We start from the raw sequence: 143,776 nt of genomic DNA on the forward strand, positions 1-143,776 counted from the left end.
TTGTGTGCAGCCATCCAGCCAGTTCTTTATCCACCGAGTGGTCCATCCATCAAATTGATGTCTTTCCAATTTAGAGACAAGGATGCTATGCAGGACAGTGTTGAACGCTTCCATAGTATTAGCACTACCATAGCTCTTCACCCGCAGACTGTTTCCCAGGGACACAACACAAAAACATCAGTTCAGCTGCTGTAGGATCTAACAAAACTGCCAGCAGTTAGCCACTTTCAGATCAGTTTTGGGATAAATGACTAAGTTTTTGGATAAATTGGCCGCTTCTCTGATTGAAGGTCTTTTTTTGCTGAACTTAATGTTAATGGGAATGTTATCTTGTGTCATTTTGCATATCTTTAATCAGAAGTGTAGATACCTCGTCTTAAAATGGTTGATGACTAAAGTAATTTTCATTCAGTGATAAGCTGTAGGGTCAGAATTGACTCTCTTTATTTTGTGTTTTTCTGATGTGTGTTTGTAAAAAGGGAAGACAGACTGTGGGTACTGTGAGTGTAGAGTATCACCTGCAGTTCTCAAGTGGTCATTCACCTGTGTATCTGCTGCTGCACGATTTTCTCTCAGAAAATGGAGAATTTGGTGTCATTTGTATATAATAGTTTGATGATACTGCATTGTGTTTAAAATATCTAACTGTTAACATTTAAGATGAATCAATATATGCCCTAATTTGGAGGAGAAACTGTTCGTTTTGTTTTAGCTAACTTAGAAGTTTTGTGTGGAAAGGTTTTAAAAGCAAGAAAACTTGTATCCACCTGAAGATATATGAATGAATTCGGGGGAACATCCACCAGCGAGCAACTAAACCCCCTCTGCCTCAAAGGAGAGCAAAATAAATGCTTTTTTTTTTTTGCTAAAATATAAGGTCTTTTAAAGTTATTTTGTCCACAGAACTTTTCGTTGCTGATTGGGGTGCTGTAGAGCTCTGTATTCCTCCAGCCTACACATTGCTGCTATCTTTTCTGCTTTGTGGATTGCTTAGGCTGCTATGTCATAGGTATACATGCATAAGTGCTGTGCATTATCACTCTCTTATCTTGAATTGCTCATAACTCTTGGCACCCTGGTGTGTACGGCCTTCCCCTAACACACACCTTTATCAAATAAATTCAGCAAATCCCTCCCCTTCTCTCTTTGTACTTTCCCTTTCAGACAACAAGGAAGGTGGGGCATGTCTAAGCCACTTGCTCCTCAGTAGGTGCCTCCTTAAAGTTTGCAGAGGTACCTCGTGAGTCACTTCCAGCTGTTGCCTCTAACACTGAAGTGTCACCTATATCCAACTTGTATGCAGCTGGGAGAGCAATGGGCTCATACTGGAGTGCTCGTGAGGTAAGAGCGCATAAATTCAGACCATAATGCATTAGAAGCTGAGGATCTCTGACATGGGTTTGTAATTGGGATTTTGGTGCCTACAAGGGGACTTGGGAGCTGTTAGTCCAAATTTATGTATGTATTTACTCATTTATGTCAGAATGACTTACAGCTTTGTTGGGATTCGCTGCCCTGTGGAGATACTTTTGGTCGTGGAGGGAAGCTCAGCTGCAGTGGGTTATTCGCATGGAGGCTGGGAAGCAGTCCGAGGTACTTCGCAGCAGCTTGCTATGGATTTGAGCTGAATCTGTGGTTTGATGCAAGCATATGCAAGTTGGGCTATTCCATAGCACAGCATCTCCTAGCTATGAGTACAGTCACATGCTGTGCTCAGGTAGCTGTGCTAGCAGCCACCTGCTAGTGGTGTATACAGGAGCGTCACTGACTAAAGCCAGTGTCTAATCATGGACACAAAGATGGTCCTAGTTTGCTATCTGTGCATGACTGACACCCAAGAAAATTTTGATCTGCCTTTGTCCATAATTTCTCTGAATATTGGTTTTTATTATTTCTTTTTTGTGGGATATAACCAGGAAGGAAAGCCCTAAATCTGCCTGTTGGGCCCCAGGGAGTCAGCATAGTCTGTCCTCTTCTCAGCTTAGACATTAGTCTGCTGTTTGACTGTGAGCAAGTTATTTAATCATTCTGTGCCCTGCTTTCCATGTTGTAAAATGGAGATTATAGAGCGTCTCTCCATAACACAGGTGTGTGTTAGCTTAAGTGTGCATTGATGCTTGGAGACGTCAAATGTGGGATCCCCATGGCTTAAGAAAGTGTGAATGCCTAACCAAACTGGTTAAAGAAACACTCAGGATCTATAGGGTCATCCTTTTTAAAGGAGGGGAGAGTAATGAACAGTCTGGCAATGGTCTTTGTGTGGAAAGTACACATACAAAGCAAGGAATGGGACTGTCCTCCCAGCTCTTCCCCTTGCTCTTAACCACTGAAGCAGCCTCATGAGAAAGAGCAAAAGTAGAGGCTTCCATCCAGAACCTGAATTCAGACAGAAGACATTAAAACATACCCTTCTGTTTTGGAAAGAGACATAAAATACAGACCAAGGTCAGTTTATCGCAATTCAAGAGTGGCAGGGGAACTTATATCCAACTCAACTGGATCAATTCCTAACTGGAAAAAGCAGAGGAGTGACATAATCCCCTTAAAGAGATTTAATTGAGTCATTTTGCTAGCAGGGAGTGAGAGAGGCATTAGGTAATGACTTCCAGTGAAGCAATGGCTAAAGTTTCAGGTACTAAAATGTGCAAGGATTAATAATTTGTTTGTGTTGTGTCTAGTTATTTCTTTCCTCCTGTGCATGACATTTCAGCTAATGATCTTTTTGCAAATGTCCAGCATCTAGTTTGGGTAGGGAGGTTTCATTAACATCTCTTCCTAAGCTGTTTTCTTTCATGTAGGTTTTGCTGCATTTGTGCTGATGGTGCCTCACTTGCTGAACAGTTTAATTTTCCTCTTGGGGCATGATGCTGTTGAACAATGCTAAGATACTGAAAACTACAGTGTTGTGATTAAACATTTTACTATGGATTGCTTCTGTTTCCTAGCAGTTCTTTGTATTCTCTCATTCTCCTCTTCCTGACCGCAATAGCTGAATACCTCACTACTTTTCATGTATTTGCTCTTCACTGTTTCTGGGAAAAGTTCCTGCTATAGATTTTAAATGGAAAGTTGGATTTTTTTACTAAATAAGATTATTTGAAGAAAATATATGCTTCCGTGTGGAATTTCAACAGTTCAAGATAACTAAACTTATCTTTGTCTGCAGACGTTTAGCAGAGGTGTTTCTCATGCACACTCACTTTTTCTAGCTTATATTTCCTGCTTAATTGTTGATAAAGATTTACTTTATATTAAAAGGTCCTGTCATGTAATTCCAGCATTAATTTTATTTACTACATTATCAGTTTTACTGTTAATTCTTCTATTAATGACATATATAAACAGAGGAATATCTCCTTTTTTTCTACGTCTTTTTTTCTTTTTTTTTAAATAGACATGGTTTTAACTTCCGAAGCAGGGCAAGTTCATCTTCCAATTTTGCTGCACGGCTTCAAAAATTGCAACATGCAGTGGGAAGGAATGTTTTATGAGGCATAAAAGATTTAATATTAATGCAGGTAATAACTTTGCCATTTTTCTGCAGATTGAAGAATGCCCGTGCTGCTCACTCTCAGTGAAAATCATAAGAATGAGAAATCTGAGAAAGGTAGACCTGCGTGAGTATGACACCCTTTCCTTGTGTTTCTCAGTAGTTCAGTCCTGAAAGCAGAGAATATAAGCAAGCACTGTAACTTGTATCTGTGCATGAAGTGTTGCCATGGTTTCAAATATTGATACATATTTGAATTTGAACTATTCTTAGAATACAGTTTTGTATGAACAGTGTCTTTCAGTTTATAGAGTGTTATTATTAGTGGAAATATCAAAGGTCTACTGTGGTGTACTGTAAAGTGTCTTAGCTGCTAACAAGCTTTAGAGCCAGTTTTGCTAAATAAATTCAGCTGTTAATTCTCAGTTGCAGTTTTTGATGCACTGAGATGCAGGCTGCACCTTTGTTTCTCGACAAAAATGCCAGCACTGATGTCGAGGGGCCTCCAGAGCCTGTGGGGTAACATGGGAGCTTTGGTATCATCTTCTGTACCTGCCTGTTTTTTTTACAGACAGCAGAAATATGTACAGACACTTCTGAATTCCTTTTTGCTTTAAATCCTAAGCTATGCATTTCATGGCACATGAATAGAGTCACTTGAATGTAGTATGTAGAATGATTTAAGAAAGTAAAGATAACTAGTTAGGCCTACATATATGTATTTCTGTAGATATTTGCTTTCTCATGATTAGACTTTGCTCAAAAGTGGTTTTTTAATGCTACTTTTTGTGAGAATGTATTAGTTACACAATTAATGTGTTTAACTATTTGTAAATATTTGAAATATATTTGTCTCAAAGTATATTTTAGGAAAAGATTATACTTCCTATTCCCATTTCTGTGCAGTTTGAAGTTGTTAAGTGAGTCAGAGGTGAGGACACAGATTTGAAAGATGACACAGAAATAATTCAAACTGAAAAAAGCCATCAGTACTTTGTTGGGGCTGGAGCTCAATTAGACCAAGCTGTGGTTTCTGGAAGCCTGCCTGTCAAAAATAAGTATGCTTTGCTCTTCTTCAGCTGTGGCACTGCACAGCTAAAATGTGTTTGTGCAGAGGGGCTGTGACTGACAACCCACAGTGTCCATGCCTCCTTAGGTCTTGCACATGTCATATAATATAGAACTTGTTATTTTATTATAGGATGACTGTGGCAATCACCTATAATCATGATTTCCTGACCCTTACCCTTTGTGTCAGACAAAAGGTTGTATTTATACATGGTGTGAACATCATAACAAGAATTAGACTACTAATGTGTGTTGAAATCTCATAGGAATAAGGCTTACTCACGAGTAAGGAGAATTTGCTCCTATGTTATTTAGGTTATAAGGCAACTATAATCTGAGTAGTACACATCATTCCCAAGACACAGTTGCAATTTCTGGGCATGTTTGAATTTGGCTAAATCTTCCAGGTCAGAAATTGCAAGAACAGTGATGCCAGACCAGTCCAAAGTTTCATTAGGATCAACAGTATGTCCTCAGAACTGGCCTTCAATAAAAGCTTTTGGGCAAGACAAACACCAAAGCATGCTTTTCTCTGCCCCACTCTCCCAAGAGAGCTGTGGTTCATGAGGTCTGTGGCTCAGAGGCTGGGCTCCTGAGTCAAAAGTAGTGTTTGCATTTAATTACCATGGCCAAAATACTTGGTACTCGGAGGCCACCAAGGGATTTTACTTTGGTATCTTCCAGCTCACTTTGCACTGGACCCAGATGCTCAGTGTCATAGAAAAACATCAGGCCCAGTTTATATATACTGATTTATATACTGATGTTGTTAATGAAATAGTTACAATTTTCTCTTCTTTTCCTTGCATGGGCAGCAGAAATGTCTAATTGACAAAAGCTTGTCCTCTTCAGGGCAGCCTTAAAAGGCCTTTTTTGCGTATTAGTTAGGGTTAGTACTTACACAAAGACAACTGCCCCTTGTATTTATTCCAAAGAACAGAAAACCTATCATTATCAGCTGCTTGACTGCAGCAGTCTCATGCTTTAAAAAAGCTTTATGGCTATCACAAACCTTCATAAACCCATTCACTGTTTCTGCAAAATCTGGATTCACTGCCTGGATGGTGCTGTTTCTCTGCAACTGTATAGGATGGTATGTGGAGATTTTGGAGAGAAATGTTTAATTGCCCATAGTCTGAAGATTGATTACCCAACAGTGCCAGCTTGAGGCACTGGCAAAATAGTGAGTGAGCCATTGACAGCATCAGAAGGGTCATGTCTTGGGCTAGGGATCTCCATGTTCCTGCACCCCATTACAGTGCACAGTGACACACAAACGAGTGTGGTGGGTGAGACCAAAGGTTTCTCCTGTCCCATGTTTGAGAGTCGTCAAAGACAGGTGTCTGGAGGGGAGTATGGAACAACATCCCCAGTCTGTTCTTGAACCTACATGAACTGTACACAGCAACAACAGTCTTTGTGCCATCTATGGTTTCCAGGTCAGAAAAACCTTTGCTGCAACCTCAACGCCTCACACTTGTAGTGGCAAAACTCAGTTTTGCCTTCACTGCTGAAAGGCCTTGATCTTTTTCTGCCATCCAGTGACTTCCCATGATCTTCCCTTACTTTCCCTGTCAGCTGATATAGTGGAGACTGAGTTTCAGAAGGCTTCCCACATGTGGGAAGGGATCGGTTGTTGTAAAACCCTAGTTTTCCAAGGGTTGGTTGACCAGCCCAGATGGCTGGAAGAGGGCATAGCTTTCATCCTCAAGTTCCCCTGCCTGTTTCTTCATAGAAGCCTTTGAAGGCCCTTTGAAGCCACTTTTATGCAGGGATCTGCATTTCTATCATTTAAACATGGGAGAGTTTCTTTCTGGAGACACTTCTCTGCTGGCCAGGTACCAGTGCATTTCATCTCATGTGCTGACGATAACAAGAACCAGATCTACATTGTGTAAACTCCTCAGCACAGATCTTGTTTTCAGCATCACTGCCCAGGCCTTCCTTGCTGTCCATTTACCTATCCGAGCACACCCGGCGCTCACTGTTCCCAGAGGCTGCCACTGCAGTCAGCAGGGCACAAGCTGCCTTGTGCAGCTGGTGGATCTGGGTTAACACTGCCCTTTACTAGGTGACAAGGTTTCCTGACCTTCTGGGTGGGAAATAAGATCTTCTACAGAAAGAGAAACTTGTTTGTTTCATGGACTACATATGAAATATAAAGTAACATCTTCTACAGACATTTATTTCACAGAAATATTCCTTTCAGGAGACAAAAAATGTCTTTAAAAGTACTGGGCTGCCCTACTTTTTATTAGCAAGATCCAAGGCTCCAGAGAGCTTTTCCTGTAATGGCCTACAGCTACTTTCTTTCTTTTTTCCTTTAATACGACAGGGTGATCTCAATCAGTATTATCATCAAGCCTTAGGCCTGTCTTTAACTACAGTATTAAATCTTGGTCTTGTTAAATCTGAGCTTTGTTGTTACGAAATTTCATAGAAAACTCCCAATACTACACTGCCCATTGATTTTAAAAGCTGGAAGGCAGTATTACTAGTGTTTTTCCTTATGTCACCTAAATCCTGTGTAACACCATTCTAATAACAAAATCCCTTTCATTGCCATGTTCTCCAAAGGAAACTATTGTCTGCAGAAAGAAATGACTGAAGATGTGCGCACAACATGCTGTGTATACCTCTTACCTTTATCTCTGACTGTATCACAACTGTGAGGGGGCAGCAGCAGTCTGTTTGCTTTAAGGGTGAAAGCTCTTCCCTGTCAAAACAAGTGTGGTTGCTGACTTTTTCCATGGCTGAGCGAAATCCTGGGACATGGTCCTCTCAATAAGAGCTTTCATGTCTTCTCAGGCTGTCTCAGCTAAGCTTCTGACGTCACTGGATGCTTGAACAGGCTGCCTTTACACTAATGGAGAGAAACCCTAAAAGCAGCCCAGGGTAAATGCTTGACAATAGGAATCTGCACAAGGACAGAGAAGTAGATACATGAATAGTTGCCAAGTTGCAATGTGGCCTGTAAACAAGGATTTCCTAACTGGTTAAGAAACTGAAACAAACAGCTATAAAAGCAACAGTTAATCACTGGAAGCTCCTCCCTGTGATGTCATATCCTGAAGCAGAGCTTTTCTTACTGTAATTGTAAGCTGTTTTGATCAAGATCTAATTGCATAACTACCAAGATACCTGTCAAAATGGAGCCCCGGTTCTGATTGATGTTTATAATAACAAAGTCATAACCACAGTTAATAATAGGAGTAATAAATAAATGGATAATCTCAGTGAATATTATGTGAATCAAGTTCACAGCTGCAGCTCTTAACCTCTGTTCCTTTCTATTCAATCTTCTTTTTGGCTTCATCTACACGTTACCCTAGTCTGCTCCCACACTTCCTCAGTTGATTGCTACCATCTAAACACATGCAAAAACCTAGTTTCCCCCAGGTTACCTATCGTGTGTTTGGTAGTCTAAGATATTTTTTTTATTTTTTTCTCTTTCTCAAATCTTTGATGATCATGAGGGAATGTAGTGTATAGACCATACTGTGTATTGTATTGTATTGTATGCAGTTGTATTGATTGTACACACGGCAAGAAGCGTGGAGACAAAAAACCTCCTCTGTGCCTTGATAGCATAATAAGCTGCCACTGAAAAGGACAATGTTATGTATAATCAAGGAGTTCATCAATATGTTATTTTTTTGGGTGTTCTTGGTCAGGGCACTTCCCTACAGCTATGGAAATAACTACATTTCTACTGCTAGGAATCAGTGGATTTTATGTAGGTACATATGCATTTTTTGCAGCCATGCTGGCTTCTGTGCATGCAGGACAGAAAGCTGTTCTGGTAGTTAAAAGTATTATGTGCAATTTCCCCCCATGACTTCCTTCAGATTCTTGGTGTAACCTTGGAGAAGATGAGTTTCCTGAAAACCTTAGTTCCTCATCTCTAAAGCAAGGACTTCAGCAAGAGCATTAGGAGTCTCACAGGAGCATTAGGAGGATGAACTGATTAACATGTAAAGGACTGGTAAAAGGAGTAAAGAACCTTAGGTAAATGTTAGGCTCATCTCTGCCTCAAAGGCAAAGGTGAGAGCAACTACCATGTTCTAATACTGTACCAGCACAGGTGGTATTGCAGCTGTTGTCTTTCATGGAACAGGGCTGATCTTTAAAGACTTTTGTGATGGTAATACATGTTCCTTTTAGACTTCATTATCCTCTTGTTTAGTGGAAGCTTCTAGTTGAAAAAGCTTCTGAAATGTTTTATATTTTTTAAAAAATGCCAAAACCTGTTTTAAAACAGGTTTGAAAAGGGTGGAGACAATGGAAATGAGCAAGGGAGAAGCTTGGGTGGAGAAGAGAGGCCGGAATGACTAGGTGACAATGGCAGCAATGTAGAACAACACAGTGCTTTGAGAGGATGCAGATCCATGCAATGTATCATGATGCTTCACTCTTCCTCTTCTTGCAGTTAAAGGCAGTGGCAGACTGCTCAGGATGTGATTTTCTAGTTTGCACTTTGAAAGTTCCAGAAAACCTGGATGGATGTTTCTGCTGTGTTAATATATTACACAGATATCACAAGTCTAGGATGATTCCAAATGTACAGAAGCAACTTCCGCTGTTGTCAACCGATAAGTATGTGCTTTGATTTCTGAATAGGATTTCTGTATTTACAAATTTGCTTGGGCTGATCTGTGTAACAGCTTCTCACCACTTAGGAAAGTAGCCTGAGCATTGCCTTTTCCCATGCTTACAGCCTCCCACATCTTCTTAAAAGTTATTGTGCCTTGGTGGTTTTGATCATCCTTGATAAGAACCATACTTTACTCTATATCCTCCTTACAGTTGCACAATGATGTCTTGAGTTTTGGACCAAAGTATAATTTGCTTGACCCTGAACAGTAACCACAAATTGAATGTCAGCAGATCTGTGTTTACAGTACTATTAGTTTTTATTTGGACATAAAAAGGAATTCTTAAATAATATGAAGATTGATAACAGACATTTACTTATTGCAAGAATTTCTTCATTGTTTATTTTTGAGGTATTACTTTGATTGGGCAAAAAAGACATAACTTGTCATCTTCAGTATTTTATCATGGAAAAACATAATTTTAAACACATTTTTGTTGATTATTTCCCAATAGATTTTTCTTATACACTGTTAAAGAACCTGCAGTATCTGTTCTAGTTCTGTCCTGGTTGTTCCGGTTTCATCAAGCCAGCAGTATCTGCAACTCATCCAGTTATGCATTAAGCAATGGGACTGATATTGTAAGCAGTGATTCATTCTTTCCTGTACTCTCTGAGGATAGACCTGTTTTGTTTTATGCATTTGTGCTCTCTTAGTGTTCTCTCACAAGCATCTAGATGAGTACTGCTGAGGTGAGCTGCATGCTAAAAGAACAATGTAATAAGGCCTGTGGTATGTCTTAGTCCCAACAGAGGTTTATTCAGAAGACAGAGCAGTGCCAGGGACAGCCATGCCCACTGGCGAGATTCACAGAGCTTGAGGACCTTTATCAGTGGTCGTCTCCGGAGAGGAGCTTCAGGCAACCTTTTTGCTGAACCAGAGACATTTATTACCTTGTAGATAAGGACCAAGAACTCAGATGTGATTTGCTATTACATGGGAGGCCAGTGTAAAGTAGAGAAGCTAAATTAACATGGCTGCAATATTCCACATTGCTGAGAAGACACATGAGAGTGTCCATGTGAGACTATGGCTTCTCTCTTGGGCACTTGGTATGACTGTGTCCTCAGCAGGAGCTGATAAAGTAGTGCTGCAGTAGCAGCCAGCGAAGGTTAACTAAGATTCATTCAAAAATGTTGGTGCTGCTGCTTGCATTGTGTTCTGCCATTAAATTGGCAATCTTTCTGAATGTCTGCCTGGCAAAGGTATTCACCTTTCCTACTTGTTCAGCTCCAATCTGGACTACCCTCTTTAGAGTGCCCTTTCTGTTCAAGAACAAAAAATAGACAAAAGGGGTCTTGCATATAAATGTTCCTTGACAGTTAGATGTACCTATTCTTAATGCTTTCCTTCATTCTTAGTTGCAAGAAAGATGCTGTGAATTGTTATATTAGTTGGGAGTCCTGAAGGACTCCAGCCAGAATATGAGCTTATTTAATTTCACTGTGAAAATAGGATTAGTTGTAGTCTTGTGACAAAAGGCAGTCTGGAGGCTGTGTTTATATGTGACTTACTCTGATGGGAAGGAAACTTACAGTAGAAAAGACATATAAAATGTAAAGGCTTCGCTGCCAAATGTTGGCAAAGCATCCAAATCATAGTATTTATGTCAGGATGAACCATTGCTGCGATGTAAGCTTTTAATCCAGGCTGAATGAGTAATGACCTTAACAAATAAACCAAATAATCAAACTGTAATCTTCACCCATGTGTTATGCCCCGTAGGTCCAAAATTTAATTCATAGGGATATTTCTATGGAAATAACCTGATTTCTAGTTCCACTTTGCCAAAAGAACGCATCTGTAAGGGTGATCCAATGACACCTGCACCTCTGTTAGCATGTACAAATCTTGCAAGAACATCTACATATACCCAAACTGCCACTTAGGTGATATAATTTACCCTTGTTGCCCCTGTTGCCTTACGGAGGAGTTGGGGTGGATGGGAGAAGTTGTAGCATAGCTGTTGTGGGCTTCCCTGCATTACATTGTGTTGCTTTATGTACTGTTTCTTTTGACAGTTATATTGGATAGTACACAGAGGCTCTAGGTATGGATTGTTGCCTTATTACTTGGACACTGTATGTGTTTGGGAAGGAAAGGTAGCAAAATGTTCAATGAACATACATTCTTACTTTATGTGTCCAAGAAGGAGGTTTGGAGACAGTGCCCAGGTATCTCGGAATTGGTGTCTTGGGCTGATGTACAATATGCAGATGATCGATTAATTGGTTTCCCTGCAATATAATTGACATGACATGTTTATCTTGTTTATTGCCTTCCAGCATAAACATGAGCATCGCATGACAGCAATTCCATATGACACCATGTAGGTTCATCTGGGCTGGTCCTTTTCTGAAGCAGGATCAAGTTTACCTTGTCAGTCACTCTTTGATATGTATCTGGGGATCAATACCATCTGAAATGAGTTACCTAGAAAAGTTATAGAATCTCTTGCTAGAACTAACTCTCTTTGAGCTGGGGCAGTTTTCCTAATGTTTATATTTATTTCCCTCTAGCCACGGACAGACACAGATCTTTGTCCTCTTTGTATCAATCATTTGGACATTACAGATGACTATTATGTTATTTGATAATCTTTGTTGTTGTTGAATTAGCAAACTCAATTCTTTCAGCTCTTTCTCATGTGTCAGCCTTAGTCAATCCTCTTCAATCTGGACATATTTGATTTTAGTAGCTGGTAACAATTAAAGCCTTTTATTGTGAAGGAAGGAAAAAAGAGAAAGATAACTGCAACACAGAACACTGAGCATGTGCTTGTTCCTGCCCAGTGCTGGGAGTTTATGCAAAGCAATCTCAGCCCTAAATCTCAACATCTGTACCATGTTTAACATTCTGTATTTGGGATCTAGTCCAAAGTTTATCTAAATCTGTGTTATCAGATAAGTTCTGCAACATTATGGTTCTGGGACATAATTTGTTATTCTTCATGCAGTGACTTGGCTGTAATTGTCTGGTTTTAGATTCGAATATCTTTGTCTATCTGCATTCTTGTGTTGGGCTATGTTGAAACTGAAGCTTCACTACCTGCTAACTGAGCTGGTGTTACACGTGGATTATCAGGTTGTGGGACTTTGTTTTTGCTCTTATAAGGGTGAACAGCTTTGCTAAAGAGTAGACTAACTTCTGAAGTCAGCTGTAGTTCTGTTGTGTTCAGAGAGGGTAAAAGACTCAACAGAGATCCCACCATGTCTTTATCTAGATACAAGATTATAAGTCACAAGTTTAGGGTTTCTTTGATACTCTGAAAATATCAAATGCCAGTCTTTTAAATCAGTATTCAAAGCTAGTATGTACAACAAAACAGACGATAAATTAACAGATTCTCCAAAACACACATATCAGTAGTCCGCAATTGACTGACACAGCTGCTGAAGAAACAGATATGCTTACTTTTATGTGTTTCTCTGACACCATCTGGGGAAGTAACTACGCAAAGTTGATATTAATTTTTTGCAAATGTTAAAAACCAATGGAAGAGAGAGGTAAATAGATTATTTTACCACCTTCTTTTATAATAAATTGTTATCTAAAGGTACATTGCACATATTCTGCATTTTAAAATTGTAATACTAAGTCTAAAAGTATCCTACTGTTACTTATAAGAACTATAGACATCTGCATTTGCAGTGTTAATTTCTTCCCTCCTATGGACAATAAGGGGGAAAATATCAGATGCGTGCTGAAAAACTGTAAGATGTTTCATGTTCAGATGGTATCAGAAGACTGACAGATCATACATAATAACCTGATTTCACAGATTGCTTTAAGCAACTCCTATTCATTACCACATGGGTTATACCACAAGTTTAAAGAAAGTGTGGAATGCCAAGCAAGAGACTGGTAGAGAAAAAACAATATAATTACTAGTAAGGCACACTCTTCTTGTGGGTCATGTGGAAATACTAATAACTAGTTATTTTTTGCATAGTGCTTTTAGTCATGGGATGTCAAAGCAGAATGCAAAAGAGTAAAGGACAGTTATCGCTGTTTTATTGATGAGGAAATGCAGACAGATAAGCAGGCTATATTTTAATGGAAGCAATTGCCCAAAGTGACTTAGCCTGGAGCAGAGCTGGGAGTGGAGCCAACATGTCATGATAGATTTTCCATCAGGATACCCACTTGTTCATAAGGCTTCTCAGCATGTTTCACACAGTACCAAACTGCCTGCTATTATACACGAATCTAACCTGTTACTGTGATTGGAAAGCAAGTTCTTAGAACTGGAGACATTAGAGACAGTTGTAGTTGCCCAGCAGACAACAGAAATGCCTGCTAAAAATGAGTGCAAACAGTGTACAGAGCCAAAGGACAGCAGATTTGCTCCAAATGGGAGGGTTGGAAGGGGTTAATGACAGTGTAGAGAGAGTCGCATCACTCTTCACTGTTCAGGGTCTCAGTTTGTTATCACAGGTTCACAAGACATCAACTCCTTTATGCACTTAGGAGAAATTGCCCAGCAGTGCTCCCTGCTAAAAACCCATTACCATCTTAGCAGTATTGGAGAGAATGCTAAACACCAAATGCTCTACATACATGAGGTTATACACACAAAAGGAAAGTTAATTGCACAGTCATAGATGTACCAAGCCTGCCTCTCACCCAAGACCTCTGACAATCCCCAACAGTGAGGCAGGGTCCAGCAAGGCTGTGCCTTCCTGGCTGAGGGGCTGTTTGCCCCAGCTTGAGGTGGGGGACTGCTCTTGGAGCCCACCCCAAAGCAGCCCCATGTATTATGAAGACTTAATGGCATACTTGTAGCTAATTGTGCAGCCCTGTGGTACATGCACACCTTTCTCAGAAGTTAGAAGTTTCTTCAGTATCGGTGTTCGGAGTTTAAATCAGTAAGATAAAAGTGCATTGCTACTTTTGCATATCTGTTGATGGTGAAGGGATGTGATCACATGTTGGGTGGGACAATTGACTTATTGCATGGAATGGACTACAGATACATGAGTGCAGAAGACCAGAGGAGGAAAATTCTTTATATCCAGACCTTCTTTAGCTCTTCTGTTCCCCTCTCAAGAGAGCAGGACAATGTTAAACCCCTGTTTAAATGCTCAATTAGTTAAATAAGTATTTTATCCTTTAAAAAGCTTCTCTTAAAATGTAAACCTTTTTCTTCTCTGTCACAGAAATCTGTTGATTTGCAACAAACAGGGGACATCCCAATGCTGGATTTTGTTCAGTAGAACTAGCTCTGCATATTTTTTTCTTACCAGTTGTCTTTATTTCAGTAGCTTCTTTGAATCTTCACTAATGACCAAAGTTCCCATAACAAATAGCAGTGAATGTTTTTGAATAAGGACCTGTCAGAAAAGCAATAGAAACAATACCTCCTTCTTGCAGCTTGCTGTCTATATAGTGTTATAAGGCTATGCTCTAAGATATTTATAGCAATTTGTAAGTTACAATGTGCCTTTCCAAATGCAGTTAGTCAAACTGATTGCTACGTAAGCCTGTCCTTGCCCACTGCTTCCCCTGAGACCGTCCGGACCAAAACTGTCAAGAACTGCAAAGATCCAGTGTGGAATGAAACATTTTGCTTCAGGATCCAGAGCCAAGTAAAAGTAAGATGCACGGTGCCTTTGTTTTTCTTTTGGGTCAGAGATCTCATTGTGTGATTGATACATATAGCACCCTAAAAATAAGTATGTGTGAGGGACTACAAGGACATGGGTAAAAGGATGTGCAGTAGCATGCAGCAGCAAAATTATTTTCTACTATAGAAAAGGAAAACAAGATATTTAACAACTGTTCATGTAACCTCCTGTCACTTTTCACTTTTTCCTTTTTTCTTTTTGAAGTTCCTGCTTTTCAACAGTAAAGGTGAGAATTTCGGAGTAAATTGAACAGCATAAAAGACATTCATGGGCTTAGTAGTGGAAGCATCACAGTGATGTTCTTTTTAACTCTTCCTTTAGAACAACAACCTTGTGATACAACTATCAGAAAATAAAGTTTGCAAAAGACCAGCTGAGTTTTTACCGTGATGATGAATGTAGAGCTTCAGAAGATTTGCTAGTCCCACTGTCCACTTCCTCCAAAAGACAACATCAGCATCAGAGTCTAGGAATCCACAAAGATCAGTGATAGGCCAAGTAAAGCCCAGCTTACTTCACACCTGGGGAATCAAATACTGCTTTACAGCTTGCACCCTTCATTTCCTAGCACTGGTGGCAGAGCAGGACAAGAACTTTTCTGCCAAGTGTCAAATCAGTAGTCCAGTCCCCTGGCTCTCTTGAGTGTCAATAAAGTCCTCCAAAAGGGTATTCAGAACAGCTCAAAGCGTTGCTACACCACAGGGTCTCCAACGGACGATCACTCTTGCCTTTGTCTGCAGGAGTTGCCCATGATACAAGTTCTCAGGCTTCCTTCCACAGAGTTAGGTGGTACTGGTCCTGTTTAGTACAGCTTTCAGCTTTAACACACGTGCCCATCTACAGCCTACATCCAATGCTTCCCCTGCAATCTAAAAAATTCTGATGTCTTTCAAAATAGCAGTGAGACACAATTCCACTGAGCCCTGCAGGTTTGTCATGGAGGTGAAAGGCAAGGGACAAGTGTTGCAGCATGGGAACAAACACCCACTGCTCAAGAGCTGTTGCGCCAGAACACCCCTTCCTTGCAATGGTTTGTGGCTGACAGGTCTTTCAAAACTGCAATAACACATGTTAACATCTGGAAAAAATATCTTGGCTACAGGAAGCCGCTGGAACTAGTCCCTCACAGAGTAGTATTTGGGAGGACCTTGCATTTACTTTGCAGTAACTTTGCAGCAGGAGACAAGACGTGTGGCATTAGACCCTATAATTTTCGGTGTGTAGTGACAGCAGCATGGCAGCTGTTGCTGTGGGCTGCACAAAATGTGTCCTGGGGATCTGGGACAACCAAAGCTCTCTGGCGTGTCTGTCAGTGTTGCCTTGCTCCTGTCTGGACTCAACAGACTTAAGTTAAAGCTCTCACAGGTTTCTTTCCAAATGCTTCAATAGCTCTGTTCATTGCCCACTGACCAGAGCCAGTGTGCTGGTTATTTTCTCCTGCCTGTCTGCTGCATCATTGAGGTATTGATTTTCCTAAATCCTAGGAGCCAGACTTCAGTAAATTCATATAGTACACTGTCACTGTGGGAGAGAAAAACTTGTTTGGGTATGTCAGGCTGGTTCCCATGAGGAGCAGGAGTGTTTACCGAAAATCATCGGTTTAGATGAATGCCTGACAAAGCGCAGATGGTGAAGAAGCGCTTCCTGGCTGGCGCTGTGGGCAGCGCTCCCCTGGCTCCAGGAGGGCCACCCTACCTGGAGCTGGTAGCATGCAGCCACACTGAGAGCTGGCTCTGCTCACTGCTCTCCCAGTGATGCTGCCCTCATATCCCCCCTCAGGAGTGGATAGAAACAGTGAGCTGCACAGATAACCCCAGCTGCTTCCCGCACAGCATCCCAGCGGTGCAGCTGAGGTCTCCCTTAGCCAGCCAGCATGCTGTGTGTGCCCCTTCTGGCTAGCTGGGAGTAACCAAGGGACTTCAAATCAGTTGGTCAGTAAGAAAATAAGTCAGCTTTTCCAGCCAGAAATGGACAGTCTGTTGCAGAACCACAGCTGGGAAAACCTATCTTCTCTTCAATGTACACCTGCCTTCTACAGACTTCAGACTGCTCCTTTTAAGCATACCACCTCCATCACCTTCCATAATCTTTACAGGCTATTTAGAGTTGGCCTGTAAACCAAGTTGCTGTGGCTGCTTCCCTCTGCCTTTAGTCTCTTTGTTTCCCTTAGCAAGCATGATGGGCCGGAGCCCAGTGCTGTCCTGTCAGACACAAGCAGAATTGTTTTGCTGTCTGAAGCATAGTGTGATGCATTTACATATATGTCCATGAAGGGCAGCAACCTTTCTGCCTTCTCATAGCAAACTGCAAACCCAGATTCACTACAGCTTGCCATCTCTCACTTGCTAGTTTCTTACAGAAATGATAGATGTCAGCATTGAGTGTTTGGATTCTGGATCATCTTCCTTTCCGTACATTTCAGTTAAATCTGATGGATAAGTAAGAGTCTCTGAGATAAGAGATTCCTGCGGTTCACATGAAAATGAGCTGCTGAATATATGGAGAGGCCTGAATTATTTCCCCACTGAGAAAACAGGCATTTATGGTAATTTGCTCAGTGCTCTGGAAGGTGTCTCTGAGCCAGCCCATATGCAGCTACCAACCAGGCACAGCAGGGGCCTTTACCACTGCTGTCCATCCAAACAGGCAGGTGACACAGGAGGGAGAGGAGATTGGTGCAATGGGAGGAAGGAAGAGGAGACTGAGAGGTGTAGCCTATAATCCCATGAAAACAGGCTTTTGTTCTGCTGCTTTCTGTGCGTCTTGTCACCAATTTAACAAAATTGTAGCATTTTCTGTAGATTCTGTGGTAACTATCTGGATGTGATCTGTTTAATAATAATTTACAGGATATAATTATGCAACATGCAGCAGTTACATGGTGCTTTCTTAATGTATTTTAATCCCTGCTTAAATCCAAGGATTTATGTAGCTATTTATTTATTTATTTACTTATCACCAATAGCAGTAAAATCCTGGCCACCAGATGGTTTCCCACAATTCAGGGGAAAGTGGTGACCTCAAATCAAATTAGAGGTCAAATGTGGTTTTCAATATGGGAGCTATGTGTTCAACAATTCTGCTAGCCTTTGTCGTTTAAATTAGGGGAACGTCTACAACAAATCCAACTAGGTTAGGTGGAGAATATATATCTTCAGTTCTGGGTGGATGAAAGGTTGTGCATGCTCTCTCATTTCTCCCCATCCTTTCTCTGTCTTAACATCCTGAGAATATCATCTTGTGCCTCCATAAAGTCTCAAAATAGAGATTTTCCTAATCCTGTAGTTCTGTTCACAGAATATTCTTGAGCTGAAAATCTATGATGAAAATGCAATCACTAAAGATGACCTTCTCTTCACTGTCCTCTTTGATGTTGCTAAAATCCAGCTTGGAGAAACTGTTCACTTGACTTTTCAGCTAAATCCAAAGGTAAGGAATAAAACTGCCTTGGCCACAGGAAGGAAATTTTGGTATTATCTCCTAAATAACTTACTGTAAAGCAATTGTAGGTGGGAGGGTTTACGTGGTCAGCACTTCATGTATCTTGTAAATTGCCCTCCAAGCCTTATTCAGCAAGGTGGACAAGGTTTACTTCCCTACCTCAGACATAATACTGAAAGTTTTTACTACCTCCTCAAACTTCTTAGCAGAGTTTTCTCATTTTTCTTGTTCTTGGCTGTGTTGCTCAAATAGGTTTTGTTGGAGATGAAAGACTTCATCACCATTGCACAAAGTTTCTCTGTTAGAATTTCCATTCCTGTGACCAGCATTTGTGAGTTTGGGCATACTCTGGTACAGATGTTGGAGTATTCACTTAAAACCAGATACCCTGCCCTGTAAGTCCTTTGTGTATACCTGAATATAGTGCAAAGATGAATGTAGAAGTGCTAAAATGCATTGTCAATTACCATAACTGTCTCATTACTTTAGTGCATCTGAACCCATACATGATGATTTAAGCATGGGATTTACACTTTTATAGATTTGCTGATTCACTGACTTTTCGTGTAGGGTATGTACTGGTATTCAGCTCTACGGTGATATTGGCAAGCAGCTGTCTATCATAACTTGTCTGGTGACTGGTCAATGTACTGTCTGTGTTATAGGAGTTCTTTCGATTGGAAGAATGAGAATGCCCTCTGCTATTCAACAGTATCAGTCTTCTGATAATATTACCCAGAAAAAGCAAGGCTTTAGACAGTTTTAAGCCAACAGTTATTGCAGGCAGAGGATTGCCTGTGTGGCCATTTTACTCTGCCTTACCACTGTATGGACAAGTGCAGTCAGTCTGGGAACTGATGGTTAATGAAGGAGGGAGAATAGTTTCCAAATCACTCTAACTGGATTGCTTTCATTCACCTGCGCATAACCTAGAGCAGGAATAAAATTTGATTTTAAGAGCTGTTTCAGAAGCCAGAATAATCATTGACAACCATAGCTAGTGAGAAAGAAAATGAATTCTGAATGTTCATAATGAAATGACCTTTTACAGACACAAGAGACGCTGGAGGTTGAATTTGCGTCGGAGAGCATGTAAGTGAAACCCATATGAGAACAAAGAACTGTCCTTTGCAAAAGCAAGCAGTCAAGCATATGCTAGCATTTAGTATAATACAGTTCAAGATGCTCAGCACGACAGCAACAGCTGGTGTTGATCAAATTAGTTGCATATTGGCTAAAACTTCATGTTTCTTACCTACCAAAAATTGTTCTGGTCACAAATTCATCCCATTATTTCCTGGAAGAGGGAGAAGGATAGTAAGAACTGCAGCCCCTGTGCTTATTACTACAATTATTTACTATTATCATTAAAAAAAAAAAGGAAGAAACTTTCAGATGTGTGTCAAAATTAAAAATCAGTGACATATTTGAGATGATGCTGGACAAGGCAACCTTTAAGGAAAGTATTCTATGATTCTACTATATAATCATAGAATCATAGAATAGTTAGGGTTGGAAAGGACCTAAAGATCATCTAATTCGAAGCCCCCTGCCATGGGCAGGGACACCTCACACTAAACCATGTCACCCAAGGCTCTCTCCAACTAGGCCTTGAACACCACCAGGGATGGAGCATTCACAAATTCCTTGGGCAACCCATTCCAGTGCCTCATCGCCTTTACAGTAAAGAATTTCCTCCTTATATCCAATCTAAACTTCCCCTGTTTAAGTTTGAACCCGTTACCCCTTGTCCTATCTACAGTCCCTACAGTCCCTAATGAAGAGTCCCTCCGCAGCACCCCTATAGGCCCCCTTCAGATACTGGAAGGCTGCTATGAGGTCTCCACGCAGCCTTCTCTTCTCCAGGCTGAACAGCCCCAACTTTCTCAGCCTGTATTCCTAAGGGAGGTGCTCCAGTCCCCTGATCATCCTCGTGGCCTCCTCTGGACTTGTTCCAACAGTTCCATGTCCTTTTTATGTTGAGGACACCAGAACTGTACACAATACCCCAGGTGAGGTCTCACGAGAGCAGAGTATTATTCCTTGATGTTTGTTTAAGAATGTATTTATATAATATTAGTTCTGACTGTGTATTTTTTTCCTCTCTTTCAGTCCAGTTCCTCCTGAAAAGCTTATCACTAATGGTGTATTAGTGGTAATTTTAAACTATTTCTCTTGTATGTTTGTTTTAATGCTAATGATGGGAATGGTGAATCTGGCAGGTGCCCCAACACCTCACTACAAGCACGGCTGAATGGGAGGGAAAGGAGGGTCAGGCACTCCAGCCATCCTCTTGTGTTGCTCCCAGTGGGAAGATGCATTAGGAAAGAGAGAACACAATCACTGGAGATACCCAGAGAACTGTCCACCACCAACAGCTGATAACAAGCCTTTTGATGAAGCCTGAAGTGCTCTTTCACTGACTTAATGCCTCTGTGTCATTCCCTGTTGGGATTTCCCTTGGGCAGCACTCATGGACATCCAGTTTTCCACACCTCCATGGGATAATATGGAAGTTGCTTTCTCCACTGCCCTAACTCACTACTTACAGGAGGTAGCACTTGGCTGTCCAACTTTGCCAAAGCAGGCTGCAGGGATAGACCTGTGGCTTGGTTGACCCATCAGTCCAGCTTTGGGAAGCCTCAGCACACCCACATTCCTCCCCCTGTTATTTCCTCTCCCTTTCCAGGCCCATCACCATGGATGGGCCGCCACAGCCATTTTTCTTTCAGCTGAAACCTGGCATACCTTCAGAGTGCCAAGGTATTTCTCTTATCAGCCTAATAAACTCAGGGTAGACAGGTGACCAGAGACAGATAGCAGTGAAATAACTCAGATGTGGAATGTTTTGTACACTTAATTCTCTCATTCATCCATGCCACAGTCTCGTGAAGTTTCCTGCTTGGAAGTCCTAGTGGACAATAGACAGATGAAGAAAGATCCTTCAGGTTAGACTTTAAACTTAGAAACTAAAAAATCTTATTTTATGGTAAATTGTAGATCTCTAATTTTTTTATAGTTTTCTTATTTGGCAATTTTCCTATTTGGTTCTTACAATTAGAGCAAAGGAACTGTATGTTTATGAGTATTTACAGGATCATAGATTCAACAATTGTAGTGTATCTATGCTAAATATAAAACCTGGATTTTGCCATTCAAATGAATTACTAGAGTGATGAAAAAAATCTTACTAGTGCTGTAGAGTAGAACTAAGCATATATTCCTCTATTAATAATCTATATTTTCCCCAAATTCCCAGTATGTCTGAGTTTTTCAAACAGCTACTGTTGTTTTATGAGCTCTTTGGGATTTTTTTAATTTTCTTTTTCTTTTTTCTTGTTAACTTCTTCTTCTTGTGATGTTCCCTAGTTCAATAAATAGTCTTGCAGCTTTTAAGCATTGTTGAATGTTTTATATGTAAAAATGACAACTTCTGAATGACTATTTCATGTTCTGTTTCTGAGATCATTGTAGTTAACTTCTCTCTGTTTTTAATCTCTTTTCTTCTTAGAAAAAGACTTCTTGTTCTCAGTGAAGGGATCCTATGAAGAGAGCCAGGCCCTGTCACTGAGCTCTTCCCAGCAACTTGTGAAGCCCCTGGACTTCCATTACATCAAGTACAGCCTGTCAGAGCTATGCGTAGCTCTAGCACAGAAGAAACCTCATTTCCCTTTGGTATGTGATTGTTAGCTTCAGTAAGCACAGTAAACTCACAGTTTTCCATACTTAACTGAGGTAAAAGGAAAGAATTCAATTAAATCCTATCAATTATTTTCAATTAAATCACATCTTTCATTATCTTTTGCTCTGGAAGAATATTGTACCCCCTAAGACACCTAAATATTAGATGCCAACCTGGAAACTGCTAAATGGTGACCCCATTTGGTAGGGTAAGTTGGACACAGTACTTTTTTGTGGGGTATACATTGAATAGTTTTCTACATTGTAATTTCTTTCAGTGTACTTCGGATGAAAAGAAAAAAGACTGCCATGCATCCCTCACTATTCCTCTGGATTCACTTCCCTTCAAGGAGAAAGTAGCAGTAGCAAAGGTGATTGATAAATCTCTCTTTAGAATAAATGTGAAGCTATGGACCAAAGATCAACGGGCATGACTTAATTAAATCAGTGTGAAGTGGGGGTTAGATATGTAACTGCTGGTGCCCTTACATTCCTAACATAATGGGTTATGGACCTGTCTGTTTTCATATGAACAAAGTAGAACCAAAACCTAGAGCCAAATGTTTGACAGAGGGATTTCTGTGACCTGCTGGGGGACTAATTCACACCAGAGCCAATGCAAACCATGCAGCAAGATAGGGCACACAGGCAGAGATGGTTTTGTTTTTTTAATTCTGTAATGCTGTTTGTATTTTTAGTAAGAAAGAATTTAAAGACAATAAAGAGGACTTGGAGAAGTTTTAAAAATTGGATGGATTTTCTGATTGTTATGGCTTTGTGATTCCTACATGGCTCCCAGAAAAAGTGTAGGGCTTCATAGCTGCCTGAATGGAAAGAAAAGGACAATAAAATCATCTCCAGTTATTACAGTGTGTTTTTTTTCCCTAGGATGAAACAATCAATTTAGATGTGAAGTCAAAGGACTGGTAAGTAATTCCACCTTTGGGTTCTGTGGTTGTGGAAAAAAAAAGACGCTGCCCAGCCTTTTTGCCTTCTTATTTTTCTTCTGTAACTAAGGGAGAATGTATTATATTCACCCCTATTTATCCCATGTTAATTACCCATATCCAGAAAGTGAACACTGTCAGCTGAGCTGGGTAAAATTTCCTGTTATGCCACTATGCAGGAGTTCAATTTGGATACAGGGAATAATCTTTTTCAGCTGCAAAGTCCATGGAGCTGCAAGTTTAGAAAGAGACGTGATTGTACCTCACTTCCCTTACTTGTAAAGAATCCACAGTATTTGTATTTATAAAATCTGGGGGCGTTTAGGCAGCAAATCTTAAATATTCCACTGTTTGTAGTATCTGTAGATGGATTGCAGTATTTATGTTAGACACTTCTTGAAAATCAGTGTAGCAATAAACAATATTTCTGGTTTTGTTTTTATAAGATTTTACAACTTTTTGACTTTACCTTTTCTCTACCACGTCTATACCATCTGTGATGTGCTTTTTGTGGTGTCACAATAGCAGCTTTTCTAAGCCTAACAGTAGAGTTTGTGACTTGTACAGATGAGTCCAGACATTAATTGTAAGTGATCAGGCCCATCCTATTTAACTCTGAGCTTTCTTTGAGGTCACAAAGCTTAGATGTTCGCTTGGAGTTTGATCTGTGTACGGAGGAGAAAAATTTCATGCAGAGACGGAGGAAGTTTGTGGCTTCTGCTTTGAAAAAAGCTCTTCATTTAGAGCGAGACCTACAAGACCATGAGGTATGGGGAACACCATAGAGACTAGACTGTGCAGTGGGACAGCAATATGTTATGCTTGCAGCTGTTTGCATATTGTTCCTTAACCAGCCCCAATGTATTTAGTGTCCCACGCAAAGCACTGAGGAATGTTTAGATGAAACAATGCGAGAGCATGGGTAGTGTCAAACCCACTTGCTATGTGCTTGCTCAGAAAACAAAACACCATAAATCAACATTTTTTTCCCTGTCTTTTTTCTTTTTCATCTGTGATTTCCTTACTCTCTTAAGCTGAGCATTCAGTCACCAAGGCCCCATAAAGTACTCTTTATTATCAGATTTCGGAGGGGACAAACAATTAAACAGTTAAAGTGACACACAGCACTGACTGATGAGAATGTTTCATATCACAGACTCCTCTGTTGTTCAACATCTTAGTTGTATCATCACTCTTAACAGCACAATGACATTCAACATTTTTCTCTTGTCTGTCTGACTGAGTTAGGGTTGTATTTGTTCATGTCCATGGTGTTATGGGGAGAGCTGGTGCTTTAGGGAGGGGACACAGTCTGTGATCAGGCACTTTGGAAATGAAGCTTTCATTTGAAGAGTTCTTGTCGCCTTTGATTTTCCCTTTGTTCAGGACAGCTGCACCAAAGGCCTATTAAACATTGATTTTGGATGCTATAAACAATGTTCCCGTTCACAAACTGATCACATAAATATATTGTTTCTCATTAGAACACTAGTTTCTGTGGAAAAAAAAGTAGTTTCTTAAGTATAAGTATTTTTTAATACTAATTTCAGATTTTCCAGCAAAAGAATTTTTTTTTCACAGTCAAGTAAACTCAAATCAGAAAATTTTGCTCTAACCTGAAGTTCTTGATTTGAATCAGGTCATTACTGAGCATTTCCTTGGTGCAATTGCCTGGAAATTTGTATGAGAAATGTCATTTGGCTCCTCTCAGTGGGTTCCTTGGAGGAATTTGCTTTCCTGTAAAACAATTTAGGTTTCCATGCAGTTAGCCTTTGTGGTTCGTCACTGCAATTATACACTCTAGGTACTTTATAGGAAATGTAATATAGTCATTATACTTGACTTACAAGAGAGGATTGTTCTCAAAATAGAGCTCTCATGAGGTGATGTTCCATTAGGGAAAATGCACTCTAATACTGAAATGCCTTGAAACAACAACTTTTGAGCTGTTTTGGTAAACCAACATGTAGCAACTTAGAATCAAAAATGATTGATCAAAAAAGGTAAAAATTAGCTAATTACCAAATTCCTTCTTTTTTTTTTTTTTTTTTCCTTCTCTGCAAAATACCAGATTTTCATTTTTTTCTCTCCTGCTTGGGAAATGGTGTAATGTTGGAATTTCTTTTGAGATAGAAATGATGCAATTAACTGAGCTCTAATCATATGTGCTGGTAAACTAAGTTATTTAACACTGCCATGTCAATGTTTAAACAGGTACCAGTTGTAGCAGTCATGACAACAGGAGGTGGCACCCGGGCACTGACATCTTTGTTAGGCAACCTGTTGGGTCTTCAGAAGCTGGGTCTCTTAGATGCTATTTCATACATCACTGGGTCATCTGGTTCAACATGGTAAGGAGAATGAAGAACGTCCTTCATCACCTCAATAGTCTGCCTGCTGTGTGAGAGAATTTTCTTCTTTATTTTAGCAAAGGAAGGTGTACTACTTCAGTCTCAGGTGTTTTTCTTCCTGCATTAGGAACACATTGCTTGAGACAGCATATGAACTAAGCACTGGCTGGTGGGGAGCAACGTTCTCCTTGACCCATTGTTTCACCTCTAGGATCTTTCCTAGTGAGTGATCCTGGTGCAAGTCATAGAATCATAGAATAATTATGGAGTTGGAAAAGACCTTAAGATCATCCAGTTCCAACCCCCCTGCCATGGGCAGGGACACCTCACACTAAACCATGTCACCCAAGGCTCTGTCCAACCCGGCCTTGAACACCACCAGGGATGGAACATTCACAACTTCCTTGGGAAACTCATTCCAGTGCACCACCAACCTTACAGTAAAGAACTTCCTCCTTATATCCAATCTAAACTTCCCCTGTTTTATACAAGATTGTCACAGACTTGTACATAAATCAACATAACACAGAGGGGCTTTTTGCAAGTCCTTAGGTTTCACTAGTGGGGCGGGTGTGAGTGTGTCCCTAAATCAAAAGATCTTTTCTCTTCAATAATAGAGCCCAGAAAATGTGTTTAATGAACCTCAGATAGTTCATTTGGTCCTTAAATCCAAGCCTAACAAGCGAAAGTGTCTTAGGCATATGATAACATATATTTCCTTTCTTTTCCCCAGGACCTTGTCACACTTGTATCAGAGCACTGACTGGTCACACAAGGATCTGTCCAGACAGATTGGTGAAGTCCGCAGACATATGACCAAGTGCAAACTAAGCTGCTTTTCCGTGGAGAGCTTGAAGTACTATGACAAGGAGCTAAAACTGAGGAAGCAAGAGGGATACCAGATCTCTAGCATTGATTTATGGGGGCTTCTGCTGGAAAAAGCATTAAGTGATGGGGTAGTGTGTCCATGCTTTCTGTAATAGCTACTGAGTTCTCTTGTATGGAAAATTAAGTTCAAGGGGCAGATGCTAGTCTGAGAGTGTGCTAGCATTACCAAGCAGATGATTTCTGCTGACTAACAAAGGGGTTTTGTCCCCACGTATCTCTCAGCATGTAATTAGCAGCCCAAAGGGTAATAGAGAAAACATCTGTCTTCTACCAGTATGAGTATCTGATCACCTAACAGCAAAGTCCTGCTTTTGGTTTCTTGTGCTCTGTTCCTCCCTGTAAGAACTTGTAAAGTGGATGCATTTACTGGAAAGAATGAGAAACCATTGTACCACAAAGTGTACCACCTCTAATTAAATAAGCTTATGTGGATGTGTAAATATTTAGATCACTCCTTGGTTTAAAAAATGTGTGGACACAAAATGAGTGGAGATACAAAGAAAACGAAGATGGGAACAGGTATTTATTTTGCTGCAGTCTTGCAAGCCCATGCACCATGCCAAGAAGGTCCCTTGGTTTTGCTCTTTCTCTGTTTCTGGTCAATTCACAGAAAAACAACCACAAACTCTCAGATGAGCGACAGGCATTGAGTCAGGGTCAGAATCCTTTACCTATCTACATGATCCTCAACATCAAAGAAGACTACAGCCTTCCCGAGTTCAAAGGTGATGGCAAACCTGAGCTGTATCTGGACTTGGCTGGTGTTCAAATAACCTGCATTATCAGTTACTGCATGTCCTACAACCCTATGCACTGCTGAACCATATCATTGATATGCAGTTCCTTTTCCTTCTTAACTTCCTCTTCCATTTCTAGATATTATGCCTAGGCTCTGGTAAGAACCCCTCATCTATGGGGCAGGAGAAATCTGGGGGAGGTACTTTAGGACAGCTGAGATACTCACAAGTCAAAGGCTTAGCCCTGTATGTGGGCTAACTTAGGCTGATGGCTTTGGTATAAACTTCACTCATGTCCTGTCGGGAGAGGCCTGTTTGGAAGTTCTGAATGAATGAGTTTGGGAAACATTACTGAGTGAGCAGGTGAAACCAGCTGAATGATAGCCTCTTATCCTGAGGAAGATCAGCCTGTGATTACCCTGCTGAAATGGTTTGTCCTGCAGCTGCTTCCTTGTCATTTCAGAGCCCTTCCTGCAGGGAAGTAGGGATTGAGATTTAAAAGTTAATTTTTTGAACTGAAAAAGTTCTTTTTGTGCCTTTGCAGAATGGGTAGAGTTCACCCCTTATGAAGTCGGGTTCTTAAAATATGGTGCCTTCATTCGGGCAGAGGATTTTGGCAGTGAGTTCTTCATGGGTCGCCTGATGAAGAAGCTCCCCGAAAGCCGCATCTGTTTCATGAAAGGTGATGTGCTCCACTGTGAATATTTGAATTGCATATGTATGTACTGTGTTTTTAATATAATACAGACTCTACATTGTACAACTAGTGCTCTGCAACATGCAGGACTGAAGCAAAGTGTGCAACATGCTGCTCTCACATCTAGGTGAATTTTATAGACACTGGAAAAGAGCTAAAAAATAACTAGAGGAAATTTCAAATGACACTATTTGCTGCTGCTTTTGCCTTGAATGGTGGCTCTCATGTCTGAAGTATCAGGGCTGCTTAAAGAGGTTAGACTTGTTTTGAAATGAGCAGCAGAGCTCCACATGGAAAACATTTATATTTTGAAACTGGAAACTTAAAACCAAATGTATCAATGAATGGTATAATTTTACAGCAAAAAAAAACAATGTTGTGACTGGGTTTGTTTTGAAAGATGGAAATTTTAAGTAGTTTTCTGAACTGTTACTTGTATTTTTGCAAGTTTAATAGTATTATATTTGTGATTTTGTGTAGCATGATTAATTCAGTGATTTTTGTCATCCTTATTTCAGTAGAGTAGCTCTCAGTAATGCCTGAAAGACAGCTTAGCAGTTTTTATGCAATTCTTTTTTCATTTTGTGTAATGCTAGAACTCTCTACCACCCCACTTTGTACTTTAGTTCTCTGGATTCAGGTTGTCTGCAGGAGAGTCCATCTGCTTTTAAACCCCAAATAATAGATGTATTGCATGTAAATAAGCACAACACACAACGGGACAGCAAGGTTATCACAGAATCATAGAATCAGTAAGAAAAAGTTTACTTATGAGCTAAAAAATCCATAAAACCAGCAACACCATTCTTTATCTGGTAGTATTCTTTATCTGGTGTGCAGAGAAGCTGTGCACCTCTCTGTATGATGCAGGAGGAGGCCAGAGTCGTATTGGAACAATCATGAGAAAATAGTTGGGCATAAGGAGAAGAAGACAGCGCTTAGCCACATGGACACTAAATCTCAGAGCTTTAATGACTATGCTTAGAGCTTTTACTGATGTAATGAGTTAAGAAAAGAGGTGGCTGAGGGAAAAGACTCAGAAGATAACACAGGAACCAAGACCAGAAATAGGTCTGTAAAGCAGAGGACAAATTCATGGTGGCTGGTGGCTCTGAAATGCAGTAGGTCAGATGCAGCTGCAAGCACTAGAAGTGCCAAATCCAGAAACTTTAGATGCTGAAGAGTACACTGGAGAAGAGATCTTGTTTTCCTTCATTAAACACTCCGTGCTGACTGCCAGAGGTAGGAGGTAGATTATAGAACTAGGTAGGACTACAGAGCCTTATGAGAACATCGTGCCCCTGTTGCTGTTTCCCAGTGTCAGTGGTGTAGTGTGTTCATACCCGAGGTGGCCAGGTAGGAAGCATACCCAACACACCCAGATTAGGCTGAGCTCTGTGTTCTCAGCCTCAGCCCCTGAATTCAGCTGGCGACCACACAGCCATGGATGTGTATTTAGGAAGGATAGAGCGGAGAGTTAAAGCAATGTTGCCATCTAGTGATACAACATGTAATGCCCTCTTAGGTTGTGATTAAATTGTACAATTAGTTACAACGTGATAGTTCAAGGATAAAAGCAAGGTGTAATTTTCAGGGAGAGGCAAGTCTTTAAGAGCAATGGCTAGAGCTGGAAAGTTTGGATGAGCTCATGGAGATACCAGATCCTCAGGTTTCCAGAGGAAAGACTAGGGTGCATGAAAGCTTGTCTGCTATTTTCAACACTGTCAGCCCAGTAAAAGATACTGTCTCTCTTCATAGTTCTCACTTCAGCAAATATAGGTACCATGAAAATTGAGTGCAAGATGTTAGGAAAACATGCCTATGCAATTGCGACCAAATGTCATGCGGACAACAGTGTCTGGAAGATATTAAAATGCACAATATGTAACTCCCAAGGTTCGGAGAGGTGAAAGAGTTATGGGTATAGAAGGCACAAAGTAAAGACAAGAGAAATGAGAGGAGTTGCCTTCTCACTGTGGACCTGGACAGAAGCTTCTCAAGCTGCAGGGAGATGGGGTTGTGTTGATGAAACTGCCCAATAATTGTCTGCAAATGAAGTCTGTTTCCTGGCTAAGTGTAGAACCAGTAAACACCTATCTGATTTCTTAATTACATATTTCTAATGTTTCTCAAGAAAGTGCTATTCTTATGGGGACCTCCTGTGAAGCAGAAGACACTTGGCTTCTTGTTCCACTCCACAAACAAGCCAGGCGTACAAGAGAATTGTATTTCTGTCACTAATTAATGGAAGGCGTAACTATTGTATTGTGCAATTCAAATCACTGCATCCTTTGCAATGTATGGCTTTTGCAAAGCTTTCACTGGTAGAGATTTTCAAGGCAAAGCTCAGCACTTCTCTGGCAGAGCTCCTCTCAGGGCCCTTGGCAGAGCTGTGGAGGAAGAAGTGCTTTCCAAGATCCAAGGGGCTTTGGAGATTTCTGCACCACTGAGACATTTTTAGATCTTTTAAGTGTGAGAACAAAAGTAGAAGGACTACAGGGATGAGAATAACAGGGATCAGAATAACCACTTGAGTCTTGGCTGTTCAGGAGCAGCCCCTCAAACCTTTAACTGTGTGTATGGTTGTATATGACATACCTTGTAGACCAAACATTTTATAGGAAATGTTGTGGTTTTATTCTCTGATGGCTGTTGCTTATAGGACAGAAAACGCTAGTTTGCAGTGTGTGCAATGTACATGACAATGAACTACAGTGTCTGGCACAATGTTTAAAACTATTTAGGGTCCTCTTTGAGGACAGAGTGTGAGTTGCCACAAAAGAACTTCCTGCAGTTTCTCATGAGAGTTTGAAAATCTTTCAGCTTTCTGATACCCCTCACAAAGCTGAAAAATTATTTTTTAAAAGGGATGTTTTTCCATTAACACGTTTTCAAAACATGTTTTCCCTCTTCTTTACCATTGCACAGGCCTGTGGAGCAATGTTTTTTCCTACAACCTCTTGGACGCCTGGCATTCATCAGATCCTACAGAAAGGTGCTCACTGAGATGTACACAACACAGGACTATTGATGTTGGTTGGTTACGGTTATGTTTCTAATTTACCTGTTGTCTTATGAATCTTTAACTGGACGTTGCATTCAGATGCATGTAGTGTGAAATATATGTGAAGGCTTTTTAAATCTTAAAACTGAGGCCAATGCTGCACTACTCTTTCCCCACTCCCCAAGGGAGAGCCAGCAATATCTAATTAGATTTCCTTTCTGAATTTCCTCATAACAACATTATTTCTATTAGCCTCCCCTGGACTGAATTTATGCAAGTGAGGATTTGTCACTGAATATAAAACTACTGAAGTTCTTTAAAGAATCATCTGCCTGGGGCCTTTCAGTGACCCTACATGTTGTAACACATCTCAGTGCTGTGTTCTCTGTTTGCCTTGGCAGATGGTACCTTTCATATGTTGTTGTTGAAGACTTGGATGTGTCAATTATGTGGAACTCCATTTCCACTTTCTTTGATCCTGTTGTAAATCTGTGTTTTCCTTAGAGGTGTTGGCTGTCCCTCCTGTGTTCAAATGTGGTTAGCAGGTTTGGTTTATGGGCTTTTCATCACTTTCTCTGTGGAAATGTTGCAGAACCCTGAGCTCAATAAATACTTGTGCTAGAAAGTCAATGGCCCTCTTTCCCAATCTCATGAGGTGCCATTTAGTGCAAATAATTTTCTCTGCTCTTTTCTGAATGTCCAAGTCTCCTGACAGCATTTTTTCTTTTTTTTCCTTCTTTTCTTTTCTTTTCTTTTCTTTTCTTTTCTTTTCTTTTCTTTTCTTTTCTTTTCTTTTCTTTTCTTTTCTTTTCTTTTCTTTTCTTTTCTTTTCTTTTCTTTTCTTTTCTTTTCTTTTCTTTTCTTTTCTTTTCTTTTCTTTTCTTTTCTTTTTTTCTTTTCTTTTCTTTTCTTTTCTTTTTTCTTTTCTTTTCTTTTCTTTTCTTTTCTTTTCTTTTCTTTTCTTTTCTTTTCTTTTCTTTTCTTTTCTTTTCTTTTCTTTTCTTTTCTCTTCTCTTCTTTCTTTTCTTTTTTCCAAATCTGGTTTTATCTAATTTTGAAAGAAATTGGTGCAGATTCTCAGCCTACCCTGACCTGCACACAGGGTGTCCACCTGTTCAATCAAGCAGTAGGTAATCTTTCCAGCTTTAAGAGGTTTGTTGCCACTCTGACTGTTGTTCATTTCCTCTACCCTTCAGAAGGAGATGAGCCTTCCTCATCAGCATGTGGCCATGAGCTGGAGACTTACTTAGTCGACCCTGAATGTGGCATTATGGGCATCATTCGGCAGGTCCTGTCTGAGCGGGTGATGGTTTCAAAGTTCTACAACTTCCTGAAGGGGTTCCAGGTGCACAATGAATACCTTCAGAGCAAAAGCTTCTGTATATGGAAAGGTAAATGTTGCTGAATACTTATTTTATCTGCTATATGGTTGGTGTTTTCATCAGCAAAGAAAAGGCAGATGATGAACAGGCTTCATTTTTCACTTTGGCAACAAAAATTTCAAGATAATTAGTTAAATTTCATCCAGTCAAATCAGCTCCAAGATGCTCCTTGATTGCAGGGAAAGGCAACTACTGCTCACTGGGGACAGAAGAAAAGCAACATGAGAAGTGAGTGATTGCTGTCTTTTTACCTAGGACAGGTCTTTCTTTTCTCTGTCAAGGCTGAGCTTCCGCAGTGCAGCAGGGTCTTGGAAAGCAAAAGTAATGGGGAGACAAGAGGCATTTTTCCACCCTTACAAGCCAAAGAGTGGAGAAATTGCTTCTTCAGTGAATCACTCATCATAACAAGTATTTCTTTTTAGATACTATACTAGAGAATTTCCCCAACCAGCTGACAGAAACAGCGAAGTTCATACGCCTGGCAGACACAGCAGGATACATTGATATCAGCTACCCACCACTCATGAGGCCAGAGAGGAAAGTGGATGTTGTCCTGCACCTAAACTATTCTTCTGGATCACAGACATCGGTGCGATAGCTGCTGTATTTTCTTCGATAACGACCACTGTCTTTTAGCTCTTTTAGCCCTCTTTAACTGTGGCTATCAAGGCTACTGTCTATACAGAGTGTTTCTCTGGAACTAGTACCACCACTGAAGAACTTGTTTCTTTTGTCTTGTGATATCCATTTAAAGATACCCACATGCAGTTAAATTAGAAGTAATTTATCCAGGTGTCTTTAGAACAGCAGCTGGATTTTTTTTTTGTTGTTGTTGTTATTCTAAATTGTGGAGAAAAGTTGTCTTTTGACACCATATGTGCTGTTTCAAATGCCAGCTGATAACCTGGTCTATAATTCCTGTTATTAGATATGGACAGGGCAGAAGTTCTTGAAGACTTCCTGTCCATTCTGCTCATTTCAGGATCTTCTCCAGTAAAAGGGGCATGTTTCTGTGTCCTAAGCAGCCAGGTCACCCTTGCTTTCAGCCATGAACATCTTATTTGTCTTGCAGATAAAAGCTGATGAAGAGGAGGAGGTAGAACAACAATTAGTAGTGCAAGTTGGAGGCTGGGTCTGGAACTATTGTTCTGTTAATAATTTAGTACTTAACATCTCATGCAAAAGACAAAGGCCAGAAGGAATACTGACAGCGACTGCTGCTCATGGATCTTTGTGAAAGGCTTTTGGTGGATATGTTGTACATTAGGAAGTATAGAGGGGGTGGCAGAATTTCTGATCTTTTCTTCCTTTTTCTCTCTGAATGCAGCCTTTGGAAGAAGCCTCCAAGTACTTCCTAAAGCAGGGAATCCCATTTCCCAAAATCCACATGAGTGAAGAAGAAAAGAAAAATCTAAAGGAGTGCTACCTCTTTGAAGACACAGAGAACCCAGAGGCACCGATAGTGGTGTTCTTCCCCCTGGTGAATGACACCTTCAGAAAATACAAAGAACCTGGTAAGCCATGGGGCAGAGATAGTCCTCCCACCATTTAGCTGTGTCAGGATGGGAAACATGGTCTAGCATGGTTCCCTCCTTCCCCTGGTGTGGCTACCATGGCTGAGAAATGCAGGTGTCTGGATAGCAAGCAAGATGTACCATTGTGCTCACATGGGAAGCAGAACTTGGGACCACATCTATACCCCATCAATGCTCTTTCTTTATTTGCCAGGTGTGGAGCGCAGCCTTGCTGAGATGGCACAGGGCAAGGTGGATGTTTCCAGCATTTTTTCCCCTTACTGCATAAGCAGTTTTACATACACAGAGGACGAGTTCGACAAACTGATAGAACTGACCAGCTACAACATTCAGAACAACAAAAATCTGATCCTTCAGGCTCTGAATTCAGCCGTAGAGCAGAAACGACAGCACAAAAGATAAATGCCAATCTGAGTCTCGGAAAGATGCCTGTATAACTTTGTTTTTTCCCTGCAGAAGAATCAAGCACTGCTTGTGAATGAGCACAACAGACTTGTGAAACTACAAAGACTTGTCTCAGCCTGTGGTTCTTCTCCACCACGTGGCAATGATAGATAAACTGATTGAACAAAATAATGATTAGTCTCTTGCTTTATTTATGTTGGATTTAACTGTTGGTGACTGTGTTTTTTTTTTCACGTACATGCATGTATATGCAGTAAACCAACCATTAGAGAATAAGTGGCTTATTGATGAGTTTTTTAAATGCATGAATGTGAGGCAGCAATATGAATTCTTTCAAAATTCACAGCATTAATAGAAGTGATACGTGAAGACAAATGAGCTACAGATATTTAATTTAGTCCAAATCTAGTGCAACAGAAAAATATATAATAAATGTGGGCAATTTCAAAGAAAAAGAGAAAACTGTATTTTCCTATGGTATCAGCAAGAAATTTTGTTTAAAAGAACATGAAAACCTGAATGTAAAAGACACAGAAAAGCTGAGATTTCACATGGAAAACACAAATGATTTATACTTCAGGGTTTCCAAGTTTTATTAACCCAGAAATATTTATATTTGGAAAATGCCTTGAAAGTGACTGTTTCAAACTCTGTTGTGAGTCAGAATCAGCTCATCTGGTGCATGTGTAAGTACTTAACCTGAGGTTGTGCTTTTTACTGAATGCTCATGGTATTTAGAGGATCCAGCTCAGCATCCACATCCCATTAATCTCAATAGGATTAATAGTATTTCTTGTTATTATAGGATGGGATGCTGTGAGAATAAAAACATCAAAACCTGAAAGGCATTCAGATTCTGTGGTAAGAAGGCAAACTGAGTGCTTTACACTGATACCCATGGGTAATTCATGGGTAATTGCATAACTTTGTCAGTTGCTGACTGTATACAAACAACACAGGCTCTATGCAGCTACTATAAATAGCACAAGGCAATTTGTCCACACTGCTTATTTTTGAAATGAAGACCAAAATAATGATTTGCTTTATGAAGGATTTGAATAATGCAAATACTCTGTAAACCTGTTTTATTACAACAAAGATACTAATATATATATATAAAAGATACAATGCTTCAGTCAGTTTCAGCTGATTACTTCAAATTTAAATGAAACACAGTAACTTGTCTGTGCTGAAGTAACGTGTTGGCAAACCCAGAGCTATAAATAATGAATCAGAGCCAAAATATGAAATAAATCCTTAATTCAAAATGAAATTTGAACCTCTAAAAGGCTGAAAATTTCTCTTCCCTTTTCCTATCATCATCTATCTCTCCTAGTGCCTTCAAGCATTCCTTTATGTCTTCTCTTCCTCTAGTCTTTGTTGTCTTTAATCTCCCTCACTCACCTCCCATGACCTCAGCACCCTTAGGGTTGGTGTGTCCTTGCCCCAGCTGCTTTTCCAGGCTCTCACACCTCCATCCAATTTGCAGCCCTGGTTCAAACCTTCAGTGCACTGAAATGGCTGTTTACTTGCTGGGTCTCATCAAGGGATCCTCTCTTTGTAATCTCTGCTGCTGAGTCATGCAGTCGCTTTTGGCATTGCCTCTCTTCTGTCCCAGCTCTGCATCCCTCTTGGGCTTCCCTGTTTATCATTAAGACAAACCTACTTGGGGTGACACATGCATTTGCTACTTCTCCCACTCACCCATCTTCCAGCTGGGGGTTTTGGGCATCTTCAAGAGCTGCAAATAGAGTTCCCACCGTGGTCATCCAGGTCCTTTGGTGACATCAAGTTTCTCTGTCCTCCCATCCCTGTCTTTAACTATACCCCTTGGTTTCCATGGCTGTCTTTTTGTTTGTTGGTTTAATAGAGGAAAGCCCCATTTATCCTCAGTGTGCCACTAAGGCATGCTCTGATGTACCTGTCAGGGGCTGATCCCACCCCACCTCCTGGCATTCTGGCCAGTCCTACACAAGTGGTGGGTTCGGCATGGCTAAAGCTTTTGGACAACAACTGGATCTCCTTGTCAATTCTCTGCTTTCAGTCCTCAAACATCAATGACTTTCTTCTTTCAGATACACCCACAACCACCTGAGTCCCATAGCAAGGTCCTTGCTGTTACCATGAAAATACTTAAAGATCCTGCATTGCTGTAGACCCTGAAAAAGGTCTGGCTTAATCCTCCATCCAGCCATCCTTTTCCTGGGACAATGGGCGCCTTCACCTAGAGATATGTAGCAACCCCTAAGTAATGCTCTTAAGCAGAGGGGAAGGATACCAGTGCCATCATGCCATCTGCAGTTGGTTTATTCCTCTCTGAGATAAAGTTTTCTCCAGGTGACTGCTCTGCAGCAGTGGCCTGTTCTCCAGAATCTCATCTAGTCAGCTCTCCTGATCCATGTTTAGCAGAGGTGCTTTGTCTGTTAATTAGGGAGTTGGTTAATTTGTTGGGTTCAGCTTGCTTTTTATCATTAAATTTATTAATTAATTGCAGAAGGTCTTGGTTGCCAGTCCTTCTAGGCCAGTGTGGAGGCTTTCCCTTCTTGCATCTTTTGCTCTGGTTCAGTTGCTAAGGGGATATGTTTCCCATTCTTAGCCTCTGGGCTGTACTGAGGTATGGAAAGAATGCAGGTAACAGCTTCAGATGCAGGTTTTTAAAATCTTCTTTAGCTTTGCAGGTTGGGAGTGTCCTTTTTTTTTTACAGGAAATAGGAGTAATTTAATCAAATTATCACTCCAAGGAAGGAAATAAACAGGAGGGGTTGGAGCGGGAAAGCACTGCAAAACTCCAGGCCTACTCTGTATCACAGTGTTAGCACCGACAGGAGTTAGCATGATATTTCTTGTTTTAAAAGGCAGAACTCTTGGTGGCTGTAATAACAGGAACTACAAACACTATTACGTTGACCTCCTTAATTGTAAATAATATGTTCTGCATCTTTTCTGTGTCTGGCTTTTCCTTCTTACCTATTCATTATCTGTAGGTAAGTGAAGGATTAGCATGCAATTGCACCTTTGCCCCAGCCCTTCTGATTATCACAAAGGTGCATGGAGAACTGGGCAACTCAGTGAGGTGAATCAGCCCATAGGAACCTAAGGAAAGCAGCAGTGGGGCTTTTTAACCACTCACGAGGCATGTGTGTACTCAGACAGTCGTTCTGACAGTCCTGTCAGGTAAGTGCTGCTGAGGAAACAAGCTAATGGGGATGGTTGACAGCATCATTTTACGTTGTTCTGGAGCACAAAGAATAATCAGACAAAAGATTATTGCAAACAATCTGAGTTATTCATTTGTGAGGCTATAGTTTGCACCATGTGTCTGCCCAGAAGGTACAGGAGAACATGGGTGGTAGAGCAGGACTCCCTTCTGAGAAACCCTGTGCCAAACCCCTGTTCAAATGTAAAGCTCTGCTCTGTGTGTGCAATATCCCACCACCTTACAAGGGTGATAATGCTGCAGAGGAAGCCATCAGGGCCTCATTTCCAGCAAGGCAGGTTTCCTCATGCCTTGATCGTAGTGTGCTGGCCAACAGGTAGCAGTGGGTGAAAGCTGTGTCTTTCATGCCACTGAACTTCTGTGCCTTTGAGCTCCTCCTGAAGACCTATCCATTGCAGGGTTCCCACTGAAGCCTAGCACACCTGCAGCATCCAAAAAGCACTTCCAAGTGCAAAGTAAGGAAATGGATATTTTGGAAACTCATTGTCAAGTCATTGGGAAAGAAAAGATGGCAGGGAAAGGAAAAAAGAAAGGAAATCGGGAACAAAAAGGCAGTGGTGACAAACACTGAGAATGGAAATAAAGGTATATCTCTCCTCCAGTTTCTTCAAAGCATTCTTGATAGGCTGGTCCATTAAAATGAACAGCAACTAAACTGGAAAATGTGATGGCATTAAATCCTACTTCTGAGATTCTGACTGCTCAGGGCTTGCAGATGCCTGAAACGCATACTGCAAGTGCTTTCTAGATTCTCTCTTCTCTGCTCTTAAATACCGATGGTCCCCCAGTCTCCAGAAGTATGACTTTTCCTGCCAGCTACTTATTGCACCCTTCCCTCTCTCAGCCAATAATCTGTAAATTACTTGTAAATATATGAAATGTTTGCTCCACTCCTATTTCCTTTCTTCCACCAAGATAATGGAGGGTGCTTGGGGGCTGATAACTATCAGGTAAGGAGCTGCAAGTTACTACATATATTAATATGCACTTTTAAATCTTGAGCAATTGATAGTTGTTTCTTTTATTTAGCGTAGGGTGTCCCTGCCCACGGCAGGATGTTGGAACTAGATGATCTTAAGGTCCTTTCCAACCCTAACAATTCTATGATTCTATGATTTTGCAATTTCTGCTACTCAGATGGCTGACATCCAAAACTGTTCCAACCAAGCTTGAAAGCAACCTGTGCTCCAAATTCCTCGAGTTGGATCTGTAAACATATGCAGTAATATATCTTTGAGATTTAATAAATTATATGATATCCTAGAATTTGTTGCAGATTAAATGTTTATGTCTCATGTGCAGAAGATTATTCAGAAAATCCTTTGTAGACCCTTAATACATAACTTTTCACTCTTAAGCTGTGGTCCAGGATCTTTGCTCACGTGGGAGCTGATGGCCTATAACCCGCAGCTGGTTTGGGGCACAGAAGAGAGCACTGCAATGGTCACACTGCCCTCATACTGGTTTCTGGATCATGAGGAGATGATAAACTTGCATGTAATCTGGAAATGTGGAGAGTGAACAGTGATTCAGAAAACTTTGGCAACTGCTCTTCTAGTTTACTGCACTCCTGGGAAACCTCCTCCGAGTACAGAGAACATCCCATAGCACAGGGCCTTTTCTCACTGTGCAGGTAACCACTGGGAACTGCACATTTGCAACATACACAGAATCTCATAGAGATAAAATGGAGCATGAATTTCAATTTTAATAGGCTATACAGAGACTGTTATAGCGAGTGCTGAAACTTATCCAATGCCTTAGTAACTGTAACATGGCAGAAACGTAGACAAACATCTAACTGTGAGTGCAGTGGTATAAAAAGTTACAGTGATGCCAGTCAAGTAATACTTTCCATTTTCAGAGCCATATACCAGTTATGTGCTAAATGCATACCCAGAGAGGTGGTAGATGCGCTATTCTGGAGATACTCAAGGCAAGGCTGGATGTGGTTCTGAGCAACCTGGTATAGTTGAAGATATCCCTGCTCATTGCAGGGTGGTTAGACTAGGTCCAGCTAGGACCTCTGAAGGTCCCTTCCAACCCCAATTATTCTATAACTTGATGATTCTATGAAATGCTGGTGTATATATGCAATGGATATAAAGTGCTGTACTTTTCTCAGTTCCTAACATGAATATATTCTAGTAGTTTAAAACTCTCTAGTTAAAGACTTGCTTTAAAATTAATTTCCCAGAAGATTCCTTCTTACCTGTGACAGGAGTAAAGCAACAGACAACAGAAGCACTCCTGCCGCCCATGAGTTTCCTCTCCTGCTCCACATCTTCTTCCTTCAGTAACTGTACAATTGATGGTCTAAGACACTTCCTGCTGGAAGAGGATGTATCTGAGTCATAACGTCCATTCGGCTCTGCTCTCCAATGTGTTTTTTTTGTACAGAAGTAGCATCTATACGTCCTAAAGGTGGTCACAGCCAGTCCTAGTTGTGTTTCCAGCTCGCCAGAATAAACCCAGGCTCGTTTTGCCTGGCCTGTTTGAATGCTAGGCAAGTGTACGCTGTTGTAAGGTGTTTAGGGGGACACTGGCTATCAGCAGATTCATTCTTATCAGATATTGTGATAAAAGAAATCACAAATGTATTTGAACACATTTAATAGCATTTCTTGTTATTATAGGATGGGACAAACTTTAAGTTCGTCATGGAGCTCCATTCCTCCACAGCGTGTCTCTACAGTCAGAAGTAACGGAGGTAACTTTGTCAGATGATTGATGCTTTTACAAACTGGGTTGCAGTGTGAATACGAAATGTAAAGATTAAAGAGACGATGAGATTTAGCAAGCACTGAATGATGAGAGTAGTGTGCTCTTTGCTGCCAGGACAACTACGGTTAGATCTTTGAAGCAGATATTTTGCTTCATCTATACTTATATTACTGAAACAGGAAATGTAAAGAAATAAAATCATTCCACTTGGAGCATCTGATTTTTATTCTACAGTGACCATCTGGATTTGTACATACAGATTTTAAATTAGGCAACATTAGTTCAGATTTTAATGACAGCCTCAGAGCTTTCTTAATGGAGTTCCGTGTGGAGTCACTCAGGTGGCATCGGAATACCCTGATTTAACTAAAGGCCGCACAGATCATCCCAGATGGTGAAGTATGCATATAATGAAGAATTAACTCTGCAGATGTGAAAATCTGTACATAGAACCCATCTGCGGTTCTCCATGGGTTTCTTTGAGGACAGGGAATCTCAGCTTTCTTAAGATTTGTCACTTTTAGAGGGGTTTCTAAGTGATTATCACCATTTATGCCAATGGTTCTCTGAACTAATCAGCCCTGGGAAAACTGGCCTACTCCAACAACAAGTATGCTGCTATTTTTAGTGTCCCATGGCAGGTCTTGCAAGGTCAATCAGGTCTTCTTTTCTAATGAGGCTAAAAAAAAAAAAAGTTGAATGATTGTTCTCTAAATAAAGCTGCAAGAGGAGTTCTCCAGGATGCAGCTCTGTGTGTCCATGACCTAAGGCCAAAAGATGCTCTTGTACTTGAAGAGTGTGCAAAACTACTTTTCATGCTGGAAATGCAGATGCTATGACACAGCCTACTGTTACTAGGTCTGCTAGTTTGTTATTCATTTGTTTTTATGTGTTTGAAGATGGTAATTTCCTCTGGGTATGCCTGGAGATGTTCATGTGCTCTTTGGTTCAGGCTCTTTGGTTGAACAAAATCTCTGTAAAATAAAATGAACAAAACTAAACTATTGGATACTATATTGCATTCATCTTGACATGAATTTCCTGCAGTTGCCTTGTAAAGTTCAATTGCCTTGCTTTGGAAAATGCTGAAAGCGTAATTCTTATCTTCTTTGCACAGACATTCTATATTTCTTTGCTTTTTTGTTGAATTTAAGCCCACTCCTTGCCCTTTCTTCCCTGGGAAGAAGAAATGGGAGCAGTCCAGAAGGAGCTGGGAGCTGCAGGTCCATGTAGTAACCTGTCAGGTGGTGGAGGTAGCCCTTTCTGAGGGGGTTACTGTGCGGCCCAGGGCAGTGCCTCTTTGCAAGTAGTGAGTTTGAGTCCCCTCACCTATGTGGAGGCTTTGATCAAAGTGGACATGTATGTGCCAGCATGCAGGTAGCTATTTACACACAGAGGCTTTTTCCAGCTACGTAGGAGCTGCTGTTACTCTCTGCTCAGGCCATTCCCCACACTGCAGGATGGCATATCCAGCCAGAGGAAGGTACTGCATCGCTTTCAGATACTGTGCTTGTGCTGTAAGATCCTTCCCTGGAGCAGTCATTCTTGGTGCTCCATCGTCTTCAGCAATGGGAGGGGAGTCCTTTACTTATAGAGATGAGATGGGTGGAGCCTCAGCTCATTTTATAAAATAACTTGTCATTGACTCCTACACGAGTCAATCCTGCCTCAACCATGTCTCAGGAACTGCTTCCCGTGGAGGTGCCGGAATCACTGTACTACATGGATCCAGGGAAGGCCAGGATGTTATATAATGCAAAAGGTCTACAGGTAAGAAAATGGCTTTGAAAGTTTACTTAAGGTCCACTGCATTTGGTGGAAAACAAAATCCCGCTTTGTGAGAGTGTTTCTATACAAGCTACTGTACAAACCTACTGTCTGATGGGACTGAGCAGCAATATTTCTGCCTGAAGGAGTTTAAAGTGACATGTTCTCTTTGTTGCTATCAGTGGCAAAAGTCCTCCTGACTCCACCAGAGCCAAAGTTCTTAGCTTCACAGGCAAAATAAGAGAAGTTAGCATAGCAAGGAGACAGAAAAAGAAGAGAAAGTGATAAAGATCAACAGGGAAGAAAATAATGTTTAAGGGACTGAATTGTCAGCCTGAATCCACACGTACAGTTAAAAAAAAAAGAGATGTTTCTTTCCATAATTAAATGTTACTTTTATTAAAAATTTAATGTTTTTGTGTCAATAGCAAAATGACATGTATTAATGTGACAACCCTATTTTTGTTATTGAAAAAGGGGTAAGGACAGGGTAGAGAATAGGGACAGAAAACTTAGTTTTATTTACATATTCCCATTTTTGTTCTGAATTTTACATTTGGCTTTGTGTTCCCTGTGTTATTTCCAGATTTACATGTAATTTTAACTGCAGTATGTTATATGTTGTTCTGTGTGCTTTTTCACTGGACAAAGGCGCATTGCTTTAGGAAGTACTCTAGAAACAGAACACTTTCAACATGTCTTTTAGGAACCGTTCTTTAATGGTGTTTTCCTATGAAGTGTTTCAAAAGGGGGCACCCTACATTGTAGAAGTATTTTGGAACTTCAGTTTCCTGAAAAAATTGAAAAGTTAGATTTAAAATTTTGCAATTGCAATGTGTTTCATGCTCTGGGTTCAAACGCGGATAAGAGATTCTGGGACTTTTTCTATTGAGATTTAATACTCCTGAGAGCAGGAGCAAGTTGCCAAAAGATCCCATTCAAAACAAAAAGCAAACTTTTATTCACAGAATAAATGCAGGGGCACCTTTTGGTTATCTCACAGCTGACATGGCTCTTCCTTCACTGCATCATTGAAAGGGTACCCGTGATATGGATTGTGAACCTGCATGTGCCAAACCACGCAGTGGTTTGTTCATCATGCCGAGCACAGTAACAGAGCTGGGTGTAACCATCAGCTGTTCTATTTAGGGTTTCAGCATAATTTACTGCAAGTAGGAATTAATTATCTACCCTGATAATGATGCTGTTGTTGTTTTAATGTTAGCATTTATTATTTCTTTCTTTCTTCAGTATGAAGACTCAGACATCAATTCTTTGAGAGATGGTGGACAGCAAGAAGGAGGTGAAGGAAGTACTGCACAGGACAATGGAGATTTCAAGGTATTACGAACAAGAGAATTTTGAACTTGATGTAGTTTAACCCTAGTCAGAAACCAAGCACCATGCAGCTGCTCACTTTCTCCCCCCAGTGAGGTAGTAAAGTAAAAGTTCAAAAACTCATGAGTTGAGACAAAGACAGTTTAATAGGTAAAGCAAAAGCCACCCATGCAAGCAAATGGTCATCTGGGGTCAGCTGTCCAGGCTATCGCCTCCCAGCTCCCATGCACCCCCAGCCTACTTGCTGCAGGGTGGTGTGAGAGGCAGAAAAGGCCTTGACTCTGTGTGGTCACTGCTCAACAGTAAAACATCCCTGTGTTAACAACACTGTTTTCAGCACAAATCAAAAACATTGCCCCATCCTACCTACTATGAAGAAAATTAACTCTATCCCAGCCAAAACCAGCACACATTCAAAGAGGGAGTGATGGTTTTGCTTTGCTCAAGAGAGGAGAAGGCTCAGGTAGATAAGTAATGATGGCAGCAGTTAAAGTGCTACACCCTTAAGTTTATTTTTAGGATCATTTTATTCCACCTTTATGAATTTCAGAATTGTTTGCTGTATTTCTCTGTTACCTTTTATTGGGAGCATGCAGAATACCGACTGGTTTAATCCCTTGCTTACTTGTAAGAGAAATTCCTTGGTGAGCTTTCTGTTCCACAGTATTTTTTGTGACTGAAAGGCCGAAAGTAATAGCAATGCTTGTCCTGCTGTAATGGCTTTGGCAGTACAACATCTATTCTAACAATTTAGGGTGTGCGTGTGTCCTGGATTACTGAACCCTGATTTTTCACCACTTTCGTGTTCCATCAGAAAGTACACCTGTAATGATGTATTTTGTGAACAGAGTGATGCTCGAATATTCTAAAGCTATTTCTTGTGTTTGAAGATCAGTCATGGGCTTATTTTTGTTAGAAATTACTGATTTTGGTAGGGGTTGTCAGTTGGCTGTTTTGCTATCTGTGCAGTAAGTACAGGCATTGCTTCCTACCTGTCAGGATTAGAGAAGTTTAAATGTGACTCATATAACAGTGTTGTCCCAGGAAGTATCTGCTGCTGATGCAGATAATTCTATGAATATTTCCATTATCTGCATTATCTACACAGACATATTGAACAAAATGAAAAGGAGCTTTGTCTGCAAGTTCAAGTAATACTGTAAACAGGGAGACAGGTGAGCTTTGCGATAACCTAGTTACCAGGTATTCCTGGTACAATTTAGGCACTGAGTAATTGAAAGAAATTTTCATTCACATTTACAGTATTTTTACTTTTTCACATACACTCTTTGAAGTTTATCTTTTGTGTTTGCACAGTATTAGAATTTTTATATTGAAAAAATATCATTGGCATTATAAGATTATGTTGTATTTTCTCAGGATATATTCTATCAGGCTTTGGTCTTTGTGACATTTCCTCTTGCAAATATTTAGCTTAACATGTCTGGTATCTCCAGCCTGTGGTGGTACAAAAATTCTGGACCGTGTATAGGATGAAAGATTTTGTGAAAATTTTGGTAAAAACAGGCCAAAACCCAGTGAACTGATCAGTCTTTGGTATCCTGTCTGCTCCTTACAAGGGGTAAGGAACACCAAATCATGACGAGAGAAAGCAAAAAGATTCAAACCCCTGAGTTGTTCTTGCATCTGGTTGCATAGGCACTGTTCTAATTTCTGTGATCAGAACAGCATTCTAGACCATGCACTTGCGTGATTATGACTTGATTACTGCAGCATATCATGTGTTTATGTGAAGGATGCATAGATGCTTTCATCTTCTGCTCAGTTTTTCTCAAGCGTAAATATTTCACCACTGAAACTACCAGAAGCCTTAAATATGGGGTTCTTTGTCTGCTAAGACGGATCATCTCTTAGAAAGATACCACAGTATACCCCAGGTACTACCTGTGCCTTTACACCAACATGCTGATTTTTATCTGCATTAAGAAATCTGTGTTATTCAGGACTTGGCTGGTATTTTTCCCCATGTTAAAGTATTAGGCAGAGCCAGCTCTGGTATTTCAGACCTCAGTGCTTATATTAAAATATTTAAGGACTGCAGCAAGTCTCATACAATAATTACTGTGAGGGAAGGGGAGGGGAAAAATGGATGCATAGTTCTGAATTCAGCATTAGCCATTTCTTAACAAGCATAAGATGCCTCATACCTCAGGTCAAGTGGTTTCTCATTTCCCTGCCTGGCAAGGGCTCCTTGTTCTTGCAGGGCTTGTGCAGCTAGGAAAACAGCAGCCCTTTAACAGAAGAGGCGCAGGCAAGTTAAATTCTCACCCTTGTGTAAAGCAGGAGTCCTGGGTTCTGCTGGGTTTTGGGAGCTGGAAGCAGCTCCTGAGATCATGGGAAGAGTGGGGTGCTGCCACACTGCATGGAGAGATTAGGAAGAGGTTGCAGCTGCTGCCTCTGGCACAGGTTGGACTCCATCATGTGGACCAAAAGCAGAGACAAGCAGGAGGGCTGGGTCCCCACTGGTGCCATTTATGGGGTCCCTGTATCTCATAAGGGCCCGATGCAGGAGCAGCTCCAGCCCAGGCTGCAACAGCAGCAACTGGAAAGGCAGGAGAAAACCACTCCTGAGCTACATCCAGCATCATGGTGTTTGCAGGAGCATGGCACCAGAAGCAGCTCTGCTCACTGCAGAAGCTGTTCTGAGCCCAGGTCTTCCCCTGTCACCCTGTGAGTGGTGGTACGGGGATGCCCAAAAAGCAGACTGCTGAAATAACACACTCCAGCCTCCCACTTCAAAATGAAACTTGCTGTCCTCTGTTCAAAAGACACTGCTTCCCATAAGCTCAAAACTTTGAAACATGGTTTGTCTTATCCATATTTGGCATCAAAATGTAAAACTGAGGTAGACCTTTAGATTTCCTCGAGAATCAGTAGCTGGACATAGGGATTTTTCAGAGGATGATGCATGTCCTGCGGTAATGTCTAGCTTAGGATGAGACTCCAGAAATGCCTAGCAGCTGTCAGATGAAAACACCTGTTTTACAGCTATCTGAAATTAGGTATGATGGATCTCAACCCTCAGATGGTTAATGATCAGCTTCTTTCTCTCATATCTGTTCTGTTGTTTTAGGACAAACCAGTATAAAAGGGCTCTGTCTTCTCATGCATAGACTATCCAATTCCCCTAGCTGCAGTTCTGCATATGGAAATTATTTTGAACATGAAATTGGATGTTTTGTGTTTTCAAATGGACTTACTTTTCAAAATCAGAAAAATTCCAGTTGTTAAACGTCTGGAAACATTAAAAGATGGAGTACAGTGTTAACAGTACTAAAAAGGCCATGCAATTAGCCTGAGTTATCAGTCAAATAATGCACCTCTGCAAAAGCCGGGATCCTTGTGTACTGAGAGTATCTATGTTGTGTTGATTAATGCTCGAAATTCTGCTTTTTGTAAACATGTTTCAAGCACAGTGTCATGTACAGCCTTATTCCTCAAAAGTGTTCAGAGTGCCATAATGGACACATGTATGACAAGGTAATGATCTGAAGGACACAACACTTGTGGCCTTTGCACATAGCTGTCAGGCTCCTGTGGACACAGTTATATTTTCCCTGCTGAAACCAGGGTTACTGTGGCCATATGCTTGAAAGGAATGTTTCCATCCAGCTGTGGAGTTTTGAATTTACTGATACTCAACCAAGACTTCTGCTAATTCTGGTGAAAAAGCGGTCTGATTAGAAGTTATGTTACTAATAAAACCTGTGAAACACATGGCTTGTGAAAAGCAGCCCATGGCAGCAGTGGTCCTCAGCACCCACCATGCCCCGTGTAGCTCCTCAGCCCTTGATGGAGGTGCCAGAGCCCCAAGGGCCTGGAGAAGAGAGAGGAAGAAAGCAATTAGAGTGGCTGCTTTTCCAGTGTGGAAAAGCATCTGTCAAGAATGAGGAAGAGCTTCAGGAACATGGGTAAATGCCGCAGCCAACTGTGCTCAGCCCAAGCAGTGTGCCACAGTGGGGTTCACTGGCCCATCCCACAGCAGTGGGAGATAGGCTTTACTAGGCTGGGACAGGACTTGGCTGAGTGGTGTTCACAGCCTGAAGCATCTCAATTACAGTGTAGGAAAACCACGGATGCATTCTGTGAGGAATCCTGACTCTCAGACAGCTCAAGAAGGGCACGTCTTCAGACACCACTAGTTCTGGATACACTGTCAGCAGCAAAGCATTTTAGTTTGATTTGGTCCCTGGCTACCATCTAGTTAAATTGGCACCTGGAGATGAAGGAAGGAGTGCCCTGGTAATATCCTGTGAGTGATTTCATCACAGCAGAATGCTTCTCCAGGCCAGGAATGCTGGGAGACCTTAGTCAAGGCAGAGAAGCTGTCTTTGCCAGGAAAGGCTGCTGTGCCAGTAGATGACATAGAAATGGATAGAGGCATTATTGTTGGGTGACTGCAGAAAAAATGTGCAGGTGGAGAGGAAGCTCTTTTCGTGGTTTTCAGAGATACCACAAATATTTTCAGGTTGGTCTGCAGAAATGGCCTTTTTCAACAGCTGAAAAAGCAAATTGATTGTCCTCAAGGTGTTTTTAAACCTCTACTGGTCTTTGCAGGATGGCTTGTGGGATAGCATGCAGTGTGGTTGCCCTGAAATAGGTGATAGTACCAGCACACTGTGGCACAACATTTTCTCTGCTTCCAAATCAAACTTTTTCATGCCGCATGACAAAGGCCACCTCCTCACAAGACCACATGGAAGGCATTCTGCATTTCAGGTAGAGAAGCAACAGCCAAGCATGTGCTTGGATGACAACTGGGTTTTGGTAATGATACGGTTTTCATCACATACACTGAAGATGAATTTCAGGATCTCTGAATTACTTTTCTATTAGTTTATGATTTCTTTGAATAAATAGCAATCTAAAAAGAGCAGCAATTGGGACCTGGAATGTATTGGCTGCCCTTGGAGATTCAAGTGTAAATTCTCTCTGAATCAGTGCTGTTGGATGACTGCTCTCTGTTTTGGGAAGGCAGCTACAACATTCTGCTACCTGATTGAAAATCTATGGTAAAACAAAGAGCTTTCACTGAAAAACAAAGTATGCATTGACCCAGCACTCGTTTGACTGTACTGTTGTGGAATTACGAAACTGGATTGGTCTTCAGTAGACATGGTGGAGTAGTGAATGTCCGTACCATTGATATCACAGTCTGGGAAGATGATGCTAGCAGTAGCTCATAGTGGAAGAGTCTGTTAGATAAAGAAGCCTAGAGACTGAAGAGAGGTATTGAGAGAAAGGCAAGTAAAAAAAGGTTATGAAGAATATCCATCTTCTGGTCTCATGGGTTTTTGTCTCATTAAGGAGAACTGTCATTCTGGAGCTCCATAGCCACTTGTTATGTGACAGGATGTATTATACAGCTAAACTAGTGAAGTAATTTACAGCAGTGCTTCTCAATGTAGATGCATTCCATGCATACCTACATCTGAATACAAGTGTGACTTTAAAAAGAGTTGGGATAGACCTATGGAGGCACAAATCTGCCAGGAATGCAGCCAGCCTGCATCACCAGAGTGCTCACAACAGAGAAATTTCTTGTTTTGAATTCTTACTCATCCAGCGGGGAGAAAGTTGGAATCATTCACGTGACAGAGGAGTCCTTTACTTCCACAAACACAGGAACTTGGTGCCAAGTATCATACCATGTTATTCTTTTTTATGGAATTGGTGCAAACATGGAAGAAGAGAATATGACGTTTGCTCTGTGTTTTATGGAGCTCTTTGGAAAATCTCAGTAAAGCTTCATCTCCCTGGGAGTACAGAGACACTAGCAGAATACACCCTTTTCATGCTCTGGCATCACAGTGTGCTATGTTGCATGCAGCTGTCCTACACGCATGTGTGCAGGAAGCACGCATCAATACAATTTGGGAAACACCGAGCTGAAGGCAAGCTGACAGATTGACAATCAGTGAAACAGTCACAGAGTGACTACATCAGACTTGATTTTATCAGAAGCAAAGCTACGATGTGATGGTGCTGAACGGTTGTAGTATGTCCTTGTTAGCCCCAGGGCACAATACTGCTTGGGGTCTTCCACCACTCAAGGATATGATGGGAATCCCTCCATATATGGAATATCATGACATAACAGCAGCCCTTTTTCTGTTAAAGACATCATAGTAGTTTTTAAGTAATCACAGCAGCAGAACTTCTATCCTTTGTTTTATGCATGAATAGCTGCCAGTTTCTTTGTATAACTAGACCCTAGTACATCACGTTACGGTTGTCACAGTTGCTATTTAAATACATTTCTTTTGTTTAATATGTTACTGGAGATAACTAAAATAGCAAATCCTCCTGGGAGCAGTAGAACTAGCAAGGCCTGATCATGGGGTGATTTCTGCTTTCTCTGTTGTCTTTTCTACTCCCACCAGCAGGTACCAGGGCTGCCAGGACGGGTAATGCCTGGATGCTGCCTCTTTCTCAGGTAACTGGCTGGTGGCATCTGCCTCTCCCCCATTGCAAGCACTGGTCCTGATATCTGTAGCTTCTGTGAAGCTACTGATATATTTTTTATTGTGACACTTCAGTAAGGCTTTTCATGAAACCTGCATCTCTGAGAATTGATTTCCCTATGCCAGTTGGAAAAATTTGGCTAACATATTAGAAAGTCATTACATGGCAACCAGGAGACAGGGGATCAGATGCCAGAAACTGTGTAATAATCATTAAAAAATCCCAACCTGCTCTATTTCCTTAATGTCTCCTATTTAAGAACCTCAAACTGCTTTGCAAATACAGAATCCTTCGTTCTAACTCAAGCAATGCCATTTGCCTGAGGAAGCTTAGCTGGAGCTGATCCAGGAGCTGGCAGTGCCTTGCACAATCTCTAGAGATAAATGGCGGCAAGGATTGCCCCATGTTTATGGAGATCCTATTGAACAATGAGTTTCTGCCTTCTAGGGCATATGCTGAGGTGCCCAAGCTCATTCCTAACATGTGAATGTGGTGATCCACCTTTGTTAATTACCTGACAAGAAGGGTTAATTAACTGGGTGGAGAACTTCATTAATATGGCTATACTGTTTCTGAAATGTGAACCAGTGTCCTTGTGCGGGGTAGCTCTGAGGGCATACCCTCCATCAGTTGCTGTTTGTAAATTTTGCAGCTTCTCTTAGGCTTTTTCTCCTTTAAGAATACTTGAAATAAAAGGTGGGTGGATTGCTGAGGATTAATTTCATGAAGAAATACTAAATCAAGGAAGAAACCAAGGGATTCTGGATGCACGCACAGGAGGGGTGAAAGCACTAACCCTGTTTAAGATCTCAGCAAAAACATTTTAACATAACACTATGTCCTAGCAGAGAGAAGAGAGGATTTTAAATGTACATTGAAAAAGTAATTTGTTGTGACAAAGGAGGCCTAATTGGCTTCCCATCTGAAAGTAAGATCTTTTTGCTCTGTTATCTTAAAATAATTGGCAACATTGCACATATTGTTTTGAGCGATGTTCCTCCAGCTTCTTTTTATCTGCCTTAACATCTATTTTGTCTACTTGTTTATAGACGTTCTAGGAAGTCTCTGAAGTACTATAGAAATAGAAGGATGCTCCTAAATGAGAGGAAATCAGTTGATAAAAATAGCAGTTGTCAAAAAACAATGATTTGGAGGGCTCTGCTCTAACCATTTATGCAGGTGGAAATGTTTCTAGGAGTGTGAGGAAATGACCATGTGTCACAGCCACAGGAAATGCTGATTTGTTTATTGGCTTTGGCAGAGCAGTCTTTTGCAGTTAGGTCTGAGCTGGAGACAGCTTTATGGAACGTGCCAGCAGGAAATCACCTTCCTTAGAAGAAGGAAATCACCTTATCCTCTAATAAAAACCAAGAAGAGGTCCTCATAGTCATGAAATCGGGGGAGACTTGTTTCACAGAAGTTTATGGCTGAGGTATTCAATGGGACCAAAAGAAGTTAAGCACTTTCAATCTTAAGGGGGTTTTGGAGGAGGTTATTGAACTTCATTTTTCCCCAAAGGCAATCCATACCTAATTCTTTACCCCTTAAACCCTCTGGAAACAGTTCTCAGCCATTGGTTTATCTCATCATTGTGATTTACAAGAGCTCAGATTATTGCTACTGTTTTTCCTGTGCAACTGTAAAGAGAAAACCAGAGAGATCTATGGTTTTGAAGCAGAAGGCAAAACCACCTCTCAGAGAGCAGTACTTCAGGTTTATCCCATGAGAGTCAGTGACAACAGGTATTCTCCATAGCGCTCTTCTCAATGTGATGGGACCTCATGGTTGGTTGCTGAGGTGATTGACTGTAACTTTTAGTAAGACTGCTGGTATTTTGACAACTCCATCATGGAGTTCACCAGTGCATTTACTTTATCCAAGGGACTTACTGTAGCTATACTGTAGAGTAGAGCTGAACTCCGCAATTCCAGAGCAAAGGGTTTTGCAAGGGTCTCACAGGCAGCGTCAGCTGACAAGGATTTATCCCTTTCTTTTCTCCTATGATGAGCAATCTCAGAGTGGCACTGCAAATAGAGAGTGAAATTTGTGAAATGTTAAAACAAAACTTCCTTGATTGCAGAAGCTTATGTTGCAGGTTTTCATTGCAGAAATACTGTGAGATGGCTGACACAATTTTTACCAACTGTATTATTGGTTTGTAGCACTCTGTTAATTTGCACATTTGATACTTTTACCCACTGAAGGTTTATCCATACTCTGTTTTGTACCATTCTCCAGATAGAATCCTCTCCCTGCTACCTGCTGACCGTAAGGATCATACGGATGAGAAATGTCCAGCGAGTGGACACCTGTAAGTATCTCCATTCTTAGTGGTATCTCAGGGTACAGACAACAAGTTTCCCTCTATAATTGTATAGCAAACTTTTCCAGGTGTTTCTGAATTTATCCAGTGTTTATGTAAACTAACTGATACAAACCAGGTCAGTCCTTGCTGCTTGCTGGGAGGAGCAAACTTTCATCTCCCCCCAAAATTTTATCCTGACATGGTTGAAATGGACAAGAAAAAATTTCTAAAATCATTGTAATTGGTAATGTCATTCTTAACTACCCTGAAAATACTGTCAAAAATGTGCTGACTGAGAGCTGGATGTCTTGTCCCTTCTAATGGTCATGCAGCAGCCTTGCAGTTGTGCAGGAATGTGAGTCACACAGCAGGGAAGTGGTGGGAAGTGAGTGAGCAGGAAAGGAAAATGCCACTGTTTTGTTAAAGGACATGGACTTTCCACATGTGCAAAAAGCTGACACATGTCACACAAGATAGACAAGTTAACTGTTTAGTTTGAATCAATATAGCTATGTGACCATCTGTGAAAAGATGCGGAAAGTAGCTCTAGGATGAATGTGGAATGGAAATGGTGTAACCCTGCTGACTCTCCTGATTCTCTGTCACTGTGAGTGGCAGCAATAGTCAGTATGGTCTCTTGCACAGGAACAGCCAGGGAATATGTTCTGAAAGAGGACAGTTCTGGATTTACCATGCAGTACCATTCCCATCTTACCCTGTGGTTGTCTCACATTTTCCTGGAAGGTGTATCAGAAGACTTTGCAGCGTCACAGCTCTGAGTGGAGGATATACTGACCATATCTTGGGTCCTATCATTGTGTTGCACTCTCTGCATCCACACTTCCCTCCCGGACCATGGCTGTGGCATGCATGTGATGATGCAATCACACAGAAAGGTTTCATCAAGGACTCATCACAGATCTCTGTGTCAGGCAGCAAGGCAAAATCACAAATAACTAGGTTGTAGAAAGAGATTGTGCAAGCAGAACTGAGGCAATATTTTGCATTAAATACACAGCTGACTAGTTTTCCTACATCTATTCATATAATTAAGGATTGGTTGATATGTTTTGTATCTCAAAGTACAGTCGAGATACAAGATTGATGAATCACATCAGTACAATAGAGTACTTTGCCAGCCAAACAGCCAACACTCATTGATCTCCAATGATAAACCTGAAGTCATGCAGTCTCCACAATTTCGTACAGTTACATTTGAAACATTTTAAAATGAGTATCATTAGTTCTAAGATCACCAAACATGTTTGAATACCTATTTTTGCAGTTTCAAAATACTTCAGAGTGTTCTTATCTGCATAGAATTTCCCAGACTAAGAAAAAAAGAAACAAAACCAAAAACCCCCAAGCCAAAAAGATCCCCACAACAGACAATAAACAAAACAAACGTCACACAAAATCAAATGGATGCTTGTACAGTTCTCTGAGGGGGAGATATTCATTAGATCCTCTGCAAAAGTCTCTGACACTTGAGGAAAGAGTAACAAAATAAGCTGTAGAAAGGCACAAACTATGATGACAGATCTGGAACAGAGACCTCAGCCAGTTTGCATAGAACATGCTTTCCAGCCCTTTCACCAGCTTTGTTCCCCTCCTCTGGATGAATCCAAGGACCTTCACATCCTTCTTAAACTGTGGAGTTTTGATGCTGCTTATTGTTGATATGTACCCACGAGAATGTTAAAGACCCAGGTATGTCTTCCAAACCTTAATGCAAAGTGGGCATGGGTGTCAAGAGAGCGGGAGGCAAAGGGCTGTAGTATAGATAAAGCAGCCCAAATGCCTGAAGTGAAGAGACATCCCTGGGAATCATGATTCTCAGAGTCCTGTCATGCCCTCTATTTGGGAGAAATGGATGGTACTGGGGCAATTTCTGTTGTTGCCACCTGTCAGCTTGAAGACAGAACAGCTCTTTTCCTTCCCTTTGGGGAAAGGAAATCAAAGGAGAGAGGAAAGAAAAGAGGAAAGTGAAAAGAAAATGGAGAAAGAAAGGAAAGGAGAAAGGAAAAGGAAAGGTAAGGGAAAAGGAAAAGAAAAAGGAAAAGGGTGAAATATCCCCTCAACTAACACAGCAAGAAAGTTTGGGGAAGGAAGATAAGAAATAAAAAGATAAGAGTGGTGAGTAGGTAGAAGTGAATTAAAACAGAAGATACGTTTCCAGACAAGGACAGTTAAATGTGGGATAATGGGGCCTGCTGAATATTTTCCAGACAAACTTTTTCCATTAGAGGAATATGGGATTTTGACTCTGCAGGAATGTGTTGATTTCTCCACATTTAGTTTTAGGATAAATTTGACAGAATTAAAAATGTTTTTCTGTTCTGTATTGTAATGTTGAAAGTTATAAACCCAATAATTAGGGTGTCAGTTGATGTATTTCAGTGCCCTGTGCAATTTCTCAAGCAGTTTTTCATTCTGACTTGGACAGAAAAGCAGCAAGCATTTTTTGAGCAAATACAGTTTCAACATCATAAAATACAGCCTCCACCCAGTTTGAGACAGAGCCAGTGGCTGTAGGGTGACACCTGGCAAAGCCAGGTGGAGAAGGAGAGAAAAGGAGAAGACAAAAACAAGCTCCTGTTACAGGCAGGCGAGTTTTTGCCTTTCCCCACAAGTCAATGTGCAAGCTCTTCTTCCCCCGACCTAACTGCAGAGTCCTTACCTGCTGCTGAAGGGCCCTTTGCATTTACTGCTGCCATCACTTGTCTCTCTTAAAAGTCTCATAACATCATTCTCAAAGTTAGTTACCTTTAGCACTGTGTGACAGTGGATCATTTTATTGTTAAGAACTAAGAGAGAGTTTGAAGTTGATGAAGCATATTGCATAACCTGCATGAAGAAATACTGCATTCCCCTGGCACACAGTACATCCCATTTTCAGCCGTAGCCAGTTGAGATACACTTTAATTTCAGTGCCTTTGAGAAATGGGATGGAATATCCTTCACTAACCTTTTCCTGGCGGACTTACAGAGAAAGACTTGGTCCCTCTCTTTCTGGAGGTGGCAATCAGTTAAGATACAATATCTGATTCAAAGAGGTCCTTCTGGAGGAAGCCTCTCCTGTCTCCTACAACAGGGGTAGTTCTGCAGCTGCTGTCACAAACCCCCACTTTCACAATCCTCATTAAGAAAATCACTGAAAGCAAGAAGATGAAGGGAAGAGCTAGGCACCTTTTGCAGGTGTTCTCAGAAGGTGGAGGAGGCTCTCAGGTTCTTATCATACCACTGAGGGTTAATACGTGTGTGTGCATGCACACATGAGCGCAGGAAAGTATGTTTCTTGGGGAAACTGCAGAAATGGCTCATTAGAAGAGGAAATTCTTATCCTCTTCTTTTACATGCAACATCACAGTTGTCTGTAACACATGCAAGGAAGAACAGAACCACCTCGTTTTCTAAGTCATCTTGTGGTCTTTTTCCTTCTTAGAAGGCTATCTTGAAAAAAGGTACACCACCTCAGGCATTTCTGTCTTTAAATAACTATACTTGCTGTTGGTATCATGCAGTAACCTTCCCAGTGTCACGCAGCACCACTGATTTTACCACATAAACAACTGTTCGGCTTCTTTCCCTACCCAGTAACCCAGGCTGATTGCTACGTATCGCTGTGGCTGCCAACTGCGACATGTGAAAAGTCTCGTACTAAAACTGTGAGAAACTCCAACAATCCAGTGTGGAACGAAACCTTCTACTTCAGGATCCAGAGTCAGGTCAAGGTAAGGAGCTGAAGTTGTCTGCTTGAAGCAGCCTGAAGATTTTGTGTATGGTGGGTCCTATCTATGACCTGAACTGTGCCCAGGAGCTGTTTCAGAGATGGCCCGTGATAAGGGACTGTTCAAACTGTTTAACAGTAGAGACAACTGGGTTCCCATGCCTGTTCAATTGAGCTCTTTAGAAGGGCCAGAAACTGAGCTCAGTATTGGAGTTTTAGGGTAGCTAGAGACTCATATAAGTCAGTGTAAGATGGATACAGAATTTGGGAGTTAACTAAGCTATCATGAAGTATAGCCAATGTACTACTCACATTGCAGCAATTAAAATGAACTAGGGAAGAATGAATATTCAATTTACAATATGTTTGTCCAAAGGGGGATGATTCTTAATTTCTCCACTTTTCTTATCAAGCACATCCCCAATACCACTTCTTCCCTAGACTTACTGATACCCAGAATGTAAGCACTATAAAAAGCACTTCTCTCTCTTTTCCCAGAACGTGCTGGAGCTGACAGTGTATGATGAGGATTTTGTTACTCCAGATGACCATCTCCTCTGTGCCCTCTTTGATACTGCTAAACTTCCAATAGAAAGAACAGTGCTCCTGTATTTTAAGGCCAGCCCACAGGTGAGAGCAAAAAATAAAGCAACTAAGAAGCTAGTGGAGAGTTATACAACATATTCAAAATCTTGGGGTTAGCTTTCTGAATCTGCCATGGATGACTTATCCCAGTAATGAATTTCTGTTCAAAATATAAACACAAAAAATGTGGTAAAAATCTGGATTTGACAGCCTAAGTGCCTCCTCCTAGTTTTTTTATAAATTATTATAATAAAGCATGTGACTGAAACAGTGCAGGAGGTAGGGGAGGGATCTGACTGTGAGCTACCTCTGTGCAACACCAAGGCTGCATAGCTGCTGCAGGGTGAATAATCTGTAAATATTTTTTCCATGTGAATTACATTCCACGTGATTACATCTACTTTCATTTCATTATATCTACTTTCATCCCAGAGGCAAAGCTGTATGTATCCCAGGGCTGTCCTCTGCATTGACACCTCAGCTAGGACTGAGCCTGCTGACTTGTCTATGGGAATTAGTGCGGTTTTGGAGCTCTGGATGACTGATTTACTCTGTTTCTCAGTTTCCTATCTATAAAATAAGAAGAAGAGTTTTGACTCCCTTTGAGATCTGCCTATGAGATCAGTGAAATATCTTCCATGTACCTTCTTGATACCATAGGTCGATTGTTTTTGATACCCAAACTAGGTCACTCACTAGCTCATATATATCAGCCCTGGCTTACAGGTTGCAAAACTGTAACTGAGTCACTAAATAATGTCAATCTCTGTTTATTATGTTACAGTTATGGCTGGAAAGTACCTTTAGCTTCCAAACTAATAGCAATGACAGCTAAAACAAGATACTGTCAGGAATAGTTGGGAGAAGAAGGTAGGATTCAGAAGACAAAGCAAGTTCCAGCAAGTTCAGCAGCACCTTCACACTAAGAGATAAAAGTACAGGTTGTTTTGATGATATCTTAGAGAAATGAATTGCTGAGGAAGGAATCATTAAACTATTTGGTTTGAGATGTTGTTTCAGACCTTCCAGTCTGAAATATTTATCACAGCCTGAGCGCTGCAATTACTTCAGTATTGTGTATCAGGGTTAAGAGAAGGGAGAAAGCATCATGTAGCTACTTCATCTAATTTCTTGGTTTTGCTTTCAGGCTACGGAGGAGCTAGAGGTTGAATTCAAATTGGAGGCTGCGTAAGTGACACACACATTATATTTAAAAATGCAAAAAAATCATTAAGTGTTAAACCAAAGAAACAGCATTAGAAGTCACGCTTTGTGGGGTTTCTGTAAAAAAAGTGTCAGGCTTCTCTTACATCACTACTGCATTCAAAGACACCCAGCTGATCTCTCCAGTCAGCTTGTTCTGCAGTTTAGTTGTTTCTGAAGGTGCACCTCCCAGCATTGTCTCTTCTATCCACAATGTCAAGTTTGTCAACTTGTGGACATTTCAGAAGACTTCCTGCGTGTGAGTGCATGCATGTCTATCAATTTTTCCATGCCTCTTTCAGCTTACGCACTGGACAGACTCCTGATGTTGAGCCATCTTGGTTAGGTTTGCAGTGTATCTGTGACTCTTCAATTTTCCCTTACAGCACTGTTTTGGTTCTAGTAATTCTGTTTTCTTTATGCCCAACACACTGACAATGTGCAGAACTTTTTGTCCAGCATTGTCATCCTGCCATCCACATGAATTAGTATTTTTGTCTCTGCTGCCATATGGTAACCAAAGCATGGCAGAAATAAAGTGACCAGCCCAAGGTCAGCCCTAATTCTAGCCAAGAGCCAAGACCAGAATTCAGGTCACTCCACATCACCTCCTGGCTTCACCTGAAAGATCTGGAAAGCTTTCCTTTTTCCCCTGTGATTGGTACCCACTGTCCTGTGCCGCCTTAATTGTATTTGCATACCAACATATAAATAGAACTGGGCTTCCCAACATGGTCATGCTGGCCTATGGCACGTTACAGCTAAATTACAGGTACTTACATGTTCTAGTAAGGTGAAGAACTTGACTGCCTAACCACAGATTCCAGTTTAGATGATCATGAGATTGTGCTGCAGAAAGTAGCTATGATGCACATAGCTCAGCTTTGTAACAGAGGGAAGTCCCGTCAGAGCAGTGTTCAGTTCAAGCAAGCATGGAAAGGAGCTTGTTGCATACTTGCTGGGGTCTCTCTGGCTGTCATTCTTCTAATAGGGGACAAAGGGAAACACCCTGGGCAAGGACGCGTGGGCATTTGTTTCATCTAAAAAACCCCATGTTTTTCATTTTGTTTCCCAGTTCTGGTCCTCATGAAACCATTGCTACCAATGGAGTGCTGGTGGTATGTGTCTTTTTCCCAAGAAATTCTCTCTAAGCATCCCCTTAATATAAAGGGGGAAGGAAGGTGGGGGTTACAGAAGCCAGTAGATCAGTTCTTTATCTTTTGTCCCTCTTTCGTCCCTCTTTCCTCTGTATATGCTTTGAAAATGGGATGTTTTATTGCCCTATTTGTTGATGACATCCCGTTATTTCCCATTTGTCCAAATTGTGTATCATTGTAGCTGGAGGATGCTCTACAACTTCCAAAGCTTTTCCTTTTTATTAGTCAGTGGTTACTGGGCAAAAGCCCAAAAGTTCCAGGGGATTACGCACTTTGGGTAATTAGACATGTCCAAAAGCTGAGTTATTGACAGTTCTCAGTAATGAAGTTGGACTGTGATGATCTTTCTCACAGATTCCTGCTCTCTGCCTTTTACAGTGTCGTGAACTTTGTTGCTTGGAAGTTGAAGTGGCAGAGAAGATGCAGCAAAAATCAAGTAAGGTTATTGCTTTGTTATCTATTTACCAATAACTGCATGATTACAGATGAGATGATGCCTTTTTTATATAATGTATTAGTGGAATAAAAAGTATTTACAGCATTAAGTGCAGTTAACACCAGGTAAATAAATTAGATTATTACAGACTTCAATGACTGCATCTCATACTCCCTTAGGTGTATGTAAATATACATGCATTAAAGATGAAATCCTAGATCTATATAACAGCGAGAACACTGAGTCCCTTTTTTATGAAAATAGCATCTCCTTTGCTCTTTTCCCTTTGCTGCCAGTGCTTCCTTCAGAGCCTTTTCCACTAGACAAAGCTGTGACCCAAAATCTACAGCTCTGCTACCTGCACCCCACTTTTAATCAAGCCAACACACATTTCTCACTACTTTTTTTTCTGCCTTTTTAGAGAAAGAGCTTTCTCTCACTGTGAAGGGCTCCTTTGAGGGAACGCAGGATATCACACTGGGCCCTGATGGAGCAGCCAGCCCGTCGGGTCCCACCAAGTTCCACTATATCAAGTATTCAGAGCCAACACTAGATGTCATGTTGCCAAAGAAGAGGCGCTACCACCCTGTATGTTGGCCTTAATAATGAACTGACCATGAGTACCAGTCTAGAATGTGGGAGGAGGGGGAGAGGGTAAAGCCATTACTGTTTTTCTCCTAAAGCATGTTGTTTTCCCAGTGGACCTGTCAGTATACTACAGAGACGGGCTCCCCAGCCGTGATGCTGAATTCATTGCCCATGGGAAGGCAAACAACCATTGCAGAGGTGAGCATCACTTCTAGATGTTAGGAATAAAAGGTCACTCAAGTGGTAAGCATTCCCCATAATATTGTCCCAGATAGATGCTAAGAGAGTCAGAAATGTTAGAATTTTTTTCTTCAGACCTTTAACAAATAGGAGCTTTGTTTATCCAACTGTTTTATCCCAGAAGCAGGTTGTCCTTCCATTAGTCTTGTCCTGGGTTCAGCCAGGACAAGACTAATGTGCCAGTAGTGAATACAGAGACCAACTAGCATGTCAGAACATATGATGATTCCTTCACTCCACCTCTCCCTATTTACCCAAAGACTCACTGACCTTTTCTTAGGGTCCAAATGGAAAGTTGCTCCTTGGACAGAAGATAGGAAAAAGCCAGTAAACCTTCCCTTAGCAAACCATGTGCTTAAAAGGACAATATATTAAAGTACATTGAAAATACTAGGCATAGCATGTGGATTTTAGAGAATGTAATAAGAATATTGCTTGAAATACATGTATGTACTTTACAATTTTGAATGAAATTTATAGAAGAAAAAGATCCTTACTATATAAAAAAATATTTCTGTTACAGATATCCAGATTATTAGGGCTGATCTTATCCAAATATTAGTTAGGAGTAGGAGGACATTGGATTTCAGGGTCAGTAAAACATACCTCAGACCAGAGAGCTTTTTGTCAGTTAATATGAAGGTTGCAATAAAAATATTAAGGCAGGATGAAGTCTTGGCAGAAGCAAATGCAGATTTGCAGTCTCTTCACTGTGAGACTGTGTCCAGGATGTCAAAGATCTGCTCTGTATTAGAACATAAAGAACGGGAAATGTATAAAAAATGTTATTTCAGGATGCTGCAGAAAGCTTGTGAATAACACGGGAAATGGGACTTACTGCATGAATCTCAGGAACCTCCTTTACCAAGATTGTGAATGGTTTCTATAGCCTGGAAGCATTTTGAGGTCTGTTAGCAGGGATGTTCCACTGAGGATAAGTGAGTGCTTTTGGAAATACAGGTCATGATCTCAGACATTTAAGTTTGGGGTTGCCAGACTTTGCTAGGATCTAAATCAAGCTCTGACCCCAAGACAGAAAGGGAAGAAAGATATTTTAAAATTAAAACTAAAAAACCCAACAAAACCACAACTAAAAAAAAAATTAAAAAACTGTGGTACATGTTCTTTTTTTCCAGGAGAAAAGATTTGACTTGAATGTGACAGCACAAAGCTGGTAAGAGATTTTCTAGTCCTAAAGACTTGGGTTACAGATTTTGATACTGTTTTAGCCACATGGAAATGACACGAGTAGACTGTATCAGAGAACTAGAACCTACTTTTAATAAAACATCAAATGCATGCATAGTATATTACAGATTTCACTTTAATCAATAAACGTTGACAAACATACATTTACTTTAGCATTATTGCTTCCCTTCTGACCACAGAATATTATTTTTGATAAATGTCAGTCTCTGAAATTCACAAGAAGACAGAAGCTAACTAAAAAAGAGGAGACAGTAGTAAACATTAATCTTGATCAGAAATTGTGAACATGTATTTTTTCTTAACTGTCAATATTCAGTAGTGACACACCTTGTATTCTGTTAAGTCCAGTTATACTGTACATTGAGTAGTAACCAAGGTAGACAATGCGGCTAGTGATTCGATATCTGTAGACATGCTGATTGACACACATCAATGAATATCAGATTACCCGTAGCTATACGTAACACACAGAACTGAGCAAGATTTTCTTTTTTCTTTTTTTTTTAAATGCCCCCCAAAATAAAAGGGGGAAATAGCTTCATTTTGAATTCAATGCTTTCTATTATTCATTTCAGAAAGGCAAGGGATCTACGACAACGGGAAAACCAGTATTTTTCCAGGACAGGAAAAATGCTTCCCGCTTATTTATTTATTTTTCTTCCAGAGAACTTTAAAAGCAGTTTGTTTGTGTCTTTATTTACAGTGGAAACTGGCATTTCCGCTCCACCTAACTTAATTCTCCTTGCATGTCTTCATTTACAAATATCTTGTAACCACTTGGCTGATTTTATCCAAATCTCATAGTGGAGAAATCTCATAACAATGTTTACTGGTTTCAATGAAATTATGACCTCAGTAGTAGAGAGAAGTTCTGTCACTGAAAGAAAAGGCAACCCGCTGCCATTTACAATGCCTGTTCAGGGCTAGCTGGCCAGCCAGGATGTCCATGGGTAGCTCTGGCCTGAAGACATCAATGGCAGACCTCTTGCCCGTTGATGTCAGATGCGCACAAGGGAGGAAGAGGAGAGAGGTTAGTGAGTGGAAGAGCACAAATGCTACAGGAATAAGCTACAACAGTGAAGTTTTAAGGAATGATGTTAAATTATGAAATTGATATAAATGAACTATTTTTCTGATGATTATTATGCTTTACAATTTTTTGAGTCGGGGGTGATGTGCAGTGCAACTTCTAGTGTGGACCCATGAGACAACTTGTGCAAGTGCAGACAGACCAGAGCAGTGGAGGTGAAATCCTGCCTCATTAACCTCAGTGACCCATTTCCATCCATCCATTCAGGGGCTGGATCCACCCAGGTTATCCCTCCAGCGAGTAGGATTATGGGGCTACCCGTGCCTGGCTGGCGGGTGGATGGGTTTCCTCCGCAGGGACGATCACCGCTAGAGGGGGATGTGTTCCCACTGGAGCAGCTCAAAACGAGACCACGTTGGAAATGCCAACATTTGAAAACTGGGTTTTGGTTTAGATTTAGAACGCGAAAATACCCCCTGAAATGGGAATCAATGCACTCAGTTCTGACTATTTGCACAGATTTTCTAGATTTGTAATTCTTTAGCTTTTAGAATATTAATTTCAATTTTTATTTTTTTTTTTCCATTTGTGAATACGTTGTTTCTTCATCCATGAGTAATAACAGGGTATAACACCACTGGCTAAGCTTACTAACTGAAATAACTTTTCTTACTCTTAAAAATAGCTACAATATTTTCTCTTGCTCTTATCGCATTGCATCACCCTGTTTGAAGGGAAGGGCGCTGTAGATTACCTTTGATCAAAGTTGTAAAATTGATATGGGTGTGTTAATACGTAAAACACGTGCCTGTTTTTATCTTAGTAATTGTTCATGCCACCGAGACCTGGACATGCGCTTTGGGTTTGACTTATGTTCAGAGGAGATGACTTTCCTGAGAAAAAGGAAGAGATATGTAGCAAGTGCTCTGAAAAATGTCTTTCACCTACAACAGGATCTGGAGGATTGTGAAGTAAGTGTGAAGTGGAAGGGCGTAGATCTTGAATTTCTAGTGCCTTCATGTATTCTTCTAGATGAGCCATCAGCAAAATGGACCACGTGTCTGTTGTGCGGGTACAAGCTTGTCCATTTGTCTTAAGTACATTTGCTTCAGCTGACAAGATTTGTTATTGCAAGAAACGCTAGCTGCAGAAATTGCATTCTTCATGACTGTCAAATTGGAATATGTCAGATTTGAGGTGTGTTCATCCCTGCCACCCTATTCTATAGCTAGCTTAGTTTAGAAATACCTTGTATTAAATACATTGCGTGACAAAGATTTCTTTCCTTGTTTGAATTTCATCATTTTGTGAGAGTTTAGGATAAATGTCAGTGCTTCTTAGAGTATCTTCCTTTTCTTGCAATTTCAAAATTCCTTCAAATCAATATAATTTCTTTTAAAGTAACTTCATTATACTGAAGAATAACAGCATTGATGAAGGTGGCTTAACAACACTGGCTGTGGACTGAGGGTGTTTCATCGTGGAGTCGATGTAGATTTTCATACAGTAGTAGTAGATGTGTGAAATAAGGAAAAAGTGGCAAAGGAGTGGGAAATGTAGAGAAAATGTATTGTTGCCTCCACAGAAGGGTTTCTTCTCATACATCTGTACCCCTATTTGTCATAGAGATAGGCAAAAACCCAGGTTTGGGTTAATCTCGGAAATCATGTTTATCCAAAGGGAAGCAGCAGTAGGAGTCACTGCTTGGTTTTGGAGCCTTTCTTTCTGAAAAGGGACCCATGCTCTGAGTCAGGACCTGGGCTGGGTATGGTGGTCAGTCTCCGTTGCAGTCCATGATGCAATGTTGAACACTGTGTGAATGTCCTATCCTCCTATGCCCAACAGGTCCCCGTTGTGGCTATCATCACGACAGGAGGAGGACTGAAGTCAATGACAGGACTATATGGTGGCCTCATGGGACTCAAGAAATTAAATCTCCTTGACTGCATAACATACATCAGCGGGCTGTCTGGCACCACATGGTAAGACAGCTTGTGCAGGGGGCTTGACCAGGTCTTTTGAGAGTGACACTGCTGCAGAGAGGAGCTTCTGAAAACAGACAAGATCAGATTTTCTTCAAACATTGTAGAAACAGGCTGCTGAATATTAACTTGATCTGAAGCACCAACCTTTTCTTAGCAATTCTTAACAGTGCTTTTCAACTCCACATTTGCAGCAGTTAAGTATGTATATGACAATTACACTTGTCAAATAGGTAGGTACTGTGGATGTATCTGTGGATGCCCATAGCATCATGCATCTTCCTCTCTCCACCAATGTCCTAGTTGTTCCCAGTAACTTCTGAGACTGGGTCTGCTTTCTGACTAGTTACACAGAGAAAACTGCAGGACAATGAACATTTACTCCTGTAACCAGTCAGTTTGGGAAAAGATTGCATTCCCCTGAGCAGAATTATTCCCTGCTTACAGGACCTACAATGGCCCATCTGACGGTCCCATGTAAGAAAGGTTGGTAAAATAGAGGATGGTATTAAAATAAAGCATAGTGATACCATAAGATTAACACTAAATGACAAAAAGCCAAGAGGCAGCAGCTGGTCTGAACTGATTTATGGCTCTAGAAAATAAACAAATTAAAAATTAATAATAATTTTCTGCCTAGTTTGTGCTTCAGAAATGTACCTATGTTCACACCTGGCAATTTTATCCCTTATGCTGCTGCCAGTTCTCTTTAGAAAAAAGAATTCAAGCACATAAAAAAAAATATCCTTCTGGGCCATGTGTAAAACACTCATAGAAACTCTGGAGTGTTCATTCTGCTGGATGGAACAGCAAAAGCAGGGGATGTAAGAGCAGAAGTGAATCCCTAAATGTAAATCTCTGTCCCAAGAGGCACAAAATATCAAGTCACTTTTTGCTCGTTTTGACCTTTGCTGTCTGTATTATCTTTCTCCAGGACCATGGCCAACTTATACAGAGATGCTTACTGGTCACAGAAGGATCTAGACTCACATATTGGTGAAGCCCAGAAACAAGCAACCAAATGCAAGATGGGCTGTTTCTCTATGGATCGTATGAAATACTACAACAAGCAGCTTTGTCAGCGCAGAGAAGAGGGATACAGGACATCATTTATAGATCTTTGGGGGCTCATGATTGAGTACTTGCTGAATGATGGGGTATGATGTATATTTCATTTCTTAGAGAACCATGGATTTTTCTCTTGGTTAGTGGAGAGGAGACAAGCCTATCATTTCAGAGAACATACCTCAAAACGGAGTGGAGTTGTTCATGACAACAAACTCAGATTTTTTGATTGGTGTTAATAGTCTGCCTAGGGAGAAATGCATCCTGTATGCTAACACGTTTGATTGTGGATGCAGCTGTTTGAACTCTGGCTGGTATTTAACTAGCAGTGGAGGCAATCTTGGGCCATCTGCCCAAGATGCAGATTACACATTCAAAAAGAGCTCATGATGAACTGCAGGGTAAACTCAACAATGTGAAAACCATCTGAAGCAAGCATAAAACAGCTAGAATGCTTGGTGATTTGCATCTACTGCCAGGTAACTTGATCTGCAGGTACACTGGAAGCAAGAGCATATTTTACTTGTGCTGGCAAGGACTGTGGCTGGTTTGAGTGACTTAATTTTATAAGCAATTACAAATTTGCTTTTTCTGTTATTTGAAGTGGTTTCTGCCCTTGCAGTACAGCAGTCCTCTCCCTCTTCTCTCCAGATGGAGCACAGTTCAAGGATGTGTGCTTTGGCTGTTGGGAAGTGGGAAGGGACAAGCTGTTGAGGATTGAAGAGAAGTGTCCTTCAGTGGGGGCAGAAATGCTGCAGTCATTCAGCCATTCATTTGGGGATTTATTTAATTATTTTTATGTAATTACTTATATAGTATAATATATATATAAACAGAAAATAAATACATACAGAGAATACTATATATTAAAAAAAAGTCGAAGCTGAATAGAGGAGAAGCCTCTCTTAATATCAGCTAGATGAGGTCTCCCTCCCAATCTAGCCAAACATCTTTCCCTTTGAGCAGTGCTGACTATTGTTATATAACCATTAACCTCTCCCTAAGCTGTCAGAACAAGCTGCTTTTAAATGTATCAGTAGTTCATGAGATTTTATGTTTTTTACAGCCCTCTTCAGTAAGAATATGTTTTTCCGGAAAAGCTGGGTGGGATGCAAATAATTTGCTGGCCAATTCCAGTCCCTTTGCAAGGCAGGACTGTGATAGCTGTTGTGTGCTATCAAAGGAAACTCATTGCCGACATACTCGAGGGCTTCCTTCAGGCCCTGGAGAGCAAGGACTGCTCACTACATCCCTCATTCTATTGGGCATCTTGCCCCTTCTCCTGCTTTCCAAGGCAGTTCATTGTAGTACATACAGTCATGTACACAGAAGTAGTTTTTCCTCCCCTTGTCTCTTTGTGAACCCTTACCCAGCCAGGACAGACCCTGGGAAACTGGTCTCCCACAGGCTGATAGGTGGCTGCAGTGCTCTATGCAATGCAGCTGCTATGGCATGCCCTGTGTGCTGGGGGCAGAGACCCACTTGGCTCCCCCAGCACCATCGAATTCACCATGTAGTTTCCATCTCTTCTCACATAACTGTTTTTCGTCAAAACCAGAAAGACCCCCACAAACTTTCAGAACAGCAAGAAGCACTGTGTGATGGCCAGAACCCACTGCCCATCTATGTGTCAGTCAACGTCAGGAACAGCTACAGCACCAATGATTTCAAAGGTAAGAATGATGTTTCAGATCCTGTGGGGTTAAAACTGGCAAATGGATTCCTGTGATTCACTGTTCTCTGCTTGGCAGCACCTGGAGAAAACAGTCCTGGTGTGTTAGTTGCCTTTTTGAGAGAGAACCACCATTTCTATGCCTTATAATTTTAACAAGAGCTTTTTGAGATCAGCATTTCACTGTCTAGACATACACAGTAGAAATCCTGCCAGAAAGGCCATTTTTGAAATATTATCTGATGCATCTAAAATAAAAAGTATTGGAATTGTCTGAGAATCAAATACCACTTTTGTCAATGTCCAGTTATATTTTCAATATGAAGAAAGACCGCATAGTTATGGTAAAGTTTGGGAAAGCATCCAGCCTTCCAACTGAATCCTTTTCTTTTCTCATTGTTCTGGTAATTTCTTTTTTTTTGCATGAGGAGAAGTAACTGGAGGAGGAGAAGAGGCAAAAAAGAAATTCAGTTCAGATTTTTTCTGATTGAGGAGAAAAAATGAACCACTTCCGAACAAAAAGGATATTATGCCCCATGACCTTTCTGTCCCAGTCTTTGCTCACACTGCAGTTATATCATAGAATCATAGAGTGGTTGGGGTTGGAAAGGACCTTAAGATTAGACAACTGCACTTCACTTGAGGAGGGTATCCAAGGAAGACAAGAACAAGTTCTGTCTTCCTTAGTACTACACATTAAGAGTATAATTGGCCTCCTTACAACAAACTGATTTCTGAATAGCTGAGTTTTTGTCTGCACATAACCAAATTATTCAAGGGAAGTTGAATTAACTGTACTGATAACAATGGCATAACCTCGTGCATGCTGGTGAACCTTGGACTGGTGCATACACAAAAAGTGTGTAAGAACTGGAGCCTTTCTGTGCTCCTGGCACAGAGCATGAGCAGCATAACTTATCATGAGCAGCGTAACTTATCATGAGCAGCATAACTTATCATGAGCAGCATAACTGTTCCTGCCCCCCCCTGTTGTCACAGTGTCTCAGCTCAGCTGCCTGGCCCCGCAGGCTGCTGTTTATAAGCAAGGCTTGGCAAATGCAGCAGAGAGAACAGAAATCAGACCAATGTATGCCTTAGCTGCCCCTCTTTCCACACCCATCTGAGAGCCTTCTAAGTGTTCCGTTGTGGCTGTATTGCAGAGTGGGTGGAATTCACTCCCTACGAGGTGGGACTTCCTAAGTATGGCGCATTCGTCCGCACAGAGCATTTCGGAAGTGAGTTCTTCATGGGACGCTTGTTGAAAAAGCTCCCTGAGTCCCGGATCTGCTACTTGCAAGGTAATGTATTGCACTGTCCTGGTACAGAGGTGCTTTGGAGGGGTGTAACAATGTTAACGAGAGGGTGGATATTTCTGGTCTAAGGTACTGAACGCTGCAATGATAGCACCTGCCAGCAAATGGGGGTGTGCTGCAGTTTGTCCAAAATAATACAGTAAAAAACCCTACATCTTTTGTTTTTTTTTTCAGTTTCTTGTCACTGTTTTGGTATATACATTTGTTGTTAAAACATTTTTTAATGTTAGAGATGGAATATTCCACTGATTCCTCTCTGAATTCATTCCAACATATTTTGAGAAAGCAGGAAACCTGCAGCTATGCCTTCACTATGAGGTTTAACTTCAACTCCACACACAGAACCCCATCCACTAAAGATGTAGGCTGCCCAGGACAAAAGATGAGGCCAGAAGCAAAGGTTCTCTGAACCTCTAGGGTCAGTCCCTGACTTGTACTCATGGGTTGTGTATGAAAGTAATAATATCCCTTTACCAAGGAGTCAATCACTGGGAAGTGAACACAGAGCAGTGTGAGTTTGGTTTCAGTCATCTCATCTTACACTTGTGCTGCTTAGAAGCTCCTTGGTTTCAGCTGTGCCGAATAGTCCATAATTCCAAGGAGTATTTTTAAGATACTACCTCTTAGGCTGGCCCTTCTTACCTGGCCCATTAGTGGGAAATTCATTTTTTATATACTTTGTATGCTGTACTGGCTTCTGTGCCCTTGAAAATTAAGAAGTCTAATTGTGTTAGACTGATCAGAACAGATATTTATATTTACAATGGTAAATGAAATGGTGGCATTATGTTTTATGAACAAAGGCACCAGTTCCCCTTGTGAGGAGGCAGAGAGGGGCAATCCTGAATGTAGAAAAGAGTGCACAGTGGAGCATCTGTGCATCTGTGAGCACCACACACTGTGGTGTGAGATCTTCTCTTACAACCCAAATGGTTCAAGAGCCAGTTCGTTCTGCTGTGGAAGAGTTCAGGGTGCATGAAAGCTGACCAGAGATGTGCAGATAAAGAAGCTGGAGTAAGGAAGACAGGGATAGGGGTGATATTTTTGTGATGTCTGCATTATCTGAGCTCTTACTTTGCTTCTCAAAGGAGTGTTTTTTTCTCATTTACTTCTCTCCCATTCTTCTCTCTCTACTATGCAGCAGAGCCATGCAGTAGGTTAGGTGCAGAACTTACAGCAGCATGACCTGAACCAATGCCATAGAAAGTTAAGAGGAATTTAATAGCTCAAAAGTTTAGAAATGTTTCAATTAGACTCATTCAAAAATTCATCCAGGAGGTGAGAATAGAAGGGAGAAAAACAGCTTCTTGTTAGAACGTGTCCTTGTGTTCACTAATCCTTTTACAGGTATGTGGAGCAGTATATTTTCTGTGAACCTATTACAAATATGGGGATTGTCCCACAGTTCGGAGGACTTCTGGAAGAGATGGACACAAGACAGAATAGAAGAAGTTGGTGAGATATTATTAAGCCTATCATTTGTGGTCACTTATGCTTCTGATGCCTTCTGGTATCACCCTGTTAACTACGATGAAGCCAGCATCATAGGATCCTCCTAAGAGATAGTGACTTCCCCTCCCACCATAAAGACTAAGAGGAAGAGGGTAATCAGGGAAATGCTGGTCTAATTACTAGACTTATTAAAACCCTACTGATTAAAAAGCTCTGTCCTTAAGAGGACACTTTAGTGGGGTCACACATTTCTCAGGAAGTGTTTTGGCATTGCACATTCTCACTCAGCCATACAGAAACTAGAAGCAGTGGCAGAGAATAAAGCTATTTTTACTGCCTGTGCAGAGAAGAAACCAGAATATCAATCAGTTAATCAATATTTCCTGGGTTTTTATTTTATTACTGAATACATGAATTAGTTATTTGGATTCATCTTGGTGAAAAGATAAAGGAGGCCCAGAGGGTATTTTCTGAAGCAATACAGAAACCATGGGTTTATTGCTAAATCATTTAATATGATAGCAACTGCAATTACAGACATCCTGAAAATAAAGACATACATCTGCGTAATCACAGAAACCACCAACTCTTTCCTGCTGCATTGTCAGCCAGCCACTTGTTCCGGCAAAGCAGGTTGTGATTTCAAGAAACCACACCTTGGGCCATTTCTACTTTTCACCCACATATGCTGCCATGTAGCCACCCTGTAGTTTTTAAATATGAATGTATGCCCCAGGTTTTCCTGGGATGCTGACATTCTACTGATTAAGCATACACTCATGTAGCCATGGGTGATTATCAGATAGAAGCTGTCACTCTTGAAATAAAACCTGTGGTGCCCTCTTGTTGCCCATCTGACTAAGTGGGAGCATGTGCTTCACCCCCCATTTTCTCCATGCTTTCCTCTGTTTCCTAATATCTTCTTGTGAGGATGTGTAACTTTCTGACAGGACACTCTCTGAATCCGTTAATTTCCTTAGAGGTGTCCCTTTAAAGACTGCTTCTGATGAACTGTTTTGAGGCCAAAACTTAAGACCATCAGCAGACCTCTGTCTAGCAGCCACACATCTCCTTCAGAGCAGTTTTAAATTCATCATCCCAGAACAACCTCTGAGATCTCCTATGCACCAGGACAACCAGAAATGCACATCAGTTAACAACGGGTTCACCAGTTTTCCTCCCCTCCTCTAGATGAAGACCCAGTGTTGCCTACAAGACCCCACGAGCTGAGGACTCGCATGTACACTCCTCCTGGCCCCCTGTCCAGCGCCCTTCGGGGAGCATTGACCGACCGCTTCTCCGTGGCCCAGCACCACAACTTCCTGAAGGGGTACCAGCTGCATAACAACTACATGGAGAATGAGCACTTCTGTCGATGGAAAGGTGATGGGGACTTATATTTAACGGGCATCATTTTCAGGTGATTTTGGGGAGGGGAATTTAGGAAGGAACCTCGTCAGGCTTTGCAGGGAAATAAAAGTCTCTGAAAGAACATTTCTTTTCTGAATGGAAAGATGAGATTAAGACTTCATTCTTACTAGGTATTTAAGACGTTTTAGGTATAAGCATGTGTTTATGTGCTTTAGCTGAGATCTCTGTGGTCCAGACTGAGAGGGTAGGCTTGCAGCTGGCAGAGCCAAGTTTAAAGTAACAAACAGTAGAGTGAACATGGAAGAAAGCTTTATTTGGAAAGACTATGCCTCTAACTTCAGTTGCAACTGGGATATCCCAGAAAATATGACCTAAGAGAGAAAGCTGGAAAGGGATGGGGCTTTGTAGTCCAAAAAAGAGGGGGAGGCAGAAATCCAAACATAAAAAGGGATGGGATATTGTGTTCTACAAATCAGTAATGGATAAAAGGTGAAACAATGATTGAAATGAAGAAAGGCAGGTTTAAGTTATGTATTAGTAGTAGTTTACTGGCCGTAATGAATATGACATATTACTGGAATTTCTTGCCTGGAAACTCAACATAGAGGATTTTTCAGAACAGGAATTTAGGTGGCATTTTGCAGTCCCTCCCATGTCTATTTCACAACACAATAGTATGGCAATTAACAGGCCACTGGGACGGTCAGTTCCACCTTGCATTTCTTTTTCCAGTCAAAATACCTCCAGATCATTTCTTATTCCAAGAAATATTTTCCTTTTAGACACTGTGTTAGACTCACGTCCCAACCAGCTGATGGAAAACTCTGATCTCCTGGGCATGATAGATGCTGGATTTTTCATCAATACCAGCAGTCCACCACTTTTAAGGCCACAGAGGGAAGTGGATGTCATCATATATTTAAGTTATACTACTGGATCACATACATCGGTGAGGAGGATTTTGTTATTACCCTGTCTTGTTTCTCCTTGTCTAGCCTGTAGTGCCTAGAACTGCTAGTTATTTTGACTGTTCAGTTTTTAACTGCTGCATTCCCCTACATTTTTCTACTGCAGTGATTAACACTGTTCCTATTTCTTCCTGCCATTCCTGCAGTCTCTCTTGCTGGTTTATGAGCATGTTGAATGTTCATTATTCAAGAGGATATCAGAGTGGTCATTTCCAGATTGATGGGAAGAGCCTTTCCTGTTTTATGCTGAATTAAACAGGTTTCCAGACCATGCATAGGAGTATGAATAAGGATGAGGAAGTAATTTATCCTGACTTTTCATTTCAGCCTCATACATTGTCTAGATTAATCTTATGAAGGAAAGCTGCTGCAATTTTAATAGCTTTAGTAGATATTGTTTCCTATTTGATAGTGTCCACTATGAAATAATGGAGAGTGAATAATAACACAGTACATAGTAGGGCATGATATTGTATTAAACATTGCAGGGAGAAGGTACAGTATAGCCCAGCATTTCAGACTTTCTCAATAAAATATCAACCTCAATTAACACTGTTAATGCCTGCACAGGCAGTGACATGATTGCGCATTCAAGCTTACCTTTCTTATCTCCTGGCTTCCAAGCACATAATAAGGTACCTTAAACATTTTCTTACTGTAGTTTTCTTTTCTAATAAATTCTATACCATATATTTAAGCACAGGTTCATTCCTTTACTAAAAGTACATGGTAAACTTCTGCAAATTGTTCCCGTTTTTTTTTTAAATGGCAGTGTCTTGGATGAATTCTGTAACTGAAATCATGTTTACAGCTTGTGATTAGCATTCTGGTTACTATCTGTGGCAATTTTGTGTAGAGTAACCCTTGATAAGAAGGAACTCATCCTATGGATCTGAGTCACTAAGCCTTAATACTAGATAACAAGTTGGGGGCTTTAACACAACGAAATTGAATTCCAGTGCTGACCATTTCTGTGATACTCCAGTCTCTAGATAAGGCGTACAAATACTACTCAGAGCAGAAAATCCCATTCCCCAAAATTTCTTTGACTGATGAAGATAAGAAAAATCTGAAAGAGTGCTACATCTTCCAAGATTCAGATTTGCCAGGATGTCCGATTGTGATTTTTCTTCCCCTTGTGAATGATACCTTCCGAGAGTACAAAGCACCTGGTAAGTTACAAGTAGTGGCAAAGTACTAAACAAAAGACACCTCTTCCTGCTCTCCTGACTCAGAGCCTTTTTATCTGCCGCTGGCTGTCTTTGATGGCTGGGTTCATGGGGCAGCACCTTAAGTAAATTTCTTTTCCCTATCCCTGCCAAAGCTACTGTTTTCACTAATGTCAGCCTTGTGGTCCTATAAGGACAGACACAGCCCTTCTGGATGGTGTTTACCTTCACCTCTTTCTCATTTGTAGCATAAAGTGTTACCAGCTAATTGTAAAAGTTTCCTGGGAAAAAGTATAACTATCTCAGATTATTTTCCCCTGCATATATTGTCTGCTGTTCAGGGATTTTCATTCTACACTTGAGGAGGCATAGTGTCACGTATGAATGGTGGGGGAGCAAGAACCTGGCTTTCAGGCTGAAGTCCTGTGGTGTCAAGATCAGTGTGTCTCCTTTCTGTACAGCATTGGTGCAGGGGTCATTTTGCTCACTGTGCTGTGCTCAGGGCTTGTCATTCTTTTTCTGCCAGGCCACCTGCTTTGCATCCTTCTCCTTTACTATAAGTTGCTAGGATGTATTTGCTTTTCTCCTTGGCAGCAGGGAGGTAAAGGCTAAAATTCTGCTTTTGATGAATTTGGGAGACAAAGGAAATAGAAATGGATCTGGTGGCAGCCCCCTGGGACTGCATTCAGGATGGAAGGAACTTTAAGTTTCTGTATGTTTCTTCCTTCTTTCTCATAAATTCTATTCTGTTACTAGCAACTCACCTCCCTCAGCCAGAAAACATAGAGGTCACAGCTGCTCAGGAAAAAGCCTGCAGTACACTGGCTATTGGAGTACGTTTTCAGGTTGATATCCTTTACTGATCCATGGGTTTAATGAGGCAGGTGTTTGAGTAAGCTGTAGATGACCATTACAATGCCATCCCTCACTTCCTTCTTCCCTCATCACGTCAGACACAGAGTGTTCTCTTGACCAGGGGTGGGGATATGTGACCTGTATTATTTGTGCATTTAAACCCTATAAACTTCCTTCCAGAGAAAAGTGCCCCTCTTTGGGCTGCTGTGGACAGTTTGTCACTGACTGAGGTAAACACCAGCAGCAAATTCTCTTTCCCTGCAGGCGTCAAGCGCTGTTGCTCAGAGATGGAGGAAGGACAACTTGATTTGAACAGTCGTTTTTCCCCTTACTGCATGTTCTCAGTCAGGTACACGGATGAGAATTACCGCAGGCTGCTGAACCTCAGTGAATACAACATCCTGAACAACTCACAGATGATTAAGCAGGCCTTGCAGGTAGCGATGGAAAGGAGAAGACAAAATACGTGCTAATAACCCCTCCAACTGCCCCTATCTTCTCAGAGGAGTTTTTCATGCTCTAGGACACAGACGGGACATACAGTTTTGAACACTGGCCGTTCTGCACTACAGAAAGAAACTACCCCAGGTGGCTCTGTGGTTTGTTGGAGTTTTTTTTCCATTCCCAAGAAGTGGCCTCTATAGGCAAAGACATTGCCTGGGACATTCTTACATATGCTTTGTTCACTAAATTAAGGTTGTCTGTAGAACACTCTTTAACCTAAAATCCTTGTTAGATTTTTTTAAATAGTGTTACTTTAAGACTAACTTATATTGTACGATATATAGGAAAATAATTTTTTAGCACCATAGTGCCACAGTGGTACAACTCAATCAACACACCTAGAAGCTGTAAGTAGAGAGTATAAACTTCTGCTCCCTACAATTCTTCTTTGTGGAACACAAGGTGCATCCAACCCTGGAAAAGGAAGAAAACCTGAGAGATAACTAGAAGATGGCATTGGATCCCTGGGTCAACTCTGTTTCGCAAGTGTCCTAAAGAGCAGCTGCAGAGGCTGGAAGTGTAAGAGGGACAGTGTGTGCACACAGCCAGCCCCATGAATCATGTCCACCTCCTGGCCTCTCTTAGGCTATACATAGATGGGAAGGAGCTACTTAGGAGGAAGTGGTGTAAGTTTTTTTAAAGCGAAAGGTGTAATTTGGGCACATCAAAATTTCCTGTGAATTTATATCACAGGTTTGATTGTTTTGTGTTGAGCCAGTATATAAAAGAGTCAACAGTTTATTTTGAAGCTTTCAAAATAAAACACCCTGGATTTTTCTTCCCCAGTTGAGTTACTTCTCATATTAAATTTCCTTTCTTAAATGAAAAAGAAAAAGTGCTTGAAATGAAAATATTTTACTGCCAGTAGACAATGAAAACTTTGCTGGTTTACTCAATACAATTTGTTTAAATAGTTTAGGATGCATACTTGCCAACAAAAATGCTTATTTGTTTAGTCCTGCCTGTTCAAAGTGTAGATAAACAGGAGTGAGTAGTCTGCAACAGCTAAGACCATCTTAAAACAGTCTGGACAGATGCTCCATGAGATCTAGCACAAAACCACCATTAACATTTGTTGTGGGTTTGCATTTTTAAACTTTCTTCATTTTCCCTTTTATGGAAAATGTCTTTTTCGAATTGTTGAAAGTGTTGCAGGTGACCTGTAAAAATTATGAGTCCATTACAACCTTTGCATTGCAGGATCAAGTCGAATTGCAAATACACTTTTTTTGTGAATGAGTTTTGTGTCCTAATGACAGCTGGTAAAATTCTGAACAGAGAGTCTATTCAGTGAAAAAGGAAAATCTATCAACTAGATGTCATAGTCCAGGATTAAAATAAAGCAGGTAAAATGCCTGGGTAAGTTGAAACATTTCATGCTAATGTTCTATGAGACACCATTTTTTTTTTTTTGAAACATAGCTTCTTTTTAATAGATTGCCTACCTCGTCAGCCCAGGGAAGCCAACCTGAAAATAACAGGTTTCATTTACAGTCAAATAACATGTTTGGCTTGGCGCAAAATGGCATTGTGAGGATCTTCATTTTGTCAAGAAGCAATGACAAATTATCTCTGCAAATTGGTTCACAATGACTTTTGCCAGCACTTTTGTCATTTATGATGTCAGACCAAACCTTACTTTTTTGTGCAACTCCAGCCTAATGTCGCAAGCTTAAAGATCAGGGCATAAATATTAACATTTGAAACTCTTTAGGTTTTGAATAAATACACACTTTTGGTGGGATTTTTTGTTTGGTAGTTTCACTAGTCATAATCAGAAATATGATGCTGTGTGCTCTGCATATAACCCTGGGAATTGCCTCCATTTGAACCTGAAATCCCTGGTGTGAAAAAATAAACAGAGTTCGTAGCCATAAACTTGTACCACCTCCAGCTCTGAAGAAATGTTATTTACATGCAAATATTTTGTGTATACAATACTGGACAATAAAGGCTTGTTTGCGAAATGGTAATTCTGCCTTGCTCCACATATTCAGGCATTTCATAAGACGCTCCAGGTCCACAGTCTGTTCCTTGTTCCAGGAAAACAAAACTGTTGTTATCTCTGCAAAGAGCATAGAAAATATTTGCTGTGAGCGTCATGGGTAAAGGAATGTCTCAGAAACAGATTCAAGGGTACAAAGCGAGCCACAGTGCCTTCCTGCCATAAGGGCTGTCTCTGGTGTGGATTGCCAATGTTATTCATGGAAACGAGAGCTTTCTGGCCACTGGCACTGTGTGAGCAGCAGTCTCAGAGCTCCAGTCCTGGTGGACAGTCTGGTTTATAGCTTAGCCCTCCAAGGAGTTGTCGTAATAAAGCATTGCCTTTAACTATGACTGAAAGATGCCAAAGTTGCCAAGAGTTCTCTGTGACCTAATGAAAAATGCATTTCATTAAGCTACATAATTGCAGCTGGCACATGGGGGAACCATGCCATATATGTAGACACAATTCCTCATGGTGTTGTGAAGTAACATACCCTATGGCAAAAACTTATTCTACCAAGTTGACTGTGATGACTGTTGATGCTATTTTGCATGGGAATGAGCGAAGGGGGGCTGTGCTGTCTGGTAGCAACATTTAACCAGTAAATTCCAGAATGCTTAGGGATTAGGTAACTTTTTGCTCATAGACAACCTACCAGGAGAGCAGGGAAGCCAAAGTTTTCCATTCCCTCAGAGATTTTGGTCTGTTATGACCTGCTAAAGATACAACAGTCTTTGGCTGTCCTTTTAAACCCTACTCCAGTGAGCTGGGAGCTGTGCTGGCTTCAGTGGTATAGGAGGCATTTTGGTGCTCACAGGGCAGGCACAAGTGTCCTGTAGCAGCTTCACAGGGGTGCTGAGGATGGTTCAGAGGATGGAGTGCATTCAGTGCTTAGTTTTGTCTCTGGCTGGCAGAGTTCATTGGGTCAGACATGGGCTGTTAAATGCATCTAGATAACAGCCAGAGTCTGAGCTGGAAAGTGGTGCAGTGGAGCTAAGCTAAGGAAAATCATTGCTTTAGGACTCTTCATCTAAACAAAAATAATTGTAAGTCATAGGAAAGAAGGGCGAAAGAATACTGCTTGAGGAGAGACCCCGCCCTGATGGACCAAGGCTGAGTACATATAAACCATAACGTGTGTGCCTGCTCTGCACATGTAGACTTGGGATTGGAGAGACATGTGGTACAGAAAGCCTTAAACTGGCGTTTGCAAGAGCCAGTTTAGTCTGAGAGCTATAGTGTTGCCTCCTTTTGTTTTTTCTTTAGTTGTTTTATCCTACCAGCTTACTGTCATGGATAATCTACACCCAATTAATATAGTGTTGCCATATTTTATTGCAGAGTATTTCTGTAGGTTTTGAGGTCTCACAAAGTGGAAATTTCGGTGCTCAGATAAAAGGGCATCCTTCTCTTACCATTAGTTATAAACTTGCTATTGGCCAGCATTGGGCAAATGACTCAAACTGCATACTTCCTCCTGCTCTGTACGTAAAGGTATTCCTACTTACTCGACCACAGAGTTCAGCTTCCTAGAATAAGAAAATGGGAGGGGAATAAGTGGGTTTAAGAAATCAGGCAGAGGTGGGGCTCTGAGTCAGTTTATAAAATAGTTGCTCACCTGCATATGAGACGCTTAAACTATTGGCGTCTGTGGAAGCTGGGAGATGTGAAATTGCATTGTCAGAGATAACACTGGACGTGTACATGACAATGACCACAATGGAGCAAGATGGCATTTTGTCCCAGGTAAGAAGGGTGCAGAGCAAAGAAAAGCAGCTGATATCTCAGCTGTTTATAATAGTGCAAAGATGGGACTACAGTTTTGACTTACCATTGACTACAAATAACTGCACAGGATGGAGAAAGTGCTTCAGGAACTCATTATCAAAATTTTAAAAATCATAGTAAACCATAGGAAGGAAGTGAAAACTACTTGAGCAGTGCAAGTTTCTTTACTAAGGGAACATTTTGTTTATTAGAGGTTTTCTTAATTTTAGAGATGTGATGTATGCAGCCTTAGAGTAAGTATTAAATAGAAATGTGCTTCAAGGTAAAAGATTAACAACAGGGTGTGTGTATGGGAGACGGTTCCTTTAACAGTCAGGGCCAGGAGCCTTCCCTCCCCATGTGTCATGCAAAGGGTGGACCTTACCTGGCTGCTACGCCTCTGCCCAGGCTTACTGGGGCAAGCACGGAGCAAACAGTGGCACCGGGCACAGCAGGAATCATTTGTACAGGCTCTACAGCCAGCGCTGCCTATAGGCTCCTCTTCACTGCTGTTCTGCAGTTCTTGGTTCCTGATGAAGATTGCTTTTAAGAAACAAGATGTTTTTTCCAGGGGTAATGTTGTCCCTTCTTGTTGCAGGAGGTGATCACTCAAACCTCTCAGCTAGAAGAAGGAACTATGTGGATGAATCCTGCTGGGGAACAGCAAACTCCTGTTACAAAGGTACCACAAAGGAGAATTTAAAATCAAAACTGTAGAAGAGACTTTCCTGCTGGGTGGAGCCTGGATGAGAACAGACAGGGTTCAGAATCTGCCAGTCTGATTAGCTCAGTAACCCACAGCTCCCTCTGTGAAGCACTATCTTGCTTATCGTTTTAATCACTTCACTTACACAGTCTTGCTTCATGTTAAAGTCCTAGTGTTATTGTTTTCTATCCTTGTTACATGGGAAATGAACCATGTTTTAACAAGACTTTTCTTCAAAAGGATGGGTTTGAATAGGCTTTCTGCTACATATGTCTTGCTAAATTTACTGCCAGCCTAGGTAATAAGAGGTGTGAAACTGTGGCACTTAAACCCACAAGGTATGTGGGACAATCTAGAAGTGGATTTTCAACACCTGGTTTCCTGGGTTAATCCTTCTTCTGGCGTTTACAAAAACCTAATTGTTTTCCAGGAGATTTCAGACAAACTATATAAAAGATGTCCTCTAAGAAATGAGAAGACCACATCTGCTGAAAAAGGCTTTTTGACCTCGTTCTCTCTAGTTTGAGGCCATTTAGTAACAATTAGGAACTCTCCCTTGTTCTGTTTCTAGCTGACTTAAGCTGCTGAGAAACAGGTTTTGTGCTTACAGTTTAGGGAATAGCCAGCCCTTTCTGCTGATTAGTTGAATGGAAAACCCAAAGATGAGAAAATAGGCCCTAAAACTCAACACTCTACACTCCACGGATCGTAGCAGGTTCAGAAGAACAAACCAAACCTCTCAATTTTTTTTAGGCAAAACTCTCCACTGACAGAATTTTGGCCAGTTGTAATTTACACCTCTGTGATGTCTAAGCCAAGGCTCCCTGGTTATGACAGGGCACATCCGCGTGCCTGAGTACTTTGTTCAATCTGTACTCCTTCTCTGGCACTGTGAGATCACCACAGTCCACAAAGGTAGCTCCGAGAGACCTCATCCATGAAACTGCCTTAAGACCTTCCAGGAAAGTGTCTTCTCTGCAGCCAGCCACTGGCAGTTACTGGCTCTGTAATTACTGAACACTTTCCATCTGTACCTGCCTCCAAACTCCAAGACATATATTCATTGCTGTGTGCATTAATACACTCAATAAACAATGTGAGAGACATCACACAGACATATTCCATTGAGCCTATGAACACTGATGTACCTTTTTACGGATGGTAAGCACAGCACATTATTAACTCAGTACATACCAAATTGCTTTACTCAGACAGACTAAGTAGAGCAAAAGTCCTGCTCTCCTTTCCCACAGTACCTGTGTCACACATGCTTCTCAGTGGGACTAATGAATCAGTGTCATGCTAATGCCACTTCAGGACTGGAAATGGTCTTTTTGTAGTCATTTTGCAGTATATGTAGAGTGAGCAGGTTGTGTCCTACCTGCCCATGGCCCTGTAGTTGCACTAAATGCCTTTTGCACTTCAGAACTCTTGGAGTAACATTTTTCTGTTGATTTATATTCCATCATATTGTGTCTTTTCCCCATTTCCATGACTGGAGATTAATGGTACTTATTTGTTTATTTTATGGTAAAAGGACAAGGAATATGGGCTTATGTTTGGGCTCCAATATGTGAGGCTAAGAAGCCAAGCATGAAGCCTTACTGTCAGAGACATGAGCTAATTAGCAAAGAGAAGCCAAAGGGACCAGACAAGTTTCTTATCAGTTGTAAAACACTGTGTTTACACTTCTTATGCAAAACAGTGCAAAGAAACTTCAGACATGAAGAGTTTACATGGTTCAAAACTAGAGAAATAGTTCTCACAAGACAAAATCATAGGTGAGCTCACCTCAAGAGGGGCAGTTATGTCCCTGTCAACTAAAAACATATACATAGTGAATAGCATGGTGGAAGTGCAAAGCAGTGATGTCTTCCTCTGACATTGACAGCAGCATGGATATCAGAGGTCACGTTTACCTGTGGGGACTCCTGTACGTTTAAAAGGGCAGGAATATGATAAAACCGTACCCTGCAGCCCAAGACACTGAACGTGTGCAATCACCGGGTGAGAGGTGATTTCCACAACAATAATTTTATCACTTGCAAAAAGCCTAAGGCAGCTTTTCATTTTCTGCCTTGGAAATTTAACAAGTAAATCTTCTCCCAGGCTGAGTCTTAATCTTACCACTTTGCGCAGCTAGATTTTCACCAGAAAGCAAATAAATTGTCCGTAATAATACAAGTCCACATTTCATGCTATAAAGGTAGAGAAGACTTTCAGTCTAGTATTTGATTTAGATATCGGTAGGAAAATAAATATATTGGCTATTTCATAGTCACATAGCAAAATTAGACTAAGTTTTTCACAATTTGGGTATTTCTCTCTCTCGACCATTTCTAAACATGCTGCGTGCAACTGGGATTTGCTCTTGTCTTTTGTATGTTGTTCGTTTTGTTTTTTTTCCCTGCAGACAGAATCATCTCTGTGTTACTTACTGACTGTAAGAGTCATAAGAGCAAGAAATATCCTCCAGGCAGATGTCTGTAAGTATCTGTAGTTCTCTGTTCAGTTCCCTTAACCTTCATGGGGTACTAGCTTATCCTGGTCCAAGAAAAAGTGCTTTCTAGATATTTTCCATGCTGGAGAAAGTCCTTTCACTGGCATGCTGCTTCCAGCAATTAGCATAGTGAGTTACTTTTCTTTGCATCAGCCCTATTCTGTGCAGACGTAACTCTGCACAGTCAGGTCACTTATGCACCTATTGCACATATTTCTCTGCATCCCTAAAGCAAGCAGGGAAAGGTCTGCAGTCTGTTGAAAGCAAGAAATGTGGAAAGATCTCCTGTGGTTTCTTCCGGAATATTTTTATGTGAAAAAAGAACTCAAACTGGTTGGGATAATGGAGCAGCTTTATCTCAAAAGTAGCTGGCAGTCAAGCTCAAGGCTAAGTAATCCAAATTAATATACCCCAATTCCCTATGATCAGCTTTCACAGATAAAACCCTGTTAGGTTTTGTTACATTTTGTAGGTTCATTTCTGATGGCCTGTAACTGAAATATAATAGAAAATGATAGCTTTACTTATGCAGAAAACAAGAAGCATCTTTTTTTTCTCTGTTCTGGACTTTTTTTTAGTTCTGTCTGACTAAAATGGAAGCTGTCACTCTATTTCCTTAATCCTTCCAGATATAGGGTGCTATGGTTGTCCTATATTAGTCTATCCTGGGACATATTGATTACTTGATGACACAGAAGGAAAAGAAAATCCTTTGTTTTTAACGCATTTATTATACCTCTAATTACATTTATTCAGAGAAAAATCATGTCTCTCTTCTTTTTTCTCCATTCCTATTACCTAAACTCTAATGTTTATGTTGGAGAAATATATCATCATGTATCATAGTATTTCTCTTTGAAGAAAAGCTTCATGCTGTTCAATTCATGCTTTCTTCTAGAACAAATCCTTATTTTAGATGTGCTTGTATTTTTAACATGCAGTAAGCCAGACTGATTGCTATGTGAGTTTGTGGCTGCCAACTGCTTCAACTGACAAATTTAAGACTAAGACCATCACGAACTGTAAAGATCCAGCCTGGAATGAAACCTTCTACTTCAGGATCCAGAGTCAGGTCAAGGTACTGAACTGGAACTTCCCTGTTAACCATGACCTATGGAGGAACTGCCAGGTTTTATCCTTTGCTAAGGGGACATATAAGTAATTTTGACAGGAGGCAAGGAAAGACGCAGAAAGATGTGAGAATAACACATATCCTTATGGTGGTTTTCCATGCTATGAAAGAAGGCATCTCTCAGCCATGGGTGGAATATGACCCTTGAGATGTCTGTGATTTCCTCACATTCCTTTTCATCGGTTTTGCCTCTTTTTCTTTATGTCCTCTTGCTCCTGACTAAACCAGCTGTATCCAGGGTCTCCTGCTTTGAATGAGACATGAGACATAATAAAGTGCTTTTCTTCCCAGAATGTGCTGGAGCTGGCACTCTATGATAAGGATGTGATTACTCAAGATGACCACCTCTTCACGGTGTACTTTGATATAGCCAAACTTTCCCTGGGAGAGGAAGTCTTCGTGCACTTCAAGTGCGATTCACAGGTGAGGTCTGAAATAAGGAATGGTATTGGTTGGCAAGAGCATGTTTGCTTTTCTGTCTAAAATGTTATTTGCAAAATACTTCTTCTTTTTCTCCTTCTTGTGTGTGGGCTGCCCAGGCACATAAAAGGGAGTTCTTTTCATTCTGATGTGGGAAAGCCTCTTAACACCTGGATCTGAAAGTGCACTGATGGGTTTGGTGCTGGCCACAGTGGCTCACAAACCAGGTGTCTTTGTAAAATTGTCACTTTGCTGAATCTGCTCCTGTCGAGGATCAAGGAGTGTGCCCATGCTAATACATTCTGCTTTTGTCATAACTTGTTACTTAACCTATTAATTAGGAAGTAATAACTGTGATCAGAAGAAGGTGTCAAACCAGACTAGTTTCTAATTATGGACTGTGGCATGGGTGTTTAAATAAGGTGTCTAAGTCAGCTTGGCAACAAGATATATTCTTAATTTGAATGTCCAGGGAGGCTCTGAAAGTCACCCATCCCACCCCTGGTATGTTTCGTCTGTCCCTTTCCTTTTCCACTTCTCTCACAGTCTCTTGTGCATTTGTCATGTACCATTCAGCTGATCAATTACCCACTCAAACTCCACTCTGCAGTTCATTATCTTGAAACGTCTTATTTGACCATTTATTTTTCTCCAAAATAGAAAGAGGAGCTCCAAAAGAGGAGCAATGTGTGGAATTCTACTAGCCCTTGGTAAAATAGAAACTTTTGGCTAGCTGTAACCCAGCTCATTACCGTCTGGGTGGTTACAGGTGCTATATCCAAGCCTCTCATTATTGCATTTGCACAGCTACAGTAGTTAGAGCTCATACTCTTCAGGCCTTTATAACATTTTTTTCCTATATTAATAACTTTTTCATTTCTTTAATGCAATAGGTAATTTCAGCAACTAAGTAACCTACAGCCTGGTCTCACTTCTCTGTTCATCATCCCTTCTGTCCCCACCTTTGTTTTCCTCTCTCCTGCATTTTCTTCCTCCCTCCTGGGGATTACACTCTTCTTCACCACCCACAGACCAGGCCTTAATGTCAGATTTACCTCTGCACCAATGTTCTCAACACATTTCTGAGTAAAGTGGTTGTCATTTTCCACAGCTGCTTTGCATGTCAACATTTCCCCTCCTTACACTAGAAGGCTTCAGCTGTGCCCCCCAGCCCACCCTTTCTCTCTGCTGGCAGACAGCATCTCTGCCTTCGTCTGTCCCTTTTGTCGCAGCAGAAGCAGGTAGCCAACTACTTTGTTTGTTAAAAATGGCTATCACAGCCATCCAGAAACTTCCAATCAATAAAGAATTGTGTGGCTCAAGACACACAAATGTGAGGTGGAAGATGCCTCTATTTTAAATCTCTGCCAATCACAAATGATGCACGTGTAACTATATTGTGAGAGTGAGAACTTGCATTATGAGAACTGCCAGTAGACCAGTGCCTTCTTTTATTTTCCAGAAACAACAGGAGCTAGAAGTGGGATTTGCATTGGATAATATGTGAGTAAACATTGAATAAAATATAATCTGCAGCAAAAAGAAACAGCAATTCAAATGCATGAAATAATCTAGTCTAATTGTCCAGAGTGCATCATTCCTTGATGATGATGATGATGAATACGGTTTCCTGAGGAATGTGTGCTATGAGCTGTGTGACGACTTGGTGTATGCCAGGATAATCTTAGACAGACAGGGAGAACACCCTAAACCCTTTTCTTTGCATAATGCAATAAATACTATTTAGGACCAGAAAACTGGGACTGCTGTTTTTTTATGTGTTTGTCTTTGAATCAACAAGAGGCTTCACCTCTGTTCAAAGCACAACATGAAATAATACACTGAATTTCTGGTCTAGAGCCTTTTCTGTCCCATCCTCCAAGAAACTAAAATTTGTAAAAAAACTAGAATCTGTGAAAATATCTGCAGCCTCAGTGTAAAGTCACTACGTGGTTTGGTCCTGCTGTACCTTTTTTCTTCCTGAGCTCCAGGAGTGGATGAGCCGGAAGGATGACTATTGTGCCTTGACAGTAGGGTGAAGAAAATTGTACTGCAAGTCTCCTGGGAATTTTCTTTCAAATCCAATATGCAGCTAAAAATAAGCAAAAGGAAAATCAGAAGGGTGTGAACATGAATTATACTGTAATTACACTGAGTTATTAAGAATGTGTTTTTCTTTCTGTTTCCTAGTTCAGGCCCTCCTGAAACCATCATTACTAATGGAGTACTAGTGGTGAGTGTTATATTTTGTCATCTTTCTTGTCCTGTTGCCACACTTGCATCATTTGACTCACAGTCATGAGGCCAACATACCCTCTGACTGAGCAAAGCCAGCCCTGAAACATTGTGATTTTCCAGTTCAGCTGCCTCACGACACATCCTCACGGATGGCACTTGTGAAGAGGCTGAAGGCAGAACAGTGGGCAGATCCCCCATGCTAGCATTCCTCTCATATTGCGAAGGCAACACATGGAAGTGGTTTAGGTCTGAGACATTGGTGCAGCAGTGAACTCTCCCTTGAACAGAACTCCCCCTGAGTTCCCATATTGCCCAAATGACAGGGTTTGTTCCATCCCAGGCACATGTCATTTCCTGCATGCCTAACTGCTCTTTTTACACATGGACTTTCTGACCACGTTGTTTGTTCATGTTATTAGCTTTGTTTCCTCATTATTTTTGTTTAAATCATTCCTCTGTATCTTTGTTGGGATCCCAGGAGGGCTGTTTTTCCCTTTGCCTTTACTTTCTCCAATCTTCATCCATGCTGCACCCCCACCCTTGCCCTGGCTGCATCCAGTTTCTCAGAGACGACTCCTGTTCCATCCAGCATCTGATATTGAGATCGTGGTTGAGAGAAAATGTTTTCCTCCAGACAAAATGCGCTGACTCTATGGCATTTGTATCATCATCAGTATGAGCTTAGACTAGGAAACAATCTTAGATGGAAAATTCCCTCCCATGGGGTATTTTATTGTTCATATCTCTTACAGTCTCGCAAAATCTGCTGCTTGGAAGTTCAGGTGATTGAGAAGAAGAAGAAAAAGGGGAAGAAATCTGTATCAAGTGAGCTATCCATCAGCTATTTTTAAATCATGATGTGCTCATATAATGAACGCAATTGTTTTAATGTAAGAATCCAAAAACAAACCAACAACAAATCTGAAACATGGGAACAGCCTATGATCTGTAAGAATTTCTGTTTTCAATTCTGATGAGAAAATGTCTTTCTGCATATTTCTTTGTGTCTCTTCCTTAGAGAAAGAATTCTCCTTTAAAGTGCAAGGTTCTTATGAGGGCACCCAAGACATTACACTGGGATCTGACCTGCTCTTCAGCTGCTCCTCTCCTGCCAAATTCCACTATGCCAGATACAAGCAGCCAACACTGGATGTTACACTACCAGGGAAGAAACCACCTCCCGCCATCGTATGTTATAAGTGGACTTTATAATAAACACAGTCATGTCATGTAAAGTGACATGCACCATAAATAGTAACAATAATTTGCATTGTGTAAAGGGAGTGACATTCCTTACAATATGACCATGGATATATTTGTATTTTTTCAGTGCTCTTGTGCACATGATACAGGCTCTCCAAACGTGGAACTTCATTCCATTCCAAGCGGAAAAAACATGATCTTAGCAGAGGTGAGTGCCTGCTCTTTTGTGGGGTGGTTGTTTTTCCCCTTCTCACCCACCAGTGGAGCACCTGAACTAATTGGTGGAGCACTAATTTCTTGCTGATGCTGACCATGCTTTGCAAAGCACTTTTAGATTCATGGTTAAAAAAAAATCTATATAGGATGAAAGGATCATGGATGTTATGGGATATAAGGCAGAAAGGGAGGAGCAAATGCTGCTGTGTAGAATAGTAGTGTGGCTGCAGCCTGGCTGGCTAATGTTGGTAGCGATGGGTAAAGCGTACATTATTACTTTCCTCTGTACACAGCAGTTGTCTTCAGACATTGCATTCACCAGAAAACACTGGGAACTACTGAACAACTTCCCTGACAAAAACCCAATAAACCACTACATCTGTTCACATGTGCTCTTGGATTATTCAGGGCTCCCAATATGTAATTGCAATGCTAGAACAGCACAAGTTAAATTCCTCGTGGGGCTGCAAGGGAGGAATACTTATGCTTATCCTGTTTTCATTCTTGCTTTTCAGGATAAAGGATTTGATTTATATGCAAAGGCAGAAGACTGGTAAGAGACTTGGTCAATCTTGGAGACTAACTTGTCCTTAACTGAATTCATTTCCCCCTGGCTTTTTACTGGGAGGAGGCACTCACAGTAGAGCAGTAGGTTGTGTGACTAGGTGATGTGGATTCACATCCGCTGAAAGCTAACTATAGGTACAAAATTCACAACAAGTGTATATAATCCATACTGAGATATGAGTAATGAAGAAGATGCATAAAATAGAAGAAATAATATTACAAGCCAATTATGCTAGTCAGTGTTATGCTCAGCACAGTTTTTAACCTTTTCTTTAACAGTGTGCAAGAGTGCAACTGGTAGCCTGGTCCTGTTCATCAGAAGTAGATAAACTTTGCTATCTAATTGAAGAAAAATATGAGTTTTTTCCTACAGCTCTCAGTGCAGGCTAAAATATGACAGAATCCAGACAGCAGACATCTCAGAAATTATCTGCAGGAATGTCCTTCCTTAAGTTTCCTTTAGATAGCTGCTTAGACATTTAGCAGTCCCTTTTTCTACCATTCTTTCATGCAGTATGTTATACCTGCTTGCGAGTGTTGGAAAGGCTCCTTCTGTAAATGTAGTACTTTGTGCATCTGATTTATTTTCTTCTATTGGAAACTCTTGAGCTTGTCTATGAATAATAACCCAGGATATTCTTATTTCCTGATCTCTGCTCCAGCCCAGACCACCTTGATGTGCGTTTGGGGTTTGACCTCTGCACGCAGGAGCAAGATTTTCTACGCAAAAGGCAGCATTATGTTGCTCCTGCTCTGAAGAAAGTCCTGCAGCTGGAGCATGATTTGCTGGACCATGAGGTCTGTAGGGCAAACATTAAAAACATCTAACAGATCCTTAGCAGTGGGGGGCATAATCGCAGGATTTTTCTTCCCAGTTAATTTTTTTTTCTGGTCTTTCCTCATCTTTTAAATTATGTGCACTCCCAGTACTGCTCCATACCTCTCATTTCACCCTGCTATGTGTGTCTTTTGCAGTTGTTATCTGGAGTTCAACTCCTGATACACCTTCATTGCAATCTCGGGTAGATACTCCTTATAGAGAAATAGCTTCTTCCAGTCTTTACCCTATGATTGTCATCCTTTTATGTGTAATCTTTCCTTCTGCCATTGACTTGTGAGATTTCTTTTTAATTCTTGCCTTTACAGCTTCTGTTACCACCCGTTTCGTTTGTGCTAATGCATTTTCATTTGGGTTTTACCAAATACCTGTATTGAACACTTTGGAGACAAGCTACCTAAACAGAAATTGTCATGACTTTTGTCTTTATTCTCCTTTATAAAATAAGTTGTAGCTTATTTTTAAGTAGAAATCATTTGAAAAAAGGGTCTGTGTCTGGGCATGTGTGGCGGTGTCAGGCTGTGTATCTCTGCTGAGAGCCCCAGTCAGCTGCAGTCCACTGTGTGATGCCAGCCCTTTCTGCTCTTGTGTTGCACAGACCCCGGTGGTGGCAATCATGACTACAGGAGGAGGGATGAGATCTTTGACCGCACTGTATGGCAGTCTGCGGGGGCTCAAGAAACTCAATATCTTGGACTGTGCCACATACCTGACTGGCTTGTCTGGTACTACGTGGTAAGTAGGTCTGGGCAGCTCTTGGCTGGCATCTTCCTGGTAAAACCAATGCACTGAAGTAATCTGGGACGGACATGCAATAGTCTACCTATAATACCATCAGCAGCCCTGTTTTTTTAATCTCCTTCCAAAATTGACAGATTACATTCTTTTCATGGGGGAAAGTGACAGAGTTTGCAATAACATGAAAGCAAGTGTTTTTCTGAGAATGGCTTATGGAAAATGGCTCAAGGCATTTTGGCAGCTATCTTGACTATGACTTTAAAGGGAACATGATAGTTTCTTAGGGAACCGAAGGTGGGAAATCCTTATTTAATTTCAAATCAAAACCTTAAATTTGAAACCTAAAATACAGCCATTGCCTACTTCAAAAATTGGTGTGTTTTTTTCCCCTCTTCAATATATATTTCCTTTTCTAGGACCATGTCAAACTTGTACAGAGATGCCGACTGGTCACAAAAGGATCTCAACCAGCAAATCAGTGAGGCTCGAAAACATATGACAAAATGCAAAATAAATTCCCTTTCCTTGGAGTACTTGAAGTATTACAAAAAACAGCTGTCTCAAAGGAAAAAAGAGGGCCGCAAAACATCTTTTATAGATCTCTGGAGCCTTGTCCTGGAATCTTTTTTGCATGATGGGGTACAGTATGTCATAAAGCAGCATTCACAGTGGCTTACTATTTTCTGAAAACTAATTTCTGGAGAAGATCTTTTCCTTTTAGTTCTGACAGAAGTAGTTTGTTACAAAACCGTGTGATTGTGCGTGTGCAAATGCACAGCCATTTCCAAAACATATGGTGGCCGTCGTTTAGATGTCCAGCCATGGTGGAAATCAACATCCTTGCTCGTGAGATTTTGGATATGTTTTTCTAAGAAAACTCCGAGATTAACATTTTGAAAAAAAAAAAAATTAATATTTTTGTCTCTTTCTGCAAGTATTTTATTTCAAAATAGCAGATTTACAGACATTATCTTAATGCCCATGAGAATTATTAACAAACGGACCTTCAGACTTTTGAAATAGCTGAGAGGCCTTACATAAGCTTGCAGCATAATGCATTAAACTGGTTTAGTCCAAAAGTATTGCTTTCTGCTCTTCATCATTTCCTTCTATTTTCATTCTAATGAGTCATCAAATAATCTGGCATCAGATTAAATGCCTGCAGATATTTTAATAACATAATACTTACAAGAATTTTGAAAAATATGGAACGTTTCATAATTTAATCTCAGCACACGCTATACTTTAGAAGCAGAATTTTTTCTGCCCTTCAAGCTTAGACACAGAAAATACATTGTTGTGCTAATTTTCATCTCAGTGTAACCATATTTCTGGAATCACAGAAAGACAACCATAGACTCTCCGATCAGCAACAGGCCATTGATCGTGGCCAGAACCCATTGCCCATCTATACTGCAGTCAATGTCAAGAGCAACTATAGTACTCTGGATTTCAAAGGTAATTACAAGACTTTTGAGAGACATTTGTCTTTATATTTAAGGTGGTAAATTCCTGGACAGTCTTTTTAGATAGTGTAAAAAAAACCCTCTCATTTAAAGACGAGATCTTCAGCTGATCTGTATTCATACAATGTCCTTGCTGTCAAGTAAAAGTTTGCCCATGCAACAGGCTGAAATATATTCCAAAGCCTTTTCATGTTCATGAGTTTTCATCTGTACTTCGACTTAACTGCAGAAATTATTTGAATTTTTAACTCCTTTCCTTCCTATAAAAACACCAGCATTTTTATCTACAAGGGTAGTAAAACACTGTTCTCTTCTTTGCATTCCTTGTCACAGAATGGGTGGAGTTCACCCCTTATGAGGTTGGATTGCAAAAATATGGAGCTTTTGTTCGCACTGAGGATTTTGGCAGTGAGTTCTTCATGGGTCGGTTGATGAAGAAGATCCCTGAATCCCGGATCTGCTTCTTAGAAGGTAAGATCTTAAAACCATCTGAATGATTTATTTTCATATTTATATGTGAGCTATATAAACTAAGAACTAATAAAGCCCTGGTGCACGACTGATAGGGCATTTTCACCAGAGAGGATAAACATTTCATTGATGAATTAATAACTGCTATAATGGGTTCAGTTTACTGTAAGAAAAAGAAAATTCAAAGTGGCAAATAGTTATTTTCCTTTTTAAAGCTAATTTTGAATAAAAATATAGTATCACTTCCAGTGCAACAATAAAATTCAGGTCCCTGAGAATCCATGGCTCTGCTCATGCTACTCCAAAAGGTTGAACTCCAGATCCTCTTGCCTGTCTCACAGGTAGTCAGTAATTTGTGTGCTTCCTATAGACAGTTTACATGAGCCTTCTTGCTGATTCTTCCATGTATCAGGATACATTTGAACACGCCAGGTCCCCGTGCTCCAGAGAGTCACACATTGCTGCCTCCAGTTTCCACATTGCCTGGGCAAGCCTGGGGGGAAAATGGTGCAGTCGTACCTAGAAACATTTTTATTATTGGCCGAAGTGGAGCATGGACACATGTTTTCCAGATGACGACAGAAGCTGTCAACTTGTGACTGATTGCAAACTTCTGTTTGTTCAGCTGACCACTGCACTTTAGAGAGGGAGACACTGCTCTATTTTAGCCTAAGCCTATGTTGGATGTACATACATTTGCACTTCCTGAGCCAGAAAACTGTGAGAAGTTTTGCCCTAAGGGCTAACCAAAGAAACTGTTTCTCAAGGTCAAAAATGCATGGTGAAAACTGATCCCTGTGTGTTAACAGGCTTGTTCTCAAAAAGGGAAGCCTACAAATGCAGAGGCTGTAAGATCACTTTGAAGTTAGGTCCTTTCAACATAATTTCCCATCAAATCTCTCAGATTGCAAACTTTCATCCTTTATTTTTATACAAGCCCTAAGAACCATTGGCCGAATAAGAATGAAATATCATCCATTTAAAACAAACTAAGGAAAAGCACAAGACTCACCAATTTCTTCTCATGATAACAGTTTTTCAATTCATGATGTGTGAATGTTATGAGTGAATAAGTTAGAAATCTCTTTCCTTTTTACAGGCATGTGGAGTAGTTTATTCTCGTTTAATGTATTATATATCTGGAATTTGTCCCATTCATCAGAAGATTTCTGGCATAGATGGACCCAGGACAAAATTGACAATATAGGTAAATTATCCTACTTCTTCCTTACTATTTGTTGCTAGGTGGAGTTAATGTTAGATAAACTATTATACCCATCTGCTACATGAGATGTGCACAGTAGATTGGGCATTTTTTGGAGGGTTTCTTCAAAGGCCATGTTGCCTTTCTGGAAGGAATTGGATTCAAAATCTCATACTGCAAAGCATAACTGGATAGTTTAAAAATCTCCAGTCCTGTGAACTGTGTGCTCACTGGGGGCACAACACTGATGCTGGCAGATGGGTAATATGTTCAAGAATAATAAGATTTATCTGTAATTATTAATAAAGCAGATTTTTACTACAGCAAGTAAGAGCTACTGTAATACAAAGAAGTACAACAGTTATCCTTTTCCAGAGCCTCCATTCACTCTGTTCCACAAGTTTGCATATGTCCAGAGTAGATTTTTATTCCTGCCTGATATTGTGTCTTGTTCTTTATCCAAGCCTGGACTGCATAAGGAATGGTATTTGGCTAGTAATAGTAGTACTGTATTTTCTTTTTACTTCTGTCACCCGTGCTCATTGAGTTTTTTCAACCTAGGCCTTTTAAATAAAAAATCCACTTTTTTACTACATACCCTGACACCTTTGGGATGACCTTGTTCTAGGCAGGTAGGATTTAACACGTTTTCCCTGTGCAGAGGAGGAGCCCCACCTACCTCTGAAGCCACACGAGCTGAGGACTCGCTTGTTCACCCCTCCTGGCCCTCTCGGCAGCACTCTCCGCAGTGCTCTCACTGACCGCGTCTGCATCGCCCAGGACCACAACTTCCTAAAGGGCTTCCAGATGCATAATGACTACCTGGAGAACAAGCACTTCTGCCGATGGAAAGGTAACAGAAGACCTCTGTGCCTGGGGAGAGAAAACCCAAATCTGATCTTAAACCCATTCTCCAAGGTTAGAGGCAATGTTTGGGCGGAAACACTATTAGATATATCAGTTGTAGCACACTGGGGTGTAGCATAGTGTAGTGTTGAGCTCTATGCCAATGGTTTGGTGGTGGCACACACCTCCTGAGGCAGGGGCACCAGCTCCTGGTGATGGTTCTCCCTTTCTCTGTTTGAAGACACACTCAGTGGGGAGGCACAAGAAACTCCCTTCATGAATGTTGCCACTACAACATACAATTGCATGTGGCTGGAGCTGGGAGAGCAGAAGACAAGAGATGTGGAGAATCTCCCTTTCCCAAAGATGGTAACCAGTTAGGACTCTGTGGTCATGGTGTAAAAGGGAAAAAGTGGCTAACCAGTTTTACTCTATTGCACTTACAGCAAGGAAAATCTTTCCTTTTAGATACTGTGTTAGATACATTTCCCAACCAGCTGACACAATCTGAGGAATTCCTGTCTCTGGTAGATACGGGATTTTTCATCAATACAAGCATCATGCCACTTTTAAAACCAGAAAGAAAGGTGGACATCATCCTGCATTTAAATTACAGTGCAGGATCCCAGACACAGGTGAGAGGAATTGAAACAGTCTCTATTTCTTCTTCAACAGCTGAATACCTGGAAGTTTGTAACACTTAGGTATTTTCTATACTGTTCTTACTAAAAAACTTGATCACTAGCATTTGTAGCTTAATTCTGCAGATACTTCATTTATAGGCAGTGCATATTCTCATTTGTTTTTCTTGCATGATACAATTGTTTTGTGCTAAAACTCATAGAAAAGAAAAAATGTCCTCTCCAATGATGCAGTGCTTTCCAATAGGGGTTTCAGAGTTTTCAAGCAGCTAGCTTGGAAAATGGCCCTCTTGTTACTGGACTGCAAGAAATCCTGATCCTCGAAATCCTCTTTAAGTCTTCGTACTGTTCTGTTAATTGAATCAGGCTCTGGACCAGACCTGCAAGTACTGCTCAGAGCAGGGAATCCCTTTTCCCAAGGTGGACTTGAGTGAAGAAGACAACAAAAACCTGAAGGAGTGTTACCTCTTTGATGGTGCTGAGACACCAGGAGCTCCAGTACTGCTGTTTTTCCCACTAATTAATGATACCTTCCAAAAATACAAAGCACCAGGTAAGTAACCAAATATGTGAAAAAAAGGTTTACATCATGGGCAGCCTTAAAAGGATGCTCCTTATTAAAGGAGTGTATCTAATACTCTACTCCCTGAGGTTCCCGTTGGCTCATTTCAGTACATCCAACCTTGCTGCTGCATAAAGTTACTTTTTTTTTCCCATGTCAGATTTGATGCTGTGGCTGTGCTGTTTTGATCCCTAAGAGAGACAGTTTGCAGATAACTTTGATGTATCTTCCTGAGCCACAGGTAGAGCTCAAAATTGCAATGCAGACCGGTGTAAGAGGACTAATCACCATTCTTCTCTTCTCGTCGTGTAAAGCATCTGATATCCACTTGAAGCAGGGACTGAGCTGTCAGTTTGAAAACAGAATTATTTGTTTAATAAAAAAATTTAAACCCACAAGAGTAGTTTAGACCATGAACTCTCCCTGTGAAGACACATTTCCCTGCCCTGTTAAGAATTTGCTTGCTCATGACCAGAGTAGCTCGCATTGCTCAGCAGTGATTTGTCACCCCTTCCTCCTAGGTCAGAAGCGCTCAGAGTCAGAGATGGATGATGGCAAAGTTGATCTCTATAGCTCCTGTTCCCCTTATTCAACATATTCAGTTCAATACACTGAGAAGGTATATGACCGTCTGGTTCAGCTGGGTGAATACAATGTCCTGAATAACAAAGACCTCATTACGAAGGCCTTGCACACAGCAGTGGCACGGAAGAGGCAGAAAAAGAAATAATGTCAAAGAAAGATATTATTTGGTCTCAACCTACTGAGAGACTGAAGCTCCCTTACAGGGAACCAGCAGGCTTCCAAGGAATCCTGCTCAACCTCACTAAATGGCAACCTCAGACAAACAAAGAAAAGACTGAAAAGAAACTTTTTCTCCAAAGAATTTCACTGCAGGAATTCACTGCAATTCAGCTGCAACAGTGGAGTCCAAGTCATTGTACGGTGCAGAAAATGGGCAGCCACGAAGAAGAAGGTGCTAAAAGGGTGCTAGCCTTGAGAAAGTGTTTGAAATGTTTGTCTAACATGTTCAAGGCAGACCACATTAAAAGCATATTTTATTATCTCTGCTGGTGTTTTGCATTTGTGAAGTGGTAATGAGGCAAGCGGCAGCCTGTGTAATGGATTTGTGACTGGGACCATGACATATCATAGGCAAGTGTTTAGAGAAAGAAGGGCATACATCATATGGAATCCTGTGGGCACAGATCACCTCCAAGGGAGGCTTTGGACAGAGGCAAAAGAGACACAGGCCATGGGTACCAGATAACCGAGAAAGCAAAAGTGTTGATGAAGTCCTCCACTGCTTGACTGCCAAGCTCCTCTGTGCACTTCCTCACTGCTTCTTGGCTATCCATCCCTCTTCCCGCTCCCGGTGTGAGTGGTAGTAACATAGTAACTAGAAATACAAGCTAAACAAAGCAACACTGACGGCTTTAAAACCCACCCCCAAAACAAGAGCAAGGATATGCACGCCCTAGATTTCACCAGCTCTCCCTGCCTTTGCTGTTGGCTGGGTCTTGCATGAGCTCGACACTGGCAGAATTAGGAGGCAACCACATGGGGGATAAAGGGTTTTACATGATCTTGGTACAAGAAGGATGATTTTGTGTTTTGCAGTAGGGCATCTAAAGAGGATCTTCTGCTCTAGGAATCTTATTCTTCCCTCTTGAGATAAGAAAAATTCATTTTAACTATGGTGCTCCCTTTAGCTATCTGTGAAGAAGACAAGAAAGGTGCAGACCTACAGAGATCCCTGAAAGCTCCAGGAATACTTGCTATAGCAAGTATATCCTTTTGCATGAGCAGCTTCTGCAGGAGGATCTGTGCCTCCTGAGCAGTGATTTCTCCTGGTCTGGCCCTGCATCAAACCCAGCACCCACATGCACATACATGGCATAATTTGCCCATTTGGGCCGAATGTGCCATGATGAGAGGTTGTCTAACCTAGGCTTCTGTCATTGTTCCCAGGAGGGAGGAGACAGGAGAGCCTTGTTTGCACTCAGCTCCTCTTGCATGCCTCTCACTGCCTGATTTGTTCCCTAGAGTTAAGATACCAGCTCATCAAAAAAAACCAACTAATTCCAAACCCAACCAGCAATAATCCCCTCTCCCCCCAAAACAGTAGAGAAAAAACCTCGTGAGATTAAACCCCATGCAAACCTGGATCACACATTCATAGCAATATGCAAAAATATTTCTTTCCAAACACACAGATAAGCTTATTTTGATTAAGTTCATTGCAGATAACCCATGGTCACGGCATTGACCACCTCTCTAGGAAGCTTGTTCCAGTGTTTGACTAAAGAAGTGTTCCTAATGCCCAGTCTAAGCCTCCTCTGTTGCAGTTTTGAACCATTCCCATGTGTGCTATCCCAGGATACCAGGAAGAAGAGCTCAGCACCTCCCTCTCCATTTCTCCTCCTCAGGAAGCTGCAGATAGCAACGAGGTTGTCCCTCAGCCTCCTTTTCTCCAAAGTAGACAAACCCAAAGTCCTCATCTGCTCCTCCACAGGACATCCTTTCCAGCCCATTCACCAGATTTGCTGCCTTCCTCTGGACACGTTCAAGGACCCTCATGTCCTTATATTGAGTGTGTCGTGACTGCACACAGCACTCCATGTGAGGCTGCACCAACACTGAATACAGCAGATAATCCCCTCTCTTGACCAGCTGGTTGTGCTGTGTTTGATGCACAAGGGTGCAGTTTGCCCTCTTGGCTGCCAGGGCAGACTGCTGACTCCTATTGAGCCTGATGCTGACCAGCACCCCTTAAGGTCCCTGTCTGCAGGGCTGACCCCAGCCACTCCTCTCCCAGTTTATACTGGTGCATGGTGTACAGGATTCTGTATTGGGTTTACATGGTGAGGTTTTGGTAGCAGGGAAGGGTGCTGCTGGGGTGGCCTCTCTGGCTTTCAGCCATATTTCAAGGCTCAAGTAGAGATTTTCTCTCTATTTTCCAAATGAGTAGCTAAAGGTATTCAGTGTGCTTAGCTGAGTCATGTCACTCTGAAGCTTTAAATAGCATCATCAGAGCCTGGTAGAGGGATCAGAACACAGTGTTTCTGTAATGACATGCCAGCCAAGGGCAAAAGTGCTTTGCGCAGCTCCCTATTTCAAAATGCTGTGAAGAAAGAGTGTCAGCGGCTGGAAGGGGTGTCTGTGAAATACCTGCCTTGTTCCTGTAAAGGAGCTCTCCTGGTATAGTCAACCTTTATTTCTGTGCTGCTGAGAAGTTGTAGCTTTAACAGTGTGGTTTGTCCAGGTTAGTTTTGTTTTTGGTTTTTTTTCATGTGGATTATGGACAGCTTCTGGCTCTCAGCTCTCCTTCACTTGGAATTAATCCTTCCAGAATGAAAATCTGAGAGTTAGTCTTCTTGTAGTCAGCCTGGATGGGTTTTCTCAGTTCACTTTGAACCAGTTCACTTTGAACAGTCAGCGTGAACCTCTAAAAGGATGGTTCTTACAGCTAGAACAGGTCAGATTTCCTTACAGTGTATCACTAGTTCTTCCAGCCTCAGTTGTTCACACATCACAGGGGAGCTGCGTATCTCCCATGTGGTTTTGTGTTTGCCTTTTCTTCTAGGATGCCACCAAATGGGTCTTTTAAATGACTGTGATAATCTGCATAACATCTCATTTTTAACATTTTCTAGTGCATGGTTTTGCTCAGTCAGGCTTAAATCAAGATTCAGTAAGCCTGAAGGAGCCTTTTTATACCTTTCAGATGCAAAACCAAACCAAGAAGTGTAGCAAGGAGCAGCAGTAGGATGCAGTAAATAAGACTGGAAGCTCTTGGGAGAGGTGAGAAAGGCAACTGAATACATTGGATAAGGGGAACAGGAGCTATAGAGATCAACTTTGTATTGGAGGCTGGAGCTAAGCCTGGAGGAATATTTAGGTGTTTGCATCTTTTGCCTTTGCAGTCCTTATTTGCAAGTACATAATGATAAGCCTTTAGGAAAACACTGAGGGACAGTTTTCTGGGGCATTGTTTTTCCACTGCTGCTTGCTGGTCCTACCAGCTTGAATTTGTTTAACAAGTCAACCCTACAAGACTGTACACAGCTCTTGAACTGGTTAGCTCTGTTTAGCCCCTATTAGGCTGTGAAAGAACAAAACAGTGAATGCAGCTTTGTATTTGTACTAGATTATTCTTATTTCTTTACATAGACTTAGAAAAAACAATGGAAGTACCATCAGGACCTTGTTAGACTTCTTAGATGTCAGACCTGTTCTTTAAGGACATCAGGAATGGTGAAATCACCACATTTCATGGAAGAATGTTCTAGTGGGTGATCGTCTTCCAGCAATAAGTATGCACTTTGTTTCCAGCCTCAGTTTGGCCAGAGCCCAGAAGTTAGTTCTTGTTAAATCTTTTCAGAGTACCTTAAAAGCCATTGCATAATCACTGTTTCTTCACTAGGGTCGTTTTTAGAAAATGTACCAAGGTTACCTCACAGTCTTCTTTTTGTCAAACCAGTATATTCAGTCCTCTAAGTTCTCATTATAAGCGAAAGAAAACCAAACCCAACCTTTATTTGCTATATGGAGCTATAACTCTGTTCTTGCACTGTCTCCAACTCTTTATTGTTCCTTCATCAAATGCAGACTCCAGTACACTTCCTACAATAGCTATACACTTAAATGAGCATTGATTTGTTATTCTTCTGTTCTTACATATAAATGACATCCCAGTTTCTATATACAGAATCCATTGTCCTCATTTGCCATTACCGACTTCTGCTGAGTTGTTTGTCCTCCATGAGCTCATGACTTAGTGTTTTCGACACTAGTCTTCCCTTTTGTAAAGGGTAGTAATTCGTAACGTACATTTGTCATTCCTTTAATCATAACTTCATGCCTCAGCACGTTAGAATTATCTGTAGTTAATCAGACCAGTCTATCAAGCAGGTCAGATCATTCTGCAATATGATTGCCCTATCCTCAGTATTACTCAGCATTCCATCAATCTTTGTTCTAGTGCAGATCTAGCCAGTCAGGATGCTGTGTTTATTTCCAAATCACTCATGAAAATGTTCAATAGGGTTTCAGACCGGTAAAGTCTTAGATATTCCTCATAAGAAAACTTTTTTCAGTGATGTTTTCCACTGAGGACTAATTCTGAACTTAGTTAGCTAACAAGTTCTTAGCCTTAGTAACATACACTCTTTCTCAATCCTTGCATTACAAAATCTTACTATCTTTGCACAACAGACTACAAGTAAAAAAAATCTTCAGCTGCAGGATAGAACAAAATCAGTTTCTTCTTATTAAAAACCCCACTATTTATTTCACACTTGGCTTCCAGAAGGTAGCCTAGGGCTTACCAAAACTGCTCATCACCTTAAAGGGAACTTCTGGCTAATGCTAACCCCAGAAAGACTTTCTTTCCATTCAGTCATCTTGCATTGCCAGTTTACTATCCCATGCACCTTACTTGTGGAAAACTCTATAATTGCTTTGGGATCCCTTAAAGCTTTACTGCACTCTGGTCTCTGAAAGGCAGCTCCAGTACCCTGGTTTGCAAGATCAATGCATCCATAGGAAGAGCACACTTCAGTTTTGGCAGTACCCCAGTATTACCTCCAGGGCATACTTAAGATGAGGAAATTAAAGTAGAATTTCTGTGTATAATCCAAATATAAGTATGAGTTTTGCAAAGCTTAATAGAAAACTAAAAAAAAAAAAAAGGAAAAAAAATCAGGACTATATCTACCTTTATTAAGATCAGCTTCCATAATTTTCCTGTCCCTTTTTCCTGCCCTGTTTTTTTCCTGGCTATAGGTTCTTAAGCTGTTTACCAAACCATATGGCTGAACATTCAGCTCATAAGCAAGTCATGTAGGCCCCTTACTTCTGCCTTCATGGAAAGGGTTTCAGCCACCATTTTTACTCCAAATCTCCCTGGAGTTTTTACACACACACTTATACGCACACACAATTTGGCTATGTGGAATTATCTGCTGTCCAGACAGCAAATTGTATTAGTTAATGACTGTTCTAAGCCTAACTAATTAGACAACATCAATCATTTTCAGGGAAAACACTCCCTTGTGTGGTAGAGTGCAATTTTCAGTGCATAATTGCTTCATATGCTGAAACTTGTATTTAATATAAACAGATGTATGCTAACAAATGCTGTACAAAGTATATGAAATATTAATGAGAAGAATGTATGTAACTTGAAACTAACTCTTGACTTAAAATAGGTATTGCAATCAACCATTAAGGGATGATGGAGCATTTAGTGTGTATGACTACCAGCCCACATTTTGAGGAATATCAAGAGAACCAAGAGTGGTAATATATGATAATGGATTTTTAATTAATTATGCCCACTATTGCAATGACAGCTAAGGTAAACAAACTACTGGCACCTTGTCACTCTTGCTACTTCTGAAAATTGGCACAATATTCACTCTCCTTTTCTGCAGTTCAATAGTATCCCAAGAATTAAATAGCTGACCCATAGACAGTCAAGAATCTTCCTAGACTATGCTTTTTGAAACTAATTGGTAAGAATGATCTTGATTCTGTCTTAATATGTGTTGTAAAGCAATTCACAAAATGCAACCATGAAACATCTTTCTTCTTTCCCAACACTGAACACAAGTGTTTTATTAGCATTCTCACTTTCACTGCATCATTAGTAATTATTTTGCTATCTCTGTGAAGTAGTAAGTATAGACCTTTTGCAGGATTTTGCTTTCCCTTCAGACACATTTCCTTCATATTTGCACATATTTATATGTATGTATATATATGTTTCCTGTTGTCACCCTTGGACATAGTATGTTTCTTCTATATTTTGTAAGTAAAAGAGTTGATATCTTTGGTTTTCAGCCAAAATTATGCAATTGGGATAGCTGATATACCACTGAGATTTCCTCAGCTGCAGCAGAATAGGCAATTACGTGTCCAGAGACATCTTTTAGCCCACCCTGACATTTCCCACTGTTTTTTAGCATGAAGCTGCAATGCTAAGCCTCCAAAGCAATAGGAATTTCTCTTTGTCAATCACAGCATTTTTTTTACCAATGGCTAGACTGACCTTATCATTGTCTTAGATTTGTGGAAATACAGGGAATAGGTAATTTTCCTTTCACGTCATATCTGTATTATGTGATCTAATGAAGTAGATTTCAGTTGTTACACCACGTAGGGTCAAAATATTGAAACCATGTGAAGGTAGCATGCAATAGGTGTTTCGACAGGTTTCCACATGCTATAGTAATATGTGGCTGCCTTACATTTATTATAATGGATATTCAGCAACGTTTGCCACTACAAATCTGCCTTTCTTTAATCTGTGTTTTCTTGACCTGACCTAACAGTCACGCTTGTCTTTGATGTCTGAAGGTTTTAACACAGGATCATGTTGAAATGAGTATGTAATAGGATGTACTTGCATAGTTGCCCATCTCGATCTCCTGGAGAATGTCTTTCCTTACGCATTTCTGAAACATTTCCTTCAGATGTTTTGCAATTGCTTCTTTAAAGTCCTTCCACATGGAGCTGTTAGCATGGTTTAATCTTTGTGATCAGCCATTTGTGAGTAAGTGGCCACACTAGATTCCTGCACAGGTTTGTATTTTGTTCAGCAGGAACATGTGGAAAGATAGTTGGACTCTTTTGCCTACCAGCCCCAAATCCTCCTACACTTGGCTTCCCAGACAACTGTGAAGCCTTTTGGGATTCCCTGAGAAACGCTTTGATTTGTTAGCAGACATGTGGAGTCACTCATGTAGCATCACTGACAGCACATCCCATGAGCAGCTGATATGAGGCATGGATGATAGTTCAGCCTCAGATAGCACAAAATGCAGGTTAGTGGGGTGTCTGTGTGGCTCCCAACAGAGTCTGTCAAGCACTGCTTACCTGACCTAACAGATGCCCTGTAAAGGCTGTCACTCCATCCTTCCAGTGACAACACTCTGTATGTAGGTCAGGATACACTGCCATGCACACCTCTTCAGATTGCACAATGTGTCACAAAGATTTATGTCAACATGGCAATGGGAACATGGCTTCTGCACATGTGGAGAGATACTGGATGCAAGAGCTCCTGCAACAGCCAGGCCTTCCTCACACAAGAAAGAGGCACCAGGAATTTCAGCACTGCAAGATTAGCTGGAGTGAGTGCATCACCTAACCCTATGCTTCCTTTTCAGCCTAAAAGTAGGACGGGAAATGCCCACAGTGCCTGGCAGCCTTTCCTTGGTTGAGTAAGCCTTCCCTAAGGATGTTCCTTTCCCATAGCTTGTGTTTTATCACCAGGGCTCTCACAGTGGAGCCAACCACCTGCGCTGGGCTGTGGATGAGAAGAGAGCCGCATCTTTTAGGGCAAATCTCTTGGCTGTTTCTGTCCTTCCCAGTTAATTAGGAGGGAGAGCCTTTATTCTGTTACAGTGCTCATCAGATGTGGGCTCTGGTCTCACAGTGGACTGTCCTGTACTCTTCTGTAACACAGAAAATGTCAGATAAGTCAGGAATTTTGCTGTACCAAAACCTGAGCCATGTTGAGAAAACCCATCTGTTGATGTCTGCTGAAACACTGGCTGTGGCACTCTTGGCTGAAAGGACAATGAGTGCAGAAAGGTGACTTGCTTGCCTTTGCACTGAGGAAGTAAAAGGGATCCTGCTTAGCAATGGAGAAGGCTTTGAGGAACTGCCAGAATCGATAGCAAACCTGTCACCTACATTGGGGTCCCCTGATCCTGCCTGGGACTCTCAGTAAGACATGTTTCTCTCTCTAATAGTCAGCAAATGCACTTTGGTGACCAACAGTTTCATGCATGGATGAGATTCTTGTAAGGTACTTTATCCCTTGGAGCTAACTGCAATGGACACTGGGAATTTAAACTTGACAATAACATATCACGTCCCATATGTCAAAGAAGAAAAGGAAACTCAAAGGCACATCCCACCAGCCCTTGCTGTTTTTTTATTCAGATTCCAAGACACTGTTAACTTTCTACAGATGGAAATAGTTATTACAGGATAAGTTGGTGTAGTAATCCGAGTGTTTTTGAGTGTTTGATGGAAGACTACAGCGATGCTGGTAATAACTAGGATCCTATGCAGGGCATGCCTTTCACAAAGAAAGACTAATTTAAGAACTTTATATATGCTCAGTATTGCACTTACGCACAAGCACAGGTCTCCAATGAGGCAGAGCTATCAGAAGCAAGATTATGTTTTATGTAAGAATAACCAGACCAAATAACCTTGCAAACTTGAGCTACTGTCAGTATTTGTCTGGGATGTTGATTACTTCTTGAACTGCTTCTGAAATATTTTCTTAATATAAGTTTACTGTGAGTTTGGGTAGTGTTAGTATGTATGTAACGACAAGTTTCTATACTCCATATTTGTCATGGGGAAGAGCATACAGAGCCTTCCTAAAGCAATATAATATTCCTGGTGGACAGAAACGTCTCCTTTTCTGCTTATCTAACTTCATTGTCCAAATTTTCTCAAGTCATTTCACTTTTTATGTCCTAATGTGTTTATATTTGAATTACAGATAAATACATATATACATTTCTTATGAAAGTCAATGTATTTATCTTATTAAAATAAAGGGCATATGGGTCACCAGCAGCAGTGATGTGGATCAGGCAAAGTTGCACAGCCATTGCAATGCTAAAGCTTGATTCTTGTTAATGATATTTGGCATTGCTGCAATGGAGGTTGCTATGATCTCTCAATTTCTGACATCAACTTGAACATTTTTGCTTATATTAGGCCACCATATATTATTATTTTTAAGGTTCCTGAAGCATCATACTGCTATGAGTCACATTAGCTGCATCTTCTTTTATCCCTGGGGAGTAGAGATGGCTGTTTCTAGTAAAGGTACTGACCAGGAGTAAATCAGAAAGGCTTTGGTGGAATCTGTACCCTCCATTTCTCCAATGTTCAGAAAGGTGGTCTGGGAAATCTGAGGGCTAGACGCGCTGAAGCATTGCTAGGGCATGATATGAAAAAGCCTGCGTTACAGGGATGAGACACAAATGAGAGTCTGTAGGCTTCAGAAGAGCTAGAAAGGATGGGAAAGAGGCTGAAGAGGGTTATCATCAAGAATGATTGAGAAAAGTCAAAAGAAAACGCACAGTCTAGCTGATCTTTCATTTGTCCTTATCTGCCTTTTTAAGAAATCTTTGAATAATCAACTATGATGTAACCCATGTCTTTGAGCATCAATGTTAAGATTGGCCTAGTTCAATCACTGGTTGTGCTTTCAGATCACGTTAATCGTAGTCTTACACACCATCAGATTAGTCAGGAAAACCAAAACAATCCCAGAAAAACGCCTCAAATGATGAACAGTTCAAGGCAGAGCAACCTTGGGTGATCTGCCTCTCTCCAGTAACTCACCAGTTTACAGACAGACCCCGGCATTTCCATAAGTGTGGGTATCTAAAAGTGTTCCAGCACAGTTTTTCTGTTCCTTGAGCTGCACTGAATGTATCATTTCCTGGGTCTCTGCCCCACAGGTCAGGAGTGCATTGCCTTCAGGTAGCTGTAGAAGTCCTCTCCTCTCTGTTCTTCCCTCTGACATTCCCCATTTGTCCCAGACATATCTTGGATGCTTATGAAGCAGCTGCTGAACTTCCACAGATTGCAGCCTGGAATTTCACAGAAAACCCAACTCCATATTTCTCCTTTAATATGCCTGGGCATGAGCTATTACTGCACAGCCTGTACTGCTGTTCATTAGAGCAGCAGTCCCAAGTCAAGTAGTCCCATTCATGATCACAAACTGAAATGTGGTAGGAAGTTTGTACTCATTCTGGTACTTGCAGCATTGCATTTTGCATTCTTTTCCACCTTGGTTATCCCCAAACCTCTTCTTTGTTGTTTCATTTGAATGAATCCATGAGAGGATTTTTCATTTATATGCTAATAGAGCTTTTGCCCAAGGGTGTTTTTCAGCTTCACATTGCAACAGGGTGAATCACCTGTTAACAACAAAACCAAGTTCCTCAATATCAGGCTCCCTCAGCATAAGGAACTTTGGAAACAAGTGATTAAAGAGGGTATACTGATTGCTCAGGGTGGGATTCACCTCACCTACCTTCAGCCATTCAGAACTCAGGTGTCAAGTATGACCTGGACATTTAGGCTTCTCCAGAAGAATCCAATATAGAGGGGCTTAGTCACTACCTGCAGTTGCCACCCTTACATTTTCCTCCATTCAGTAACAGGGGATGCAGGCAACTGGCTTCGACTAGAAGTCCAACTTTTAGATGGCTTAATTTAGGTGAGGTTAAGCCTATCCAAGTGCATTCCTTGTGAAAATGCCATGTTTGCCTCAAAAGGAATAATGCTTCATTGCAAAAAGCAATTTGAACTAATTTAGGAAATTCAGTGCTAGTGTCAGCTTTGAATCAAAGTTTACCTTTGGCTGCCTCTGACTTGAGCTTAAAGAACAGGTATTTCATATCAGGAAGGCTTGAGTCAGGAAAGAAGAGTTAGTTGTTAGGCAACAAGCACCTCTTAGTCACTGTCCTAAGGGATCTGGAGACTTCTTCCCCCACTTCATTTCCTTTTGTTTTAAAACCAAAGGTGCATTATAACATGGGTAAATGAAAATCGGCTTGCATGCAAAAACCTCACTCCCATTAGCTTCCATACATCACAGAAACAAGACCTGGAGCTGATACTCTTTGTGGGGCTCAATTACAAAGAAGTTGTAGCTAGCGTTCTCATTCTCCTGTTGTGGTATTGCACCTCTTCTAGGCGCTTCAATCAAGGATACCAATAGGCTGTAGCAGAAGAAAGAGAAAATGTCTGCAGTTTTGTCTTTACAGTTACGTTTTCCTAAACTGTTTCTGGTCACCATTTTTACAGAAGTGCAAGGGCTCATATCTAGCAAAGCATTGGCCAAAGTGTGGGAGAGGTTTGTGACTATCCTTTTCTTATTGCTATAGTTTATTGAATTCTGGTTTCAGTCAAAACAGTTCCTGTTCCATCAAAAAGTTTTGATAAGATCAAGGTGGGAAAGGAAGTTCATAACAACGTTCAAATCAAATGTTTTCAGAGATGGAAAAGTGTATGTAAAGACCTGTTTTCCTTGTAACACCAGCTTTTCATATATTGTGTATATAAGAAAAGTATGTAATGAGACTGTTAGAAGTGATCAGATTTGTGCCTAGTTTCTGTCAGTCAAGGTCCTCATACAACACTTATTGCCACAGGTGAGTGGCTGTGATTTCATACTTATGCAGGTCTCTAATAGGAAGCATCATGCTTTGTCATCCTATTAATCAGAAGTCCTTTCATAAGCACCACTTTTAATCATTTGGGAGGACTTTCAAGACAAATGTGTGTGTGCCTAACACTGCTTGCATAATGTATTAGAAAATTTAATCACTGAGCTTCCTAGAGGTGTGCTGAATATATGCAGATCCTTATTAGATGAAAAAGTCATAAAATGTACAGGATCAGTCCATTAAATTTCATTAATCTATTAGTAATGCCCAGATGGCTGGTGATATGAATAAGACTGCTCAGAAATCTGAACGTTTTTTGCATCAGAAAATGTCAGTTTTGAGTTGGGGAGGAATGAAGAATTAAAATCCTTAAAATGTGAAATTAGTTTGTTTAAATATTTCATAATTTTTCAAAGTGAAATATTTGAACATCATTTGAATTTGTTAAGATGCATAATGTATTAAATGTAAATCCCAGAAATAACTAAAACATTTCAAATGGAAAAGTGATACATTGTGTTCTAAGGAGCACAGAAACGTTGCTTATCAAATTTCTCCTTTCTTTAATTTCTTTTGAAGCAGAACACTACAATAAAAACAAACACATATGCACAAATCATGATGAACAGCACTTTTCAGAGAAGAATATTCCTTCACAAGAATTCTTAGTATCTTCATACATAAATGTCTTCCTCCTAATGATCATCCCCATGGTTTTTATTTTATTTTTTAGTCTGGAGGCAATAGCATGTGGAATTCAAGGTCTTTGTATGGAGACAACACGTAGCTGTTAGGCTATTGTTATCATTTTTAGATTATCTCTGCCAGGTTACCTCTCACAGGCAATCTCTATCAGATCATCAGTCAGGTTATGGCTGTTACCACATTTTCATGAACCCCCAGGTGGGAATGATTTGGTCTCTCTCTCAGCACTCTCTGCTCAGCCACAAGACCTGCAGATAGGAAGGTTCACACCTTACAACAGACGTGCTCTTTGGACAAGTAATGTGGGTGGGAAATTTTCCTGCTTCAGAAATCATGGAGGGGTGGAGCTCTGACTCAATGCAATAAAGCACCTGCTCAGCAGCTTCTGACACTCTTCAAGGCTGTAAATTTCTTTTAGGAGGCATTGGCTGCTGTGGAGCCTGATACTCAGGTGCCATTCGCAGCACCTGCTTTTAATGCAGACACGACCACGATGGCATCAAACTCTGTCTTTCCTCAGGTAAGTGGAAAACAGAACAAGCCTGGCAGCAGTCTCTGGGTATTTGACTCAGATTTGTCCCCGGCCTATAAATAGGTCAAATCCACTATTACCTGTTTAACATAACTATCAAGAAAAATTGTCATTCTGTTTTCCCTGCTATTTACATCTACAAGAACCTGGAGTCGATATCTTTCCATGTAGCACACAAACAGCTGCCACTTTCCTGGCACATTCGTTTTATCCATCACAAACAACGAGGAGGTGTGGATTGCCCATTCCACATTGCAATTCTACACTGAGGAATTGAAATAAGTAGAAAAATTGGTCTTTGCTCTCTTTTTCATCCCTTGTTCTCATTTCCTCTACAGCATTCAAGCAGCAAATCGAGCCTCTTGGGAAAGGAAGAAAGAAAATGGATGATGCACTACATAGCCCCAAGCAACGTTGATGCTAAGGTACCAACTTCATCAAACTAAATATAGGTGGGACTAAACCAATATTTCATTGAGAAGGGTAGGAACTCATTTTATTTCCCTCCCAAGTATGGTTATTAAAGATTCACATGCATATTTAGAAATAGGAACATTTAATGAAAGAAAATTTTCTTTAGGTGAAACATCAGCATTCCATAATTTTTTTTTAATGCCATTCCTTTATCTATTTACATAAAGTGTGTTATTTTTATGGTTTTATTCCATAGAGAAATTCCTTAGTGAAAATGTTTTCAATTTATTGTTAAAGTGGGACTGACTTTGGCTTTCTTCTAATGCTATCTGCCTTACTAGCTTAAATGGAGTTTTAGCCCAGCGTGAATGGAGAATGTTGCCAGTGCTGGAAAGTCAGAGCATGGCACCCAGCAATCATAGAATCATAGAATAATTAGGGCTGGAAAGAACCTTAAGATCATCTAGTTCCAGCCCCCCTGCCATGGCCAGGGACACCTCACACTAAACCATGTCACCCAAGGCTCCGTCCAACCTGGCCTTGAACACTGCCAGGGATGGAGCATTCACAACCTCCCTGGGCAACCCATTCCAGTGCCTCACCACCCTCACAGTGAAGAACTTCCTCCTTATATCCAATCTAATCCTTTGGGATTGGATTATTAATGCCAGTTTCCAGAACAAATGCTTACTTTGATTACTGTGTTCCTGGTTTTGAGTATGTCCTCTCTCCTCTTTAATCATGCTTGGCAGAAAATTGGCATTGAAGGCACAGACTTGTGCAAGCTGGCCAATTTCTGCCTTTTATTGGCATTGGGTTTCCTGGGCAGCTCTCATTAATTTCCTTGAGTTTTGCATGCTGTAGCTTGCCATCTGCAGCAGGAGGATAATCATTAGTAGAGAGGTATTGTAAAGAATAACATGCTTATAGCAGATCTTTGAGTCCTAGAACAAGTAAAGTGCAAAGCTTTCTTTAATGCTAATGCTCAAATACTTGCTCAAGTACTTGCTTCAGTTTGAGAGGACTTTGTGCAGCTGTGTGATAAACTGAATAGTCACTGGACTGGGTTTAGAGAAACATGCCCAGGTCTGCACATAGGATTTAGTTGTGTTGCCTACCTACAGTGCAAAGCCAGATTTGCTTCACAGCTGTATTTTCAGGTATATGCAACAAACTTGTGAAACCTCCTTCATATTTTAAAATGGAGAGGAGCATCAAGAGAGCCTCTCTTTATCTGTTTCAGGGAGTCTAGAGTTCACAGTTTGCCTTCTAGCACCTTACACGTAAATACAGGAAAGATGAAGCATACTAAAGGAAGATCATAAACAGCTGTAAAGTAGCCCATAATTACAGTAAATCTAGAAAATTTATCACCAGATATTATTTATTAGTCTGTCCTATACAGAATAATGAATTATTTACAAAAATGGGGGAAAAAATGTTATTTTCCTTGGCAAATTGTCAGTTTAAAAATAGTTGTTGGCTCACCATCTGTGAATGTGCTGAAAATATCTATACAGTACTGCAAAGAGCAAGAAACTAGAAGCATAATCTCAGCTCAAGATTAGTAGTATTAACATAGCTGGGGAGGCTCACCAAAATATTGTGGTATGCATGAAATCAGAAACCAGAGAGTTTCACTTAGTTTTTGATTTACGTAAGAGGTACACATGAAGTGATGCACATTCCTTAATGGTTTGCTGCAAAACTAGAAAAAAGCCATGACTTTACCGGGGCCCTGCCCCTCTTAAAAGAAGTATCTGTGATTGAATTGTGTCATGTAAGGTCACCTTTGATAGGGGTAACAATAAGACTTTTTAAAGGATGCTGCTCAGTCTGACTATCGCTATCATTACAGGGATAAGTTCAGAAGTTTTGAATACCCAGGTATCTCTTTGCTAGAGAGGACTGCAAGAGGAGTCACTCATGGATAGTTGATTACATTGCCAACTCCCTGAACTAAATTTTTTTTAATGTAACACAAATTATAATCAGCAACAGCAACAAGGTTTCTAGTTTATTAGCTGTTGTTCAATGTATTAATACAATGAAATTATGACTACAGGGAAAAGACAATTAGTTGCATGACTTTCCTTGATGGCACCAGGAATGTGAGCTTCAGTTACGTTACTTTGCTCCTTGGATTTTCATATCTGGTATTTGGCCACCAGAAAAGTACTATATGAGGTAGTTTTTCATTAACTGTCTCCTCCAAGGAGAAGTCTTCATTTATCTCAAAAATCTGCTTTATAGTCCATAATTTGCTTTATAGTTAGCAGTTCTTTTCAAAAGCATTGGTGTCTCAAATTATGATGATGGTACTCACTAAATTTTGTTCCTCCTTTGATGCCTTAAAGAGGGGATGAAAATATTTTCTATATTGGGATTGGGATTTTTCTGAAGGGCTTTGATTTGGGTGACATGACCATTTGAGTGTTATACTGAGAGAAAGTGAGAGGAGGTTTAAAGTGCAGACTGGTTTGAGTGCTGTGAAAACCCTTTTCTAACTGGTAAAAATGTTAAGAATATGAAGATAAAACTAGCATTTTCATTATTCCTTCAAATTTGGAGTAATCGTGGTTCTTGGCGGCAGGCTAATACCAGAAGAGGTTTTGCTAACAAACCATGCTGACCCAATGAATAGACACAGGGAACAAGGCTCAGGCTGAGGGAAGCTCAGCCTGGCTGCATGTTCTCTGCCACCAAATAACACCTACTGAATGCCTCTCTGAGGTACACATCACCAGCTCTTTCCTTTGTTAATTCCTTGAGTTTCTTTTTCCATTCTCTCTCTTCTGGTCTTTGTTCTATATCTGAATGCTGGATATGCCCTGGCTGACATAGCCAGCATCTTGCTGTCTCACAGGATTCAGATTTCTCGGGCAATAGGGTGATATTTTTCTCCTTGTATGCAGAGTTTCCATGCACAGCTCACTGGCTTTTCCCTTACACAGCCCCTACTTCAGAGCTCTCCTCCTCAAAGTGAAAGTTACTTCTTGCTTCTCGTTCAATCAAATTTCTAATCTGTATATTATGGCTGTTCAAGTACTCTGCCCTATTGTTAACTTGCCAAGCTCTTCAAATTTAAATTTAAATCATATTCCTGTGACACCAAATATCCCCATCCACTTCATCACCGTGATTCCACATGAGATTAGTTGTTTGAACCTTTGCATGATCTTTGACACTATCTAATCCAGGTAGAATCTTACTGTTGTTCATGGTAACATATTCTATTGTTTTGTTGGTTGATTGTTGTTTTTTTTTCCTTCCTGATATAGCCTTCCCATACTCTCTTATCAGTTTGTCTTAATTTGCATGCAAAGTATGAGGTTCTTGTGTTGCATTCTTCACATAGCCTCTGCTCTAGCCTGTTGCAATGGCACTCTGGAACAAGCACACAGCCAGTGCTTGGTGTAAATGTGTCTTCGCAGAACCCACACTTCTTTCTGTTTCTGTCACTGTACTTAAAAAGTACGTACACATCTCTGACAGTCTTTAAAAGCACATGTTCCAAAATGCTGTCTGAAGGACCTGTGATGTCATTGAAGAGGGCTAAGAAAGCACCAATGCCATTCCTTTAACTCTTTCCTTTATTTCTCCTGAAATATGTCTGCTGAAGTTTTTCTGTAGTTCTATAATTTGAGTACTATTTTTGCAAAAGGTATGGAAAGAAATGGCCAAACCCAGTAAGTGTTTGTTCTTTAAGAACAAAACTGTTTGAGGTTATTCTTTGCTGGTGAAAAAGGAATGGCCTAGCAGTAATGCTTGAAACACTAATGTGGATCTGGCTCAGCCCAGATTCTGATGATGCCGAGATCTCCCCTCCCCTGTTCAGAACAAACAGCCCTGTAAAATATCCTGTGCCCTACATATGACTTCAAGCAACCGTGATTAAATTCCTATTTAGTTTTGAAATACACCCACCCAGAAGTCACGATCATCTACTTCCTGTAGACTGATAAGAAGAATGAATTTGTTCAGCCGTCTTGTTAAAAAAGCCCTTAAAAGCCCTCTTGTTTTGGGTGTGGTGTTTCTATATCTTATAGCAAAAACTATTAGCATTTTAACTAGTCAACTTACTGAAAACATTCTGACATCACATTTCCTGGTTATAAGCCTGAGCTTGTGGGCAAAGCCTTATGTTTATTTTAGGCACTGGTTAACTTATATTTAATTTAACTTTAATTTTAACTTTTTTTATTTTCCCCAAAATTCATTCTTGCCATTTCATTGGGCAAGTTCATAGCTTGAGAACTACTGCAATTTTTTGCAAATTCCTTTTATGACCTTCATGTATTTCATCTTCATAGGGATCAGAATTATTTAGAACTTAAGCTATATTTTGTCATGATAAATTCCCCATGGTCCAACGCTTTATGCCCTTCAGCTGATGTACTGTGCTCTCTCACTGATTTCTTATACTTTGACCTTTTTAGCAGTCTTTGACTTTGGTCGCAGTAGCAGCACCTGTGAATGTGCTTTCTCTTGTTTCACTTGATAGTTTCTCCTGTTTTTTTAATTAAAGTTTCTCAGGAAATAGATAACATTTCCTAACTATTTAATCATCTACCAGTGTTCCTTCATTTTTACTTCAGATAATCTTTTCAGACTGTTTTTCATTGGCTTTCATAACAGCTTCTTACTTTGGCTGCCTTTTGTTATTGTTTCATGAGATGATTTTACTCTATTTTTTAGATTTACTCTGATTACTAATCTGTTTGCCTTCTGCCATTATCCTAACTCCTCCACAAGTTCTTCCTGGATATCCACAACTACCATACGTACTGTGCCTTCAGTATTGGCTGAGTATCTTTCTACAAATCTGCAACTGTCATCATAGTTAGTTTGGACATTTTATAACTTCCATAGACCCATGTTATTAGAACTGCAAACAATTCCTATTCCCAAATCTACCTCATTTTAGTGCCATAAGAGCCTTGGGTGGCATGGTTTAGTGGGAGGTGTCCCTGTCCATGGCAGGGCGGTTGGAAATAGATGCTCTTCAGGTCCTTTCCAACCCTAACTATTCTATGATTCTATGCTTTGATCAGAAGTCCTTAAAAAAAAACCACCTTATTCCATTACCTGACTATTTCAAAGTAACTTTGTATTATATGCTATGCTATCTTCCCCTCTTACAGGAGATACCCAATTCAGAATCTGCTGATAGCATATTTGTATGCAGATTAATGCTCTTTATGTAGAAGTAACAGTCAAGCCTCAAGATTCGATAGAGTTTGCAGGAGTATTTTCTTTCCAGTGTAAAGCCTTGACATTTACTGCAGTCTTATTGTGTTACCCTATCTAATGAGACCTATTCCCATTATGATCATACATCAACTTGGAAATTTATTACTTGGCACAGTCTGAAATTTCTCATTTTCTTCTGCTTCTGTTCATTTGACTATGACAAATGTAGCATCCCCAGTGCTCATTCACCCTTTTTGCTCAATATCTTGTGTACAACCATGGTGCAACTCTTTCCTTTCTATAAACTTCAGATATTTGGTAAGTTTTCCAGAACTGTTCCCACAGTCAGGGAATTAAAGTAGCCATTTGTGCTGTAGCCACAGTAAGTATTGCCTGTTTCCTGCATCTTTTGCTGATATCCTAGTCGCTCTAGCTGCTGCTAATGGACATGCTGGACATGTTCTCTGAAGATGTGAAATCCCTAAAACACATGTGATTGGCCCAACTTTTACAGACCCAGCTGTTCAGGCCTGACATCTTCAACAAGGAATTGGGGATAGCCTTCTTTGAGATGGAATGTAATCAAAACCACGTACTTGGTTGTCTGACTGATAGACATGGAGTAGTATAACTATATTTGTTAAGGAGAAGTTCTGTTTCCACAAAGCAAGGTAGGAGTGTTTGTCTAAAGCTGTGTATCACCTTGGTGGCCTGAGACATCCCCTAAGGTTCTAACACTTATCCTTAGACACATCTACATTATGAAAATGATTCCTTTAAAGACTAGCGAAAAAATATGAAAAGATTTTTCTTCTTTCTTAATCCCTTTCTCTTCACTTATCCAAAAATTGTGTTAAAAGTAGAAACTTTAGTATAGGTTTTAATTCTACCTATAGCAAAACACAGGCTCTTGGACAATAGTCAACCAAAATTGGAGCATCTCTGATTTGTGGATTCATTGAATTTTGTGTTGACGTATTGGATGCTGGTGACCGCATGTATGATTTAAGGTAGCTGGCTAACTGAACTTCCTCTGCTTATTTACACCACCTCCACTTTCTTATTCACCCTCTTACTCCACGCCTTCTGTTTGTATGCTTAGATAACGGCAGACTTTAGAGGTTGATGAAGTCTGTGGAAAAGTTAATTTGCATTTTGCTGTGACGCCAACTGGAAGAGAAGACTGCAGTGAAACCTGGGTGTTTTTCAGTGTTCGGTTGTCATTAACACTAAATACATGTATCCCAAACTTTAAAGCACATCTCCTTTGTTATTTTTTTCAGCAGGAAGAAATGTCACCTTACTCCCTGCTCACTGTAAGAATCATAAAGTTGACAAATGCTCATCAGGCAGATTTTTGTAAGTACCAGATTTTCTTACTGATGTTACACAGTTCTCAGATTACTGTATCAGCCCCTGCTTTTGCTAGCCACTGCACAAATGCAAAACTTCAAAGTCACACTAGCTAAGAAATCACTATCAAAGCCAATTTCTGCCATGGTGTGTGTATATATATATATATATATATATATTTACAATTTCAGAGATTTCTTGGTTGGTTGGTTTATTTGTTTTTAAGCATTCAGCAACAGGTCAATGCCAGATAGGGTACTGACTAAATCTTCAAGACTTTGATCAGCCAGCAATGTACAGAATTATACATTACTTATCTGACGAGTTGGCTCAGACCTGTAAAAGTATCTTAACACCAATCTTAATACCCAAGTGTTTATATCCCATATCTATAACAAATACATAGAATATAGATCTGAAATCCTTACACATCAGTTGGTCTTAATTCTTTGCCCTAAAGAGCCCTACCACAACTCAGAAATTTGGTGAGGTGTATAGTGTACCTGTTCTGAGCATCAAGACATCAGCTGCATTGTTATGTTTCTCACTTTTGCTTTATAACAAATCTTTTGGGGACTGGAGTATGGAGCACAGCTTACATGCAATGCGTTCTGAGAATGTGTGATATGTTAGCCAACCCTTACCTGGTGCTCCACTTTCACAGAGATTTTTCTACGGACCGTTTTCTCATGCTCTTCCTAGATGTGCCTCTTGAACCTGGCATGTCACTAGTAACTAGAGTTTTACTTATTTTTACAATACTCTTCTTCTTTCTCTTGCTGCGCATTTTCTTTCCTCTTTGGGAGATCATGCTGAAGTTTGTTAGTCTTCACAAACTCCACAGCCTCTGCACTGGCCAACATCTCACATAACGTGTTACCTCACTCCTATGTCTTCCCACTGGTTAATATTTTTAGAGCAGCCAAAGGATCCATCAAACTGAAAAGTCATCTGCACAGTGCAAGCATCAATTCTTTACCTATGGTACCAAAGCTGTCAGGAAATGGCTGCACATCACATGCCAAGGACTCTCTTGAATTGTCTTGATACACTCCTTGAAATTAGAAAATCGGCCAATATCTATGAGACAACATGTCCAAAGAAATAAGATGAGGCACCCCAAGCTGCTGGTACACTGACAGCTCTGCTCAGGGTTACTTTGGCCTGGAAACCTTTCACTTCAGAGGACTGTTTTGGACTAGACTCCTCACTAGGGGACTGGCAGAATGGATCCTGATTACATCCCATCTCTAAAGGTCCATCTTTCCATGAAGAAGAAATTCACCAGACAGACTTCAAGGAAGGCTAAGGACATGGCAGGGTACCCTCTTGTTTTCTCAAGTGAGCACTACTTGACTTCTACAGGGTAATTTGGAGATGGCAACATTTTCACCCCAAACACTGACATTTGGTTTTGTCTTCATCTTCTAATTGAACAATATTCTAGTAATGAGTTTTCTCACCATCTCTTTGTATTCTGCTCACTTTGATGTTTCAAGAACATAGATACCACCGTTGTCAGTTTTCCAACCAAATGGAGAGAAATGTTCAGTTCACATGGTCCATAATACTGGGTTGCAGAGAGTAGAAGTATCATAGGATAGCGAAGGAAGTCAAATAAATTTCTATTTATTTTGACAGCTGTGAAACACTGCATGTATGTGCAAGGCCTCACCTTCCTTTGAAGTGCTTATTTAATTGATTTTAGTATCACCTTTGATCTAGAATGGAAATGGAATGACAAGATAAGAGCCATGATTCATTGGCTTATGCAAAGGGATTGCACAAAGTAAAATTACACTGCATTCTCAGAAAACAGTGTTACTGTTGTGACCTTGTCCTCCATCCTGAGGGCAGTGGGGTTTCGGAGAAGTTTGCACAATGAGATGCAGACATTGAGAAAATTCCCATTATCACCAAAATGTACATCACTGGAGTAGGGATCAAGATGTGTGGGCTCTGTCAACAGACTTAAGTTTGGGCAAGTCAACCAAGCACTCTGTACCTCTGTTGCCCTGTCTATAAAACATGGGTAGCAGAATATCTCATGCACATTTTTCATCTTTTGTCTATTTAGATGTTATGCTTGTTTTGAAAAGGGTTTTCTCTTATTATGTGTAGAGGGATCCTAATATAAGTTGTGAGGCAAGTCCTATAAAGAGTGAGAAGATCTTCAGATTCCTTTATTAGTTACCAGTAAGCAAGATTTGGGGTCCAGCAGGTGAAGAGAAGGAGCTTGGCAATGATTGCATCTCTTTTCACACAAAGAAAAACATTAAACCAAAAAGAAGCCACCCCACTTCTCCTCAATAGATCAGTTAATCCTTTTCATGCACCTACTGTTGCTCCACCACTTTTGTGGGCTCCTCTTCACTTACGTAATTCTCAATTCTGACATTTGCTTTGTACTTCATATAACTGGTTTCTATATTGCCTTAGCATGCAAATGCTCTTGATAGACCTGAGCTAATTAGTTTCCACTGTATTCCTAACTGACCTTTATGCCAATTTGCAATCACAGGTCAGACTCAAACATACACTTCTGTCACTCCCTGATCTCACTGTGGTCATTAGAGAAAAGGACACCCTGATAAGATCACTTATCCTGCTGCCTTGCAGATGCTGAGTGTCATCACCAGACTCCAACACTCATACAAATTTAAGCTGGGGACATAGTGAGCATTTAGAAAGGAAGTAATTCCATTGAAGTGTATGGGACTCTTACAGTCTATCTTCTGCTTCGCAGTGGTATTCCCCTCCTCAATCCCAGATCACAGACAGCCTTGGGCAAAAGAGTGACTCCACTGGTGTGTTCACATTTCCTGACTCTATTAATGGCATCACTTCTAGAGAATTCCCCTTGTGTAGGAGGAATATCTGGCCAGGAGGAGGTGGTGGAAGAAACGATGTATTAGATCCTTAATGCATTGCTAATATCCCTTCCAGTGACTCTTGTTTTCCAAAAGGATGAGAAGGGAGACAGGCAATGGGAGAGGACTGTGGTGGCACAGGCTCTCCAACACCTTCCAGCTGCTCTCATTAAACAAGTGGGTTATTGGGTGGCCATACAGAGCTGCACCAAGCTCCCAGCCCACCTTCACCACCATCAGCATTTGCTTCCTGTTTTATGGCAGCCCCTAAAGCCTACAGCTGGACCTGACACTCTTACCCTGATCCCATGGACAAATGGACAATTAGTGAGGAGGGCTGCCTCATGGCAAGCTTGAAGCCCAAGCACCAAGAGAGGGAAATTGCTCTGAGTCACCGTGATTGGAAGTAGACCTCTCCCAGGTCCTCAAGCAATGCTGGTGACACAGACCTACAGTGATGTGGCCCTCCCTGATGCAGTTCAGTACAATGTGACAGAACAAAACTCTCTTGGATTCTGCTGGCTCTCGCATAAGCCTGAAAACCTGAGTATAGAGGTCTCTGTGACAGAGTGCTCTTTGAAACCATGGCAGCCCATGTGTGTACTAGCTGATACCATATACCAAGAGCTGGCCTTCGCTGTGGACATCATGTTTGGGCTCATTAACACAGCAGGAGTGAAGAGGGTGGATGTCACATCTGGCTTGATACTCAGCCTCAGTAGGGCTGGGTGTTTGCAACACTGCCTGGGCTGCAGAGGTGAATTTGAGCTGTGTGTCCAGTGAGAAATTACTTGGAGTGAGTTTTAGGCTGACAGCTGCTTTTCTTCCCAGAGATAACTTCTCTGATAGGTGTTGTCCTGCCAGTTCAAGAGGTTGTGGGTAGGGAGATCCCTACGATGCAGCTGTCACAGCTCAGGCAGGACAAGGTAAAACTTGGGATAGGTTGAAATGTGACTATGCTTATCAGGTGTATTTTCTAACTATAGAGATCAGGTGCATATGGAAGCTGTCTCAGGATACCTGTTGTTTTTTAGCTGGGAGGGTCAGAACACTCACAATGTTCCACTTGGTTTTGGATCTTCCTTTTGTTTTTAAGCTTTGCACGAGGAAAGACCTTGCATATTCATAAAAGAGGATCTCAAAGCCCTTCTTCTCTCCTAGCTTATGAAATTATCTTGTGGAAACTCTTATTTTGTTCATTTGGAAGAAATGAGTCAGTTCTAGCGTGATACACTTGGAGTTGTTGCAAATCAAAGTAGTTCTCCAGAGACAACAGGTGTTATTTTTGCTATGGAAAGTAAATGCAAGCAGATTAGGAAGAATAGATGTAGTGCAGACGTCCCTATCTCAAGAATGCAAGCATTGCCATAGTGCACGAGGTAGAGGGGACCCAGGGTGTAAAAATATGTCTCTAACTGCAGTAGCAGGTACTGCACCCACTGAATCTGTGCTCTAGGGAGTAAATCCTACTTTGCCACTTGACTTAAATGGCTTGACAGGGTGGTTAGGCATGGTAGGTCTATGAGCTTTTGTTTCCACGAGCAAGCTACAGAGCTTATTATGAAGCTTACAGATGATGCTGCATCTGAATGTTCCTAGAGAACTGAGTTCAGTTCACATCAGGTCTTGGATAGGCAGCAGTTGGAGGTAACTTAGTATTGTTTGCATCATACTATGCAAAGAATACGATGAGGGAAAAATGTCCCTTAAGACCATGTCTGATGATTGAGAAATGGGAGTGGCGCTCCTCCTCCTCCTTTTAGGTGAACTTTAGTAAACTGGGATTCAAGGGGAACCTGTCTGTGCAGGTAGAGAGGAATTCACTAGGAGAAAATTCTTCTGTTTTTGGTATTATGAAATGCAGTAACAGGACAGGTGGGATCTTATGGTTCACATTCATTGTTCTTATGAGACTAGTTTTGCTTATATGCTTTGGTTTTCAGTGCTGTAATTCTCTTTGTATTGTGGTGGAGATGAATGATTTTAGCACGGGATGGCTCACTTCAGGAACATGTCACAGGTCTGTACTCTCAAAGAACACCAAACAGCTGGCTGCAGATCTGAACTCCTTGGCTCCATTCTGAATTTTTAGCCAATAGTTAGCTTGAAGATAGAGACAAGAAACAGCCCCATCAACACACAAATGAAATTGAATCAAAAGAAAAACTGGGAATGAATGTCAGGGTCACTTAGTGCTGACTTCCAAATAGACAGTGAGTTCAGATGTCTCAGCATCCAAATGGGGTGACACTATGTCATCAGGACATGAAGTTGCAACACATGCAATTGAAGTAAGGGCATGGCATGGCATGAAATTGTTAATAATGCTCAGCAACTGCATTAAAATTAAAGCATGAAGAAAATGCAAACATAATTTTTTGTATTAGCTCCCAGGTAGCAATAAATAAACTGCGAAATTTTCAGTAGCCCTCTTGTATGATTTTTTCAGGGATAAGAGGGAGTAAAAATAAAGAGGATACCATAGCCTTCATAGTACTCATCTGACATCCAGCTAAATTGTTATTTTTCATTTGTCCCGTTGTTCATCTCATGGCTTAGTCTGGCGGAAATGCATAAGCTCAGTTAGACTCACAACATGGGGAATAGCTGATACTGTCTGCAAAATTCTAGGAAATCATAAAAAAAGTCACATTAATTTCATGGGAAGCAATAACCTCTCCCTACCAGCAGGGACTTTAGATGGATTGTAGCAAAAATAAGTATGGCATAGTCCCCTTTCTCCATGGGAAGAGGACATGCTTTCCCCTAGTGTTTTCAGCTCACCTCATCTTCAAGGTCAAATTTGCACTCAGCAGTTACTGACAATTATATGTAATCTGTCTGTGACCAACTAGCCTTGATATTGCAATCACATGGAGTGGCTGATGACATGAAGGCACCTCTGGAGAACACCTAGGACAGCCCCTTGCTTAAAGCAGTCAGCTTCAACAGGTTGCTAGAGCTATGTCCAGCTGGATTTTGAACATCTCCAAGGATAGAGGCTTCATAACCTTTCTGGGAAGCCTCTATCAGCATTTGACCACCCTCACAGAGAAAAAGTTTTTCCTTATGTTTAAATGGGTTTTCCATATATTTTGGATTTTGTCAATTGCCTCTTACCTTTTGAGAAGAGTGATTTCTTTATTTCCCTCTCCTATGCTACCAATGAGGTATTTACATACACTAATAACTTACCCCTGAGCCTTCTCTGCTTCAGGCTGAAGAGTCACAGCTCTCTCAGATTCTCCCCATATGGCAGATGCTTCACTCCCCATATCTTCTTTGTGGACTTCTGTTAGACTCGCTCCAGTACATCCTTACCTCTTTTGTACTGGGCAACCATTGGCCTTGCCAGTGCTGAGTAGAGGGAAAGAATCATCTCCACTTACTGGCACCACTCTTTCCTGTGCAGCCCATGTTGGTTTCCCTATGTTGTACTTGTTTGCCACAAGGGCACATTGGTGGCTCATGCTCAGCCTGCTGTCCACCAGACTGTACAGGTCTTTCTCTGTGGGGCTGTTTTCCAGCCTGTCTTGGTGCATGGGGTTATCCACTCAAAGATGTCCAGATCTTTGCATTTCACCTGCTGAATTGCATAAAGCTTAAGTTGGCCCAGCTCTCCAGTCTGTCCAGGTCCCTCTGAATGGCAGCAGAGCCATCTGGTGTGTCAACCACTTCTCCCAGTTCTGTTCTGCACCGCACCACCCGCACTTAGGATGCTGAAGGTACACTCTGCCCCATCACCCACATTGCTGATAAAGATGTTAAACAGCATTGGCCTCAGTATCAGCACCCAGGGTACACCACTAGTAACTGGTCTCCAGCTGGGCTTAGTGCTGCTGCTAACAGTGTTTTGAGCCTGGCAGTTCTGCCAGTTTTTAACCCACCTCACTGTCTGTTTAGCCTGCGCTTCATCAGTTTGACAAAGAATCGTCAATGCCTTATTTTAAGTAAATATTTATGAAAGCAATACATGTGGAAAAATATTTTTAGGAAGTAGACTCGTGAAAATGTGTTATCAGAAAAAGCATTCCAGCATATCAGCAAATTCCAGATAAAACAGCAACAAAAGACATTCATAAATGCTCCCGCACTTCATTCATTTCTGGCTCTGAGTTTTAGCAGTGCCAGGTTTGTCAGGTCTAGCACAAGTCTTGTTTTCCACACTGTGGTTCAAAGCTGGAATTTAAAAAAGGATAGAGCATTTCAGTTTTCATTCAGAAGAATAAAGGAAAATAACTGGCTTTTGCAACTACAGCAAAAATATAGAAATGTGTCCTTCCGGCACCTTACAATGGCCAGATATCAAATAGAAGAGAAATTATGTCTCAAATCAGTTTAACATTTCTGAAGTATACCCCATATCAGCCACTTTGGCAATTTTGGGAGCACTGTACTCATGTTTTTGGAACACTCGAGATCAGCAGTGATAAGTTCTTTAATGAGAGGAGGGATGGTCTAGATGGCCTGAAGTCATGTTTGGTTCTTGGCTTTTGTACAGGCTTCCTATGTGCTCTCGAGAAACTCTGTAGATCAGAGCCAGTGATACCACTTATCAGGATGTCACAGCTCGGCAGGCCATCAGCACAGTGAGGAGAGGTATTTCAGCACTCCAGCTGTGGTAATCAGCACTCCAGCGCATTGTAAATTGCATATTACTCTGGTAATTGCCAAAGTCAATATATTATCCTGTCACTTTGACTATGTAAAATCTGCGGAACTAATTTCAAAGACAGAAACTCAACCTGCATCCTTCGTGAGAGAAAACTCCGAGCAGTGTCAAGACCCAAATTCTTTCTGCCATTTCATTTTTCCTGGGAAGAGATGTGGAGTGGGAAATAGCTTCCAGGTCTTTCAAGCATCAGCGAACACCAGGAAAAGGCTCCAGCTACCTAATGACCTTCTGCAGAAGCAATTGTACTGCTACTAGGCTTCTCCCTTCCTGCCCCACCTAAGGAGACAATGCTCTAGGTAGCTGAAATAATTAATTTTCCCTTGTGAAGGATTAATAACCAGGTATGCCAGGCATCTATTATCTAAATCAGACTTAAGCTCAGTTCTTTAAATATTTCTCACAAATCTAAATTGCCACAGATACAATTTACACCCAGTCCTCAGGGTCTGAGGTTCACTCTCTCCCTGCACTGGTCACAGTTTCTCCTCCTCCCAAACTTACAGAGAGTTGAAATGGTGTTGAGAAAGAGCAATTTAAGACTCCTGGCTAAACATGCTGTTCTATCCACTGGCTAAGACTCTAATTAAAAAAAAAAGTGTAGTATTTTGCATAGTTACTTGAATACACTCCTTATTAAAAATAGCATTGTGATAAACAATACATTAATTTTATCCAGCTCTGTGATTTCCATCTTCCTGGTTTGGCCAATGCAGATCAGAAAAAACTGGCCATCTGTCATCCATTTTCAGGCTACAGAGCATTTCAATGCCTTCATTTCTTGTGTTTTCCACTGCCTATGTTTCCTGTAGTAAGCCAGCCTGATTGCTACGTGAGCCTCTGGTTGCCAACTGCTTCAGATGAAAAATTCCACACCAAACCCATCAAAGACTGCAGAAATCCTGTGTGGAATGAAACTTTCTACTTCCGGATACAGAGACAGGTCAAGGTACACAAACATAAAACTCTTTTCTTTATATCATCTCTATGCAGCTTCTTTCAGTTTAGCCCAAAACAGGATGTCATGTCTTTTAATGCCTTTCTGGGTTCTCTTAAAATTCCCCTAGCAAGATGGAGGAAAAAAATTAAAGGATTCTGGCTTTTTCTGGAATCCACTTCTCTCCTAACAGAGTTATTATTTATATATCAGTAATGTGACTGACCTCCTTGGAGAAGGCCGACGGGGCCAATGACAGAGCGACAACACAGAGAAACTATGAAATGAAAATATAAAGAAGTATTACAAGAGAAAAACACCTATTTCCCTGAAAAGGACATGAAATAACGGTATATTAATGCCAGGAAGCTGCTACATTCCAGTATGATTAAGGTCTTGACTCAGTTTGCTACTGATAATTACTCTACACTCAAATGCCTATGAACTGAAAGCAGAAAGCCCAAGGACATAGAAAAGTGGTTATTGACATGAAGTGACCTTTATTGCCCCTGTTGATAAGGGGTGATATAGGACTTCCAGCTATCCATATCCCTTCCTCAAAGACTGTATTTTTTGTGAGAGCTACTTTAAAGTGTAAGGACAAGTCTCAGTCTGGACTTCATTGATGGGTCTGGAAGCTGTTTCTTATAAGGCAGACTAAACCCATTTTCATACTCTTTCTTGTGATATTTGGTCATCATTACTTTCTATTTCCTCTCTGTAAAGCAGGCACTGAACCTTGAGGAGCTACAGAATGTCATACTCTTGAGTACATGTTAACGAATTGGACATTTCTAATTTCTTTCCCCAGAATATTCTGGAAATTACTGTTTCTGATGATGACGCTGTTCATGATGATGATGAGGCAATTGTGCTTTTTGATGTAGCTAAAATCCCTCTTGGGGGAAGAGAGTTTATGACATTCCCACTAAATCCACAGGTGAGAGCTCAGTCATACATGTAGTTAATCTTGATATCTATTTTCTTCTTTCTTGTTAAAGAGGTGTGCTGCCTCTTCTGTCTTTTACCCCTGGGACCAGCTTGGTAGTAAAAATATAACAAAATTTATTACAATATTGGAAATCGCACACCAGTGACAGAATAGATGGCCTTCTCAAATTCCTGCCATTTTCCTCTGGCACAGATCCCTGCCCTAGGACAGATGCAATTTTAGGGAAGCTTTGTGCTTTTAATACCGTGGCAGAAAATGACAGAATTTATCTAATCCTCACAAAGATTATTCAAAGAAAAGCAATACAAGGACAGGAAAATGGCCTGTTTCCACACTGTTTTAAACATAAGTCTTAGCATATAAGTTTAGCACATAGAAGCTGGCAGGGAAGAAAGTGTGAAAAATAAAGGCTCACTCTGGAGATTTGTAAGCATCAGACGCCCTTAGTTCTGCTGGTACTGAAACTCAAATCTATTTTTTTTTTTCTGTGGGGAAGAAAAAGCTGCCTCTGTCTTCTGATGCTGACAATAGCAAGCATGAAACAGAATATTGTTACTTACTACAGCATAAAGGAAATTGTGCTTGCAAAAAATGAAGATCACTTTGCAAACCTCTGCACACACTAATTGAGACTGTTTCTTATTTTTTTTCCTTCATTTTCAGAGGAGGGAGGAGCTGGAAGTTGAGTTTGCATTGGAGAGCATGTGAGTAAAACCCCATTATTATGAGAGCAGCAGCTTGGAGTGGTGCGTCAGTGCAGGGAAACTTTCTGTACATCCAGCATCATCTTAATAGCCAGATTCACCCTTTTCCCAAACTTAATGTGTGCGTCAGCAAAACATTGTAAGAAAGGAAAATTCCCTGATGTGGAGAATGAGTTCAGAATTTCTAATTCTGTGACTTTTTCCTTAAAATTTATATATTGCTTACCTAGTTCAGATTTGTTTGTTTGAGGCTGGTAAATCCCACTGCAGTAAGAATACGAATAGCATCCCTGTGCTGTTAAGGCTGTTACAAGCACTTTCCCAGTACCTTATTGCATTGAATCATTTATTCTGGGTAGTTATGTAGTATCTAGTGAAAAAGAAGCATACATCTACAAACAGTAGGAAGAAGCAAATAAATAAAAACAAAATTAGGAGAGAAAAATGTGTCCTGTTCAGAACATTTTCCAGAATAATATTGTTTATAAAATACATAATATTTGCTCTTGTTTTCTAGACGCGATCCTCCTGAAGCCATCATCACAAATGGGGCAATAGTGGTAAAATATTATTTGCTTTGTTCTCTTCTTCTCTTTCCCATATGATTTCTTACCTTCAGCTGATTATGATGCCAGTGAAGGGAGCATTGCAAGCCTTCATTTTTTAGTGATAGTTTTTCTTTTAGTAGCTTTATCTCTGTGGAGGCCAGCATGATCTTAAAGGATCCCTCAGACTGCTAATATTTTCCCTTGTTTTGTCTGCATCCATTGACAATTACAAAGGGTTTAGCGTAGCACTCTCTCCCCACATAATGATGAAATCAATTCTCCCTTTCACTGGGTCTGGCAGAAGTCTCCAGCACAGCTGGCCCCCACATTCAAGCAATGACCCTCTCTACAATGACCCTTTAGTGTCTGCCAGCACTGGTGGTGACATGGCTGGATGAATAATCTCTCTCCTGATCACGTCTATCCTAGTGTCGTGAAGTAGCCTGTTTGGAAGTTCACTTGGACTGCAGGATGAAAAATAAGCATATTTCAGGTAAATTTATAAATCCTTTAAATGAATATTAGTGATTTTACCCTATCTAACAATGCCTAGAAATTGTATCATCCAAATATTAAGGCTTTAATCGACCATATCTATGGCGATTTGTAAAAAATTTGCAATAAGGGAATGCCACCAGTTCTGCAGTTGTTGTAGGTTCAGGGTTCTTCAAAACAAACCTTGTTCAAGACTAGAAACACCATCATATGCTTATACATAAATCCAGGCTAAGATCCTGAAAACCTATGCTGTAGTACTGCCAAACCCTAAAGGAGCATGCTTCCTTATGCACGATAGTCCATGGTTTTAAAGTTCCTCAGGATCTCTGACAATTTGACTTCTGCATATGCACAGAAACCCCTCATTTTTTGCAGGGGCTAGCCGCTCAGCAGCTGGGTCCCGCCTGACCCTGGTCAAGATCCAGAATCTAGAAGTTCCTCTGCCCACATTCCCTCAAAGGCTGGATCTGGTAGGCAACCTCAGAGCATGCCTAACACACACTGGCAAGATTAGCTGATTTCTTCATACAACTAGGGTATCTGCTGCTGAGTCAGATCTTATTTTGAGGGACTAAGAACTTCTCTTGCTTATTATTTAGCCTGGGGTGAGGATGATTTGCAATGCAAAGTTCCTGATTTCATTCACTGTGTCACAATGCAACTGCAATAGACATGCAGCAGTCTAAAATTCAGTGCCATTCACATCACACTCTCCTCCGGTTTTTTGCTCAGCCCATTATAGGTACAATCATCTATTATGTTTGGGTCTTCGATCACTTTCCAAATACAAAGGAAGAGGAGAAGGGGTTTGTTCAAAGCTACCGTTTGTTTCTTTTTATTTCCCTTTCTCTCTTTTTTTGCCATTAGAAGTAACTTTTTGTATGTATTTTATCTCATTGTTCAGGGAATGAGCTAACGTTCACAGTGAGAGGATCCTTTGAAGAAACCCAGAGAGTTTCAGCAAGCTGTGACTCCTGCTCTCCTCTCCCAGATCCAGCTTTCTTCCACTATGCCAAGTACAAGCAACCCTCTCTGGAAGTTGCACTCACAAAGAAGAGGAGCCTTTCCACCTTTGTACGTGACTGCAGAACATGGTAGAAAACACAGACAGTCTTATGATCCGATCTTTACATTTGTATAGGCAGAAAGAGGAGGAGATTTCTGTCTTAACCAAAAAGCATTCTGTGCTCCTTTCCAGTGTGCTTGCATGTCATGCGGATCAACAAGGAGAAGCATCCCACTCACTCTCCCTCTGAAGTCAGTCCCCTCCGAGCAGGAAGTAGTTGGCGAGGTAAGTGTGCTGGCCATGGGGAATCCTTTGCAAGCTTTTGAAATTGTTACTTGTTCCCAAGAAGCAGAAACCAAAGGCCACCTCTCTTTACAGAGAGATGGTGTTTTCTAACCTACCTCAAATCTGGGGTGATGCATAACGAATTTGGAGGAAAATAAAATGGGAAATTCAGGAGAGAAGTAGGAAGAAAAGAAATATCTAAGCTGTTGCTCATGCTCTTTCTACTGTCCACATCCTTAGCCAGGCTGGAAGTCACTGTATGCTTGGGGGGACAGGGGTGAGGCTGCAGCCCAGCGTATTGCCACAGGACGTAAAGCTGTGCCACTCTTTTGGGGTGCTCAGTCTCTTTGGCTTCCCCTTGTATCACACATTGTGTACGAGACTTTAGTTTCAAGAGCCATGTCTAATGCTGGGCCATTCCAAGGAGGTGAGGTGTAGCATTGCAGCTATCTATTTTTGTACTGAGTAGTCTCCGTGCAAGGTAGATACACCACAGTGGCACAGCAAAGAGAAGACGCAGTCTATAGGTGCAAATACCAAAGTCTTAATTTATTAAATCAATGCACGTATCTGGGGACTAATGAAACATTATAGGAGAGTCTCTCTCTCAGTTTCAGTTGACTGGAGTTCAGAGCTTTGTAGAGGTAATGATGACCCAAAACAGCTATGCCTCATTCTGAGTGGGGGAAAAGAACTATTTTTAACAAAATATCAGTATTCCTAATTTTATCTTTCTGATTTTCAGCACAGAAAATTTGATTTGCATTTCAAGGTGAAAAAATGGTGAGATATTCATCTTCCTCTGTGTTTTTCCCCTTGGTTCTTTGAATTCAGATAATTGTCAGTCGAGTTCTTACTGCCTGAATCGTGCGTGCTGGCTCATCCTTGTTTCAGACAAAAATAAAATGATCTCAGTACAGAGATTTTCAGCATCTGTGAGTTTACACCGGACTATACAGTGAGTTAAGGAAAAGTTTCATAAAGAACACACCAATTTTATTTTGGTATTTTTTTCTGCAGTCAAAATTATGTGCTAAGGGCCACTGTAGACATTCTTTGGTACCTCTAAAACCAACTGTCAAATGCGGACTTTCAATAAAAGCAGCATTTCAAAAGTATTTGAAAGAAACCTTTCTGTTTCCTGAGGTCAGAGAAAAAAAGAAAACAACCAAAAAACTAAACCAAAAAAAAAAACAGAAAGACCAAAGACAGAGGCCTGGCCACTCTAAGATATATAAAAAAATGACGTAATAAAAATACCTGCATTTATTTTTTAATGTCTACTCAAATGTAAATACAAATTAATCAAGTGGTTGCTTATTTCTAAACCAAGGAAGCACATTTTGTACTTTGCCATATGGTTCAGGTCTTAATAAAATCTAGAATAGGAATAAGTTGCATGATGTAGCAGGTGCATCTTCTATCATGCCATGTATTTTCAGTAAATACAGTATGAGATATACATACAGTTTACAGCTGTCATTGAAAAACTTCTTTACCACCTAAGAAGGATTTTCACAGCAACTTCTAAACTGCAACAACTTTATAGTGCTTATAAATATCCATAAGCTCCTATACATATCCACACACGAAAAACATCCAACACAGAATTCCACAACTTCAGTTCATGATTCACAGGTATCAATGGAAGTTTGCACTACCTTTAAAAGCCACCTTTAAAACACTGCCCTCTGCAGGCTTTTGCCTTTATGTCTGAAATGGAACAATTCTGTTAATTCAGTTTCAGGCATCTTCAGAAGGACTAAATAAAAGAAACCTTCTCAGTCCAAAGGAAGAGTACTGCTCCTCTCCAGGAACAAACTGAAACATTTCACCTCTTCCTGATTTGCTTTATATACACCTGATGGTGAAGTTATGTCTATTTGTGAAGTAGAAGCAATTAAAAAGCTGAATTAGACTGTAAGTGTGATGATCAGAGATCCCTGATCCTCTCTTCCAGCCAGGAAGACTTAGACGTACGCCTGGGGTTTGGCTTGTGTGCCCAGGAACAGGATTTCATTCGTAAGAGGAAGAAAGTGGTTGCAGCAGCTCTGAAGGATGTTCTTCAGCTGAAGGAGGATTTGCAGGATGATGAGGTATCTAAGACATAACTATTCTTTCTCTACATCTGAGTGTCAAAATGCAGCATTGGTGGTCGATTCCTATTTTCCTGGAAATGGTGTGAAGTTTCATGAGCAAGCTACAGCTGACTATTCTAGGGAAGAAAAAAGTACTAATAGGAAAGATTAACAAACACTTGTAGCCCTGTTGCTACAGGAAATGGCTTTGTATTAAGTAGCACTCCACACAATAATGCAGAGAAGGGCTAGGTGCTCTCAGGACCAAAGCTTGTTTTAGTCCTTGCAATCATGTCATCCAGATCTAAACCGTTGATTCAGCCCTTCTTTGTCTCACAGTTCAAACTGGACTTTATTTTCTTCTGCCTTTTGTGCCAGCATTTAAGCTCCCGTTGTGCAAACACAGCAAGCTGCCAATCTGACTTCATCATCTGCTGCAGCTAGAGCATGTACTTGTTTGGCAAATGGGAACAATACCCAAGGGTCCAAGGCAGGGGAAAAAACAGACTTCTCTTTTTTAATTATACTCCCATGACTGTAGTGTGAAGCCTAAATTTGGATGCAGAGATAAGAATTTTTCCTCCTTTTGCCCTGAACTGAGTTTATCAGTTTTTCTGCATAGCTGGACCTTCCCTTTAAATGCCAGCACTAAACCATGGGCCATTTCCTTACCCTCAGAAGAGGTACCCTATTTCCCTGCAGAACAACCTCCATAGAGTCTCCTGATGACTTGCATAACAGGTGAATTCACCACAAAGCATGGTAGCTGTCTTTACTGTTAATGGAGCAAATTCATGTGTACAGATTAATCCTTCTAAGGATTAATCCTTAATTAATCCTAGGAGACTCTGGATTACTGTCGTCACAGAAAGAAATAATTGCAGAGCTCACTTGCATGTCTAGTATTGTATGTCCATACATGGTAGGTGGAATGAGTACGGTTTTGCTTTCCCTGCAGCATCTGTGAAAACAGATGGTGTCACCAGCCTTTGTTCTCAAGAGATCTGAACCGGTCTGTGCTCTTAGATCTATCAGTCATGATACATCTAGCATGGCCTGTGAAAAAGCTATACAATAATAGAAATTAGCTTTATCAAACTTCAGTAACAGAGAGGTTCTTACTACTCACATGGAAATGTTGAGACAGCAGCCTGTGTTTGCTGGTTTTTGCATCTGACAAACATCTGGATCAGATGGCAGGAGATACTACTCCCTCTATTTATTTTTTTTTTGCTGGTCTGTGTTACTGGTTTTTCAATAGAGCCCTGAAAATGTCATGTTTGAGATGATGGAGGAAATATGAAGTATTTCTTACTCCTTCTATGCTGCAGAATGAATTAATTTTTTTCTTCTCCTTGCTGACTGGTGAGATATACTGGTGGGTATATTACTTTATCAGTGCTGCAGCTTCCTCCTTCCTTATCAGAGGTCTCTCTCCCTTCTCAGACCACGTCACTAAATGCATGCGTTTTGGGATTGAACAGGTACCTGTGGTGGCAATCATGACAACGGGTGGTGGAACCAGAGCTCTGACGGCCATGTATGCTCACCTTCTCAGTGTGCAGGAACTGAACATCTTGGACTGTGTCTCATACATCACTGGTTTATCCGGCACAACATGGTAAGACCAAGACAAGCAAAGTCTTCACAGGAATTTTCTGTGTGTGACAAGCAGTGATCTGAATAGATGCATCATCCTTACAATCAAGGAAGGTCTTTCTTTTTCGGCTGCGGCTTTTTGTTGTTTCCTTCAGAGGGTATATGCCTGCACATAAAATTAACTTAGTCCTGTTTAAATAATGCGGATGGTGCCACACACACATGCTTTTTCATGTAAATCAAGGTATGATAGGCAAACCTCCGTAACTTCCCAAAGCTCTGCTTCAGAACTCACGTTTTTCCTTGTGGCTTTTCTGTTTGTTTTGTTTTGATTTGATTTATAGGACCATGTCAAACTTGTATGAAGACCCTGACTGGTCCCAAAAGGATCTTAAGGAAACATTGAATGATGTCCGAAAGCATGTGCTCAAAAATAAGTTCCTTGCTTGTTTTGCCCCCGATCGTCTGAAATACTATTTGAAAGAGTTGTGCCAGAGAGGAAAGGAAGGACATCGGATATGTTTCACAGATCTGTGGGGACTCATCATTGAAACCATGTTACATGAAAAGGTACAATAGCAGCACCTTTCTCTTCAGATTTGAATATTCAGTGACTATAGCAGTGAGGACAGAGATTGGAAGGGGCATGTGGAGGTTGTCTTGTCCAACAGCCCTGCTCAAGCAGGGCTAGGGCCAGCTGCCCCAAACCATGGGCTTCTGAATATCTTTGCAGGTGAAGACTTCACAACTTCCCTGCACAACATACGCAGTGCTTGACCACTCTTACAGAAAACGAGTTCTTTTGCTTGTTTGCTTGTTTTTCAGATAGACACCTAAAGCATGTGCCTTGACAGTATAATTCTTTGGTTGTTGGCTGTATTATGCAGAGCTTAACATCACACCTCACACAGAAAAGGTGGGAATAAAGAGAAATAACAGGAAATTTGTAGTATAAACAACTTCAAAATTAATTCACTTGTAAATATTTCAGTGAAAACCCTGTTCTTCTTAAAAAGCAGTGTGACAAAGCAGAAAAAAAATAAAAAATCACAAGCCCAAAACCAGTATATCTGAGCTGTTAATGGGTTACCTCACCCTGTAAAAGCTTCCACCAAAAGGCAACGTTGTGGCTCTATTTGAGTGTGTGTGAATATTTCCTCCCTAATAGGTAATTTATACTTAAGAGAAAACACTTCCCATGTAATCTGATCAACCCTACATGCATACAAATTTCTACTGCCTTAGCACAGCACGGTGGTAGAGACTCCCTGTCCTGCCTCTTCCACATTACCCCAGTATGCAAGATGCTCTGCAGCAGAAGCAGTAAGGGTCAAAGCTCACAGAACATTGACTCTGTCTGAGCCTTGGCTTTGTTACAGGTCTGAGGAAAATACCATTTTCTGGGCAGTTGGCGAGGGAGTTACTCTTTCTGAATGAAATATTTCCCAAGAAGAGTGCTTTTCAGATATTTCCAGATATTTTTATGAAATAAATAATGTCAATAGCAGCATTTTCTTCCTACCATAGAAATACTAGAATTTATGGGGCTTTTTAGCATACGAACTCATCTTAGGACTATTTGTGTGCTGAAGTGCTGGGGCAGGGGAGGGTTGGAGATAGGGATGACAGCACCTCCCTGAACTAAACCAGTGGGGAACATCCTAGTTGGAGTCTGGTACGCCCTGTGTTATCAGAGCCCAGGCTTAAGTGAAGTGGGAGGCTCTTTGTGTCATCTAACTGTCCTCAGCTACTGTCCTTCTTCGAAACAGGAGGACTCCCATAAGCTCACAGATCAGCAGCAGGCACTAAATCAGGGTCAGAACCCTCTGCCCATCTACCTCTCTCTCAATGTGAAGGATAAAATCAGCGACCAGGATTTTAGAGGTAATAATACTCCAGAACTGCACTTAACATTAATCCAAACAGGGTTCAATTTACGATTAGATAGAGAAATTAATTCAATGCACACGTACTCTAAAGGGTTAATCCAGTATAGAAATTAAATAGTTAAAATTTTTGAAGGCCTTAGTGTATTCAGTTGTATTCAGGATCAAAAGCAGGATGATGCAGGACATTATTATAAAATTACCTGATACGCATTTTTGTAGAAAGTTTCAGAAATCTAAGTTTTGTAAAGAAATTTACATGTAAGAGGACAATTTACTGTTTAATGTACAGTGAATAAACGTCTACTTGCAAAGTGCTAGGTGAAAAACAGTCTCCCTTAACGTGGCCAACATCGTTTTATTCAACTAGTTTGTGCTTCTCCTGCTGTAATCAATCTGTGCTTTTTCTTACAGAATGGGTGGAATTCACCCCTTATGAGGTAGGATTCCCAAAATATGGCACCTTCATTCGTGCTGAAGATTTTGGGAGTGAATTCTTCATGGGTCGCCTGATGAAGAAAATGCCAGAATCCAGGATCTGCTTTTTGGAAGGTAATTTGTTGCTCCGGGGAAATGTAAAGTAATGTAATATAATATAACCTGCTCCTGCACAAAGCCCTCTTCTGAAATGAAGCAGTTAGTACACTTTTTTATATGCCAGGAGCAGTACATGGTAAAATACTGGAACTGGTAACAGGTCACTATCTGCAGGAATTTTTATTTTCTCTGCAATTTTATTCAGCTGAACAGATTTATTTGATTCTGTATGTTGTTATGCCTACTGGCATGAGGCTTTCTCAACACAAATATGTCTTTTTCGGTAACCAAAGTTGTGTAACACTGTTCCTAAGTTAAATCACAGTCTTTTCTTCCATCTAAGTCTCTAAAATACAGCCTTTTATCTACAACGTACCTGCCAAACCTAACCCTGATTAATTCTTATGGATAACACTTCCATTTCAGAGTGCAAATAGGTCATAATATTTACCTTTTTTCTCTCTTGCGCAAGAACAGTAAGAGCAGTAAGGAAACCTTTTTTCCCTTTGCAAAAACAATCTCTTGCCTCTTTGTTCTTCCTACATCCACCAGTTGCAGAGAAGAAGTTTCAGGGAGGGTGGGTTGAGAAGTTAAGACTTTGCATGTGTGGAGATTTCACTACAGCTAGTGGTGAAGTGTAAGGAAGCAAATCAGAATCTCTCTGTCCCTGGGTTTATATATATTTATATATTAAAACTGGGACCCGGGTCATCCCTTCTGTGGTCAGAAATGCAAGCAGGTCACCAGCCCCCTTCTTACACTTCCCACCTTGGCATTTTCTTCCTCCCTTTTCTAGAGCAATGCTGGGACATTTCTGCCCCTGTTCCCTGCCAATGACCGACAGGCCCCTTATTCAGGCAGTGTTGTTGCACCAGTGACACAGTTACTTGAAAGGCTTTCAGTAAATTCCTTTGCACCCCAACCTCCAGAGTGGGGACTGACTACAAAGGTCTTGCATCTCTTTCCTGCATGGCCAGACCTGTCCCTCTGACTGCAGGCTGGCATTGCTGGGTCAGACCATAGCCAGGCTGCTCAGGTGCAGTCTCTTCTATCTGCCACTCTGTTCTCCCGAGGAGCTCCAGGTTTAGTTCTGCAGCTTGGAGGATTCAGGAAGGCACTGTGGCACAGTTGGCACCATACCAGGTAGTGGTGCTCTATCAGCCTGAAAGACTGATACAGTCAGGACTGCCACCAACTTTGCTACACCTGTTGGCAAAGGAACTTGAAAATATAACCCAGGTATGTCCTAAACCCTAAAAAACAGAAGACAAATCAAAGACTCCCACATTTCCACTTTCTGTTTTCAAAACTATCAAGTCAGCTTCCTCATTCTAAGGGATACTAGTGTTATCAGTCTTGAATGTTTTGCGGTTGACAGTCCTGCGTGATAACTGCGTATCTGTAACAAGATGATGCTAGAAATAAATAAAAGCTTTAGACTTACAAATGCTGTGAAACTGCAGAATAACAATTGTTGGGGACAAGTAGAAAACATTAAGATGAACATGACAAAATATTATTTGCCACATAACAAAAAGGATGTGTTAGCAGATACACTGGAGACACTACCAGCCCTCTTAATATATGTCAATAAATAAGATTCTTACTATACATTATGGATTCACATACGAATTTATGAAGACAGTCCCTTTAGTTTTGCACTAAGATAACGTAATGAAGTTTGTTAGGGAATGTAGAAGGTACTGGAGGTCATTGTGAACAAAAAGACTTCCAGGTCTTTACCGGTTTTCTTTCTGTTAAATATATCCTCTGCCACAGGGATCTGGAGCAGTGTATTTTCCTTGAACCTTATGGATGCTTGGTATATATCTGTTCATTCAGAAGACTTCTGGCACAAATGGACCCGAGACAAAATTATTGACATAGGTGCGTTATTCTTATGCCATTATATTATTGTCTCTTTTCTTTTTTTTTTCTAATTTCATCCCTTCCATCCCCCTCTGTGTTGTTTTTCTCTCACTGATCTTTTTCAAAGCCATTTTGGATTTCCTTCTTCAGAGATTTCTGTAATTGACATGGAAACCAGGAGGAAATTCATTCCATGTATTTCAGTATGGCAATCATTTCAGTTGTGTGAGAAAATAATCCATGAGATCTGCCACAAGAGATAAAGAGAACAGCCCTCATAAGAGCCTGTTTTCAGAGCACAAATGCAAAACTGGAGAAAAACTTCCTGGTAGAGTAGGAGAGGCTGGAAGTTTTCTGTAGCGATTCAGTTTCCAGTTCTCTTGGAAGTTTGAGTATGGCATAAGGAGTCACAGAAACAAGGGCAAACACCATCCTTGTGTCCCAGTGCAGGATATTGCAGTGGATAAAATCAAAGATGAGCAAAGAAGTTTATAGTAGGTGAAACAGACTCTCACAGTACAAACAAGGTCTTTACCACTGTGGAGTGAGGAGAAGAAGAAATGGATTTTCGGAGCTTAGCTGAAACAATGTGAGACTTCTGGAGATCCTGGAAACAAAGAAGTACAAGTGTTGGCAAACATGTTAGTACAAATGATGGCTGCACAGATGACATGAACATGTCACGTGTATGAAACCACATACAAGAACTGTTATTCTTTCTCCTACAGATGACGAAACCCTATTCCCTAGAAGACCAAACGAGCTGGATACCCGAGTGGTTTGTCCCACTGACAGCTTTTCAGACGTTTTCAGAGATGTTGTCATGTTGCGTCCAGCAGCTTCAGAAATCCCAAACTTCCTGAAGGGCCTCCAGATGAACAACAACTACCTAGAGAGCGAGTTTTCCAAATGGAAAGGTATGGTAATAGAACCCTGCTTTTAGTTCTATTTTAAACTGTCCTTGTGAATAAGAAACAATGCTTAAGAGGTAATCAAGCCAACCACCTTTTTGTTGTGCTTCCATCTGATAGTATTTGAAACTGTCACTGAAAGTTAAATTAGGTGGTAGGAGAGGCTTCAAAAATAAGTTCTTAAACATTTCATGAAGTCCAGTGGCTGACAGATGGGAAAGATCTTAATTAGTCATACAGTGTATGTCTGCTGATGTGCCGGCCAGCCAGCCTGCATGCTTGCGGCACTGATGCCATCATATGGTGTCTCTTGCCCGTCCAGTATTCAAGAGATGTGGGAAAGAGCCCTGTTTCATGTTATCTTTCTACTTGTAAGATACAAGTAAAGATACAATAGTATTCCTTATTACCCAGTTTGGGAGTTTGTGTTCAGTCTGGTACCAGATCTTCCAATTAGCTTAGTAACTGTGTGCCTGTTGCATAGCGTGCAAGGCACCAAACATCTTTAGTCCTTAGTGTGTTGAGATAGTGAAGTGCCTTTTTACTTTTCTTTTTCCATATTAAAATCAAAACCACAACCAACGAACAAAAAAACCCCCAAAAGCACCCCAACCCAACAAAAAAAAACAACACCACAGAAAAAAAGACCTGATCAGTGTCACACACAAAAACAGGGATGGAATTAACTCTATTCTCCTGGGTCATTAATTAATCCCCCTTAATTAGAAGAAAGGCAAAGAAATTGAAGAGTAAATAGTGAAAAGAGGAAGATAGATGAGGAACTGAGAAATGACTGAACTGCAGCTATCAGCTATATAGGTAGGTCTAAGCCCTGAGAAAAGCTGAATTCTCTTTCTGTTACCGACTTTCCTCAGCACCTCTCTTGCATTGAGCACCTCATCTAAATAAATAAATAAATTAGAAATGCTTCTTTTCTAGACTGTGAGCTCGACTCTCAGCCCAACCACCTGACAGCAGCAACAGACTACCTCATCCTGATTGATACTGCATTTGCCTTTGCTACCAGTTACCCACCCCTCATGAGACCAGAAAGGAAAGTGGATGTCATTCTGCATTTCAACTACAGTTCAGGTTCCCAGACAGGGGTGAGCATTGTACATTCTTCTTGAACTGATTTCTCTGCTTCGTCACTGAGTTCCCAGAATGGCTGATCCTCTACTCACAGAAACTTTTTCCCCAGTATCTGAGAAGTGCAAATAAGTGAACAGTTTACCAGGGTCACACATCTTTATGGAACAGTACAAATGTTACCAGGAAGCAAGAATTCAGCAAGCTGAACATGCCCATTTTTATGTCTAAATGGGTTTCAGCTGATTTGAAGTCAGTCAGATGTAGAATGAATGAAGCTAAATGCATTTAAAAATTGACTAAGAAGTTCTCAATGCAGTCGTACATATTCTCATGCGTGGGAAAACATACATTCAGGACAATAGAACTGTAATAATAGAAGTGTTTCAATAGAAGTGTTTATCTGCAGAAGACCAGATATGCAAATAAATTCAGGTACAGTTTGTATTTAGGAATTTTAAATTCCTTAGGAATAAAAAGCTGCCTAAAGGCAGAATTTATAATACCCAAAAGTGGGGTGTAGATTTTCAAAGGCAGGCATGTGCACCCAGATCCTAACTCTGGCCTTACAGGTCATGGCACCGTAGTAAGTCTAGAGCCAAGCTGGGTATGTACCATAACCTGTCAGAACTTGGCCCTTACCCCACAGTCATTCCCAGTGAAGTTCAGTTTTGGTCAAATTCAGAGTGATTCCTCTATGTTCTGATGACCTGTTTTGTTTTCATATTGTGCCAACCAGCCCCTGAAGGAAGCTTCTGAATACTTTGCAAAGCAGGGAATTCCTTTCCCTACAAAGGTGCCAGATGACCAAGAAACCCCACATGTGAAAGAATGCTACATTGTTGGTGACAAGGAGAGCCCAGAAACACCTATTGTGATATTCTTCCCACTAGTAAATGACACCTTCAGGGAGTACAAAGCACCTGGTAAGTTTACAGTTACCCATTACATTAACAGAGGCAGCAGCTGCCTTTGTTTTACTGTGCAGTATCTGTTCATCGGATCATGCTGTAAACACAGACTCAGACTCTCTTTGCTTAGACCTGAACCGTTTAAACAAGCTTAAAATGTGCATTTTTCCCTGGATAGTACAGCAGCAGCTGGGATCAGCTTCTGGCCCCCTTCAGATTCTTCTTGACTTTTCATGGGTAGATTGTAAAGTTTACTGATGAAAAGTATATTCTGTGTATCTGCAGTGGCAGAAATGAGCAGGGTTATTTCCTTTCATACTTGTCATCCTTTCCTGTTAGAGAATGCTTCGGGGAATCTAAGGATTTCATTATTTAAATTAATTTCCAGGCTCACAGTTAGGCAGATAACCTTGAAAACAAAAGTGTGAACTAGCAAAGTGATGAAAATACAACTCTGAGCCATAATGAAGTGATGAAAATACAACCCTGAGCCATGTTGACAGCTTCTGTTTGCTTCAGTAAGTCCTACTTTGAAATTTAAAAAGAGTTTTAATAGCAGTTCAAAATAGATGAATTCTGAGTCAGGGTACCATATCCCACAACACCACATTACCCCTGTGGTGCCAAAGGTTTCAGTTACTCCTTCTGCAAATGATAAAATTCCTAGCTCATGCTGCAAGAACACTTATTTTGCAATCAGTTCAAAGCTCCCCAGTATACTGAAACCCAACATTTCTAGGCTGGTATATGGTACATTAAATTACAAATAATTTCTAGGCTGGTATATGGTACATTAAATTAAATTAAATAACAAAACAAATGCAGAAACTATTGTCTCAGTTTTATTAATCATTTTCCTTGGAGGGCACATGTTGAAGCAAGTCATAAAAAATCATGCAGTACTTTTGCTTCGTAGATATTATGGATTGAATTCATTGCACATTTGAGGTAAACGACTGGCATTTTGAACAGGATTCACATAGTTCAATGGTATTTACACAGGTGCAGGTATCTGTGACTGTGGAGGCTGATAGTTCATTATGGTAACATCCTCTTGCCCATGTGGTGGTGGCACTGGAGGCTGATAGAAAAATTCTCTTGTATCTGATGCTCTCTCATCTGCAACGAGGAGTGATTGAGCATTATATTTCTTGCCTTTCTATACCTGATTTCTATACGTCTACCATTTCTGGGTTGTTACTGCTCTCTTTCCCTCATACCAGTTGTTAGAAAACTGAGGGGTCTCTGGAAACGATGGGGAAGGAAAAAACATGCGTAATCCCTCGTGTCCGGCTCTCCTGGTTTTGGCTGGGATAGAGTTCATCTACTTCCTAGTACCTGGTACAGTGCTGTGTTTTGGATTTAGTCTCAGAATAATGTTGATAGCATACTGACGCTTTTAGTTGTTGCTGTGTAGTGTTTATACTAAGTCAAGGGGTTTTCAGATTCTTATGCCCCGCCAGCAAAGCTGGGAGGGGACAAAGCCAAGACAACTGATCCAAGCTGACCAAAGGAATACTCCATCCCATATGGCAGTATACTCAGTACGTAAACTAAGGGGCAAGCTGGCCAGGGGCTGCTGTTTGGGAACTGGCTGGGCATTGGTCAGTGGGTGCTGAGCAGTTGCACTGTGCATCACTTGTTTTGCCTATTCTAATTCTTTTACTATTATTATCAGTATTATTATTACCACCATTATTATTATTATTGTCTTTCTGTCTCATGAACCTGTCTTTGCCTCAACCCATGGGTTTTCTCACTTTCACTCTTCTGATTCTCTTCTCCATCCTTTGGGGGAGGACCTTGTGGGACTACCTGTCTAATTATTTTACCTGGGTCCGTGATATATCTGTTAATTATCCTGGGATGATGAAATAGGCACAAAAAGTTCTTTCAGTGTTCCTGCCAAAACTTAGTGATTCAGGGAATATCAGGTTCACTCTCACTGCTGAGGTTGCATAAAGCCTGTAGTTTTTTATAGTAGGAGGTAGTCTGGGGAAATTATCGTAAATGTTTGTGCCATCTGCTTCCAGGATATGTCCAAATAACGACTCTGTGAAGTCTCTCAGTTTAGATAATAGAATCTAGTTGTTCAGATCTTTTTTCTGTGTTTTTTGGTAATTCTTCCCAGTAGGAACCAAGACTTGATGTAGCTGATTGAGCTAGAGGCAAGTGCTAGGTTGTGCTGGGTGAAAGAGTACCTGTCAGGTTGCTAAGAAGGTCAGTGTGCTTCTGGAAAGCTTGCATCGCTGAAATACATGGATTTTCAGCAGCCTGTTTCTGGAGGCATGAAAGGATAGTAGTGAGGGAAATAACATGATGTAGAGTCGAAGCTGGAAGGCATAGAAAGTGGCAGTGGCTTCCTGACCCTCACCTGGAGAGAAGCCATGCTGTCATGAGTTCTTGTTGCTGTTATGTGCCTGGGAGAAGGGAAGGAAAGAGAAAAAGAGTCATTGCCATTTACTTAAACCTTATGTAGAAATGGAGGGTGCTGCAATGGCTGGACACAGCAGCAAGGAGAGAGGCTGGGGCTGGGAAGGTGTTAGTACTGAGGGAGACCCGGGGACCATGCTGAGCTCACTCCACACCTAGAGCGGGATGTAAGGATTCTCACCCTCCTGTGCTCAAAAGAAGACCTACTCTACCTGTTTTGGCATTTCCAAGTGTACCCAGGACAACCCTTACCCGCAATACCACTACCTCCCCCTCCTGCCACCCAAATATCCCAGCAATAAAATGCCTGTGAAGGGAAAAATTTGATTTGTGATCCATTCCATGGACATGCTCGAGAAATACCCCAATCCTAATTGCTTTTTGCTAATTAACCGAGCAATTGTTTTGTCCTTTAGGTGTGAAACGTAGTCCCTCGGAGATGGCAGAGGGTGATGTTGATGTTGCCGATTCCTGTGGTCCATATTACATAAACAATTTGAGTTATTCAGAGGAAAATTTTGACAAACTAGTAAACCTAAGTTATTACAACATCCAGAACAATAAAGATTTGATACTTCAGGCCTTGCGTACTGCCGTAGAGAGGAAAAAGCAGCATAAGGAAGAGCAACCACTGCAAAAAACACCCGATGGGGATGGTGTGTATGGGCCTGACAAAGAGGGAACCCAGCATTTGGCTGACTGCCCAGCACTGGGGAATATGAAATAAAATATCTATGAGTCCTGTTAATGAAGACAAAAAAGAATTTGATTAGGAAGTGAAGAAAAGCCAAAGAATGCTAAGAATAGCATTTTGTTTGCCATGCCTGTCCGTCAGTGAAGGAAATAAACACAAAAACCAGAGCTCTTCCTTAACGAGTTAATGTGCTTCCCTCATTGACAACGACAGGAGCACAGCTAGGTGAGGCCATGCTCCACACATTCTTGAAGAAGTGACCTTTCAGGCCAAGGCCAAGATGTGTGGACAAGGAAGCATGAGGAAGTTTACATTGACTGTGTTTGTGCGCTATAAAAAGAGAGGATTGCCAGGCCAGAAATGCAGCAGAGAACAAAATCCATTGTTTCTAGAACAAAACCAAGAAGCCCATTTTGTGAACTAAGGAGTCTTTATGCGATTGTAAATAAATATTAAAGTTTATAAATACCACAGGTTTTTGAGTTACAGCAAATAAACATTTTTCACAGCAAATACATGTTAAAGCCATTTCTTTTAGGTACTTCTTCCTCTATTACTGAGATAACAAACAAATTTATCTCACAGCTGCTGAAAAACTATCGAAGATGAAATTATACCTGCTCCAGACCTAGATGTGAACTGCCCCAGATTCCTGGGACTCCTTGAGTTTAGGATTACATTTAAGACCCACTTCTACAAGAACCAACTCAGGCTAATGTATTTTATTATATGGATTTAAATGTTATTGATAGGTACCAAAGGTTTAAAGCTTTAAGTTTGCATCCTTGGCAGTGCACAGAAACACAGTTCTTCTGTTTGCCACCTAGGTCAGTGAACGCTTACTTGTGGTGCACACTACAGTAGCACATACAGCTCCTGTATGGGCTCTATGCCCAGGGTTTACCTCCCATGAAAGAAACGAGAGCAAAGAGAGCAGGCAGTCATGCTGATGCATGCTGGATCTCATTGCAATATGGGATGGGATGTAGCCAGAGGCCGTAGCCAGAGACCATAACCAGACCTGGGAATTTGGAAACACTCCCAGGTTCCTATATACAGTTAGAGCTTTACTGTCTGAAGGGCAAAAATCCTCTCACTGACAGCAGGAAGCATCTAGGCAGGAAGTCTGAAGACAAGCAGAATGAGGTGCGTGAGTGCAAACACTTCCCTGCCCTTCCTGCAGCTTTCCAGCAGCCATGAAGGGGTCACAGAGAACAATGAACACTTTACCCCATCGCAAAAAAACTTTACATGAAATAATGATTCAGTACCTCTGAGTTCTCTGCATTCAGAAGAAAATGTCAGTGCTGATCAAAGAGGTGGAACAGCTTCCACTTGAGGGGCAAATAGATAAGGAATCTGCAACCTAAGAGAAGGATAACAGGATTGAAAGGCAGAGAAAAGAGGTATCTATGAAACCTGGAGTGACTGTGCACGTCTCTTCTTTAAGGACTAAAGCATACAAAGGCTCTGCATCTGACTCAGCCCTGCACTGAATCATCAATCCCCAGAGGCTGGGAGGACAGTCTGAGACAGTGTTGTACCTGCCCTCTTTCTGTGATGTTCTCCAGTCACCAAATAGTGGATGCGCCAAAGACAGTGGGAAAGCACTCACCCCAGACTGCAGTACTTAGGTTTTCCACAGCTCAGATATTTTTGCATATGAGAAATCATCAAGAGCAGTCAGAACTCCTAAAGGACTCACTTAAAACAATTTATTGAAGCAACATGCAGAAGATGTAAATAACTGCAATGATAACTTAATTACTACAGATTAACCTATGGGGAAAAGTAATTAAAATGAGAAGAAACAAAAGCAAACTGTGAAAAGAGGGTTTTAAAAGAATCATGGAATGGTTTGGGTTGGAAGGGACCTTAAAGCTCATCCCATCCAACCTGGCCTTGAACACTGCCAGGGGTGGGGTAGACACAAGTTCTCCGGGCAACCAGTGCCAGTGCCTCACAGGAAATAATTGCTTCCTAATGTCCAATCTACATCTCCCCTCTTTCAGTTTAAGACCATTCCCCCTTGTCCTGTCACTACATGCGCTTGTAAAATGAGGAAGCTGGTCAGCAAGACCCCACATGAAATACTATAAAATCTTTAGACTCAGCATGGAAATTGCAACAAAAGAGTTGCAAAACACGCGCACAGCCCTAAATAAAACGTGAAGCAAGGAACCAAGAAAAGGCAGAGTGGTTAAATTCTTAGGACTGAGCATTATTAGAGCCTAACATCTGTTCTTTGAGGAACAGCATGGGAAGGAGGGAAATGGAAAGGGCATATCTAAACTTGCTGATGTATTTGGAAAAGAGCTAGAGCATATAGAGAAAATGTAGTATTCCAGATGGAAATTAGGAGGAAGAAAGGTACATAGCTAAAAATGTGACTTGGCAGATGTGCTGGACCAGCAAAAGGGGATTTTCATGATAAGGGTGTTGCAAAGAAGCCAAGACCATAAATCTGATGCAAAAGAGACATGCATAATGTGTAAGCACAGATTCAGCAAAAAATTCCCCTTCTCCTTTTAAGGTTTATTTTATTTTATTTTATTTTATTTTATTTTATTTTATTTTATTTTATTTTATTTTATTTTATTTTATTTTCCTTTCTTTTATTCTTTTTAACTGGGAGTCTTTTGCTTTCCAAGCAAGGAGTGAGCACAGAAAAACTTATCTCAGAGAAATATAATATTATATAATATTTTTTACTTCAACGCTTCAGTGATTATGGCATCATACCCTATTAAAATCTCTTGGAAAAATCAATGGAAAATGTGATCCTCCCCCGTCCCTTAACACAAGAGGAAGGTGTAAGGTTAAAACTAATGACTGTGTCTGCTATACACAGCGAAAATTCAGTGTTATACTAAGAATTTTCCTTAGTCGCCTAACGTCGAGGCTAACCACCACGGCGCTTAGTCACACACTTCTTAGGCATCCGAAGCGAGCAGTCATCATCAGTAAAACATGAAAAGCATTTGGGCGATTCCGTGTTCAGACCGGAGCTGTTGAAGGGCTTTTCCGGATTTCATTCCAGGGGCTGGCACTCTAACAGCGGGTACAGTTAACTTCCAGAGGCGAGTCTGTGACTAAAGACATA

General features: G+C 40.8%; 4 protein-coding genes across 4 annotated transcripts; all 4 read left to right on the plus strand.

The window, feature by feature from the left end:
* The first annotated feature begins 1,314 nt into the window (after window positions 1–1,314).
* Window positions 1,315–33,945, plus strand: LOC130596358 (cytosolic phospholipase A2 epsilon-like). The gene is made up of 20 exons (XM_057403875.1): window positions 1,315–1,341; window positions 3,545–3,617; window positions 14,671–14,807; window positions 18,138–18,269; window positions 19,333–19,373; window positions 20,394–20,436; window positions 21,166–21,229; window positions 21,793–21,956; window positions 22,241–22,333; window positions 22,851–22,888; window positions 23,541–23,676; window positions 25,124–25,260; window positions 25,994–26,216; window positions 26,759–26,873; window positions 27,430–27,567; window positions 30,511–30,618; window positions 31,783–31,977; window positions 32,391–32,557; window positions 33,296–33,482; window positions 33,697–33,945. Exons 1-20 carry the CDS (start codon window positions 1,315–1,317, stop codon window positions 33,903–33,905), a joined length of 2,427 nt encoding a protein of 808 aa, XP_057259858.1. The 3' UTR covers window positions 33,906–33,945.
* A 7,578-nt stretch (window positions 33,946–41,523) lies between these two features.
* Window positions 41,524–74,560, plus strand: LOC130596364 (cytosolic phospholipase A2 epsilon-like). The gene is made up of 22 exons (XM_057403882.1): window positions 41,524–41,619; window positions 42,868–42,957; window positions 51,004–51,182; window positions 51,645–51,751; window positions 55,343–55,479; window positions 55,974–56,105; window positions 57,208–57,248; window positions 58,339–58,381; window positions 58,799–58,856; window positions 59,278–59,444; window positions 59,556–59,642; window positions 60,821–60,858; window positions 62,747–62,894; window positions 63,769–63,905; window positions 64,840–65,062; window positions 66,529–66,643; window positions 67,803–67,940; window positions 69,303–69,410; window positions 70,599–70,790; window positions 71,561–71,727; window positions 72,732–72,918; window positions 74,035–74,560. The coding sequence occupies exons 1-22, from the start codon at window positions 41,524–41,526 to the stop codon at window positions 74,241–74,243; spliced, it is 2,799 nt and encodes a 932-aa protein (XP_057259865.1). The 3' UTR covers window positions 74,244–74,560.
* A 3,968-nt stretch (window positions 74,561–78,528) lies between these two features.
* On the plus strand, window positions 78,529–94,506 carry LOC130596359 (cytosolic phospholipase A2 epsilon-like). Its single transcript, XM_057403876.1, has 20 exons — window positions 78,529–78,710; window positions 81,148–81,220; window positions 82,176–82,312; window positions 82,658–82,789; window positions 84,249–84,289; window positions 84,977–85,019; window positions 85,777–85,849; window positions 86,043–86,212; window positions 86,355–86,435; window positions 86,959–86,996; window positions 87,673–87,808; window positions 88,447–88,583; window positions 89,003–89,225; window positions 89,930–90,044; window positions 90,386–90,523; window positions 91,623–91,730; window positions 92,389–92,580; window positions 93,042–93,208; window positions 93,581–93,767; window positions 94,298–94,506. The coding sequence occupies exons 1-20, from the start codon at window positions 78,666–78,668 to the stop codon at window positions 94,504–94,506; spliced, it is 2,445 nt and encodes an 814-aa protein (XP_057259859.1). The 5' UTR covers window positions 78,529–78,665.
* Window positions 94,507–101,788: 7,282 nt separating this feature from the next.
* Window positions 101,789–140,966, plus strand: LOC130596365 (cytosolic phospholipase A2 epsilon-like). Its single transcript, XM_057403883.1, has 22 exons — window positions 101,789–101,914; window positions 107,121–107,222; window positions 107,573–107,659; window positions 114,125–114,200; window positions 122,549–122,685; window positions 123,485–123,613; window positions 124,289–124,329; window positions 124,847–124,889; window positions 125,307–125,370; window positions 126,280–126,449; window positions 126,574–126,666; window positions 127,412–127,449; window positions 128,627–128,762; window positions 130,229–130,365; window positions 130,688–130,913; window positions 132,113–132,227; window positions 132,644–132,781; window positions 134,546–134,653; window positions 135,364–135,552; window positions 136,486–136,652; window positions 137,375–137,561; window positions 140,396–140,966. Exons 1-22 carry the CDS (start codon window positions 101,789–101,791, stop codon window positions 140,704–140,706), a joined length of 2,820 nt encoding a protein of 939 aa, XP_057259866.1. The 3' UTR covers window positions 140,707–140,966.
* The last annotated feature ends 2,810 nt before the right edge of the window (window positions 140,967–143,776 follow it).

This window comes from Pezoporus wallicus, unplaced genomic scaffold, assembly GCF_028554395.1.
Source record: "Pezoporus wallicus isolate ANWC-B61680 ecotype Strahan unplaced genomic scaffold, APGP_CSIRO_Pwel_v1 contig_8673, whole genome shotgun sequence".
Classification (NCBI taxonomy): Eukaryota; Metazoa; Chordata; class Aves; order Psittaciformes; family Psittacidae; genus Pezoporus; species Pezoporus wallicus.

What these genes read in the sequence shown, in the direction of transcription:
- LOC130596358 (XM_057403875.1), top strand. Translation starts at nt 1,315, where the DNA reads ATGGGCTCATACTGGAGTGCTCGTGAG. An exon ending in GGATCCAGAGCCAAGTAAAA is followed by an intron (nt 14,808 to 18,137) that starts GTAAGATGCACG and finishes TTCTGTTCACAG; the next exon opens with AATATTCTTGAGCTGAAAAT. An exon ending in CTTTTCAGCTAAATCCAAAG is followed by an intron (nt 18,270 to 19,332) that starts GTAAGGAATAAA and finishes GACCTTTTACAG; the next exon opens with ACACAAGAGACGCTGGAGGT.
- LOC130596359 (XM_057403876.1), top strand. Translation starts at nt 78,666, where the DNA reads ATGTGGATGAATCCTGCTGGGGAACAGCAAACTCCTGTTACAAAG. An exon ending in GGCTTGTCTGGTACTACGTG is followed by an intron (nt 88,584 to 89,002) that starts GTAAGTAGGTCT and finishes TTCCTTTTCTAG; the next exon opens with GACCATGTCAAACTTGTACA. An exon ending in AATCTTTTTTGCATGATGGG is followed by an intron (nt 89,226 to 89,929) that starts GTACAGTATGTC and finishes CTGGAATCACAG; the next exon opens with AAAGACAACCATAGACTCTC.
- LOC130596365 (XM_057403883.1), top strand. Translation starts at nt 101,789, where the DNA reads ATGGCAATGGGAACATGGCTTCTGCACATGTGGAGAGATACTGGATGC. An exon ending in CAAACTCTGTCTTTCCTCAG is followed by an intron (nt 107,223 to 107,572) that starts GTAAGTGGAAAA and finishes TTTCCTCTACAG; the next exon opens with CATTCAAGCAGCAAATCGAG. An exon ending in CAGCGACCAGGATTTTAGAG is followed by an intron (nt 132,228 to 132,643) that starts GTAATAATACTC and finishes TTTTTCTTACAG; the next exon opens with AATGGGTGGAATTCACCCCT.
- LOC130596364 (XM_057403882.1), top strand. Translation starts at nt 41,524, where the DNA reads ATGTCTCAGGAACTGCTTCCCGTGGAGGTGCCGGAATCACTGTACTAC. An exon ending in AGGACAATGGAGATTTCAAG is followed by an intron (nt 42,958 to 51,003) that starts GTATTACGAACA and finishes CTCTGGAAACAG; the next exon opens with TTCTCAGCCATTGGTTTATC. An exon ending in TGTCCAGCGAGTGGACACCT is followed by an intron (nt 51,752 to 55,342) that starts GTAAGTATCTCC and finishes TTCCCTACCCAG; the next exon opens with TAACCCAGGCTGATTGCTAC.